This window comes from Danio rerio, chromosome 15 (assembly GCF_052040795.2).
Source record: "Danio rerio strain M-AB ecotype USA chromosome 15, GRCz13ab, whole genome shotgun sequence".
NCBI classification, from domain to species: Eukaryota; Metazoa; Chordata; class Actinopteri; order Cypriniformes; family Danionidae; genus Danio; species Danio rerio.
In genome coordinates, this window is record NC_141035.1 from 202,763 (window position 1) to 346,941 (window position 144,179).

The 144,179-nt window shown below is 42.9% G+C and overlaps 2 protein-coding genes and 1 long non-coding RNA gene across 32 annotated transcripts in view; 1 reads left to right on the plus strand and 2 right to left on the minus strand.

Annotated features, from left to right (window-relative positions):
• limk1a (LIM domain kinase 1a) overlaps nt 1–21,194 on the minus strand; it is a 37,136-nt gene extending 15,942 nt beyond the window's left edge. For 5 of the 13 annotated variants that reach the window (XR_015508798.1, XR_015508797.1, XR_015508796.1 and 2 more), the window contains exon 1: nt 1,732–1,944. Coding sequence is in view for 6 of the 13 variants with exons in the window: in XM_087283301.1 (XP_087139427.1) it covers nt 1,732–1,794 (63 nt within the window). In the remaining 7 variants the exon portion in view is untranslated. 13 annotated transcript variants of the gene reach the window in all.
• Nucleotides 6,322–10,287, plus strand: LOC147840480 (uncharacterized). Its single transcript, XR_015509009.1, has 3 exons — nt 6,322–7,002; nt 7,121–7,169; nt 7,602–10,287. It is a non-coding gene; the product is annotated as an uncharacterized LOC147840480 (long non-coding RNA).
• A 3,760-nt stretch (nt 21,195–24,954) lies between the features above and the next one.
• elna (elastin a) lies at nt 24,955–88,087 on the minus strand. Of its 18 annotated transcripts, none has more exon segments than NM_001441518.1 (57): nt 24,955–28,796; nt 30,654–30,710; nt 30,842–30,874; nt 32,363–32,398; nt 33,162–33,197; nt 33,844–33,897; nt 35,934–35,987; nt 36,336–36,413; nt 36,547–36,576; nt 37,042–37,068; nt 38,350–38,391; nt 39,566–39,607; nt 39,688–39,831; nt 39,950–39,982; nt 40,079–40,171; nt 40,570–40,602; nt 40,820–40,879; nt 42,150–42,182; nt 43,003–43,056; nt 43,874–43,933; nt 44,021–44,053; nt 44,182–44,253; nt 44,448–44,480; nt 44,591–44,653; nt 45,697–45,762; nt 45,874–45,909; nt 46,260–46,391; nt 46,530–46,574; nt 46,907–46,990; nt 47,418–47,462; nt 47,994–48,098; nt 48,525–48,569; nt 48,910–48,999; nt 49,729–49,773; nt 50,049–50,195; nt 50,419–50,463; nt 50,785–50,877; nt 51,252–51,296; nt 51,397–51,471; nt 51,616–51,660; nt 51,814–51,927; nt 52,022–52,072; nt 52,765–52,848; nt 52,927–52,965; nt 53,804–53,881; nt 53,967–54,002; nt 54,095–54,157; nt 55,421–55,465; nt 56,608–56,703; nt 56,796–56,831; nt 57,451–57,474; nt 57,564–57,656; nt 57,740–57,820; nt 66,594–66,653; nt 67,862–67,900; nt 68,095–68,175; nt 84,069–84,369. In NM_001441518.1, coding segments are annotated over 57 exon segments (3,486 nt in total). In that variant the 5' UTR covers nt 84,145–84,369; the 3' UTR covers nt 24,955–28,749.
• Nucleotides 88,088–144,179: the final 56,092 nt, after the last annotated feature.

Here is a 144,179-nt window from a genome sequence, read left to right on the forward strand (position 1 = left end):
ACACTGGTATAACACTGGTGTAACACTGGAATTACACTGGTATAACACTGATATAACACTGGAATTACACTGGAATAACGTTGGTATAACACTGGAATAACACTGGAATTACACTGGTATAACACTGGAATAACACTGGAATTACACTGGAATAACGTTGGTATAACACTGGAATAACACTGGAATTACACTGGTATAACACTGGAATAACACTGGAATTACACTGGTATAACACTGATATAACACTGGAATTACACTGGAATAACGTTGGTATAACACTGGAATAACACTGGAATTACACTGGTATAACACTGATATAACACTGGAATTACACTGGAATAACGTTGGTATAACACTGGAATAACACTGGAATTACACTGGTATAACACTGGTATAACACTGGAATTACACTGGTGTAACACTGGAATTACACTGGTATAACACTGGAATTACACTGGTATAACACTGGAATTACACTGGTGTAACACTGGAATAACACTGAGCTTGATCATCTGGAGCGCAGTCAGAGTCATGAGTGAATGTCCGCTCTGTCCTGCAGGCATATATATGTGTCCAGTGTGTTTAATGAACTGCACACAGCTGTGAACACTGCACTTGACCTCAGGCAGATCAAACTGTTAAACAGACCGGAGCTCATTAAAGGGTCAGTTCACCCAAAAGCTTGATTCATCTTCAGACACAAATGAAGATGTTTTAGAGTAAATCTGAGAGCTGCTGAGATGCTCCAGTGTCTCGGGACTCTTGCTGTCTATGGAGGATGAGGGAGTTTTCAGATTTACTGTAAAATATCTTCATCTGTGTGTGAAGATGAAGAGCATTAGTGTTCCTGTAGATAGACCTGTACAGCGCCGCCGGCTCTTACAGCATCTATTTAACTCTTCTGTTAACCCGCTTTACAGACAAAACTGATTTGAGAGATTTTTCTAGAAGAAAGTATGAGGATGAGCACTGTCCCACATTTCCATGTCAGCGCATGTGTGTGTGTGTGTGTGTCTGCGCTGTTAGTGCAGCATCAGCAGCTGTAGACAGGGATACGCTCAGACATCAGTGACACACAAACTCTCCACATGACCCACTTAACCAGTCGAGGATGCCCCATGCCACACCACGCCAGAAGATGCAGAATAATCTCACAGAGAACAGGCGATGCTAATGACAGCGACCACACCGCAGAAAACACTGAGTCCAAATATCTGAAATGACTTCAATCAAGAAGTGTTTTCTACCCAGTGTAAATATTGTCCTGTTTTTAAATATAACAAGTCAAAATGAGGCGAGTTTCACCCTAAAACAAGCTCAATAATCTGCCAAAGATCACATCATTACAGAGCAAAATCAGGTGGGCAGATTATTCAGCTTAGTTTACCTCACTTCATTTGACTCATTGTTTCTGACACAGTACGTTTAGCTTGTCTGGAAAGTTCTGACTGATTTAGGAGTGTTTAGATCCAGTGGTCCAGTTAGATCAAGTCAAACACACAGCAGAATAATCGGGTCATGCCGTCTGTATTCACGCTTCAGAAATCCCTGAACTTCAGTCAGAATGGCAGAGCTGCGTCTAAACGCATGCGTTAACATGACTACGACATGCTAATATCCTCCACATGCGTGTCCAGCTGAGCAGCGGAGGTGAAGATGGAGGAACTGTGCTCCATCTTTCAGACATGTGCTGCCGGCAGAAGAGATGACACTGCAGCATTCTCAGCTTACCTTCCTCTCCCTCCTCCAGAGTTTGAGACAGCAGAAGCCCCAGTGAAACACATCCCCGATCATGACCACCAGCTACAGCGTGCGGATCATTCTAGCGAACGCAGAATAACAACACCACACCGCCGTGTCGACACTCGACCCACACACACACACACACCCAGCACTGAGCTCATCCCAGAAACCCTGTGTCACGCCCTCCGTCTCTCTCCGAGTGGGTGACTTCATCACTTCCTGCAGAGCACATGTGTTTCTGTACGCACACACACACACACACACACACACCTCCCCCACTCAGCCCAGCCCTCCGCTGACACACACACACACACACACACCGTCTCTCAGAGGATCTTCCGCTCTGCAACCGCAGCCAAAGGAAAGCAGAATCTGGCGTTATCAGCAGGGTGTTTACAAATCAACACAGCAGATGTCTCGGGGAGACGCTAAACTCTGCACCCAGAGTCAGATGCGGTCCGGAAGCTGTCATCAGAAACTCTTCAGCCAGTCAGTGTGTGGACTGGAGGACAGGAGGAAAGAGCTTCATGACAGAGAGAGACAGCCCTGAACACATGCTCCTGCTGCCTCTCTGTGGGCACAGGGGGGTTCAGGGGGTTAGGTTCTGTGGAAGACGAGACTGAGGCGAACTCAGTGTGTTCATGGCAAATACGTCACGCATTCCACATCATTGTCTGCTGGAACTGTACTCCCGCATTTGCATTGGCTTTGTTTCTCATTTACTCATGCAAATACTTCCATTCTCATTCAGCGTGAACCCAGCTTTAGGGCCAGTGTGGGCATAGTAAGGGCATCCAGGGGTGGAATGAAGGCTGCTCATGCAGAGGCCAATATTCTGCCAATGAGGAAACTCTCTCCCACTGCGGTCCTTAAACTAGCCCTAACTGGATGGATAGAGGACCAGCGCAGACCTGTTATCAGGGAGTGTAGTTCTGACAAGCCGACGGACCCACATTCAACAGAATACCTCAATAACACTGAACCACAGAACTTCCCATCACTGGATATGTGATAAGAGGATAGCATGGGAGGAAAACACGCCACTATTGAGTGAACTCAGCCAGTGCAGAGAAACAAGCATCAGGAGAGTCATCAGGAGTTAGGAGTAAATACAGCCAGAGCACACCTGTATCACTGAGCTCACAGACAGACACAGATGATGATAGGAGAGTGAACACTTCAGTGTGTCTCAACAGCAGGACGAAGGATAATAATAATAATAATAATAATAATAATAATAATAATAATAATAATAATAATATACAAATAGAAAATATAATAATAATAATAGTAATAATAATAAATAAGAAGAAGCAGAAGAAGAAGAATATAATAATAAAAGCAATAATAAATATAATAATAATAATAACAACAACAATAATAGTAATAGCAAAATAAAAATATGAATAATAATAACAATAATAATTAAGATAAATAAAAAGATAAAATAATAATAATAATAATAATAACAATAATAATAATAATGATAATATTAATAATAATAATAAATAATAAATAATAAAAATATACAAATAGAAAATATAGTAATAGTAATAATATTAATAATAGTAATAATATACAAATAGAAAATATAATAATAATAATAATAATATACAAATAGAAAATATAATAATAATAATAATAGTAATAATAATAAATAAGAATAATAATAATAAGAAGAATATAATAATAAAAGCAATAATAAATATAATAATAATAATAATAACAACAACAATAATAATAATAGCAAAATAAAAATATTAATAATAATAACAATAATAATTAAGATAAATAAAAAGATAAAATAATAATAATGCAAATAATAATAATAATAATAATAATAATAATAATAATAATAATAATAATAATAATAATAATAATAATAATAAACTAGGGACACACCCCTACTCTTTTTCACTATATGCTCTGCTTTAGATTTTTCTGTGTTTGTGGAAAGCCCAATATATGAGCAGGCAGAGCGGGCTTCTCGCGATGACCACCGGTGCAATACTGTCAAAGTAGTAGGTTTGATTATTGCGGTCGCCGGATTTTCAATGATTTACAGTGTTTTCATACAGGAACATACGTTAAATAAGTTACTGGTGAGTTACTGATGTGCATTAATGTTATATATAATATCTTAAAAAAAGCGGGAATCTCATGCGACAGTACAAAACACAAACAGTACTGCTGCTTCAGGATATTTCAGACTGGATAATGAAGTGGAGCAAAGCCACACCACACACAACTCCATCTTCCATTGCTAAATGAGTTTGATAAGAAGTGCGCAACATTTTCACGCTAGACAGCATGTGTTATGCAGGAATGCAACCGATATGCTGCAACCGCCCCTTTAAACACGAGATCAGTGTAGCGAATGTTGACGCTCTCGCCGCCGGAGCTGAAGGCAGTCAGTGTTGTCGCCAGGGTGGGCAGAGTGACCGTGGACACTCTCACAGCTTTCGTTGTAAACCCACGGCGAGTCTTCCTGCACTCTCTCCAAAAACACTTGGTGGATCTCGGCTGGTGGATCAACATTCACCACATGATCCCTCTCACCCGCGCCATTATCGGAAGAGCGATACAGCACGATTTTAGAAAAAAAAAAATCAAAACCAGTCCTGCTACAACCATCATATGCAGTCGCACAAACGCTCGTTGGGAGGGCGGGGCGCCCCCTAATGTAATGACAGGGGAAACACTGTAATGGAGCATCAGGACACATCACTATACTGGGGCATTAGGACCCACAGACCCCAAGGTGAGCCCCCTGCTGGCCTCACTTATCCTGCTTCCGGCAGCAGCCTGGTTTACCCGGTGGTCTCTTATCCAGGTAGTAACCAGACTCTGCTTCAGTGTGTGCCCTAGTGAGGGATCTCCCCTGATGTGGGATGCGTCTCAGTGTCGTGACTGAGGCTGATTCATTACTCAAGGTTAGTAACAGCTCTTCTGAGAGGCATGTGAGGGGGTCTGTGAGAGATGGCATGCTCTTAACGCAGATGAAACCTCATAAGTGAATGATCTAAAGGCTCCTCATGGGATGAAACTCCATTACAGGTCGCTCAGCTACACCACACAACACCACACGAGAGACTCACTCAGCTAATGAAGCTCACAGCAGGTTCCTCTCTGTCTGATGCTACGAACATCTCAGTAGTCTACAACACACAAGCATTGGCTACACTTCAGTACTTAAAGGCACAGATCATCCATAAAATACGGCTGTTTTACTCACACTGCTCACTGTACACACTTGCTTGAGTGACTTTTATCTGTTGAACACAACGATGATCATCTGAGGAATGTTCAGCCGCTGATGTCCGCAGTTATTTGTTTCCTATATGGATGTCAGCGGCTGGCGGTTTCCAATATTCCCCATACTATGGTCTCTTGTGTTCAACAGAAGGAAGAAATGCATTGTGTCTGGAATAAGTGCAGGGTGAGGAAATGTCCATTATGATTATATATTTATAACCAGACACTCAAAATGACTTGGAGGAGCTGAGCTGAGCTGGTTGCAGTGGATTCTGTCACCTTTAAAAAGAGATGGCAGATCCAAACTGATATACGCATACTTCAGGAAGACATTGCACAACTCTGGATCAGCCGAAGAGACACTGGGATCATAATCCTGCAGGAGCTGGACCATGTAAAACCCTCTCCTGAATCCTGCTCTATATTCATTTAATGCAATTCAGACACAAAACATTTCCACTGGCGCAACACGTTTTCAAAGCTTCTGCTTCTGTGATATAAAGCAAGCTAACTGAACGTCTTTACTGTTTGAAGATGCCTTCATGACTTTAGACTAAGAGAAAGAGCAGAGTAGTGTGTGTGTGCCGGCTGTTCTGCTGAGCGGAGTCTTCATCAGCAGATGCTCCTCAGTCCAGCACTAATGAAGATGTGTGTCCATCAGTGGGATGAGGAAGAGCATCAGTAATCCACTTATCCCGCAGACGCAGGGCTTCATTACAGGACTGACTGCCTCAGGCTGTAAATCAGTCAGTGTGGAGAAGCAGCTCTGCAGACCACACGCTTCACCCTGAGCAGAGTCCAGCTGTGGATTCACTCAGAGGAACTGATCAACACGATGAAGCTGGGTTTGCTTGAATAATATACACTACACTACCTGACTAAAGTCTTTTATGAACACAGATAATATCTGCTCTTCTAGTTGCTGATCTGGTGTCAGAAGTGTGTCTATGAAAGGTAAAGGCCTCTAGATTTAGCTGATTTGAGCTCAATGAATCTGATCATGTCTTGATGTTGATTGATTTGATGAGGACAGTGCGCTCTGACTCTGCTCAGACTACAGTCTCATCACTAAACAGAAATAATGTGATGTTTCTGGGATGTTTAGTTCCCGGCTATGCCCAGCAAGTGTCTAGATCATAGATGTCCAATCTCAGTCCTGGAGGGCCGGTGTCCTGCAAAGTTTAGTTCCAACCCCAATCAGACACACCTGGGCTAGCTGATCAAGCTCTTACTAGACTTTCTAGAAACATCCTTACAGGTGTGTTGAGGCAAGTTGGAGCTAAACTCTCCAGGACACCGACCCTGGTTTTGTTTTTTTTTTTTGATTCTTCACCCAGTCTCGGTCCCACTGACAGCAAACACACAGACAGAATGCAGACGTGTGTGTGTGCTCATCATGCTGGTCGCTGCACCTGCACTTTAAGAGTCAAGTGTGTGATCTGAACTATAGACCCAGCAGAGAGAGACGGCTGACCTCAGACCAGGCCTTCACCTGCTCTCTTTAACCCTCTCCACACGTCTGTCATTATTCACATTATTATATGACATTATTCAACAGCACTCACAGATGAAGACGCATGCGTGACCTGTGCAAACCAAACACTGCATCCCATACTCGAGAACTTAAGTGCGCACTCACTGAGTGTTCCTAGTGTGCTCTTCGTTAACTAGTAGCGTTCTAGTGTTATTCTGCAAGTGCACTCATTCATTTTCTTTTCAGCTTAGTCCCTTTATTAATCAGGGGTCACCACAGCGGGACGAACCGCCAACTTATCCAGCATATGTTTCACGCAGTGGATGCCCTTCCAGCTGCAACCCATCAATGGAAAACATCCATACACCGGCCCAATTCACCTGTGCCGCATGTGTTTGGACTGTGGGGGAACCTGGAAGAAACCCACGCCAACACGGGGAGAACATGCAAACTCCACACAGAAACACCATTTATTTTCACTAGTGATAGTTCCTGTGTGTGTGTGTGTGTGTGTGTGTGCGTGTGTGTGTGTGAGGCAGAATGAATGACTCCAGCAGCTCATGAATGATTGAAACGCTTCAGTCCAATAATCAGATCCTGCAGAATCAGCAGCGCTGCATTCACACAACACACTTTCCCTTCATTAAGAGTGTGTGTGTGTGTGTGTGTGTGTGTGTGTGTATGTGTGTGTGTGTGAGTGAATTATAGATCCAGCTCTTTCATGGACACACGGGCGAGCTGCGGATGTGAGGATGTGTGAATGAAGCAGTGTAACTGGAGATCACACACACACACACACACACACACACACACACACACTCACCATGATGAGGCCGGTGCTGATTGGCTCAGAGCAGCCGTGGCACAGCTCCCCGAATTTAGCCCAGTAGTCCTTCTTACAGAAGAGCCGTCCGTCCTTCTCATAGTACCAGTGCGAGAGAGACGATCCACACTCACAGCACCTGCAGGACACACACACACACACACAGATGATGAGCTGAACCCAACAGAACACACTCACCCACCACTCCTCCAGCTCTGCTCGTCTCGTTTTAGTGAGTTTGGAAAATCCCCGAGAGAGTGAAGCATTTACCACGGTTAGAAGATCCGTTTCTACACAGGTGAACAGTTCTGAGGAATGATGTGTGGAGCGAGTCAACACTGCAGTGTGTTCATAATTTGCACGATCTCTTCTAAGATTTGACCATTAATTGCCATGAAATAATGTCTGATTTCTTGAGTGGTTGAGCGACACTACTCGGCTGATTGGATGAGCTGATGGCCTTTCTGATAGCATTGATCTGATCAGTAAAGAAATGAGTGAACTCCTACATTTGCTTTCAGAGTGTGGCTCACTGGGAATATTACTGGATTGTGAGTCTCTACAGTGCACAGTATACAGTAACCAGGTGCAGATTTCCCCCAACACATCTCTGATCATAACAGTGTTCATAACTCATCTCTAATAGCTGATGTGTTTCCTCTTCTGCATGATGACAGCACATCATATTAGACTAGTTCTTCAAGACACTAGTGTTCATCTTAAAGTGACATGTAAAGGCTTCACTAGGGTAATTAGGGTAAAGTTAGGGTAATTAGGCAAGTCATTGTATAACAGTGGTGTGTTCTGGAGACAATCCAACACTAATATTGCTGAAAATGGCTTTAAAACTAATAAAAACAGCTTTTATTCTGGCCCAAATAAAACGAATAAGACTTTCTCTAGAAGATCAAATATTAGAGGAAACACTGAGAGGAACTCCTGCATCTGTTGATGATTCTGCCCTCAGCTGTATATGAAGAGTGCTGGCTTTGATGATGACTGGACTCTGAGCAGGTAACACCCACCAACACACTGTCATCATCCATGTGTGTGTGTGTGTTGATCAGAGGACAGTCCAGCTCACTGTTGACCATCTGCCTCTCTGTGACCTCTGACCCTTCACTTGGCCCCTGACCCCCATCCTGTCTCCTGTAATACACATGACGATGCCTCATTCTGACACGCACTGCTCAGAGAGATGTTAATGCACTGATGACCAGTATAAAGACCAGTTCTGCACACACACACACACACACACACACCAGGAGCTCTGTGTTCCCTGACGCAGTGTTTTGCATGTCTCTGTGTCTGTGTTGATGATAACAGCGGCTCTCGTCTGAGCAGGTGAACTGCACTGACAATGCAAATACAGCAGATTACACAGAGGAAGAGCTGCGCAGCACTGCGGAGACTCTACTGACTGCCGATGGGAACTCACAGTCTCCAGTGCTGTGCATTATTGTACATTATATTAATGTCCGCTAGATTTGATCTCTTCGACTACATCTTAATCTTGTCTTGTTCTCATGAATGATGCTGCATGCTGATATCCAAGACCATCTTCACTAGTCTAAGATAAGATCAGGTCTAAACCTCTCCTGAGATCAGTCGGGCTGTTGTTCAGTTGTTTTGGGTTGACTCTGATGGAAGGTTTTGTTCCTCTTCAAATGTGGACCGCTGTACAGAAACACCTGAGCGCAGCAGTGCCAGTGTCACATGACCATTACAGCTGTGACGCGGTGCAAACCAGCATCAGTCACTCAGCATCTCCTTCAGTAATGTCAGACAGGTTTAATATGCATCCGGGTGATCATAAGCCTGAGCATGTGTTTGCAGTGCCGGGCTCGAGTCTGCTTTTCTGAATGTTCAAGTGTCGCGTCTGCTGCTGACAGAACAACAGTTTGTTGCTGGAGTCTTGTTGTGCTGAATGTTTTTAGGACTCAGTCTCACACGTCACTAACAGACAGCTCTTAACCTCTTAAAGCGTTAGGTGAAACACATGCAGAACTGCACTGAACAGCATGGAGGAAGAGAGAGCTCTGATGAGGTAAGACACACAGGCATGAGGGAAGCCCTGCGCTGAGCCCTGAGCCGGAGTTCTGGCATCACTAAAGCCAGCTGCTGTTGTGTGTTTGACCCAGTGTTCAGCTGCGGGTCGACTGATCAATACACAGCAGCAGACTGAGGTTCATCGGTGCAGACTCCATTAGCCTGATGAAAAGCATCCGGTGGGGGGCATTCTGGGTAATCGGGATCCCTGAGGAGGAAAGCGGAGCCGCAGTGGACGCTGTGAATGATTCTCTGGGTCTTCAGTGACCCCTGACCCCATCACTGTGTTCATTCAGCTCAACGTGACGAGCAGATTCACACCGATGTCCCTGATCAGAGTCAAAGTGCCTTTTCAGGAAGGTCTGTTCCCTCGGCAGCCATTTGACAATCCTATCTAAACCATATCTACACCCCCATCTAGATGACCAGGAGACTCTGACGTCTGGAACGTGTAATTAAATGGCATCTTTATAATCAGCAGCGCCGTCTGAAGTTCTAGAGCTCTACATTTACCCCTGTGTGCTGCGGGGTCGTTTGATCCACTCTGGGCTGATTCTGAGTCTTCATTTGGCCTCAGATTTCTCTGAGTTTCAGCAAATGGAGGACGTCTGCTGACAGATGTTCTTGTTTTGACAGAGATGAACACTCGGGTAACACCACAGATTTAGGCAGCTCGTCTTGTTATGCAGATCAGCCTACATTACAGCACACGTCCCTGAGGGTGTACTCACACTGTGCACAGTTGCCTTTACCCAGGCCAAAGCATGCTTGTTCCCCCTTCCGTCTCCCCCGACGGCCCGCACTCACATCACATCGCTTTATTGCTAAAAACACAAAGTAAATGACAAATATTGCTCATGTCTTAGGAACGGTGTAGCCGAAGATTTTGAGGGTTTTAAAGCCTTGACTTTTCCAAACCGCGGTATACCCTGAACTACAGGTCTGCAGGTGCGCCACGGGACCCGACCAGATTTCTGTGGCGCGGGAATAAATCTCGTAATAAATCACGGGAGCGGTCGGTAACAGGTTTAATTTGGGATGTGAGCGGGCTGTCTAGCAATATCACTCCCGACTCCCGAGCTAGCACGGGTATGTATGTGCGTAAATGAAATAGTGCAATGCTGTGTTTAGCTTGTTTGTAGCTGTGTGAGTGTGTGTATGTGTGCGCACGCGTGAATGAGAGGTCTGTGTGTGTGTGTGTGTGTGTGTGTGTGTGTGTAAGAGAGAGAGAGCTTTGCCTGTGTGTGTGCTTGGTGCTTATGTTTGTGTGTGTGTGTTAGTGCGCGCTCGCGAATGAGAGAGAGCTTTGCCTGTGTGTGTGTGTGCTTGGTGCTTATGTGTGTGTGTTAGTGCGCGCGCGCGGGAATGAGAGAGAGAGAGATTTGTCAGTGTGTGTGTGTGTGTGTGTGTGTGTGTGTGTGTGTGTGTGTGTGTGGTGATTTTCGGTTTCGGATCCCTTTAGCTGGATCGGGCGCGGCGGGTAGAAAACGGGGCGGGGCGGGTCGGGCAGCGGGACAACAAATGCTGAATGTAAGTGGGAGCGATCAGGTTCGGGCTAAGACCTGGCGGGTGCGGGCGGGAGCGGGATTCAAAATTTAGTCCTGCGCAGATCTCTACCTTGAACACGGTTATCGTCCCATGCCTAGTCCACTGTGCTGAGCGAGAGCGCTTCTCTTCCGTTAAACTGAACAGAGCATCATCTATGACGTAAGCGTGCTCAGGTCCGGTGGGTACAAATGCAGTGTGAGTGCAGGCCGAGGGGGACAATCGAGCTTCTGCACAGTTCAAGGCAGTGAGTGCGCCCTTAAGGGTACATTTTGAAGTCCTTCCCATTCACACTCTGTTTCAAGGGCCAAACGCAAAGGGAAGGGGTACAAAACAGAGTTAGGATTGGGCACAACTCTGCAGGACACCGGCCCTTCAAGACTGAGTTTGGACATCCATTACCGAACCTACCCCCCAAACCCAGCCAATGATGTTTCCAAAAGCAGACGGAAACTACAGACTGAATAAATGACAGTACACACACAATAACACACACGACGAGCTGCTGACCCGGCAACATCAAGAAGAGGACAGCAGGTGTGAGGAAGAGGCGCTGACTGGAGCTACTGCAGTGTTCAGGAGGAACCACAGAGGAGGAGGAGACTGCAGGACACACACACACACACACACACACACACACACACACACACACACTGAAGACCCGTGTGTTGATCTCTGCTTCACACTGAGCCTCTAGATAAGATGAGCTGCAGACCGGCTTATCAATCAGAACAGAACACACACAGCGGCTGTCTCGAGAAGTAAGGGGGCGCACACACACACACACACACACACACACACACGTACACACACTCTGCTGGAGTAAGCGGAAGTGAAACTCCACACCCCTATTAACTGATGATCAGATCTGCAGCAGAGCATTTCCCCAGTGCTGGTGTGTGTGTGTGTGTCTGTGTGGGTGTGTGTGTGTGTGTGTGTGTGTGTGTGTGTGTGTTTGTGTGTGTGTGTGTGTGTGTGTGTTAGACTCACGCTCTGCCCGTGGTGCGCCTGTAGCGCTGGCTCCTGCAGGAGATCATGTGTGTGTGTGTGTGTGTGTGTGTGTGTGTGTGTGTGTGTGTGTGTGTGTGTGTGTGTGTGTGTGTGTGTCAGACTCACGCTCTGCCCGTGGTGCGCCTGTAGCGCTGGTTCCTGCAGGAGATCATGTGTCCTCGCAGCGCTTGAACCCTCGGCTCAGCTTCAGGAGACTCGCTCATGTCTGAACACTGAAGTGTGTGTGTGTGTGTGTGTGTGTGAGCACTTCCTGACAGCCACTGTGACCCTAAGCCACCCTGACACACACTTCCACCTCACACGCACTGAAGTGCACACGCAAACACACATACACACACGCGCACACACACACTTCCTGCCACACACAGACACGCCCACAGTTGTGCAGTGACGTTGCTCTGCTGCACGTGCAGAATTAGGGCTCGTTCACACTAAATGTGTGTGTTCTCTGCAAACACACACTTGATGGACGTGTGTGACCGTTACGCTCGCGGCTCATGTGATGTACAGAGAGAGCGCCGCATGTCTCTGACGCGTGTGGAGTTCCACATCTTCAACATTTACAGCAGCGCCGCTCATCACTGTCAGTCCCACAGCAGTGACCAATCAGAAGAGCTCAGGGGCGGAGCAACCCCAGCAGGTGTCTGAGTGCAGGAGCCCAGTGTCTGCAGAGTAACGCTGACTGACTGATCCTGGACCAGAGATCTCAAAACTCTGACATCCAGAAGCTTTTCTAGACTGTTGTGTTCAGAAATAATCTCAATAAATCCAGAAGCATTTCTAGACTAAACATGCAGTCTTGGTCATTCATTCATTTTGTTTTGGGCTTGGTCCCTTCATCAGTCCGGGTCGCCACTAATTCAGGCCTGTGTTCAGATATAATCAAGAGTTTCTCCTTAAAACAGCAGAATAATCTGACAATGATGAAGAGAGATGATCGTGTGTCTAAAGCAAAACTGGATTATTTCAGCTCTCCTGTTTCTCAGATTGTTCTGCTGTTTATCAGAGAAACTCTCTTCATTAAACCTGAAAACAAGACCGTGTGTTTCACTTGTTTTCATCTGTGGACTAGAAACAGGACAAAGCCTCTGAGTAATAGGGCTGCATGATTATTGAAGATTCGACCCTACACACGATCTCAATCCAGCTGTTCTACAGTTCAGCCACTTACATTATCCAGTTCAGGAGAGAAGTGTGATGGCGGCCGCACAAGCCTTCTCAGTGTTTTACATACTGTACTCTGCCCAGCAACATGAACACCTCCAAATGCAGTTTAAAGAGTGCCATGCTGTATTCATAAGCTGTAATTCACCCAGACATGTCATTTGTCTTCATGTAATGATGTACTGGCGGCTGCAAAATCACGCATGTTTGTTTACCTCAGAGAGGACGTGCATGCGCCCGCCACCTCTACTGTAGTGGACAGAACCTGCACAGGCTGTGAATAACAGCTAATAAAGATGTAAATAACGCTCTGTGTGTTGCTGGGAACTCTGATTTGCATGTCTGTTTTTTGACGGCAGACATGACATGGGCGCATCACATTTCATTACGGCAAGCACTTGATATGCTTTTTCTTTTACATTTACATTTAGTCATCTAGCAGACGCTTTTATCCAAAGCGACTTACAAATGAGGACAAGGAAGCAATTTACACAACTATAGAGCAACAATGAAGAAGTTCTGTAGACAAGTTTCAGGTCTGTAAAGTCTAAGAAGGAAAGTATTAGTAATTTTTTTTTTTTTTTTTTTGAGTACAGTTAGTGGTATATCTAGAGAGGCAATTTTATTGTTGTGCATGAGAATAACTGTTCACTGGGTCAGTCTAACTACTCCAGCCTGTCTCATGCTGACTATAATGCAGGAGGGAGTCTGATAATGACAAAAGTCTGATTTCACCAGTGAATAAATGATCTAATGATGCTGTCGATGACAAGCACAGGTCTCAAACACAATAATTCAACATCAGCGTTATGAACAGTTGTATTCTGATGTCAGGACACATTTAAAGTCTGTTCAAGTCCACCATCACAAGTCTATAAACAATTGAGCATGTAACCCAGCAGTAGAGCTACACACAGGCCTGATATCATTAGTGTTGTTTTACCCAACCCCGGCTCATTCTAGAAATGTAGCCCCGCGGACGTTTCTGGAGACTGCGATTTAGGTGGCCGGAGGTACGTATGGCCACATTTCTTTTTATTTGCGCGAACACTGTGGGGCGGTGTGACGTTGCTCCTCTTCTTCGCGCTCGCCGGCTGATGGCTCACCTCCGTGTGGAGGGCTTTCCTACTGCAAACAGTTTGTCCGCTTAGCTCATAGTGTTACATCGGTGGAGCGGAGGCCTGGAGGAGGATGAGTGATGACGGTTCAAATCCGGGGAAGAGCGGTTCCAGAAATCAGGTGAGATGAAAATCAGAATCCAAAAAATAAAAGCGAACGAGTTCGCGACGGGGCGAGAATATGGTGAAATCTGAAAACACGGTTAAAATCGGACAATAGCTTTTGCTTTTTTTAATTTCTGGACGGCTTTTGTAAATCGTTGCTTAGGAGAGACAGCCTCCGGCGGCTTTTCATGTGAGAACAGCGCGAGCCGTTCCCGAGAGGCATTCGAGATGCGAAACGTGCGCACAGCGAAAACAAAAACTGCACAAATGCATACCGCCCGGGACGTATTTCACAGTCTCCAGAAATGTCCGCGGGGCTACGTTTCCATAATGAGCCTGGGTTTGTTTTACCATGTGTTTGAGAATAACCAATACTAACAGCCTCCTCATATTACACTTTATTTTACATCGACAGACTCCTGAGAAAATCTTGGTCTTGATTTTAAGCAAATACAAATCGTGATCCTCATTTTAGCCAGAATTCTGCAGCACTACTCAGTAAAGCATTAGTAGCGGTGTGAGTCCAGTAATGTGTGTGTACATGACAGCTAGAAATGCTGAACAGCAGCCAGTGGCGGAGTACAGTGTGTAGAACAGGTTTGTGGAAGCAGAGTTAATCTACAGCAGGAACTGATTTTAAAGATACGCTAAAACACGAGAATACCCTTACACACACACACACACACATTCACACACTCACATACAGTCAGTCATCTTACCTGCCTCTGCTACAGCGGAGCGCCATCAGTACAGTACAGCTGAAGAGAGTGTGTGTGTGTGTGTGTGTGTGTGAGACGCTCAGACCAGTGTGTGATAATCAGTTCCTCACACTGCTCTCAGATCAGCTGATATGAGAAACAGAAGCGGCAGAGTCTCCATCACAGTGTGCTTCAAACTAACAGTACTGAAACTCACCTATCAACATCCAGGATATCAGCTACTCAGATGTATAGCTTAGCTTTTCTGTCAAATCTGGGCTAAACAGGGTTTGCACGATGCATATTTTATCTGATGTAATATAGTTTATTTTTTTACAATTAAGCACACAGCGTGCAATATTATCTGATACCCATAAGAAATAATCCCAAAAGCAGTAGACTGTGTAAAGCCACATAAGCCTAAATATATGCCAAAATTCAGCAGCAGAGACCTGTCAGTCAAGAGGCCACACCCTAAGCTTAATATAAATTATGCAGAAGAGTTATGAAGAAATTCCCCTCCTCACAGCTGTCATGAAGGATAGTATCAGCTATACACACCAAATCTGCTGCTCGTTCCAGACTATAAACACCTTTATTCTGCTGTAAAGTTGGTCAATTTAACATGCGAGTCTATGAGGATTTGCTCCATCTTGTAGCCGACCCCCAGTGGCCAGTCCATGAACTGCAGTGTCAGTCATTCTGCATTAGCGTCATGCGGGAGAGCGGGGAGGGCAGGGGGGGGGGGGGGGTAATGACTGGTGTTTATCCACAGAGCTGAGATTCAGGAACACAAAACAAGGCGACGGTGGAGGAGAGAAACTCCCTGACGCTAATAAGGAAAGCTGATGAGGAAGCAGGAGTGAGAGGGGAACGCCAGAGCCCTGACCACAGAACATCACGTCACTGAACACACACACACACACACACACACTACAGCATGTGTGTGTTTAACCCTTGTGTGCTGTTTCCAGTATCGTGCCGGTCTGACACTTGAATTATCCTTAATAATATCACAATACCCAGGTAGCAAAGAGTTCTGGCCCAGATTTGACATGAAGCTGGCCCAGCAGGTTTTCGTCCGGCATTGGCATACAGCATGTGGGCCAGGTTTGGCAGAGGTGACACCATCTTTGAAGCGGCACACAATACTTGGCCCAGATGTAACATGTAGTATTTGGCCCAGAGGTTATACTTGATATGTGGGCCTGTAAGTTTGGCCCGTCTTGACCCACTTTTAAATTTATTATTTTCAAATAACGAAAAAAAAATCTACCAATCAGGTCACTTCCAGAAAAACCCCGCCCATAGCAGGCCTAAAGCGCAATGATTCATGAGTTTATTCATTTCATTGCGGCATATCTGGCCCAGTTCAGGCTCAGTTCTGGGTTAACTTGGCTGAGACTTGGCCCAGATATGGTCCATGTTTAGCCCTTGTCTGGAAGCCAGACTTGGTCCAGTCATGTACTGTAATTCACTGCGGCATGTGGGCCAGGCAGAAGCTGATTGTGTGGGCCAGGGAAATTTTGCTATGCGGGTCATTATATCGCAATATAAGTCCATATTCAGCACTGGTCATCTGCTGGTGTTGGCGCTCAGGCTGGTGATGCTATCTTCAGTAAACACACTGCACTCTGCTCTGCATCAGCTCTGGGTATGTTCTCACAGGAATGAATGTTTGGGTCCCGCTGAGGGTTCGGGAACAGCGCTGTGCGTCTCTGCTATTTTCCCATGGAATTAAAGCCCTATTTACATCTTCCAGGAAAGCGGAGCTCCGTCCTCCAGGGACCCCAGCAGCACTGGATACAGCAGAGCTGGAGTCTCAGACTTCTGGATGGAGAAGCTGAGGAGACATGCGCTGTACTGCTTCACACACGGAGCTCATCTCTACATAACAGGCCAGTTTCACAGATTTTCAAGCAGAACAGAGGCTATATACACGTGTGTTCTGGTCTTTAGATCCACCTCTCTAGATTAGAGCAGAGGAACACAGTGTGTTTGTTAATAAATGATGAACGCACTGAAAGTGCTGGAGATGAATGGAGTTGTTAATGAAGAGCTGCAGTCTGCAAACAAACTGATTAGACTGGGAAAATAATCAGCTAAACACCAGTTTGATAATAAAAGTAAGAGTAAAGTCTACATCAGCCTCTCTCCACAGCACAGATGCAGAGATGCCAAATCCAAAGGGATGAGCATTACTCAGATCCAGAGCTTCTGGTTTTCCTGTCCGCCGAACACCACATCCCTGATCCAGCCCTCAAAACCAAACACACACCCGTGTCTCAGTCAGGACTGTTGATGATTGTGGAAATGAACTCTGCATCCGCACATGCTCACATGATTTCAGCACATAATGGAGCTTTTGTTGAGTCTGAGAAACCCCGATCCCCAAGCCGACAGTGCTGGACTAAACACTCCACAGGCCTGAACACCACAGCAGCTCTAACACTCACTAAACCAACATGGACTTCAACCCAGGAGCAAACCCTGCTGGGTCAACAAATCTACCGATGATCCTAGTTAAAGCACATAGAGAGAGATTCAGACAGATGCTGTAGCATCAGTGTTGAGCAGGACACTCAATAACAATAATCACATCATTAAAGTAGTGTTCGGATAATTCCAGCGGTGTAGTTGCACATGCTGCAAGCACTATACACTAATTACAGTCAATTATGCATAATTACATGCAACTACCACTAAACCTGACACACACACACACACACACACACACAGACACACACACACACACACACACACAGAGTATTCATTCATTCATTAATTCATTTTCTTTTCGGCTTAGTCCCTTTGTTTATCAGGGTTCGCCACAGCGGAATGAACCGACAACTATTACAGCAACCCATCACTGGGAAACACCCATACACACTCATTCGCACTCATACACTACGGCCAGTGTAGTTGATCAGTTCCCCTATAGCGCATGTGTTTGGACTGTGGGGGAAACCGGAGCACCCGGAGGAAACCCACATCAACACCGGGAGAACATGCAAACTCCACACAGAAACACCAACTGACTCAAACCAGAGACCTTCTTGCTGTGAGGTGATTGTGCTACCCACTACGCCACCGTGACGCCCGAACACAAGAGTAAATATTTGTAATTGATTAATATCACTATAAATCAATATTCAGTATCAGTTTAATGAAGTGTCTCTGCATCTACGTCACATTAAAATCAAGTCTAGTCAAATCATTTGTCTAATTACTTTGATTTCATCACATCGCATAAAAAACAGCAAGTGAAAGTGTTGAAAATCAATAAATCCCCTGAAATATTCTGACATCTTCCCTGGAAACTCCTGCTGCTGACGCAGAGACCACAACAAAACCACTTTGTGTGTGTGTGTGTGTGTGTGTGTGTGTGTGTGTGTAGAGTAGTGAGTTGTGTTTGTTCTAATCAGACTTGATTAATGAAACACTTTGATTGACATTCTACATTTGTACGTGTCATCAAAGGGAGAAAGCCCCGCCCACTATTGCCCACCTCTCCATCTCATTAGCATAGGACATTAGTCTTGCTTTTGAATCCGCCACTATGGGGACACACAGCCGTCTGTAGCTCCGCCCTCTTCATAAAACACCCCAATCTCATTTGCATTTAAAGCGACAGTCACCAAAACAGCACAGTCAGGATCAAAGCCTGAGAGGGCCCGTTTCAGAGAGCTGTGTGCTGCTCTCAGCTCAGACACACACACACACTGAGACAGCAGAGACGGCTTGTGTAAGGAGCAGAACAGGTCTCCTTCAATGGGAATGAAGCAGCGCTCCTCACACATGTGTCCGGCTCAGAATAATCAGCATTCCCTGTGATTAAAGCTGAATATTAGCTCAAACATGTCTTGATCTCGGCGTCAGCAGCTGCACACACTCATTCACGCGGCCGATAAGCGGATCTGCAGACTTCTGAGGAGAGTAAGAGCAGATCCTGCAGCCGCTGGATTAACCTGATGGAAAATCACACGGGGAACACCAGCTGTGTGTGTGTGTGTGTGTGTGTGTGTGTGTGTGCGTTTGGGGAAGTACAGCTTCTGCATTTGGTTAGCAGTGTGTGTGCAGCAGTGACCGACTCCAGCGTGACTCAATCGCTGCGTCTCAATCCGCCTGCTTACTCTACAACCTAACTATAGAGTGTGCAGCGGAAGAGGAAAGATTTAAGACTAACTACTTCCTCATTAACCAACTGTTATGTTGCCTAGATACGAGCCTGTCAATCATCTGCACACAGCCCTGATCTCCTCATCTACAGTCTGCAGTTCGTCTCCTCCTCCTACACTGGATTGCCTTTTCGTCATTATACTTGAGTTCCTCATCAAATCTGCTGACCAATCAAATGCTCTCTAGTGTCTGAGATGCCCCGCCCCTTCTTCTCATTTATGTACTGGCAGAGCTTTGAGAAACAACATGCTATTGGCTGATTTTATAAAGAGGAGGAGCTACTCCATGCCCCGCCCCCTCTTTATATTTCTATATACACCTCCAGAAGCCGCCGTGTTCACTGCGTTTGGTCCTGGTGTTCTGAGGCGCAGCTCATTTATTAGAGGAGAGCAGACAGCAGTGGAGAACCCCCACAGTGAGATCTGTGCAGGAGCTGATGCTCTACTGTGCTCCACTGATGGAGACGCTCATCTACTCACTGATGATTTATGCTGTATTAGAGCTGTGTGTGAGTTTGATCTGCATCTCTGGATGGAAACACAGCTGTTCTGTCACCGCTCACAGAACAGTTCTTCCTGGAGAATCCTATAATAATGTGAGGGATCTTACCTGAAGCAGAGCGTGTGCCAGTCGCTGCTGAGCGCCTGTAGATACTGATCATCGTAGATCTGCTGTCCACATCCCGAACACACCGGCAACCCCACACCAGCTGCACACACACACACACACACACACACACGATCACATATGAGCTCCACACATGTGATATGCAAAATGTAACCAAAAACACTGCGGTGCTGGACTTCCAGGAACTGTCAGAGAGCGTCTCATCAGGACACAGTACACCAGTACACTATTACTGTCACACTTTAGGATCATGACCTTCCATAACTCCAGGTGTTAGAGTTGTTCTGATCGAGGCGTCTTAGTTTACACTCAGGATCGCTGATACCAGTTTGCACCAGGAAAACTGATCTGGATTCTGGCGTACATCATGATGGAACAGAGAACACTACAGGACCATAGTAAACTCTGTAGTGTGTGTGCAGCTTACTGTAGTAAATGCCTTGATGGATCAGCTGTGGTGATGCTACAGTTGCTATGGTAACAACACTATACTAATATACACAGATGACCCAACACGGTAGTGTTTTATACGACACTGCACCACACTTTACTGTAGTAAACACTAGAGCACACTACAGTCAATCACAGCTGATCACTTCACTATAGTCAACACTACAGTGCGCTGCAGCATTCATTAACACAGCTGGACATACTATAGCCTATAATAGTCATTCATTCACTTCCTCTGTGTGTTTGGACTGTGGAGGAATCTAGGCCGACCCAGCCGGGACTCGAACTTGCGACCTTCTTGCTGTGAGGCTGCAGTGCTAACCACTGAGCCACCGTGCCGCCTAATACTACAATATATACAGTATAACACACTTTACAGTAGTCTGGTGTATAAACCACAGTATGTGTGTGTGTGTGTGTGTGTGTGTGTGTGTGTGTGTGTGTGTGTGTGTGTGTGTGTGTGTGTAATCATGCTACAGCAGTATTAAAGCTAGTGTTTTGCGGCAGAGATACGCAGCAGCATCACTAAAGCGCGCACACACTCAGCATCCTCATCCTCATCTCTCTCACACACACACACACACACACACACACACACTGACCTTCCTCCTCTCCCATGCGTTCGTCCTTCCAGGTGCAGCAGAGCAGCATTAACCTCATCCACACGCCGGAGCGGGAGAACACACACACACACACACACACACACACGCGCGCAGTGTTCACACACTCTGGAGAAATGCGCACACACTGACACACACACACACTGGAGAAATGCGCACACACTCCCGTCAGCGCAGACACAGAGTGGAGAAATGCGCGCGCGAGAGCTGTTGGGCGCTTCCCGCGCTGCCCTCGCCGTAGTAGGATCCAGAAACCGGAAAACCGGCCGACCGAACACTGGAAAACCGTGGAGCGCGAGGGTCGGTCTGCGCATGCGCGTGTCCCTCTGGAGTGAGCTCATAGTCAAATGACTGTTTTCTTTATCCTGAATGATAACTGCACACAAGGGGGATTGAAAACACACACACACACACACACACACACACACACATCTTCAAACACTAATAACTATAAGAGTCTTTAACGGGCACATCTCATGTCTTCATGGCTTCAGCATTTCTGACTTCAGCCAACAATAATGACGAAGCTCAAAGCTGAAAGTGCAGTAATGCTGATATACCTCACTCAGCTTCTGTCCTGCTTCTAATCCGGATCACAGAAGGGTGGGCTGACTGAACTCAGGGGGCATGTTTAGGGGGCAGAGTCAGGAGAGTGCAAAGAGTGTAAGAGTGTCCAATTCAAGTCAAATTAAATGATTGCTTATTCTATTAAGTCAACATCAGCTCAAATATGAGTTTAATAAAGAGGTGTTTTCATTATTTGAAGAGTTATTTTTAAATCCAGTCACCATTCATAATGGAGAAATACTGGACTAATAAATACCCCAGATAGCAGGCAGTAATCGGCTCGAGCTCGGCTGCCCGGCTCTGCATCGGCGAGTGTTTTCCGGGCCGAGTGCGGGCCGCAGCTCGCTCGCGCACATGCGGTTGTGATGCGGCTGTAAAGCACTGGCCCGATTCCGGTCAACCATATCCGGCCCGAGTCTGTCTGTAGAGTCCGGGCCGCTTCTGGCAAGGACTTGGCTGATGGGAACCGATTAAATTCTTATTTGATCTAGTAATCTGTTAGCTCCACGTTTAACGATAAATTGAGAAAATATTCATGGACAGCAACAAAATAGTAAGAATATTTAGTGTGGATGGTTGCAATGTTTAGATGCAAACAAAACAATATTATTTATAAATAGATTATACATATCATCTAGAGAAAAACGATGTAAAATGCGCTTATTCTCGAGATAGCACGCTCCTGTGCTGACTGTTTTTTTAAAGCAGAAGTTGGTTTCATAATAAACACATGCGCGAGTAAACTCCTCAGCCAAACTCCAATCCAGACGGTGGCGGTAATGCTCCAACAAGCTGGTTGTCAACCACCATGGCACGAAGATCACAAGAAGAAAAAGAAGTTTGGTTTTGTTTTAATTTCACGTGGATTCCGGTCAGAAAGGTAAGCTTTTTACTGCTTGTGTACTGTATACTTAGCGAATTTTCCACAGTGTTTGGTTGTAGCAGCGTTTAGTAATTTAAAACAGTTTGATACAAAATGTAACTTGCTTTAAGAAACACGACTGGAGCTAATGTATGCTAACGCTAACAGTTACAAACACGTCTGAAAGTTCCTGTTCCTTTTACACAATGTTAGATTGTGATGTGTGTAGTAACTTAAAACTATTGCAATTATTTTAAAGAAACATGTAACGAGTTTGTGTGTATGCTAACTTGCGTTAAAGAAAGTTTCTGTAGACGAATCCATTAACTCTAACATGGCAAAACATGTGTTTTTTTCCTGATTTAACATTATAAAGTACCGTGGATGTTGAAAAAATCATTGTACAGGCGTATACTTATCCAACAGTATTAATTAATAAAATATTATTGTTTATCTTGTTTATACAGTTAGTCACGAAAAATGATCGAAACTCGACTGTTTACTATTCTCTTTAAATTATCCAAGAGAAATATATTACTATGCGCTTTAATTCATATGTGTTAGCCTATGTGAATCAATTATATCTTTTGTTCAAGCTGTAATGGTCAGTTAATGTAAAACTGAACGTCTTAAAGCAGATTTTGATGTGTTTTTTTATGTTATTGACAGTGATAAATTCTGATTTAAATGAATGGGTAACAATATTTGTTGGTTAAGTCTTATTGTTCTTGTTTAACAAAGGTTAGAGAGATCATTTTGCAGCACATCACAACCAAAGATGTCAATGGCACACTCTTATGAACATGTGAATAGGCATGTTATAGTTACATGCTTAAAGTCCACTATAAGCTGTAAACTGCTGATACATTTTCAACATAGATTGAGCTTTTCAGACTTTACATTACTAATTGCTTCACAAACAGCTGAAATGGTTTATTGTTATTGGCTATCATCATCAAACATTTTTCACAATGGTAGGTTAATCTTCATGGGTACAGAATAATGCATGTGCTTGACCATCTTACAAATCTATGTCTCAGATTCATAAGGCTGTCACTCTGCATAAATCTCCAAATAAATCTTGTGCAACCTTCTGTGTACTGATTATTTACACTATAGGTATTATAGGCATTAATTAACTTTGATAGTATTTCAGGATTTGAACTTTTCTTTACGGGAGGTTAACAACAATGTGATGTTTTATTATAGATGCATATGAGGAAGCTCGACTAAAACATCCACACGCAACTGTGATTTCTGACTGGTAGACGGATGAGGATGATGATCGCCTGTCATACATCTAAAGACAGAACAGGTTTGTTTGCAATTATTTTAAACACATACTGTCAACTTTATGTCATTGATCTATTACAACCTGTGAGTTTTGCCCTGGCACTATACTAAAGTAATGTTTTGTTTTGTAAATGTATCTGATCAAGGGACAATAAAGACACAACTACACCATGATCAAGAAAAATTACTTGGAACAAAGAGGCTGGATAAAAGGCAGGTGTGAAGATTGTGTACACAAATACAATCTTTTAAATACAGAATGAAGTGTGTACATGTATATCCGCTCTATAAGGCTGAAGAGAATCTGATAATGACACTTTTCTGATTTGAAAATAGTTTATTCTTAAGTGGTCAATGACAGAGCGCAATAATGTGTGTATAGCACAGTTAATCATCTCATAATTTCATTTATAAATTATTCAGAGTTATGCATAGTTGTATTCTGATGTCATCACCGTCTTTTACATTAAGGAAAAGGACCATGGCCCAATCCTCAACCCCCCGAATCCCCCCCCCCACCCCCACACACACACACACACACTTATTTAAAATATTTATTATAAATGTATTTATTTGACATGGACATCACAATTACACTGGACAACCAAACGCATTTGTTTAACTGTTTTAGCAAACTTGCTAATTCTCATTCTTGCTAATTCTTCTTGTTTCTGTGTGGAGTTTGCATGTTCTCCCCGTGTTGGCGTGGTTTCCCCCACAGTCCAAACACATGCGGTACAGGTGAATTTAGTAAGCTAAGAGATTGTCAGTAGTGTATATGTGTGAATGAGTGTGTATGGGTGTTTCCCAGAGAATCCACAGTATGAGTGTGTATGGATGTTTCCCAGTGATGGAAGGGCGTCCACGGTGTAAAATATGCTGGGTAAGTTGGCGGTTCATTCCACTGTGGCGACCCCAGATTAATAAAGGGACTAAGCTGAATGAATGAATATATAACAGTATTACAGCGAATGAATCATGTCTGAAGTCAGATCGCTGAGTAACACGCAGAGAGGGCAGGGAAGTTAAGGAGGAGGAGTCCTACAGAATCAGCCAGCTTCTTTTTTATTTTCTATAAAGACGTCTCAGCCTGTAGTGTGTAGAGCCGAGGAGTGTGTGATGCATCCTGAGGCTCAGACACAGCTCCAGCAGGAACATTCCCATCTTAACTAAAGCAATCCCTCAGGTAGTCCAGTGTTCTGCCTGTATCATTAACCCTGCTGTTAGTGCCGTCATCATTGGCTCTGTGTGATGCTGCTGTGCTAAATGAATGAGTGAATGCAGTGTGCAGACATGAATGAGTGAGGAGAACAGGCGGAAAACACTCCGGCATTCATCACAGGACACTCAGGGAAACAAGAGGCGCTCGCTCGGCTTTATTTAAAATACTTTATTTCATTTTCACTAGAGCAGGTAAAATGCCGGGATTTCCGGGTACTAGTCAGAATATAGGTTGTGGAAAAAGTGCAATAGCCCCGCCCCTTTATTTAAATAAGATGGAAATCCCACGGCACAACAGAGAAGACCCGTTCGGGCTCACAGGCAGGTCAAATACAGCACCAGGTATAATCAGACATCGTAAAGTGTCTCTCCAGATGCACCCAACAACAGAATCAACCAAATATAGCACACACACACACACATACACACACACACACACACTATACATTTGAGAATACATTGGCTAGTGAGGCTTTCAGGACACACACAAACAAACACACACACTCAAACACACACACACGCAATCGCATCTTAAAACATCACACACAGTTTTGCAAGTTCCACAGTGACTACAATGCGAAGCTATTTAGAGCAGGGAAGCGGATGAAGAGTACAGACGTGATCATCGCATGTCAACAAGTCAAGTTCAGCATGAAGTACAGTCCCCTGCTGGTGACGACCCGACCTACTGTCCGCGCGCTACACGTGGATGTGCTGCGTATATGAGCTAACTCTATGTGAACACATCACCGTTAAAACAGAAACATTCTTGGTGGAATGACGGAAGCACCTGCAGTCCCCGCGGGTCCCGGGACAAGGACGAGACATCATCAACACACACAATGTACCAGTCAGATGATCTGAGAGGGTCTCATTACAGATTTACTGTCAGTTTGCTCCCTTCAGATGCGCATGATCGACACGGCTGACAGCAGGCACGGACCGCACGCCACTCACTTCTGCTTGTTTGGGCATAATCAGAGCAGAGCTCTTCATGCTTCACACAGTCTGCAGGAATCAGCGCTGCGTCATTCTGTGCCACTGTTCTGAGTGCAGGTCTGAGCTGCTGAAATGGCTGGCTGCACTAAAACCTCACAGCTGAGCTAACCTGTGTGCATCAGGCCATTTCACCAGCTCCAGCATGAGCTCTGGAGTGCAGAACAGTGGCACAGCTGTATCTGCAGAGACGTTCATCAGTCCACAAGCTCTCCAGCACAGCAATGGCATTAAAGTTCATGAACCCAGCGGGCGTCTATTGTGTTTAGTAGACGTCTTGGCTAAATCAAAACAAGACTGTAAGAAGTGATTAGTCATGTAAAGCCATGAACCAAGTGCCTTAATAGCAACACGTTGACTTCAGACAGACAGTGTAAGCCATTGTAACTTGAAGCTGTTGACTCGATTTTTATAATTATGCTGACTGTACTCTTATTTTTAAAATTGACTAATCCCTATTGCAGTGTCAGACTATTTCAGCATGACTGTTGTCAAATAATTACTGTAATTATCACAATAGTACACATTTGGTGCTTCATTAAGTCTATTAAATCTACAGTTATAGCCTGTGTCGAGTCGAGAAGACTCTGGAGTCTGGAGGAGCAGATTCACTCCTCCAGTCATTTAGCGAGATGCAGAAAAGCTGGAAGATGAATATAATACAGGTGCACTGGACAATTGCTCACCTTATCTAACAAAAGTGATCAGCATAATTATACAAATATTTATCAGTGCCAATGGGTTTACTTACATTCTCTTTGTAAACGTGTTGCTTGTAAGGCGCTTGGTTTACTCGCTTTACTAATCACGTTTTACAGTCCTCAGTCAGTCTGTGTTTGATGAGCAGTCCAGTAATGACTCTATCAGATTTCCACTAAACTCAGTCAAGATGTCTATTAAACCACGAGGGGCTGAATCTCACATGGCACATGATTAAAGAAGAAATGATATCATCATGAGGAAATTAGTTTGATGAACTCAATGAATGTGTTTAGCACCAACAACAAAACTATTTACACAATTGAATCGGTCCAACATGATTTTGTCAAATAAAAGTTTGAGCACATTGGTATTTTTATCTAACTTAAACTCGAAGGTGTCGTGCATTTCAAAGTCTCTTAAGTTACACTGTAAAAGGTGATCAGTTGCTTCTCCTCTTGAGGCTATTTTACATGCAATTGTTTTATTTCTCTTTGCTTTTTGGGCTTACTGGAAGCTAATTAGAATAAAAACCCAAGTATCATCTTTTAATATGATGTACGTTTAGAGAAAAGTGATGTCCATACATGTGGACTCGTGGTCTGAATTAACATAAAACACTTTCTCCTGACTGTTTTGACTATCAGAGAGTAAAAACAACACCCCCCTTTTGGACTGTTAAAATAGTGTTTGGGACATTTCATGTGCTGCACAACAGTTGCAGGATGACTCTGTGTGTCTGTAACAGAATATAAAGCATTCCGAGTGTTTTAAACAGACACTTATGAGCTCAATGTGCTGTCACCGGATGTGGCCACTAAGCTCTAGAAGGGTAAAGCGGGTAAAACAAGTAACTGAAAAGCAACACGTTGACTTTACAAGAATAATGTGAGTAAACCCACTGTAATTTGGAAATGTTAAGTTAATTTTTTATAGTTATGCTAAATGTACTCACTTAACAAAATGAAAGAAAGTTAATCACTTTTTCCAGTGCACCTGTATTATATTCATCTTCCAGCTTTTCTGTATCTCGCTAAATGACAGTCACTAAAGTAAATCTGCTCCTCCAGACTCCAGTGTGTCCTCTCAACTCAACACAGGCTATAATTGTAGATTTAATAGACTTAATGAAGCACCAAATATGCAATATTGTGATAATTATTTGAAAACAGACATGATAAAATAGCCAGACACTGTAAAAAGGGATTGGTTGACTTTAAAAGGTGAGTACAATTGGCATAACTCTAAAAATCAAGTCAACTTAACAGCTCCAAGTTACAATGGCTTTACTTACATTATTAAGTCAACTCTTTACAGTGCATCCTATAAGAGCCGTTTCTGAGCATGTCTCACGAGATACACATACAGGTGATAGAGACGACTGGACAGCCATTGCTGCACGGTGGTAATCTCTAAACCCAAAGCATTACAGGAAACTCTTCTACATCCTCAAACTGAAGTGAAGATTCCACTCTAACAAGTCTTTCAACCTTAAACACTGAAGATTACTTTTATTGTCAACATTTTCCTCTCTTATTTCAGTCCCTTAATAACTAATAATGGTTTAATAATGGTTATGAGAGCATGAGATGAACATTATACACTGATAACAAATCATTTCAAAATAAAAGCCCTCCATGACAGCATTACTGTATAAGATGTGCTTGAGTTTTTTCAGAGTAATTTCTGTGGGAGTATCTGCTAATGAACAGTGTGTGCATTCAGTGTTTATTAGCGGAGGTGAACTGCATTATGGGATGTTGATCTCTGCTCTGTGCTCTTCTGATGTTGAAAATTCACCTTAAACTATTACAAACGCTCATGAAAGTCACTTAAACGTTCTTAGAAGGAGATCAAGCTCCCATAATGCAACTCTTCTTGCTGTGGTTTATTTTCCTCTGGATGAAGCCCTGCCCAGGCAGATAAAGTGGCGTATTCAGCACGAGGAGGAGAAATGCCATGAGCTGTGGATGCTGGAGAGCTGTGTGTGGTGTCGGGAGCGCCCCCAGACGAGCAGCCGGTGAATGAACGCGAGCGACAGGGAACAGGGACATGATCGGGATGTGCCATAAACGAACAGGACTGGGGTTATTCCAGCTTTCAGGGATCTGGATCTGTTACAGATATATACTATCAGTACAAAACAACACCTGTGCATGATGGGGCGGTCGGTTTGAGTATCGGAAGTACATTCTAGAGCATGCAGTAGCACCATGTTTCTTGAGGTCACTTCACATCTCAAGAGCTCCTCTACTTTCTCCTCCGGCCGCAGTATTTGCCCTGACAGCCCGCTCCGCCTGCAGAACAACACAGCACAAGCCAGCCGTCAGCATCCGGAAAACAAGTTCTGATCTCAAAACGTGTAGAGTACACACTGCAGTGTTTCTGAGCCGTAATGTGGATTATACTGTATGTGTTATAGTGTTTCCAGCTGTGTTAATGAATGCTGCAGCGTACTGTAGTGTTGACTACAGTGAACTGATCAGCTGTAATAGAGACTGAAGTGTACTCTACTGTTTACTGCAGTGAAGTATAATATACGCTAAAGCTAGGCCCACATCGAACCAGCGCACACAGGAATCTGCAGATTTATAGCCCATCATTGAGTCTATTTACATGTGTAAATGTGTACATTTATATTAATTCAAAGTTATTTTCAGTAACACTATTGACTAATGTGACATGTTCAAATGATTAATTTGCAATAGAATACGTGAAGTCATGTTCTCTTTAAGTATATATATATATATTATATGAGAGATCTGCTTTGTTTACCCAAATAATTCTTGATTAGATCTAATCAGATTTGCATTGTAAACATTACACTTCTCTTTCATATATGAAATTCTTAGCTATGACACTCCTGAAATCATTACGCACAAAAGAAATAGCATAACATGTACGCAGATTCTGTCTGACCCTGCCTATAGCTGCAGAAAACTACAGTGCTGGGCCAGTTGTTTATATTAGTATAGTTGTGTTACCATAGCAACTGTAGAACTACCACTGTAGATCAATTACTATAGTTGTTACCGTAGCAACTGCAAAACTGCTACTGTTTATCAATCACAGCGGTTGTTGTGTTACCATAGCAACTACAGAACTACTACTGTTTATCAATCACAGCGGTTGTTGTGTTACCATAGCAACTACGGAACTATTACTGCGGCTCAATTACTGCGGTTGTTGTGTTACCATAGCAACTACAGAACTATTACTGCGGCTCGATTACTGTGGTTGTTGTGTTACCATAGCAACTACAGAACTATTACTGCGGATCAATTACTGCGGTTGTTACCATAGCAACTACAGAACTATTACTGCGGATCAATTACTGCAGTTGTTGTTACCATAGCAACTACAAAATTACTTCTGCGGATTAATTACTATAGTTGTCGTGTTACCATAGCAACTTTAGAACTAATATTGCAGATCAGTTTCTACATTTGTTGTTACCGTAGCAACTACAAAACAACTACTGCAGATCAATTACTACAGTTGCCGTGTTACCATAGCAACTACAGCACTACCACTGTGCATCAATAGCTACCATTGTTGTTACTATAGCAACTACAAAACAACTACTCCAGTGAACTACTACAGTTGTTGTGTTACCATTGCAACTAAAGAACTACTAATGCGGATCAATTACTGCGGTTGTCATGTTACCATAGAAACTATAGAACTACTACAACTGCTTACTACTGCTAATGAACAACTACAGTTGTTGTTACCATAGCAACTACAAAACTACTACTGAGGATCAATTACTGCAGTTGTTGTGTTATCATAGCGACGGTAGAATCTCCACAGTAGATCACTGAAGGTGATATAGTTTAGCATCGCTCCGCTGAATGATTGACCATAAATGACTGCAGTTTTTCATGTGCGGTTGTGCCAAACGGAGTGGGTTTGGAACAAAGTGCTGACAGATTTCCACAGATTTTACACCACCAGGAATGTGTCTGTTCGATGTGGAATCGCTCTTCTTCAGTTACTCATGTATGTGTGTATATTGTAGTAATGGTCAGCAGCAGAAGGCCATGCAGTGACTGCCGTGATCAGAGCGTATAGTCTGGGACGTCCGTCAGAAACACCGCAGTGATCATGAGGAATCAGTGATCATGAGGCAGCAGGGATTAATTCTGTCGTACCTCGATACCCTCCTCCCAGGAACCCTGTCAGTCCACCACCGTATTTAGCTGCTTTGGCTGAGGAAAGAAGAACAGGTGAAAGATCTCTATATATCTACAGACAACCTGGTATTAGCCTGTGTTCAAAGAGTGCATGCAGAGGTGAGAAGACCATGTCCAGCTGAAGGTGCTTTATGTAGAGGTCGTACCCTGCTGTGGGGATAGTCCTGCTCCATATCCTCCTGAAACACAGAAACAGAGGAGAGAGATGAGTCTAACTCTGCAGATAAAACAAAGAATATCAGTGAAACAGAAGCAGAACATGCTGTCTGACTCTGAGTTTGTCTTGGTTCTAGTCCAAACATCTACAAACTGTTAAATCAAGAAGCATTGTCTAGACAAGCACAGCATATGGTCTTGTTTCAAGAAATAATGAGTCAAAATGAAGAGAGTTTCTCTTTAAAACAGGCAGGATAATCTGACAATGAGGGAAGTTCAGCACTTAATTTTGACTTTTTATTTCTGAAAGCAAGACAAAAACTCTGAGTAAGAAAAGCATTTTAAGTGAGGAAATCAATGGCCAACTGTGACCAACAGCATCTGTAATAATAATAATAATAATTATTATTATTAATATTATTATTATTATACTAATAATAATACTACTAATATTAATAATAATAACAATAAAATAATGATACTAATAATACTAATAATAATAATACTAATAATAAAGCTAATAATAATAATAATTAAAACAAATACAAATACCAATAATAATAACAACAATAAAAAATAATATTAATACTAATAATATTATTAACAATAATACTATTATTATAATAATTATTATTATTATTTTTATTTTTTATTATTATTGTTATTATTTTTATTATTATTATTATTATTATTCATAATAATAATAACAAATTCAGGAGCATCTGTCTGCTGTGATGACAGTGTCCAGCATGCAGCAGTGTGCTGTGTTTGACAGAAGTGAGCACAGGTGTTACTGTACCAGCGCTGAGAACACAATGCAGATATACTTTGCATGATATTTGCACTCTAACTCAGTGCTTTTCATAGCCAGCGGATATATATGCTCATTTATGGGCTGCTCTCACGCTGCTACAGGTGTACTGTTATATCAGTTTAACAGGCTCAATAACCTGCCAATGGGGGAAGCAGAATGATGTTATTTCAAAGCTAAAACAAGATTATTGTGGAGAAACTCGATTAGTTTTGACTCATTATTTCTGAAAACAACACAATATTATGTTCTTGTCTAGAAAATGCTTCTTGATTTAGGAGTTGGTGGATATTTGGACTCGAGGTGAGATAGAAAAGCATGTCTGCAGTGTATAAATGACCCTGAAGACCACCGAACAGGGCTATTGAATTCAGAGGCAATCTGTTCCGGCCCTCCAGACAGTGCACCGATGATATCAAAACTAGATTTAGTTATAAAGTTCAGCATATTAATATATAAATGTAGACAAAGCCAGCATGGGTGTCTTAAGGAGGAAAGCACAGCATATGGGCTCATACAGTATATGCAGTTGTGTCATCACTCATATTGCAAGTCATCTCTCTCCGGCCCCTCGGTTAGCATGCTTTACATGAACTGGCCCCCATGATAGTCTAATTGAATAGCCCTGCACTAGAACAAGCTGAACTCCATCAGAAGACACTGTGTTATATGTTGTATTATTATTTCACTAAAGCATTACCTGGATAAGCTCCGTATCCTCCAGCAGCTACACCGCCTGCAGAGAAGAGAGAGATGGAGATTTACACATGAACAGGAGATCACTCACTCCTGCATTTCTTTACCAGTTTCTTTCTTATGTCAAACACAAATTAGGATTTTCTGAAGAAAGATTAAAGATTAATTCATTATTTTAAATCTTGATTAAGGTTCAACAGAATAAAGAAACTCGTAAAGGTTAGGAAGCACTTGAGGAGAGTAAATAATGAGTAAATTTTCATTTGTGTGTGTGTGTGGGTGTGTGTGTGTGTGTGTGTGTGAACTGACCCTTTAACTGATATGAAAGTGTGTAGTGTGTGTTTTCAGTTTATTCGTATGGAAGTTGAGCACTCATGCAGTGCATTATGGGAGTGAACGCAGCACAGCTGAGAGCGTCAGAAATGATTCTCGAATTTGTGCTGATTTCCTGGATTGACTATGACTATGAGAACGCATCCTTCACACTGTCATCTTACACACACAGCCTGGACCAGAATCAGTGCCTGTGTGTTTATTATTGAGCAGTTCTTGTGTGTGTGTGTGTGTGTGTGTGTGTGTGTGTGAGTGTGTGATGTTGGTCAGTGTATAGCAGTATTGCAGTGTACACGACCTCTCGGAGGTTCACTAATGTTGCGTTCGACTGATATACAGATTTCCCTGCAGGATTCGAGACTCTGAGGGGCTGGTCATCCTCTGAAGCTTTAAACGTATGTATTTATTCCAAGTATATGCTAATGAATGTCTGCGTCAGGATTTCCAGCATCATTAATGGCGGGTCTCACCTGGCTGTGCGTATCCTGTGCCCACAGAGCCGTAACCTGCAGATACACACGACACAATCACAGCTCACACACCTCAAAGAAAACACAACTCAAATACAACCAGTACACATGAGCGATGCGCAGCGACGTCCCTACAGCGCTGTCTCTACAGCTCCCCAGCGGTGAACACGAGGTACAGCGACAGCTCTGCCGATAATCACCGATTCCTGTGAATCTGCTCATTAAAGCAGAGTCTGAGCTGAATCTGTGCGGTTCCAGTGACTCGTATGATGTAAATCAGTGGAAAATAAACACAAACAAACATGTCCACATCCATCCTGCTGTCTCCTGAAGACACACTGAGCTCTGCTGAAGCCAAACCAGCGCTCTGTGCAGGAAGGGACGGATTTGGACTTGCTTATAGGTGTTTATTCTTCATAATAACCTGTAACTATAGTCACCAATAACCACACACTCAGCTAAAATCATCTGCAGTGGTGTACTGATGAACAACACCACCTTCATCTCCAGCATCACGAGGGTGAGTCAATCACCAGTACATCACTCTCGGGTCAGCCATGCCTTCGACTGAAGCTTGAGTGAGCACAGAGAGTATGTCTGGAGTTCATCTGGCATGATCCACCTATAAAACACCGCTCTATAGTCTGTATTGTCAGACATTAAATGTCATATGTTGTCCTACCTGGTTTTGGTGGTTTAGCACCAGTTCCCACGCCACCAGTTCCCAGTCCAACACCTGTAGCGAGAGGAGTAGACTCAGCAACAGCCCGATATCCACAACACACACTCTATTCTCAGCGCATTTTCTCCATGTGGACGGACATTACTGCTACTGTCTGTCTGCTGTTCACATGACTAGCAAACAAATGTGTGCCTGCGTCCTTCCAAACCACATATCACATCAATCAAGGTCACCCTGAATCCACACGCAGCTCAAGGACGTTATCATTAAACTCTTGGACTGTAAATGCGTTGGTGTGTCCTGTCCAGCTGTTGCGGTCATTTCTGAGTGTTTCTGCCTGTGTTTTTGACCCGTTGGGCTGTTTCTACACTCTCAGAAATAAAGGTACCGGAGATGTCACTGGGGTGGTGCCTTTTCAAAAGGTACAAATTGGTACCTTAAAGGTCCATATTAATACGTCAAGGGCACATATTAGTATCTAAAAAGTACAAAAGTGTTCCTCTTAAAATGTTTAGCTACTAATATATACGTTTGAGGTAGCAATATGGACCTTTTAAGTACAAATGTGTACCTTTTTGTATGTGTAGAAACAGCCCAACGGGTCAAAAACACAGGCAGAAACATTAAAAATGACCGCAACATCTTGACATGACACACCAACGCATTTACAACGTATTTACAGTCCAAGAGTTTAATGATAGCTGTTTTTAGAGTTTGAGCTTGTGAAATTCTGTCATATGGCGCTTTGAAAAAGGAGCGGGATTAAACAAGTTGATTAGACACTTAAAAAAAGTGAAAGTCCAGTGTGAGCGCAGTGGTGGGGCGAGCGAGGCTTCGTGAAACACTGCTTCGAAACTTCGAAACCTTTCCAAACCCGTCTCTACAGGGACACCTAGTGGTTACTTTTAGGTATTGCTTTTAAACAACTTCAACAAAGAAACCGTCACGCGGACTGAGGAATTACAGATCAGGTGGTCTAGACGAGGCTGGCTTAGTGGAGCGGTGGGTGCTCTTGACTGGCATGCAGATGATCTGGGTTCAAATCCAGGAGGAAGCAACTGTGGTCGTTTAATATGTGTCACTTGATTGCTCTGTTCTTGTGTGTTTTGCTTTGACATAGTGAACTCTTGGTGACTGAATATGTGTTGCTTTGGTCATAAATTAATGAAAGACACTTTCTGAATGACTGTACAAGCCGGGACCACCGCAGGTCACTCGCAGAGCGGTTGCACTACGCCGGGGATATGGTTTTGTCCTCGACCCTGTAAATCAGAGGCAGATTTGCCAGGTATCAGAACACCTTTGTAGTTAGGGATCTGTTGAATGGCTGTAGTCATGTGACCTGGGTGTTTCGAAATGTTTCAGAGCAGTGTTTCTATATATCTGTGATTCGAGATCTCGACATCGTGTTGAAACATCAGCGTCATGTCAGCCATCCCTGTGGATTATCTGTGCATGAGTGTCTGCTCCTGTTTTAACCTGTCGGCATTTGGATTCCTTCCGTCTTCTCATCTCCATTTGCATCAGTATTATTCATTTCCCAACAGTGTTACATTATAATATGTTTACAAAGGAGTATTGAAGGAAATTCTAATGAGTTCTGGTGAGTTCTGCCTCTTAGCTTCATTATTCGGAGTATCCCGAAGGGACCCAAACCACCCTTTCTCTATTCATTAGGCCTGGGGGAAACTTAGGGTTCAATGCCAGGTGGGGGAGACCGTACCAAAGTTAAAGACAGGTAGGGGGGATGTTGAGAAGGCTGATGAGGCCAATAATGAGTTTTCTGTGTGAAATAACACAGCGGGAGGGTGGCGAACGATTGGTGTGAATACAGGAGACTCCTGAGAGGAGTCCTGAGCAGGTATGATCACAGTCCAGCTGCAGTGCACTGATCTCAGTTTACATGGTCCACAAGTGTGTCACGGTTTCTCCACATCGCCCTGTGACGGCCACTTAGATTTGGGTTCAGATCTTGTGAACAGGGCAGGAATAAAGCTTCAGGTTTTGCACTTTTCTCTTTACTGTGCAGTATTATTGGCACTATGCACAACATTATATGTGAAGTGCTGATGTTTAGCATGAAGTCTCACCTGCTCCAGGATACAGTCCTCCAACACCGCCAACACCACCCGCTCCTCCAACACCTGATGCACAGAGTCAAGCAGAGGCAGACTGAGAGAAGACTACAGTGCGGGTGTGTGTTCAGTAATGTTGAGCACTGTGTTTGTGTGCGGGAATATGAATGTAAGGTCAAGACATGATTCCAAGCATAGACATTTACATGTGGAGCAGATATTCCTGTGAAACTAATATTTGCATGTCCAGTTACAGAGGATCTGACTGCATTTACATTCATCCAGAACTGCACCTAATGCAGGCTAATGTGGCATCTGGATTCTTCTGCAGCCTGGATGTCAAACTGAACACCTGTGTTCACATGAGCACTGTTAGTCTTGCTGGAGAACTCTGAAGGTGAAATACTGTGATCTTACCAGGGGCTTTCAGCGGTTTGGCTCCAGGTAAAACACCAGTCCCGACTCCAGACGGTCCAGCGCTACCGTAATATTGGCCTTAATAATGAATGAGGAAACACTCAGCAGGGTTTAGACTTTGGTATGTCTTACATTAGTTATCAATCCTTAATGTAAGCCTTTAGATAATTATTGAATTAGTTTCCATACTAAATGATGAACTAATATTTACCTGAGCCATAGGGGTAAGCTCCGCCAGGAACTGCAAACACAGACATAAACATCCAGTCAAATAACGCTGCCGGCTGCTTTACATTATACTGCACAATATTTCATGAAAGGTTATGCTTTTTGTTGTTGTTTGTGTGTAAACACACACACACACACACACTATATTTCTGTTAGAGAACACACACATACTGAGTTCCACCTAATGGGTGACCATACATTATTATTCACTAGATATCATAAGAGGTGGTTCACTCCACTGTGGCAACCAAGGGTTTATAAAGGGACTAAGCTGACAAGAAAATGAATGAATGAATGAATGATATTATAAGAAAGGTGAAATTTTATGATATGAACGGTTCTATCCTGCCCTCTAGTGGTGTATCAAAGCAAAGCAGTTTTAGAGACAGAGAGAGCAGATCTCCTCAATGACAGGAAGATCTGAATCACATGCTCTCTGATGCTGCTGAACTCGGGCATCGTGTGGGTTTGCACTTACCAGCGCCGGGCACTCTCTGTGCTCCACCTGAGTGACAGAACAGCCATGATTACAAGCGGTCATGAGCAAACACACCAGCAGACAGAAACAACAGTGGACATAACCTCTCGTCTGTCCATCGGTGACCCCGTCTGGGTCATTCTCAGCACACACTGCCCTTTGAGTCCAGATGACTGACCGACATGATCAACAGGACCAAGCTTCATTATCAAACACATAAATGTAGCTTGAGCTGACCTGAAGACATCGCAGCCTTTATTAAATGTGTTTTATGAGTAAGTCATTTGTCCTTGTGCTTGCAGAAATTTCTTGCTCACACTTTACTTATAAATACAGTTCTCACTGTTAACAAACCCCAAACCCAACGCCTCAATTAACTCCTCAGTAGTCATTAAGACAGTAGCTGGGTTTGGGTTTTGAGAAGGATCAGGGATGAGTTCATACTTTATAGCAGGGGTCATCAATCTCACTCCTGGAGGGCCGGAATCCCTGCAGGGTTTAGCTCCAACTTGCCTCAACACACCTGCCTGGGTGTTTCGAGTATACCTAGTAGGACACCGGACCTCCAGGAGCAAGTTTGGTGAATCCTGTATTATTAAACTGTCAATATCTTAATAATTAGTGAGAATCAGTCCTTAGACTAATGTGTTGCCATGACTTTTCTATTTTAACATATGATTATGAAGCATGTTGGCAAACGGCACAGCATCCTGAGAATGATCCAGCAACACTGGATGAACAACCTCAGCAACATCCCAGAGAAGACTGAAACCAGGATCCAAAATTAACTTTCTTCCTCACCTGCCAATGAAGGGAGAATTAAGCAGAATTATTGGCCATATAACGTCTCACTAGACATGGAAGTGCATTTGGCATTTACTTCATTAAATGGCAGAGGGATATTTTGACAGGTTTTGTCTTCTACACTTGCGTGATCTTATCGTGCAGTGCTTATTCATCACTGAAGGTTGCCAGAATGAGAGGTTTTGAATGTGCACTATGATGATTTATCTGCAAAAGCCCATTTTAGCATTCATTTGTCACTTGGTGAGAGTTAATTTTGGTCCCTGCTCACAACCGATCACCATCTTTCTCAGTTCTAAGTGTATTGTCTAAAGAGAGGAAGCATTGATGGTCTGTACAGAGAGATATCCTGCCACAGCTACAGGCTGTCAGCAACACATCTGAGAAAACGCAGACCGGCAAACTCAAGCACTAATGTTAGATGGACAACCAAAGCAAATAATGGTAATGGAGTTCTGCTACATTTAGACGAGACATTTGTACATGCAACACAGTAGATCTTACTGGGCTCAGGGGCCTTGCCAGTTCCTACAATAGCCGTCGGTCCTGCCAAAAAACAACATGATCCACCTTCAACTCTTGCAGTTCACAGAGCACGAAGAAAACTAGCTATCAGTTCTAAAGCCCGACTGATGTGTGTTTGACTCTGTTTGATAGGTATGGGGAAAGGGACAATTCCAGCCAGCTGCCAGGGGTCATCACTTATACTGTACCAGGGGTCACCAAACCTGTTCCTGGAGGGCCGGTGTCCTGCAGATTTTAGCTCCAACCCTAATCAAACACACCTGAACAAGCTAAACAAGGTGTTACTAGGTAGAAACAATCAGGCAGGTGTGTTGAGGCAAGTTGGAGCTAAACTATGCAGGTACACCGGACCTCCAGGACTGAGATTGGTGACCCCTGACTTATACGATACAATCCTACAGCAAACATATCTAGCCGTATTATTGTCCTTAACTGTTGCAGATTATCATCTGACACTCAAAACTCAAGTGAATATAACACAACTGAGTCATTATTGCATTTGAAGTGGTCAATGACAAAAATTGGAGTCAAATTCGAGCAGCATTACCTGAAGAAGCCACTGCTGGGTGTTCCTCATCACTTGTGTGCTGCATTTGTGGCCTCTAGAGGTCCTCATTGTGCCTCTGTGTCTTGTTCTTGTTATGGCTTTCTACTTCAATGTCACCTAGGTTTGTTTTGTTGTGCAAGTCTGTTATTGTAATGCTCTTGAGAGCTGGGGTCACCCTCTCCACAGTGGCTGGAAGTAAGGCTTTTACACCACAGGCTGATGAGCTGCTGCTTAGGGTGTACTTACACTAGGTTATATGAACCGCGCCTGAGTACCCCCAAATCCCACCTCATTAAACCTGTGTGAGCGCTCCATGCTACACCCTGGGCACGGATCAGATTAAAGATTAAAAGAGGTGCCTCAGAGTGCAGTTGGGTTGGGACTACTCTTACATGCATACTGAGCACATGTGACGTCTCTGTTTAAGGGATTGTTCCATATGGAGTTCAACCCATTCTTGTCAATGAAGGAGAACCAAGATGCAAACTCTTCACTGCACAACCTCTCAAATCTAATCCCAGCTAGTACCATTCCAAGTAGTAGGCATTGATATTAGCACACTATTATTTGCACTCACTGATTGATGTCAACAAAGAAACATAACGAAGAGTGAACCAACGCATCAGACAGAATCTGCTTTATATTTACCTGGTACGGCCGTCCCTGCAGGAGCCAGGGTTGGAAGCTTGGCTGTGGATAGAGCACAGTTTTAGTGCAACTCACCTCATGTGATTCTTGGCATTTGGTGCAGAAGTTATATTTTCATATACCTGGTTTTCCACTTGGTAGAATAGGAACTCCAGTGCCACTGGGAACAGCAATGCCTGTGCCACCAGGAACACCAGGAACTACAATACCCGTGCCACCAGGTGTGGCCCCAGGAGCTGCTATACCAGTCCCAGCGATCCCCGCGCCTGCAAGACAATTGAGGAAAGTGCTTTCTGTTCTGTCAGATGACCTTAATAACATGCACGGCACAGAGACAGCTTTAGTCATGCAGTATGTGAAGCTTAGTTTTAGGAACTACTCTACCAGTCTTAGGAGGTTTGACTCCACCGGGATATCCTGCAAATATTGGAAAATAATCTCACTGATTTCCTCCTGTTTTTATCTGGAATTGATTGTGATCTGTTCGTTGGTCAGTCAAATCAATTACTGTACCTCCAACGCCAGCTCCTGGTGCCAGTCCTGTGCCGGTTCCAGCAAGTGGTACTCCTCCTGCCCCGGGCACTGTGCCTGCACCTCCAGCAACTCCTGCAGGCAAACATCTCACCAATCAAATCAATGCCGATAGTTTCACTAGCATGTTTTTCACTCTGTAGCAAATTGTAATAACATCATTAAGATTCGTATTGACAATTCAAGAGGTCACTGGCACATACAATCTTCACTGTGAAATGTCCTGGAGATCGAGCTTGCAAAAGTTAAGTTATAAAGTTGATTAAACACACATGAAATGGCCCATTAGGAGTTTCGGGGCACTTTAGACTTACAAACGTGTGTAGAAGTAGGGTTACACTAAACTTTGCAAGTAAAGAGATCTCCAAGAACAGGACCGGGTGGGTGTTTCCTATTTACGCTATTTTGGGTAAAAGTTAAAAGGTAAAGTGTGATAAATGTACATGGCAAAACAAAATGTTTATGTGTCTCACCATATTTTGGAGGTTTAACTCCTGTTGGGTACCCTGTAATGGCATAAATTCATTTTAGGGAATAATTTTTAGGGAACACTTTTCACTAATGAAACGCACTGTTATGACAATCAGTTCAACTTAAGTATTTAGTTTATTCAAGGGGTTAATTTAATAACCAATGTTGAAGTAAAAACAAAATTCAAAAGAGCTTTTTGTATAAAACATCTAAAATAAGAATAATAACAACAATAAAAACCTCCAGGCACTCCTCCAGGCACTCCTCCAGGCACTCCACCAGGTACTCCACCAGGTACTCCTCCAGGTACTCCTACTCATGAAATAAATTTGTCATTTTAAAATGTTATTAAATGTAAATAGAGCCACAGCTTTTATTCTGCATTCTGACATACACAACATTGCCACATGTTTCAGAACACACCTCCAAATCATTGAATTCAGGTGTTCCCCTTCCTGCCATGGCCACAGGTGTGTAAAATCAGGCCCCTAGGCATGGAGATGCTTCTACAAGCATGAGTGAATCGGTCCCTCTCAGGAGATCCGTGACTTCAGCGGGCTCATGCTGAGGTGCAGTCACCAAATTTCAGCAGAGTCAATATCTACAGACCTCCAAACTTCATGTGGCCTTCAGATAAGCTCAAAAACAGTGTGTAGAGAGCTTCAGGATTGGGTTTCCATTGCCCAACAACTGCTTCCAAAGCTTACATCACTAAATGCAATGCAGAATGTGGGATGCAGTGACGCAAAGCAGGCCGACACTGACTCCAGAGCAGTAGAGATGTGCTCTCTGACCGTTCCTGCTTCTCTGTCTGCCAGTCTGATGGATAAGTGGAGGTTTGGCAGTTTCCGTGATAACTCAACTAGCCTGACTGCATTGTGCTGAGGGTAGAGTTTGGTGCAAGGATGGTTATAGTGCAGGTTGTTTGGGCTCAGCTCCTTAATGTTCCAACATACCAGGACATTTTGGACAGTTTCTTGCTCCCAACTTTGTGGAAACAGTTTGAGGATAGCGATTCCCACTCAACATGACTGCACAGCAGTGCACAAAGCAGACCAAATAAAGACAAGGATGAGTGTTTTTGGAGGAACTGGTGAGGCTTGACCTGAACACCTTCTTCAAGATAAATTAGAGCAGAAACTAGAGCCGGGACTTCTCATCCAACACCAGCAGATCTCACACATGCACTTATAGAAAAATCTATTTAAATAATTCCATCCCTAACCTTACAGAAAAGCCTTCTCAGAAGAGTTGAAGCTGTTACAGTGGCAAAGAAAGGGTCAAGTCCATATTTAACCCAGCCTATTAGGACATCATGTGCATGTAAAGACATATGCTCCAAAATATTTGGCCAAATAGTGTAGATCTGAGGGCAATGTATCATCCAAAAAACTTTTTAAACAGGTCATTGATTAGATGTTGACGGGTGGGCACATCACTCAACAATGTGTGCAGATGAGCAGGAATTTCACAACATTAAATACTTGGAGATGTCCTGCATTCATCAGCAGAGAGATGTTGAGAGTGTTTGACTTATAGTCAATTATATTTTATTTTTATGAATAAAATTAAAACCATTTACCGTATTTAGGTGGTTTTGCTCCAGCGCCATATCCTGTGGAAAGGTTAATCTGTTTTAACATTATGTAGAAGGCATCTGTTTATATGCAAAATGAAGCAAACGCTTTCCTATACTCTATATCATAATTGGAAATGAATTACCACATGCAGTGTTTCACATTTGTGGGAATAGCATATCATTCTTAGCATCAGTCCATGATCATGCCCGTTCATGAAAGCTACTAAATATCTCTCCAAATCAGCGGCTGCCAACTCTGTTCCTGGACATCTACTGTACCTTCCTGCAGAATTCAGCTCCAACTCTGATCAAACACATCTGAACCAGTTAATTATAGGAATCTGAAATCTGCAGGAAGGTAGATCTCCAGGAACAGGTTTTCTCTATCCATCATCCTGTGCTGGTGAGAAATCATCCGCTTCATTCTGCTGGATGTGTCTCAGTCACAATTGTTAACTACTGGGGTACCAAAGCTCTTCTTGCTGATGTACACCACACCACTGGCACCAATAATCCAGCCGGATGCTTTATTCTTCTCCACTCAAGCAGCTCAGCCTTTCTTTCTACTCTCATGATCACAGTCTATGTGTGTGAATGGGTGTGTATGAGTGTTTCCCAGAGATGGGTTGCAGCTGGAAGTGCATCCGCTGCGTAAAACATATGCTGGATAAGTTGGCGGTTCATTCCGCTGTGGCGACCCCTGATTAATAAAGGGACTAAGCCGAAAATGAATAAGTGAATTAATGAATGAATGAATGAGTGAATGAATGGATGAGTGAATGAATGAATGGATGAATGAATGAATGAATGAATGAATGAATGAATGAATGAATGAATGAGAGTGCAGTAATTTCACCTCCAAAAGGATATCCAGTTCCTGTCCCAGCTCCACCCAGGGCTCCCCCCAAACCTATTGACAACACAAATGGCACTGAGTATTATACATCTTACAACAGATTTACAACTTGTTTGAGAATGTACTTTGCAATTTAAAATGCTATACAGTCACATAGCTGATTCCTTTAAAGAGGTATATTACTAGCAAAAACAAAAGGTAATAATACAGAAATCATAATAACGATACACCATTTCCGAATCACACGTCTCTTTAATATGTAGTTTAGGTCATGCATATCTGTTTAAATTTAATATTTGACTAGTAGTCGAGAGCAAAAGCAGCAGACCATCTCAAATTTCAGCAACAGAATCTTGTTTTTCCTTCATTTCTCCATTTCTTCTCCTATACCCCACCACTGAAAAAGGCTTCCAATAGTTTCACAGCAGAGAGCTTAATTGCAGTGAAGCCATGTATTAATGAGTCAAACGAGTTCAATCATGGTTCCAAGCCATTGAGCATGAGCTGTATTTCAAACATTTTCAAACATTCAAGTCGGATCTGTTTCAAATAGCAGGCTTACAGTACCAAATGGATTTATGTTTTCAAAGCCAGCAGTAATTGAGCAGGCTGTTTGATTTGGGGCTTGCAACACACTCTACAAATGTTAAATACAAAACAGAGAAATGTTTGTGCATGTCTAGACGAGCTTAAATACAGTGTAAAACAGGAAAAGTTAAATTACTGAAGAAAAAAAGCACATCCAAGCAGTCCCAATGATCTCTCTGCTGTTCATATCACTCGTGTCTCGTGTCATCTGCTGTATTTACTCACAGTGTAAACAACTGTTAGATGTGGCAGAGCTCTGCTCATCCACAGCCTGATTTCCTACCTGGTCTCTGGAGTCCAGGCACAACACCAGTCCCTGCTGGCAAACCACCACTTCCCAAACCTAAACAGAGGTATTTTTACATTTAGCCAGAGAGATTAATGTGCCTACACACTAGTTAATACAGAATTAATCAGCTATTATAAATACCATATTTAAGAGCCTTGGCTCCAGCAGGGTATCCTTAAAAATAGAAATAAGAAGAGATGGAAATATAATACAATCCTCAAAACCTCAAAAAGACGTTTAAAAATTAGATCTAAAACTCAGCTTCTCATATCATTGTGCTTTCCAGAAAGCAGCAGCCATACCTCCTGGTCCAGTTATTGGTATTCCTCCAGGGACTCCTCCGGGTACTCCAAAACCTGTTCCTCCAGGCACTCCTGCGGCCACAAAGCATAATATCTGACCGATCAATACTCGATTCACACTCAGTCAGTGGACCAGTTTATATGATCTCAGCACAACTATTTTCTATTACAAACAACATTCAAACACAAACTGTGGAGCAACACATGTACAAACAGCTGAATAACACTGCCAAGACAGCTGAAACAGAAAAGAGTCAAGCCCTTACCATATTTAGGAGGTTTGGCTCCAGCTGCTAGCCCTGAAAGCATTCAACACTGTGACTAAATGTTCTCCAATGCTAAAAACAAAATTAGCTTAACTGACAAACATCCATTGTGAGAAATGGGGACATTCAAACATGTACGGTACCTCCAGCCCCAAGCTGTCCTCCAAGCCCAGCCACAGAACCATAGCCTGGGGCAACTCCAGCTCCTACACACAGTGAGCAGCTCATTTATTCATGCAGTACTTACTATAGTCTGGTGAAAGTGCTGTGAATGTGCTATCCCTGCTGAAAAATCCAGCTTAAACCAGCCTAAGCTGGTTGGCTGGTTTTAGTTGGTTTACCAGCCTGGTTTTATAGGTTTTTTTTTTTTTCATTTCCAGGCTGGTTTCCAGCCATTTCCAGCCTGGTCTTAGCTGGTCAAGCTGGAAAATGACCAGCTAAAACCAGCCTGGTTTAAGCTGGACACAGCTGGTTTTGGCTGGGCTCCCAGCCTGGTTAAGCTGGGCAGGCTGGCTTTAGCTGGTCATCTCCCAGCCTGACCAGCTAAGACCAGGCTGGAAATGGCTGGAAACCAGCCTGGAAGTGGCCAAAACCCCTCTAAAACCAGCCTGGTCGACCAGCTAAAACGAATCAACCTAGGCTGGTTTAAGCTGTTTTTTTCAGCAGGGATGTTGGTCAAGCTGTACATTTCAGCCTAAGATGCTGGTTTCTGTTTTAAACCTAGCTGCTGTTTTTTTTACATATCATCAGTTATAATAATTCCCAAATTTGTATCATAGCTGGACAAGATCCAATATGGCAACTAGCATGGCTTTCAAAACAACAATAGCAACAATAATAACTAGTCCTTCAATTAGCTAGAATAACTAGATGCTCTCAGGATCAGCTCCCTCAAAACACCACTACTACTTACTGTAACATCAACTATCCACAGTACTTCACTAAGCAGATCACCAGGTTCTTGCTATTGACTAAAACTTCCAGTCTACTTAAGCCTGTACTGCGCACATCTCAATCTCAGTCAAGTTCGAAATTCTGGAATTCATTTAACTGATCACAGATAAACTAAAAAGTTAGCAAATTCTGGAACTGAGTACTATCATCTTAGGCTGAAAGAGAGAGGTGAGGTTTTATCGCAGGTTCAGGGTTTTGGAGATACATGTGAGAGGAATATAGAGTTGTATTTTGCTTAGCGCTCTTGCTAAGTGCCTCGAAAGCTAGTTAAAGTTGAATATGTGTGCCTGCTCACCCCCTGCTCCAGGGTACAGTCCTCCAACACCTGGAACAGCACCAGCTCCACCTGCCGCACCTAGACCTAGGACATCCATCCCAGAACAACACATGTAGGAAACGTTTACACATTAGCTTTCAAAATGAACATCGCAGATCTCTGTGTGCAGTTCTGTTGTATGCAGGGAAACGTTACCGTATTTAGCTGCTTTGGCCTGAGCTGGTGTAAGACCTTGGAGAAACAGCAGAAGTAAATGTTTTTGAGACTCTTAGGAAATGTTAAATGTTCCAGATCATTGGCCTGGCCTCAAATGAGACAGATTTCTATGATTTGTAGAATGTCCTCATTGGTTTTGTTTTAGCCCAAATTTATGTGACACTGCATCACAGAAAGGGGAGCAGGGTTTTGGCAAGAAGACACCAAAGTACATAATTTCTGTTAGATGGAGAGGTTTGGATTGAGGTTACAGTTAGCATTAGGACAATGCTTTCTTGATAGAAAAGCTGTTCCAGGACCAGTAAAATATAGACTCTGATGCAAGAGCATACTAAAAACAAGAACTAAGTAGAGACATTTTGTACCTCCTGTTGCAGGGTAGACTCCCCCAGCTCCTGGAACAATCCCAGGTCCAGCAGGAACAATCCCAGTCCTACCTGGAACAATACCGGCACCACCAGGAAGAACCCCAGCCCCACCAGGAACTGCTCCTGCACCTGGATAACGGCAAGTGAACACTCAATCTGGGATTCCTAACTTTGTTTCAGGTGTCTTGAGTCCTGATGAAAGAGGACCATTGTTCTACAGAATCTGGCTCTAATAGTGAGCTTTAGCCTGTACTTGCATATGCTTACCATATTTAGCAGCTTTTGCCTGAGCAGGGGAGAGTGCACCAGCACCTTCACACACAGGTAAACAACAACAACAAAGATTGATCACTATTATATAACTATAATGAACTGACTATTAGGTGCATTACAAAACTGATAGGGGAACATGATTTTGGCAAGACATCCCTGTTCATAGTAAATCATTTATATCAAACAGTAAGATGGTGAGGTTAGGATTGGAGTCACAGATAGGATTAGGAAAACACTTTCTTGATAGTAACGTTGTTCCAGGACGAATATAAATATACAATCTGAAGTAAACCTCAACGATTGAAATGCATGAGCATCTTAAGGATTTGATCACATTTTTATGTTCAGTTATCTCTCAACAAACATTTTACCTCCTGCTCCAGGGTAAACTCCTCCAGCTCCTGGCAAAATCCCAGCACCACCAGGAAGAATCCCGGCACCACCAGGAACTGCTCCTGGATCAAGGCAGGGCAATGAACACTCAATGTGAAATTCCCAATTTAATATTTCAGGTGTCTTCAGTGCTGGAAGAAGACTGCTACTTTACAGCAGGGGTGTCCAAACCTGTTCTTGGAGATCTACCTTCCTCAACAGTTTAGCTACCACCTTGATCAAACGCACCTGTCTTTAATTACCAAGTGTTCCTTCGGATTCGTCTCAGTTGGTTTAGTTGGGTTTAATTGTGGTTGGAGCTGAACTCTGCGGGAAGGTGGATCTCCAGGAACAGGTTGAGCATCTCTGTTCTACAGAGTCTAGATCTAATGTTGAACTTCAGCCTGTTCATTTCTACTTATTCTAAAGACACTGATTGACTTCTTTGGATGAGCTTGACTTGGGTTGTAATTATATAACACTGGTACATCAGTTAATATGCATGCTTACCATATTTAGCAGCTTTTGCCTGAGCAGGGGAGAGTGCACCAGCACCTTCACACACAGGTAAACAACAACAAAAAAGATGACTATTAGATCATTCTAATAAACTGACAGTCAAGTCTAAAGCATCACAAAAGGGGAACATATTTTTTGCAAGACAACTTTGCTCCTGGTAAATTATTTATGTCAGACAGTGAGATGGTGAGGTTAGAATTGAGGTTGCAGAAGGGTTAGAACAATGCTGTCTCGATAGAACAGATGTTCCAGGACCAATACAAATATAGACTCTGAAGTAAACCTCAAAGATTGAAAATGTACAACAATACTAAGACTTGATCTCATGATGTTCCAAATATCTCTTTAAACCAGGGATGGGCAAACTTGGTCCTTGAAGACTGCTGTGCTGCAGAGTTTTGTTCAAACACTAATCAAACACACTCGAAGATGCTAATCAATGTCTTCAAGATCATTAGAAAGCTTTCAACAGGTGTGTTTGATTATGGTTGGAGCTAAACTCTGCAGAGACACCTGCCTTCCAGGACTGAGTTTGCCCATCATTGCTATAAACAGACTCTTTTGTACCTCCTGTTCCAGGGTAAACTCCTCCTGGCCCAATCCCAGCACCACCAGGAAGAATCCCGGCACCACCAGGAAGAATCCCGGCACCACCAGGAACTGCTCCTGCACCTGAATCAAGGCAGGACAATGAACACTCAGTGTGAGATTCCCAATTTAATATTTCAGGTGTCTTCAGTGCTGTAAGAAGACTGATACACTACAGCAGGGGTGTCCAAATTTGTCCTTGGAGATCTACCTTCCTCAATAGTTTAGCTACACCCTTGATCAAACGCACCTCTCTTTAATTACCAAGTGCTCCTTCAGATTCTTCTTGGTTGTTTTGGTTGCATTTAATTGTGGTTGGAGCTGAACTCTGCAGGAAGGTGGATCTTCAGGAACAGGTTGAGCATCTCTGTTCTACAGAGTCTAGATCTAATGTTGAACTTCAGCCTGTTCATTTTTACTAACTCTAAACATTGATTTATGTTTTGGACGAGCTTGACTTGAGTTGTAATTATATAACACTGGTACATCAGTTAATACACACATGCTTACCATATTTAGCAGCTTTTGCCTGAGCGGGGGAGAGTGCACCAGCACCTTCACACACAGGTAAACAACAACAACAACAAGATTTAGCACTACTATTTCATCATTATAATGAACGTACTGTCAAGTCTATAGCATCACAGAAAGGGAACATTTGAGCAACATTTGATGTTCCAATTATCTCTTTAAGAGAGATATGGTGGGCTGCGGTCCTGCAGAGTTTAGTTCAAACACTAATCAAACACACTTGAACATGCTAATCAGCGTCTTCAAGATCATTAGAAAGCTTTAAACGGGTGTGTTTGATTATGGTTGAAGCTAAACTCTGCAAGTACACCAGCTTTTCAGGACTGAGTTTGCCCATCATTGCTATAAACAGACCCTTTTATACCTCCTGCTCCAGGGTAAACTCCTCCAGCTCCTGGCACAATCCCAGCACCACCAGGAAGAATCCCGGCACCACCAGGAACTGCTCCTGCACCTGGATCAAGGCAGGGCAATGAACACTCAATGTGAGATTCCCAATTTAATATTTCAGGTGTCTGTAAGTAGACCGTTACTCTACAGCAGGGGTGTTCAAGCCTGTTCCTGGAGATCTACCTTCCTGCTGAGTTTAGCTGCAACACTGATCAAACGCACCTGTCTTTAATTACCAAGTGATTACCTCCTTTAGATCCTACTTAAGCCATGGCCACACTGCACTTGTTGCCTAATGGACTTCCATTCATGTGTATGCTAATGTGTCAGACTAGAAACAACAAGTTTCCCAATTCACTGTTTTCCAAAGTTTGAGCTTGGTGACCTCTGACCTGTGAAATCGCATCACGTGATTGCATAAGACCAATCGAAGATCTAAACATGACCTCTCTGTACAGAAATTTAAAGTATGGACCGATCGCTAGTTTTCATAAAGGTCTAATCACCCCTTTTCACAGTGCCGTACAACAGAATCTCACATGCTCAAACTCTAGTGTGACCGCAGCATTAGTTGGTTTGGTTGAGTTCAATTAGGGTTGGAGCAGAACTAGGCAGGAAGGTAGACCTCCAGGGGAAGGGTTGATCATCTCTGTTCTGCAGAGTCTGGATCTAATGGTGAGTTTGAGGCTGTCAATTTCTACTAATTCTAAAAACATTGATTGCCTTCTTTGAATGAGTTTGACTTTGGTCATAATTAATTAACACTGGTACACCAGTTACTATGCATGCTTACCATATTTAGCAGCTTTTGCCTGAGCGGGGGAGAGTGCACCAGCACCTTCACACACAGGTAAACAACAACAACATAAAGATTGATCACTACTATATCATCATTATAATGAACTGACTGTCGAGTCTAATGCATCATTAAGACAGACATCCAGATGGTGAGGTTAAATTGAGGTTACAGTTAGGATCAGAATAATGTTTTCCTGATAGAAAAGCTCTGAAGACTCTGAAGAAAACCTCAAAGATTGACAATATAGGCTGTACTAAAACCTTGATCACATTTGTTGTTCCAAATATCTCATTACATCTTCTGGTTCGTTTTACCTCCTGGCGCAGGGTAGACTCCTCCAGCTCCTGGCACAATCCCGGCCCCACCAGGAAGAACTCCAGCACCACCAGGAAAAACCCCAGCACCACCAGGAAAAACCCCAGCACCACCAGGAAGAACTCCAGCACCACCAGGAACTGCTCCTGGATAAAGGCAGGACAATGGACACTTAATCTGAAATTCCCAATTTTATGTTTCAGGTGTCTTAAGTCCTGCTGCAAGAGGACTATTGTTCTACAGAGTCTAAGTCGAACAGTGAGCTTTATCTTGTACTTTTAACTAAAGACATTTATTGGCTTGTTTAGGTTAGATTAACTTTAGATGTAATTAAGTAACCCAGGTATATCAGTAAATACACATGCTTACCATATTTAGCAGCTTTTGCCTGAGCGGGGGAGAGTGCACCAGCACCTTCACACACAGGTAAACAACAACAAAAAAGATTTAGCACTACTATATCATTCTAATAGACTGACTGTCAAGCGGTTTTTGGCAAGACATCCTTTTTCTTAATAAATCATTTATCTTAGACAGTGAGAGGGTGAGGATAGGACTGAGGTCACAGATGAGAATAGGATAATGTTGTCTCGATAGAAAAGCTGTTCCAGGACCAATAAAATAGACTCTGAATTACATGTTAAAGATTGAAAATGTAAGACCTTACTAAAACCATAAACACATTCTGTTGCTCCAAATATCTTTTTATATACTTTTATCTCTTTTTTTTTTTACCTCCGGGTGCAGGGTAGATTCCTCCAGCCCCACCAGGAAGAACTCCAGCGCCACCAGGTAGAACCCCAGCCCCACCCGGAACTGCTCCTGCTCCTGGATCAAGGCAGGACAATGTTTACTTAATTTGAGATATTCTACAGCACAGGTGTCAAACTCAGGTCGAGGGCCGCAGCTCTGCACAGTTTAGTTCCAACCCTAAGTAAACACACCTGGTCAAACTAAATGAGTCCTTCAGGCTTGTCTAAAACAAGTATGTGTGTTGGAGCAGGGTTGGAACTAAACTGTTCAGGACTATAGCCATCCAGGAACTAAGTTTGACACTGCTGTTCTACAAAGTTTAGCTCTAGCGGTGAGCTTCAGCCAGTACTTTTCTACTAATCCTAAAGTCATTGATTAGCTTGTTTAAATGTGTTTGAGTTAGGTTGTAATTAAATAACCCTGCTCTATCAGTTAATATGAATGCTTACCATATTTAGCAGCTTTTGCCTGAGCGGGGGAGAGTGCACCAGCACCTTCACACACAGGTAAACAACAATAACAACAAGATTTAGCACTATTATATCATTCTAATAAACTTACTGTCAGCTCTAATGGCACTGATTTGAATCTCACCTCCTACTCCTGGCCCAGGAAACAGTCCACCTGCACCTGGTAGGCCGCCAATCCCAGTAGCACCAGGGACAGCACCTAGGAAAACAACCAAAATTAATCAAGCAAAAAAAAAAAAAAAAATCTGCCACAAAACAAGTTCTGTCTGAATATGAAGAGATAAGAATGGAAGCAAAGCAATAAACCTCATAGTGCACCAGGTTAATCAGTCGGTGTACTCACCATATTTAGCTGCCTTAGCTTGTGCTGGTGTAAGACCACCTGTACCTGTTCAGAAAAAAAGGATTAAAGATCTAGAAAGGCAAATAGAGCTTCTGATTTGCCTTTGAGGTTTATTTTATTTGTAATAGACCAACCTATCCCAGCAACCCCAATCCCATTCAAGAGGGGAAGTTGCAGACAACTAAAATGCATCCTCACCTACTGCGCCAGGGTAAAATCCACCACCACCACCAGGAAAGGCTCCAGCTCCACCTAAACCAGCACCAACACCACCAGGAAAGGCTCCAGCTCCACCCAAACCAGCGCCAGCACCTGCAGAAATATGAAGTGAACCATTACCAAACATCCTAATGTCCCTGTCTGACCGATATATTGGGTTTGTGATTTAATTTAATACCATATTTACCATATTTAGCAGCTTTGGCCTGTGCAGCAGAGACCCCTAAAGAGCCCACACCTGCATACAGGGACAGCAGGTCAGCCACAGGTCATGCATTTGCTGTGCTCATGTGTGTCTGCTGTGCAGCCGTGTTGAGTAACATGGCCATTTCAGTATCTTTGCCATTTTCATCATCAAGCCTGTACATTCAGTACATTACACTGCAGTAATGCATCTGCACTCTCAGAAACACAGGATGGGGTGGCACCTTTTCAAATTTGTTCCTAAAAGATCCATTTTAATACCTCAAGGGGACATATTAGTACCTAAAAAGCACAAAAGTGTCCCTTTTAAAATGTGTAGGTACTAATATATACTTTTGAGGTAGCAATATGGACCCTTCAAGTCAGTAGTATCTGGATGCAGCCTTTATGATGCAAGCTGAGATTGCATCACTCAGCGATGCAATGTCAGACACAATGCACTCAATGGAGTGAGTCACATCACTGTGACGGGTAGGGTTAGGGACGGGGTTAGGTGAGCGCATTAAATTAAGCATTAGATGCATCTCAGATTGCATCTGAACCAGGTCTGCATTCAGACTCCTCTCCCTCAAGTACAAATGTGGACTTTTTGCCACCCCATTGACAGCTCGTGTACTTTTATTTCCGAGGGTGTGGGGTGAAATTGGAAGTGTTTATTACATGCTATGATAGATTCACCCTCTAGTATATTACAATTGTTCGTATATGATTGTTCAGATAACACACCAGTCCCTGTTGGATAACCAGGCTTGGAGCCAGCTCCTGCTTTCCCACCAGGGAGTCCAGCACCTCCACCAAAGCCACCATAACCTTTGGCAGAGCAGGTGAAAATCAGCAGGCAATACTCATGGTACTATGCACATGCATAAACTCAAGACTGCAGCCTACCATATGGAAGTTTACCCCCAGTGTACGGCAAGCCAGCACCTGTTGACACAAGTGACACTAATGATACTCTGTGCTATCAGATTGATTGCATGCTTGTCAGTGCTATGCACATCAGTAACGCTTGGTGTGAAGTAAGCCATGGCCTGTATTAAAACAAAACCGCTCCAGATAAATCTGCTAACATTAGGATGATGAAGAGCCGGGTTATTTCAGCTGAGCTCACTCTCACACAAAGTGAGCACTCAATTTGGCCACACATTTTTTATCAACAGTGTATCCTGTTTTTATCAGAACAAATATGCACGTTTGGAAAAGCTGTGTTCCACTAGAGGCTCACATATTAATACCGCAATCAATTTCTTCTAATTGCACTGGAAGAATTCCTAGTCCGTGATTAAGGCTGATAGTGCACTGATAAGAAAGACGTGAAAATATGGATTTCAAGCTTCAAACGGACACATTTAAGAAAATATAATAAAACTGCAACTATGAACTCTGTTAAGGCACTTTCCCAAGTGAGGAGTCACTTCCCAGAGAGCACATTGTCAATCTGGGGTTAGTGCTTGAATCGAATTAATTGAGCTCTTCAACTGTTGAACCTGCACGCAGGAGAAATCCCACAATGATTCTGTGCAGCGCTGAGCAATCTGCTGCATAAATGGATGACCAGCCATGCGAGTCTAAACAGTGATCCAATAAAGCTGGATTTCATTTGGAGTGTTTGATGAAAGACATTCTTGCTTATGTCTATCAGCCTCCTGTTGCTTTGCTTAATAGCTGCAAAACCTCAAACGCAATCATTCTCCTATTGCTTCCTTCATTGGGTGCTAAAGCTGGGCTGAACCCGATTGTTGCAGTCTGATCAAAAGAACTCCACCTGGGGCCTTGGGAGATTTGAGGGGGTATCCGTGAAACACTCCTTGCTGCAGTGGTCCACCAAACGGCCCGCGCCCACCTACAACAAAATATAAAATCAGCCAGATCAGATTTGCAAGCACTCATTTATCAATCTGTTTATAGTTGTGTGGCCGTGTACTAACCAGCACCTGGTACCAGTCCCTGCCCTCCACCTGCAGCTATGGGAATGATACAGTCAGTCATTTCGGCATGGGATAGTGCATTTTAGAATGTCTGGAAGGACTAATGTGATTTTCTTTTGTATATTGACCTGATTTAGGTTTGAGTCCAGTCCCTGTGGCTACACCAGGAAGAACACCCCGTCCATTGAAGCCTGTTATCATCAAAGAGATCAAGATCAGAGAATATTGCAGGAACCTCTGCAGATTGGGAAATAAGATCTGCCTATATGATGTTCGTGAGGTTTGACAGTGATACAGATATCTGAGGCCAGTACTTTAAACTTTTTTCTATGCCTGTGTAATGGAGGCCAGCTAGTAAGTGCTGTGCAGGTAAAGCTCACTCCTCTGACCTCTAAAGCTGCTCTAGTGACAGATGATGGTCTTTAGACTCCTGGGTAGAGCAGCCGACTCTCATGCGGAAGGTTTCTGGTTTGATACCAGCTCAGAGCGTGTTAGGTGGCATAGGACTGGTGGGGTTACATTAGTGCCGTGACCCGGATGGAAGTGAGGTTTAGGGCGATGAGTGTAACGGAGGCCAGCTAGAGAAGTGCTGTGCAGGTAAAGCTCACTCCTCTGACCTCTAAAGCTGCTCTAGTGACAGATGATGGTCTTTAGCCTCCTCGTTAGAGCAACTGACTCCCATGCGGAAGGTCGTCGGTTCGATCCCAGCTCGGAGCAGGATGGGTGGCGTAGGATCGGCAGGGTTACACCTGAATCAGAGCATAATTCTCAGCTATGGCCTGTTTTCTCCTTAAGGTCAACTGCTGCCATAGAGAAGCAAAGGCTTGAATCTTGCAGAGAAATTTAAGTAACTTCAAGTTAATTCTAAATATTTCCCATTTTCATTTATTCATTCATTCATTCATTTTCTTTTCAGCTTATTCCCTTCATTATTCTGGGGTCGCCACAGCAGAATGAACCACCAACTTATCCAGCACATTTTTACGCAGCGGATGCCCTTTCAGCTGCAACCCATCTTTGGGAAACATCCACACACACTCATTCACACACACACACACTCATACACTAACAGTTTAGCCTACCCAATTCACCTGTACCACATGTGTTTGGACTGTGAGGGAAACCGGAGCACCCGGAGGAAACCCACGCAAACGCAGGGAGAACATGCAAACTCCACACAGAAACACCAACTGACCCAGCCGAGGCTCGAACCAGCGACCTTCTTACTGTGAGGCCACAGCACTACCTATTTCCCATTTTCGAACTAAATAATCCAATACACAAGCTGAAAGTAACATGGAAAACCCCTTTGTGCTTAAATCTGTAGGTTTGCACATTGTTGGATATGTTTCAGAACTGTGTTCATTCACAGAGTTATGCTTATCAGCACATAACATGTGAAAGACATCTGAAGCTGAGCTCCCTTTGGTCATATAAAGAGGGGAGAAATAAACCTTGTCCAGGAAGTCCTCCTTGATATGGTCCAGGTACTCCCACTCCTGTAACAAATACAAAGCAGAAAGCTGATCACCGATATATAACATTTAATCAGATGCTCTCACTGTTCACTTTATCAGGTGGATCTTGTTAATACAGGTTGCTCTCACTGCAATTAAATATACAATATAGAAATCCTACAATACTCTAAAATCTTTGAACGCTGGTTTGAGATGTTCTCCATCAGCCTATCAATACTGCTTCCCTTCAATGACACTTTCAGACACTTTCCTCCAGTGTGACTTCTCTTATGAAGAACGTCAGACCAAGAATGATGCAATCAGTGCAACAGCTGTAAATCTCCTCAGGGAAATGTCAAAAAAGCTCTTTTCTGGTTTTATTATCTAGGAATAGGATAGGTTAACGCTACCAATGCTGCATGGTTGCTAGTCATTGTATCAGATGAGTCAACTTCAGATGAGTCTCGCATGTGTCTTGATCATTATTCAGTCTGAAATCAATGTGGGGTAACATGAGGATAAAGTTTGCACAGTCTGACCATGCGATCGTAAAAGATTATTAAAAAACACACAGCATGAGGCAGGATTTAGTCTCACAGTTGCTGCATATTTGTGGTCTGTTCATCCTTGAAGTAAATCTTCCAGTTCACATGCATCCCACCTTATTGTGCTAAGATCTGGAGGCCCATAGGAGTATTCTGGACTCATTGTCAGATTGAGATTGTTTGACCTTTGCAATAATGCAGTGTTATCCTGCTGAAATAGTAATAAACTGGTTATCAGAAAACAACACTCAGGTGTTTAAACACTACTTGATTGCTCAAAGTGTGCCAAGAAGGTGATTACACCATGGAAGCAACTTGAATCATTGATTCAAGACAGGATGAGTCCATGTCATGTGTGTTGTTTATGTCAAATTCTGGCTCCACCATCTGAACGCTGCAGCAGAAATGAAGACTCATTAGCACAGGTAGTCTTTTGGCAGTCTTCTATTGTCCAGTTCTGATGGTGTGTACACTGCATGTGTGCTCTTCAGTGGCTGCAGCCCATTTCCTTCTATAAATCCCATTCTTCAGAAGATTGTCTTGACTTGTCCAAATGTATTGGATTTCTTCCATGTAATTGACTCTTTAGACCTTTGTGTTAACATGTCATTTATAAAGCGTTGAAGTTGTCAGACTTACCCGGCACTGGTGCTTTTCCAGCCTTTGCTGCTTTCGCCCCAGGTCCAACTCCACCAGGACCCAGTCCTTGTACACCGGTCTGAGGAATGCCAAGGCCTAACAAACAATGCAAAGACTACCCCATTACAGACTGGACTGTTACTGATGTGGACTTTATTTGTGCAAATTTTAATGTAGCTTTACTGCACCTGGGAGTCCAGTACCAGCTCCTCCAACACCTGGCCCTGTAGGAGCACACACACACACACACACACACACACACACACACACACACACACACACACACACACAATCAGTCAACTGCATCAACAAACTCACTGAATGCAAGACTACAGAACCCATGTGCTTTTACAATGAATTTGCCTCACTTGCTCCGTCCATCTGACATGAAACAAGCCCTATCTGATTTCAGTGCCTGGAAGCTGATATTTCAGGCTGTTCCCTTATTTGTTTAACCCTTTTCCAACCGATATCAAACACAGAGGAACAGACATTTCATGCTGCTTTTAGATTGTGCCAAGGACACGCTGAAGTAATGTGCTGGCCTTGCTTACACGAACACCACCAGCAGGGTCCCAGAGGGGACACGTTTGTTGAATTGGCTCATGATCTAAGGCTCCTTAATTCACGTTAAAGCCAACTGGACTACCATGAAAAGAGCCTTAGTCATGTGAACATGGGCAGACTAATATATTTGTAAAAGGTGTTAAAAACGAACATGTGTGTTTTTACTTCATAAATAAACAGAGGTCAACTTTTTCCTATCCAATTCTCCTCTAAATGTTTTTCTCTGAACCATGTTTCATTTAGAAAGAGTTGGAGACAATGGACATATATTACCACCTTTGGGGGGCTTTCCACCAGCACCTGAAACAAGAGAATCCGATTTAGAAAACATTTGTGCAGCTTTTGTTACTTAGACACTAAGAAAACCGAAAATGTCAGCAGAATGGCAACTCCAGGAAGACCACCTCCAGGCAGAACTCCTCCAGGCAGAACTCCTCCAGGCAGAACTCCTCCTGGCAGAACTCCTCCTGGTAGCCCAGCTCCTAGAGGGAAACATGAATGCTCATATTAATGCTCAATTACTATGTTCCATATGAACTTTGCTGACTGTTCATGGAATGAGCACCTGATTTAGCTGGTTTCAGACCTCCAGCCATTGGGTAGAATCTTCCAGCACCACCATATCCACCATAACCCCCATATCCACCTACAGCCAGAGAGATATGTAGCAACAGATTCAAAGAAAATCTACCTCCGCCCTCGAATGACTTAGACTGTCAATGCTAAGGGCTGATTTAGCAACAGGACAGGGAGGGAAGGAATGAGAAAAACAAAAGAAAAGAAAGTTGAAAGAGAACGAGGCTAACGGTGAATCTTTTTGGCTGAGCAAATGAGGAGTTAGGCTCCATTGAGAATTATTGCTACATCGTGTCCTCCTTCGACATGGAAACGCTAAACAAATGAGGTTGCAAAGCTTGCATTCCTATTTTATAGCGGAGGGAGGAACACAGGAATGGAAAGGATGTGCAGTAAATGCTTTGCTTGTCAATCTTTCTTTTGCCTTGTTGCCAATAGAAATCTAAGAGCACTGTAGATTTAAAGATTTAAGAATCCTGATATTCTGACACACAGATATGAGATTTTTGTCTAATACAATTAATAATCTTGCTGATAATCTTGAACAACAGATCATTTAATTAGGAAAAAGCCACTGGCAACATCTCTTTAATCTAATATGGAAGCGTTTTAACCTGCAGTTCATTAACTCGCCACTAGAGACTGAAGAGTCAAGTGCAGAGACTCCCCATGGTAAACTGCCCAACATCTTTTAGCCTAGTACACAAATACAGTAGCTCTACTTTTGCCCTCCATGACAACTGTAAGAAAGGGGGTTAATTGTATTAACAGACTATCCAAGTCTGGGCTCCATTTTTAATTAACCCTCCTATTATACTTGGGGTCGATTTGACCCCATTTAATGTTTAACGCATGTGCATGTATAGCTGACATTGTTCTTTTGCTCCAGATTGAGTGACTTTTCCTAATTTAATGGGGAAAACTTGGTGAACATAATATTAACAAGATATCTATTTTTTCAATGCCCTGTACAAATTTTGCAACATCTGTGTTCCTCGGGGTCAATTTGACCCCAGGGTTTTTTTGCTGTGTAAAACATAAGAAATATAAATAGCCAGATAGCCAGACGGGTGCGTCTGCCATTAGTGAATGCACTCCCTGGTATCCCGAAGTCAGACAGCACACCTCCCTCCAGCGCTGCGGTGACTGCTGAAGAAGAGCAGCTCTTGCTGATCAACACACAGACAGCTGGAATATATTATAATCAGCTCCCTCTCCTCTCTCCAAAGCCCAGCATGCATGAAGGCTATTGAAACATATCCCTGCCCACTGACAGAAGCAAGAATACATGCGTTGAGGAATCGATGCTGAAAACCACCAGCAAAACTTTAAGTTAGATCCCATTATTTCAACACAATGCCCTGCTTGGCAGAGATCGGTGGGACTGAAATGATCAGTGTTATTGTGAAGTATTGTTCAGAGCTCCTGAGTAGAACAGCATCAGGATCCTTGCTGTGGTTGGTCTAGGATAACCCAGATAACTTAAACTACATGGAAATGAGGATGTAGTCTTGTTCATTCGCTGACCCTGACTCACGGAGAGCTTGCCAAATAACCATCATTGCACTGCAGCTACACAAACAGCTCTACAGCGCATCTCCAGAACTTGGTTTTGGGGGTGTAATCTTTTACTTTATGAGGTACAATACCCCAGCATTGCTGATAGTGGAAACTTTTTACAGCGTATGAGATGGGCTTTCTTTATTCGAGCAAGACTTGAGTTCTGACAGCCAGGCATCGCACCGTTCTGTGATTGTAACTGTCTGGTTTTTGTCTGGATTTATCAAGATGATGGAGACGGCAGCATGTCTTGAGTTTTCGAAGCTTGTGGCTATTCAGCCTGTCTTGTGCTCAGGCATGAGGTTGTAGTTTTGGGTGGCAATTATCTGAATGGCTGGTGTAAACACATTCCATATGAGAAAGACCCATTCTGCGGTGAATTCTCTGAAGAAGAAACACAGCTCGAGCAGAGTCCAAACGAGGGGCGGGTTGTTAAAAGCAGCAGATAGAGGGAGTCAGAAGAGCAGGACTGCAGCCGAATACACAGACCCCCTCCGCCCCTCTGCCCGTGCCCAGAGGAGCAGCTGGACAAGCCTGAAGATTTAATTTAAGAGAGCAGAGAATTCTGTGGCCCTCGTCCATGTGACTGACGGCAACTGCAGTGAACCGACTACAGCATCCTGGAACTCAAATGGCATGGAGTTCCTGTGAGAGTGTTGGAAGGATCTCAGACCCAATTCTTTCCAAAGACCTGTGGGCTTGAGATAGCTTGTGAACCCACTCAAAGAGAGAACAGAGCAAAGGCATGCACGGTCCTTTCCTGTTCGCATGACAAAGAAAACAGACAGTTCTTCTGTTTGATGCTCCAAGAATGACATCAACAAACACATTCAGCTTAGTAGCCAGAAGGAAAGTGGGGTGTAAGCTGTTTCAGCTTCAGACGGAGGATCGCTGATGGTTGGCAAATGGCCTCTCGAGGTTTACATCCAGATTCATGAAAGGTTGCATTCTATGTGCATTCCTGCGCTGCAAAATTAGGTCAACTCCCTGCCACATGTGGCTGTTTATATTTCTGAAGAGATCATCCAACTGCACAATCCCTTCTGCAGACGCAGCATGCTGTAGGGAAGCTGGGGTTGCATCTGGTTCATAGGCTGCCTAAGGTGAATGTGTAGAAGAGACATCATAAGGACATCCGGCAACCGTCCAAACCATAAAACACTCACCCCTGTGTTGTGGCAACAGAAGAGCTTTTGTTTCAAACCTACATGTTGGTATTTTCCTGCTGCGGAGACTCTCTAACGTTGTTCATTGTGTTTCATGCTTCAGAACTGCAGCTTTGTCTCATTTTGCAGGATCGGCCATCATTTATTCAGCTCAAACTGGACTAACCTGTTTGTTTCTAACCTGGTCTTTCACTTATTCCTACCCTGTATGACTTCATTTATGTCATGCGGAAGTTCTTAAAGAGAACAAGGCGTATAAGAGGATGCCATAATCACTTAATAATGCCTTAATAACTATTAACATGCAGTATAAGTCATAGGTAATGGTTTATTTAAACCGATAATTGTATCTTAAAATGAAGTGTGTCCCATATATGATCTTAAACGTAACTCTTAACTATAACTTTACTATAGCTATAACGGTGACATCACGACTAGAACTGTTAAAAACATTCTTACAAAATGTTTATGCAGGTTTTATGACAAAACACCCTGGGGCGAAGCGACATCTGCTTCTGTCAAGTTTTGTTTTTGTCCAGAAATATGCCATAAACACCTTCAATCCACATCTTCTCACGTAAGCATATCGCCCCGGGATGGGTTCACAGAACAGTCTGAGCTGGAACCTACAGCTTGATCATTTGCTTCTAATATTTATCACATCTGAAAGAAAAGTATTGTGCAAATCAAAGTCAAAAATGTCAATGCGAGCGCCAACTGCGGCGGTCTGATCAGTCGGTGATGCGTGAAACATGTCCCAGATGGCTCACATATGCATGGGGTTTGTGCACGCTGAATACTTCTCTGACAACTCAGGGCTGAGATATGATATGACCGATAAACAGAGCTCACACAAGCTCTCGCAGCCCTGCAGATCTCAGAGCACTTTCACATTATGAAGATCAGCAGATGCAGAGCAGAAATAAAGCTTCCAGAAGGGGATTTCCAATATAGCTGAGCATTATTTTCTCAAAATTAGCATTATATTACTGATAAATGTATTTATCAAAACTGCCTAGTCTTCATTAAAGTCTGTCCAGTTTGCAAAATAAGAGTTATACATCATTGTGATGAATATGCACATACACAGAAGGTATAACACAAGCTCAGATGAACAAACAAAAGGGGGAAATGAGTACTGCTGTAATCTCATTAAGAAATGTTGCGGCCAATCAAATCAAAGCCTGGGCCATGCATATTAATGACCCCATGTGCATTATCAGTCAGTTTTTTGTTCCTATTGGTGTGTAGTTCACATGTTACCCATGAGATTTACATGAGAACGAGGAAACAATGGTGTTTGAGACTCACTGATTACAATGTCCATGTACTCCCTGCTGAAAAATCCAGCTTAAACCAGCCTAGGCTGGTTGGCTGGTTTTAGCTGGTTGACCAGCCTGGTTTTAGAGGGGTTTTGGCCATTTTCAGTCTGGTCTTAGCTGGTCAGGCTGGAAAATGACAAGCCAAATCCAGCTAAAACCAGCTTGACCAGCCTGGTTTAAGCTGGACATAGCTGGTTTTGGCTGGGCTCCCAACTTGGCTAGGCTGGTCAAGCTGGTTTTAGCTGGTCATCTTCCAGCCTGACCAACTAAGACCAGGCTGGAAATGGCTGGAAACCAGCCTGGAAGTGGTCAAAACCCCTCTAAAACCAGCCTGGTCGACCAGCTAAAACAAGCCAACCAGCCTAGGCTGGTTTAGGCTGGATTTTATTAATCAGCTATTTCTAGGTACATCCAGATCTTCAATACATGGCACCTTTTAGGCATTGATAAAGGCAAAAGGGAGTTCAACCCAGTTCCTTAACAAGGAATAAATCAGAGTGTATGTAGTGCTAACAGACTGAGTACCTTATCTAAAACATGGTACACTCTCGGAAATAAAGGTACGGGAGCTGTCACCGGGGTGGTTCCTTTTCAAAAGGTACACATTTGTACTTAAAAGGTCCATATTGGTACCTCAAAAGCATAAATTAGTACCTAAAAATTTCAAGAGGAACACTTTTGTATTTTTTAAATACTACTATGTACTCTTGAGGTATTAATATGGACCTTTTTGGTACAAATTTGTACTCTTTAAAAAAGGAACCACCCCGGTGACAGCTCCTTTATTTCTGAGAGTGTAGAGTAACAGTAAAAACAAAAATGACCACAGCGTATGTATAAGCATTGAAAGTCAATGGCCAACGTGCATGCACAAGGCAGTGTTGTGGTGATCTCAGGTGCTCTGTGGCACGCTTTAGAAATGAGAAAAGCATCACCAAGAGCAAGTCCTTAAAAGCTGTATTTGGGGAGTAACCCAGTCTCCTGATGACATTACTGCTGTTTCCCTGCCTAATTTATTGCTTCCACATTGCATGGAGGTATTAAGGATATGTTGCCTGTTTATTTACGTTGCTGTTTCCTCCAGTATCGGCTTCCAGATTCATGCTTTATCCATGTATGTGTCACTGAAGGAATCTCTGTTTTCAGGAAGGGAATCGAGAAGAAACCCTTGTCTTGTTATACGCTAAATCACACTCTACATGTAGAGCAGGGCTATAATGATGAGAACATTGTGGTGGAAGGCATTCAGGTTTTGCATTCGCACTCTCCCAAGCAGTTGCGCAAGACTCCTAACTTGATCTCCATCTTGAAAACGTTCATCTGCAACACGTCCCAGCGTAAACAAAGCAGCGTACGGTCAGGAATGAGAACGAGCTCCAGGGGTCTGTTTGCAAACTGGACAAACGCAGGGTGTTCGTGTGGACTGGAGGATGGTCCATTATTCACAATCAGAGGCAGAGTGTGTGTTTGAGGACAGGTCTGCTGGTGCTAATCAAGAGCAGATGTGCTCCACAAGACTCTGCTCGGCTCATCTGCTGGCCCACAGCCCTCATTCTGTCCGCTTTACCCTTCTTTCAAGGCTGAACACAAACTGGCTCCTCAACATAGGAACGCAAAACCTGACATACTTCTGCAGGGCTGTGCTGCTCCGGTTTCTGTACAGATGAAAACTATTGGAGGTCTGGGGCGTATTACAGAAGGTTTCCTAGCTTAGCTTTAGCTCATCATCATACATTTGTGTTGCAGAAGCAAATATTCACTTGACGAAATCCCGTCTTATCTCTAGTTAGGCGTGCTTGAATTGTGTCGTCAAGTTCCTGCTGATATGTTAGCCTGAACAAAATATCTGGTGATGCTCTGTGCTGGTGTCTGTGGTTCTTCAGCAGGTCCTGTAATGACTGTAATATCATGCTGGGCAGCACACTTAATGTTTGGTCATGTAAATATAACATCTTCAGAGTCCTGCAAGAGTGTTTCTAACATTAAAAATCATTCTTGGGATGTAGCTAGTGCTGTCACTACAGCATAAAGGTCGCTGGTTTGAGCTCCGGCTGGGTCAGTTGGTGTTTCTGTGTGGAGTTTGCATGTTCTCCCTGATGTTCGCGTAGGTTTCCTCCTGGTGCTCTGGTTTTCTTCACAAGTCCAAACACATGCGCTATAGGGGAATTGGGTAGGCTAAATTGTCCTTAGTGTATGAGTGTGAATGAGTGTGTATGGTTGTTTCCCAGAGATGGGTTGCAGCTGGAAGAGCATTCGCTCCATAAAACGTATGCTGGATAAGTTGGCGGTTCATTCCACTGTGGTGACCCCAGAATAACAAAGGGACTAAGCGGATAAGAAAATGAATGAAGTCTTGTTTGCCACTCATTCCTCGTCGTCTGCAATCTAACACACTGCAAAAAATACTTTTCTTGCTTAAATTTTTTGTCTTGTTTCTAGTCTAAATCTCTAAAATTTCTTAAATAAAGAAGCATTTTCTAGACAAGCAAAACATATCGTTTTTCTTTGAGAAAAAATATGCCAATATTAAGTGAGTTTGTCCTTAAAACAAGCAAAATAATCTGCCAATGGGGTGAGCAAATTAATCTTGTTTTTTCTTTTGACGTAAGATTATTTTCCTCACCCCATTGGCAGATTATTTTGCTTGTTTTAAGGAAAAACCCACTTAATATTGGCATATTATATCTTAAAAACCAGACTATATGTTTTGCTTGTCTAGAAAATTCCTCTTGATTTAGGAATTTTTAGATATTTAGAGTAGAAACAAGACTAAAAAATCTAAGTAAGAAAAGGATTTTTTGCAGTGCAGTGAGATTCTGAGATCTTCCTTGAAGAAAGCGTCCCGAGTGTCAGCCCTGCATGGTAACTGTTTGTGACAGGAGTCTGCAGTTGGTCCAGGGTTTGAGCAGAATGAGGCTCTGTGTGCACCTTAGCTTCAGGCTCTGCTGTAGCGGACGCTTTCCAAACAGCGCCCTGCCCAATCTCAGATGATGACAGCTCCTACAATCAGCTCTGTTTCACAGCGGTGCGGAGCCAAACACTGACTCACATCAGCCGTCATCTGCCTTTATTAAACACCAGGTATTGTTTCCTACACTGGCTGTTCACAGCATGTAAAGAGTGACACTGTTCAGCCCTGTCTGTGACGGTTTATACGGAGGCTCCAGTAGGGTATCTGCACAGGGACTCTTTCATTCTGAATAAGCCGCTCAGGTGCTTCTGGTGCTGGTGAACTCGCCACGGTCAAGATCTGGTTCCTTTAAAAATCAATGATCTGCACTGCCTGATTGAGATTATAGAAAGTGGGTTTCACAGCGGACGAGCAGCACTGTGTTGAATTATTGTTCTGTGTCAGGTCTGGGAGTTTACTACAGTATTTCCACTGGAGTTTCTTTCTCCGCTCGACTGCGCTTGTGTTCGGCTTTCACTTCATTGTTACACTTGAACAGTTAAAACTGAAGTCTGTTTAAAGAGCTATATTTGATGCAGAGTTTGTCCAAACGCTGAACTGTGAGCTCCATCTAATCCAATCTGATGTGAAATACAGTCTAATCTGAGCCTGTGCTCCGGCAGATCAGCTGAACGCAGGCCTGGGCTCTGCTTAACCTCAGACCTGCTCAGTGTTTCTACCTCAAAGATGAAAAGCTGCAGATTAGACAATTATCTCCACCTTCACTGCGGCCAAACACAACTTCCACCGCAAAATCTGATATGGAGGAGTTTCGGTTACAGAGAGAAACGCTCGTTCTGTGAGCAGCTCCAGAGTTTATCGAGCCAGCCTGCGTTTGTTTAATCCCTTATCTCTGCAAACACGACTCTGGATCTGCACGGCTTTAGGAAATTCAATTAAAGCTGAACGCTGCTAATAGTGCTCGCTTCGACAGAGAAGGCAACAATATTTACATTACAGTATCAGAATGAGTCCAGTCGCACTCACCAGGCGCCAAGATTTCCACTTATTGTAATGCTGGAGTTCCAATAACACAATCTGATGAAAGCATTGTTTGATAGCGCTGATGTAAGTTTACTGAAATCTGCAGCTCACACGCTCCAAAAAGAGCATTCTCACAGGTGGATATAACTTATTTTTCAAACACAGATTCTTCATACTGGATTGATGCTCTGTTAGGGTTTATTACTTGTCTTACATGCTTCAAGACGCTTCCCACCAGCTCCTTATATGTGACTCTGAAGCACAAGAGCAGTCTTTGCTGCATGGGTATACTTTTGGCAATAGTGATTACACCTGTATGGGGCAACATTTCCTTTTATATGCCAAAAATCATTAGGAAATTAAGCGGTATCTTCATGGAACATGCTGACCACTGTGCCACCGTGCCACCCATCTAGGAAAGGAGGAGGAGTAGTGGTGGAAGGGGGGATTCTTCAAAATGAAGATGTGAGTGATATGGAGCTGAGGGTGTTTATAGTGGCTTAGGAATCGTCTGATTGAGGAATCATAAGTTGGATAATGCAGGACCAGCTGTGATCAATCATAAACATGTGATCCTCTCGACATTACTTTATAAACAAACTAAATCTCAGTAAAGATATTTATATGCTATTGTTACTAAATATTTCTATTTTTTGATGTTGTTTTGAAAGTAATGTGCTGTGGAACGGGAGAGTATACAGTACATGATTGTGTTAGACATTATGGTATATACTGAAGAACTCATTTCTCCATAGGACCACTATAGTAAAGATTTGAGATTACAGTGGCATGCGATAATTCTGACAGGCAGTTCTCCTGCAGATCAGAGTAATGGATTGTCTGATGTTAAAGAGCTCTTACCGGCTCCGTATCCTCCGGCTCCTAAAGCCCCGGCTCCAGCAGCTCCTCCATATCCTCCTGCTGAACCACAGACAGATCCATCAACATCCACAGCACTACTGTCCAGAGCTAACAGCACACAACACGCGCACAGACTCCAGCGACGGACACACGCCAGACCTTGACTTTTAGGACTGTTGTATGAATGACTGCTGAAGTCTGTGAGTAAACACACTTCACAGTCGGCGAGCTGATACTAAAAACCTGACCTGAACTCTTATCCAACTTATGTGATCAACAGATGTAGCACAAAACAACACTGCAGAAGTAAAATAGAATAATATAAATAAGATAGAAAATGTGAATTCAGTTTTACGGTGCAGAATTAAAAATAAATTTAATTTTAAAAAATAAAATAAAATAATAATAAATTAAAAAAATAATAATAATAAATAAAATAAAATAAAAAATAAAATAATAAAATAAAATAAAAAATAAAATAAAATAAAATAAAATTAAAAATTAAAAAATAATAAAAAAATTAAAGAAATAAGAAAATAAAATTAAAAAAAATAAATAAATACCATAGATAAAACAAAACAAAACAAAAAATAAATAAAATAAAATAAAATAAAACAAGGCAAAATAAAAAATATGCATCAGCTTACATTTTTGGTCAGGGTATGTTTTGTTGCACATTTCAGATGATAAGTCTACTAGATTGCACCTTCACTAAACCCAACCAATAGTGTTTTCAGTGTTAGAGAAAACTTCACTACGACCATATAGTTTTACCTTGACTTTACAAGCTTTAATAATTTTGTGAAACTGCTTCACCAGAATCTGCATGACAAGCACAACAGAAACCCATGCCAGAAAAGTCCTCATATGGCGATAGACAGGTGACGCAAACATATTCATTACAAATAGCAGACAGCGTTAATTTATTCTGTGGTATTTATTTGGTGGAGTGCAATGAACTGCACAACAATAATGCTTTGTTTATCGAAAATGATGTTGTGTAAATATCATTAATGTGAAAAGGAACACTATTAGTTTGTCAGTTTGGCTGAACTATCTCTTTAACAGCAAGAGTTTCAGTTTCTTCTAAATCAATTTGCTTTAAGCTCAGCAAACATTGATTGCCCCTTGACTGATCATTTGCTTAGATGAATGAATGAATGAATGAATGAATGAATGAATGAATGAATGAATAATATTACAGTACAGTCTGGGTTGTAGAATCCTCTTCATAGCTCAACACAGTGGTAAAAAGCCAATGGTCTCACCTGCTGCTTTAGCTGCTTTGTATGGAGACGAGCCAGCGCCTGTGGACAGCAGAGAGAGATACAGACTGGAGTTTATGTGACAGATTTGACTAAATGTGCCAAATAACAAGTATTTTATTTGAACAAGTTGTTTATTCAGCTTTCAGATGATGTACACATCCCAGTTTCAGAAAGAGGACACTTCTGTGATGCTTGGACAGATATTGCTCAGATGATGCTGATGGTGGTCATACCGGGGTAAAGTCCAGCTCCTGGCAGAACTCCAGCACCTCCTGGTCCTGCTCCTCCTCCTCCAGCCTGTGGCACATACACTCCTGAAACACACAAATAAGGATTCAGAAACCATGTTCTGCCTAAAGAGAGCGCTAAAAGTGTTCACTCGGGCAGTGTGCTGACATGGAGCCTCATAGAGCGTCAGGTGTCCCCAGTTCAAGTCCAGACTCACGGACATTCTTTCAGCTTTCGAGACCTATGATCTCGATCCCCTTACATGCTCACTGACCAGGCGGGAGCCACAGGCTCAGTTATCTCTAATCTCAGGGCTCTCTCCCAGGACAGCATGCCAAACTCTTAAAAAGGATTTAAATGCCAAATTAGTTTTCAAAGGCATCAACAAAACAAATATATTGTTATATCAGCAGTGATATCATACAAGTCTACGTATCTGAGTACCATAGTATGTCCAATAGTGTAAGGACAGACTGAATCTGCTGTACTCAGGGATGGTCCTGTTTGCAGTAAAGCAGGCACTGATCTCAGGCCAGTGTAGCCGTGGGTGGGCAGAGCGCCGTACAGCTACTAACAGCTCACCAGGAGGTCTTCCTAGCACAGCCATCAATTATAAAGTTAGATTTTGCAGCGAGACACAGTTTGCATCCCAAAACTGAGATTGAGAATGTTAACAGACCCTCCAGTGACATGTGTTTTAATGGCTTCTGCATGCTTCTCGAAGGCTATTTAATCAAGCCCACATGCTCCTGCCTCTGTTGTGTTTATTAGCAGCATGGCAGCAGGCACGGCCTTTTATTATGGAGTTGCACGCAGACGTCTCATTATTCAGTTAAGGATTATACCTGTTTTATTTTCTCCCTCAAGGCCGCTGCAGTCATGTGAAGGAGAGAATCACACATGGGAGGAATCACTGAGCGTCGGTCCTTCAGCTGCTGAGATTACAGCTACAAAACATGCTGGGAATCGCCCCGCCATTGACTTGCTGATCTGAGGAGAGCTTACATACATGTAACCTCTCGTAAAACACATGCCAAGCAAATCTGGACACGCTCGTCAAGGACAGAGCATTAGTGAGACACTACACACTATGCACTCATCAGTGTTGGGTATGTGGCTTAAAACGTCATTAGTTACATTGCAAAAAGGACTTTTCTTACATAAAGTTTGTTTTGTTTCTGGTCCCAATATCTAAAACTCTTAATTCTAGAAGCATTTTCTAGACAAGCAAAACATATACAGTTAAAACCAGAAGTGTACACACTTTTAAATGTCTGATGGTAAATAATACTAAACGTTTGATATTTTAGGTCTGTTAGGGTTACCTAAATGATTTACATTTGCTCAATGGCAGAATAATGAGAGAACTGTTTTTGAACTGTCTTTGCTTTTAAACTTTATAACTTTGGTCAAGTGTTTTCGGTTTCCTTCCACAAGCTTCTCACAATAGTTTGCAGGAGTTTTGGCCCATTCCTCCTGACAGAATTGCTGTAACTGAGTCAGATTTGTAGGCTGTCTTGCTCACACAAGCTTTTTCAGCTCTGCCCACACATTCTCTATAGGATTGAGATCAGGGCTTTGTGATGGCCACTTTAAAACATTCCCTCTGTTGTCTTTAAAGCACATGTGAACTCATTTGGCAGTGTGCTTTGGGTCATGATCTGTTTGGAAGACCCATTTGTGGCTGAGTTGTAATGTCCTGGCTGAAGTCTTGAGATGTTGCTTCAGTATTTCTCCATAATGTTCTGTCTTCATGATGCCATCTATGCTGTGAAGTGGACCAGTCCCTCCTGCAGCAGAACAGCCCCACAACATGATGCTGCCGCCCCCATACTGCACAGTTGGGATGGTGTTTCTAGGCTTGTGCGCTTTCCTCTTTGTCCTCCTACTGTAACACTGCTCATTATGGCCAAACAGTTCAATCTTAGCTCCATCAGAGCACAGGACATGTCTCCACACATCAGTCTTTTTCCCCAGTGTCATTCAGCTAATGGTAATCTGGCTTTGTTGTTGATTCTGGCTTGTTGATTTTCCCATGTTGTCACACAGGGAAGCAGTGTGTCTGAGCTTTTCCTTCAATATTGTTCTACAGTTGTGCCTCACATTAACTCAAATGTTGTCAATCAGCCAATCAGAAACTTCCAAAACCCTGACATCATCATCTGAGCTTTATCAAAGGGAGAATAATCTGATTGTGTGTAAACTTGACTTTCAAGAAGAGTTTTAACAATTTCTCAACACACATCTCTCTCATTATGCTGCTATTAAGCAGATCAGAAACACACATGATCATCCTAACGTACCTAAAAGAGGAAAGGTTTAGTCACATTAACAGCTGACTCTGTTATACAGTGTATGTACACTTCTGCTTTCAGCTGTAGTCTTGTTTTGAGAAATAATGAGTCAAAATGAAGTTTTTCCTTAAAACAAGCTAAATAATCTGCCAAATGTGTAAACAGAATAATCTTATGTCAAAAAAAAGTTATTTTGCTCACCCCATTGGCAGATTTTCATTCATGTAAAGTGCAGAACATTGTATTTGTCAGTGTGAATGCACTGCTTTTACTGTTAAACTACAAACCGGTGTAGAATAGTGCATACGAATATGATTTGGGACACATCTATTATCTCATAGCTGCAAAATATGATTAGGAGGAAAAGATGTTTAGTCTGAGTCCTGCTGCAGGAAAACAGCTTCAGCTTACACACTAATGCCAGAAGAGTGTTCATCTACACTCTCAGAAATAAAGGTACGGGAGCTGTCACTGGGGTGGCGTCTTTTCAAAAGCTACACATTTGTACTTGAAGCGTCCATATTGGTACCTCTAATGTATATATTAGCACACACAAATTTTAAGAGGAACACTTTTGTACTTTAGATGCTAATACGTACCCTTGAGGTATTAATATGGACCTTTTAGATACAAATTTGCACCTTTTGAAAAGGCACCGCCTCAGTGACAGCTCGCATGTTCCTTTATTTCTGAGAGTGTTCCTTCACAATACTGCAGGTTTACTTCAGTGAGAAACAGGAAGAACACTGAGGAACCGATTTCCTTCATGACACACTGCAGTGACTAACTTTATCTCATAAAAACTGACGTTAACTCTACCACATAAAACCTCTTGATGACAAATGTATGAGAGCTGTGTGAGGTTTGTAATGAGCATGCTGGAGCCAAACTCTGCTCCCTCAATAGAGTCTGGTAATATGCTGCTATGCCACAGTATTTTTGGAGAGAGTTTTGGACAAAGACTTTTTAGAGATCACAGGAGAGACGTGTGACAGATATTATTTTGGGTTCAGAATAAATCAGATTACAGGCATAATCTAACGCTATTTGATGCATTCAGGCTTATTCACACTGGTGAAGAGTTGGACTCTCATGGCTCCAGTTTCTAAACACGTGGATTTACATGTAACACACAGAGTATTTCTTTTCTTGGTGACCTTACACATACAGCTCCACATGATTTGTCTGAGAATGAGTCTCTCAGCGTGCTCTGAATATGAGAGAGAGCTGATCTTATATATTTCCATGATGACGTCTCGTTTAAGACGTGACACACCACAGCTCCATTCACGGCAGCGTAGAGATCACAGCTGCTGGGTTTACAACACGTCAGATCATCTCCTTCTCCTGAAAGTGTCTGTTTAACTGGGAGAAGGACAGAGTAAACGATATAGTTCCTGAACAGTATCGGCAAACTGAATAAGAGAAGTTTATTTATCAACTCATTTCAAGAGGAGCACGTGCTTATGATTGACCACAGCTGGTCCTGCATTAGCTCTCACATGACTGACCAATCAGAGAGCCAAACACACTATAAATACCCAGAGCTTCTTACATCAGTCATCTGTGTGGAGTTTGCATGTTCTCCCCATGTTGGCAGCATATGTAGAATAGCGCATAGTGCATGTGTTTGGACTGTGGGGGGAACCCACGCCAACACGGGAAGAACATGCAAACTCCACACAGAAACACCAACTGACCCAGCCGGGACTCAAACCAGTGACCTTAGTGCTGTGAGGAGAAATTTCTAACCACTGAGCCTAAATAAAATGATGATGCTGTTCTTTATTATTTCGTATTCCCTCCAGACACTGACGCTCACTGAACTGCTGTTGTGTGTGTGGTGTAGGGTTAGTGGTGATAGTGTATAAGCTGTGCTGAAATGCACATTTCTGGCTGATTTGACAGTGTTAATGTCAGATAATGCCATGCTCTGATACGCTCAGCAATAGTCCTGCAGATCAGAAACTCCACCCTGTGAACACACCCTTCAGCCGGACAGGAAGTGAACGCACACCTACAGTATCAGCAGCAAACACAGCACTTCCTGTCTCCGTCTGAGTGCTGAGAGCAGAGCTAATCTGCAATGTCTGAGTGCTGTGCATACACTCAGTGACCTTCAACATCTCTGAGCCCAGCATCAGTGCACACACACACACACACACACACACACGGTGCACGGACGGCAGCTCAATGTAGGCCTGCACCATTAATCGCTCCTAAACCATAATCAAATCAAAGTTTATTTCCTAGAGCACACTTCATTACAACCTTTGGTCCACCAAGCTGCTGTACAATCGCAGTAGCAGATAAAAACAGCAATATAAGACGATAGTAACAACAGTAAAACTTTCCATGAATGATGCAATTTGGTATAGCCTGGAGCCGCCATTAGGGAATGTTCAATGCACTCGAAAAAGACGAGTCTATGACATCTATTCAGAAATAGTCTTATTACGTATTCCATAGTTTCAGACCCACAACTGCAAAGGCTCTATTGCTCCTGCATTTGAGACGAGATTGGGACGTTTGCAATAGATGTCAGTCAGAGTTTGATCTAAGCGATGGGGTTTGGGCTTTAGTAGTGATCAGGTGTTTCCCAACACCATGGTTAGCCAAGATCGCAAGTTGTGTCGTTACAAACATAGTTCATTAATTTGCCATTTTCCAGATCCGTCGCTCAAACGAACATTGGCAAACTGCATCGCAAACTTGTGCACTTGCAGCTACACCCCCAGAGCTGTAATGAGAAACAGAGTTCCTGGCTGTGTTCTATTCCCACTTATCCCCCCTATGCCCTATTCCGCTAGAACATTCTAACATTTAAACTTGGAATTATAAATAAAAGAAAAAGCATTGAGCTCATCTCTCTTAATGTGCTTTTGAAGTGTTTTACAGTTCAGTTTCACTGAATGTTCGAGCTGCTTTAAACCTGTACATAACTAACACACCAGAGCTGTAGTCTACATCATATATTACACATAATTAACTGTACACATAACCTGAGACGGAATATACTAATACTTTTACATAAAGCAGACCTTAATGTGCAAAATGTATTTAATCTATTTAAAGGTGTTTAAGGGGAAAAATCAAGTAGTGCATCATGATGGTGTGGTACAGGACGGTGAGTTCATTTCCTAAAGGGAAAGTTCAGCCAAAAACGGGAAACTCTGCCATTTATTCAACCCTTACCTGTCCCAAACCTGTTTGAGTTTCTTTCTTCTGTTGAACACTAAAGAAGATATTTCAAAGAATGCTGGAGACCTGTAACCATTGACATCAACAGTATTTGTTTGTCCTACACTTTATACAATTTTAGGCCAGTATAACAACAACAACAACAACAACAACAAAAACACACAATCCTTATTTCCTTGTGCTTTTCTCAGCTGCACTGGCCTAAAATGATTTGCCAGCAATACAAAAAACATTTAGTTGGGTAAACATAAGATTATTCGTTTTCTGGCGAGGTGAACTACTTTTAAAAAAACATTTTTCTCAATTTTTGAAAACATCAGCTGCACTGACCTAAAATGGCTGAAGGTGAGTGAGCAAACTCCAGTGGAAATTGGTACAAAGAAAATAAACTAAAATAGAGACAAATGTTAACGAAACATTTATCAAACACAGAATTAGAAACAGGACAGGAAGGAAAACAACAATAGCGGTAAACAAGACAAGGGTCAAAACATGGCACAACAAACAGGGAAAGATTATTTGTAATGCTTCACAGGAAAAACAAGACTCAGCAAAGAGTGTGTGAATGAGGTGTCTTCATAGTCTTGGTAATCAGTCCATCATGACCTTTCCGCTGTGTGTGTGTGTGTGTGTGTGTGTGTGTGTGTGTGTGTGTGTGTGTGTGTGTGTGTGTGTGTGTGATCAGACCAGAAACTGCTTCCTCCTTTTGAAAAACAGTTAGTGCATTTGATTGACCACTTGAGTTGTTGTTTGATTTATTATTTGATCTGTTTAAGCATTTAAATTTTCAGTTTCATTTTGTTAGAAAAAAACTTATACATATATATAAATACAATGCAACACGTTTCTTTTTGTAGAGTGAACTAGGTGAATGTGAAATAATTCACATTAAAGTGTTTCTGCAGCTGTGCAGAAAGATAAATTGCAAATAAATAATCATTTCACATTACTTCAGCATCACTGCAGTAAAATTTTGTTGTTGTTGATGTTAATAGTAATAATGTTGTAATATTATGATATTATTTTTGTGGCTGTTGTCAGGGATAGAAATACTGCAATCTTTATGTTTTCCCGTGAGGAGGTCTGAGATTAACTCAACTTAAAGTAAGAAGTTAGCAGAAGCTTTTTTGGGGTGAACTTGCTCATTTTTGCTCACAAAACGAATCTTTTAAACTCAATGAGGACATGTTGAGTAAACCTGTTAAATGTAGTTGTACAGACATTTTTACTGATATTTTGCACTGTACAATGGAAGTCAATGGTTACAGGTTTCTTCCAGATATCTTCTTTAGTGTTCAACAGAATAAAGAAGCTCATCAACGTTTGGAACCATGACAGAGAGAGAGAGGGAATAGTGGATGAATGTTCATATTTGGGTGAACTGCCCCTTTAAGTAAGTCCAGTTTATCCTCAATTCTTTGAGTGTTTTGATGCAGACAGCAATAATGGAAACATACACTCATGCAGACACACGCTGGGAGAAAGTCTCGGAGCTGGCAGCAGGACGGCGTTGTGTTTAAAGTGTGACATTTATGACTGTTTGCCTGTTTGTTATTGAGGAATCGCTGATGAAACCCTATGATTTAGAGAAAACTACATGACATGTGCAGTGTAATTTACAGAGCTGAGAATGAACAAACGTTGTAAAGCTTTGAGGGGCTGTGTGGCTGACGCAGAGGGAATCATTAGGGCTGTTTTGGTGACTTGTTTGGCCAATAAATGACTGGTGTTAAACTGGGCTTGAGTCTGGTCCAGGTCACGGATAATTAAGACACTAACGAAGGCCTGATCGCTCCACTGCTGATGACTGACGGCCGCAGTATGAGGAACATATTTGTTTCTTCTGGAGGTTATTGCTTCTTAAACACAGTGTGTATTAACAGCAGAGCAATTAGCATGAAGACTGTGTGTTTCTGAGAGGAAGCTGCGGCAGCTTTATTCCTGCAGTGAATCATGCTGATCTACAGCTGAAGGACAATAATAATAATCATTATCTGCTCTGGAAATATTTGAAAAATAATTACAATTTCACAAAGTGATGTTTAACAGAACACAATATTAGATTTTCCTTTTATAGAGCAAGTTTGGCTGGAATACAAACACATTTTACAGGTCAATAGTATTAGTTTAATGTTATTCGCCCCTTCAGAGTATTCTTTAATTGTCTCCAGAACAAACCACTGTTGCCAATGACTTGCCTAATTACCCTAGTGAAGCCTTTACATGTCACTTTAGGCTGAATGCTGGTGTCTTGAAGAGTATCTAGTCTAATATTATATGCTGTCATCATGATGAGAAAAGCAATCCGTCATTACAAATGAGTTAATAAAACTATGATGACTTTATAAATGGTTGAGAAGCACTTCTCTGTTCAACAGCACATGGGAAATATTTGGAGAAGGGAGAATTATACTGTTTCCCAGTGATGGGTTGCAGCTGGAAGGGCATCCGCTGCGTAAAACATGTGCTGAAATAGTTGGCGGTTCATTCCGCTGTGGTGACCCCAGATTAAAAAAGGGACTAAGCTGAAAAGAAAATGAATGAATGAATGGATTATCCTGTCTTCAGCTTTCTCTAAATATACACACGTGCTCATTTCCCAACTAATGAGGAGTTTGCTGTATTTAACTGGCTGTCTCCACAACACTGATCAAGGTCTTCAGTAGTGGATCAATGCAGTTTTATTAGAAAAATGTAGATTTGTAGATATCAGAGAACAATTTAACGTAATCAATACACAGCTCTAAAATAACTCCGCTCAGATTTGACTGGAGGACGAACGTCACATGAGCTTGAGAATGCATCGAGGGTCAGTAGACTGTGGGATCATTGCATTTGTGGGTGAACTAACCCTTGATGCTTTTGCTGATCATGTTTACTGTCTGTGATTTCTTCCCAATTGCTGCAACTAAATGTTGTTTCTGCTTTCATTCCAATCATCAATGTTGATTCAGAGCAGAGGATTGTAGACTGCCTCCACTGCAGCTGACCAATTCCATAATGTTTCTCCATTAAGATGCAATGTGTGCTGTCATCTGAGTACATGCATGCTCCCCTTTCATTCATTAGTTTATTTTCAGCTTAGTCCCTTTATTAATCTGGAAACACCACAGCGGAATGAACCGCCAATTTATCCAGCACATGTTTTATACAGCCTATGCCCTTCCAGCTGCAACCCATCACTGGGAAACACCCATACACACTTATTCACACACATACACTATGGACAGTTTAGTTGATCAGTTCCCCTATGGCGCATGTGTTTAGACTGTGGGGGAAACCCACGCCACCACGGGGAGAACATGCAAACTCCACACAGAAACACCAACTGACCCAGCCAAGACTCGAACCAGCAACCTTCTTACTGTGAGGTGAATGTGCTACCCACTGCGCCACCGTGCTGCCCTGCTCCCCCTATAGTGTTTCTAAAAGAAAACTCTTCATTATCTTCACGTGCACTGATAGTTTGAACTCAATGGCCGCAGGGTTTGGTTGAGCGTGTGGTAGGTAGTCACATCTTGACGCTAGATTCCTATCTCAGAGAAGACGATGATGAGGATGAGGAAGGGCTGACGGATGTGAGAATGATGTGAAGCCAACAGCGCTGCGTTCTCTCTCTCCTTCTGCTGGACAGCAGCCGAGAGACAGCTTTAACACGGAGGAATGCAAAGGCAAATAAACACATGATGCACACACTCTCCTGCATTCTCCAAGGCCTTTGAAAGGGAAGATGAAGCCTTTATTCCCCCTTGGCTGAGGTCTCAACCATCCTGACAGACGAAACCGACAGAGATAACCGCGCAGTTATTTTCCATATACATCAGCGAACGCCTCCTCCAGAAAGAGCTCATCCAGAGAGATTAGGAAGGCTTGGATTTTGAAAGCAGCACGAGCACTGGGCTAGGAAGCAGACAGAAGCACACGACCACTAGTTTACTGTATTTTGGCATTAGACAAGCTTTACAGATTTGATATGAAAGGGAAAATGCACATTAAAGGGCATCTATTATGCAGAACTCAGAGGGTTTAAAGCCGGTAGTGTGTGTGTCAGCAGTGTGTGAGTATCTCCAGCAGCAGCCTCGGACATAAGCTCAACGTGAATCAATTGTGTTTGTTCTAATCAGACTGTGATTGACATTCTCCCTTTGCACGTGTCACCACAGGGGGAAAGCCCCGCCTACTAGAGCCCATCTCATTAGCATGTCCAGCAGCCCTGAGTGAGAAGCAGCCGTCTGTCCATTAGTCAGTAGAGTGTTTGACCTGCTGAAGATCATGTCAGCATAGACTCAGAGGGTTATAGATGTGGAGTTTTAGATGAACAGAGACAGGAGGGACATAGACTGACAGAAGCATCCACACACACTCACACCTGAATAACTGTTGAGTTGTTTTAATGTTAGATCTTTGCATTTAGAATAAAATAAATTGAATTAAGAGTACATGACACTTAAGGGCATGATCATGCATAAGTCCTGCCTGGTATATGTCATGCAATGATATTAAAGGTGTCTTATAAACACCCTTTAAGGTGCTACTCATATTCCAGTAAAACACACAGGTGGATAAGAAAGCTTATCTGTAAAACAGCACTGGGTATTGTGCATGAAGATCAGATCAGACGTCATGAGCAAGCACATTCCAGGAGAGGACGCGTCCGTAATGTGCGGTCCTGACTGTCTGACATGGGCTGGTATGACAGATATCCGGGCTGCTTTCAGAACACACAGTTTGGTTAAAGTGCAGCTCTTTGTTTTAATCTTGGCTTCGTCTCTGCTTGGTGGAAGTAGGTGGGACACTTTGACATTTACCCTCGCTGGAATTTTTGGTTATAGAGCAAATAAGATCTTCAGGGGGGCACAGTGGCTCTATATGACGTTCACACTGAGGACTGATTCTACAGCAGAGCTGCTCAACCCTGTTCCAGGAGATCTACCTTCCTGCAGATTTCAGATGCAACCCTGATCAAACACACCTGCCTGTGATATCCAGTGCTGTTCAGTAGTGGTGAAACACTGGAATAGTGGAAGCAAATGTGTCGAAGCTTCGAAATGCTTCAAAAGCCGTCTCTACAGTGATGTCTAGTGGCCATTGTTTTATATATTGCTCTGGAAGCGCTTCAGCAAGTTGAGGTATTAATCCCACATTGTAGAGAAAGGTATCAAGTAATGAAGTGAAGCGGTGAGAGTTCCTGACTAGCATGCAGAGATAATGGGTTCGCATCCAGGGTGATCCAGCGGTAGACATTGTTTTTTTGTAATGTGTTTTGTTTTAACATTGGTCAGACATCCGAATGAAAACGTTGTGAGTCAGTATGTCCTGTTTGGGTTTAGAAAAGTAGCATTGATAAAATAATTCAAGTCATAACTTCAGAATATTCGTACAATTCAGGATTCAAACTTTTTCCATGTCAGTCAAGCGCAGACTCGCCAGGTCTGGAAACGCTTCTGAAATGACTGAGGCTTTGAAATACTTTGGTCACATGACCTGGCAGTGTTTTGTAACACTTGCACTTCGGGATCTGGACACTGTGTGGAAACGTCAGTAACACGTCAGCCATCTCTACTGTTCAGATCCCGATTGATTGGTTCAAGTGTGTCTGATCAGGGTTGAGACCTCCAGGAACAGAGCTGAGCAGCCCTGATCTACAGTTTGAGCAAGGAAGAGCTGTATATTAAGAGATGGGCAGCTTTATCAGACAAAATTCAGTTTATTCTGGCCATAAAAGCTGTCACTAACTGATGTTAGCACCAGCGTGAACAGAGATTACTCCACTATCTACCCTGATAACTCTCATTTAGCTGTGCAAACAAAGCCTAAAGGCTGATTTACGTGTACGCAATGACGCGTTGAGAGCCGCGCGAGCCCGGTGGAGCGATTGTTTACAAGAGTGGAGTCCCGTGAAGGAGCTCTGGATGGAAAGTTTTGTTCTGTGTTTACCTCATAGTTAAAGTTGTTGCACGTCCGCCGGTTCCTGCCTCAAAATGAGCGAGTTTGAGCCACTTGTACATCCAGGAAGTGTTCAGGAAAAGCAAAACAGCAGTGAAGAAACTCGACACAGAGGAACATTTACTGTCAACTAGCGTTTCAGAAGTGCTATTGCAGACTAACAGAATTGGTCGGTCACGCCGATCACTTGACGCAGATGTATAAGCCAGGCCTAAGTTAGACTGGTATCTGCTGACTTCCCAGTGATGGACCGGTGGCCACTGGGTGTATGAGTGTACAGCAAGTGAGCACAATGCCAAAGATACGGTAGATAGACTGTCAGATCTGTTAACAGCCCGGGGCTGTGAATGAGTGGAGATGTATATTAATGCAGCTAAATGAAGCCGCTTATCTTTGCTAGCGTTCCTACGGAGCTGCTGCCAAAACTGCAGGAGCCCAATAGAGCGTGGCGTTGAGAGCTGAGGTCATGATATAACGCTCCTTCTCTCCACAGGCCTACGCTATTCTCTCTACGCAAGGCCACTTAGAGCACATCACATCAGTCATCGAGCACATATGCCCATCGCTAACTGAAGAGCAGGAAGTGCAGGAGATATTTCAGGATACCTGAACCACAGCGAGGGTTCAGTCGGGATGAGCATGATTCATGTTTGCTGAACTATGCTTTTGCTTTTGTTTGCCATCCAAAACCTCACTATATACAGCTGCTCTCCGGCATGTGTTGTGCATTAGACGGCCATGTCCTCAGACAATGAGCAATAACCTCAACATGCATTGATTTTCTGGTTAAAACCATGGCCATCGCTGAACCGGTGCAAACTCTCTGCAGTGCTTGAAGAGCATCGTATGTCACCGGCATTACAGTGTTAACAGCAGGTCTGCTCTGCTCAAACCCATTAACACGCCACTAGACATACCAGCAGACATTCATTACTGCAGGCGAGTTCAGCCAGCTCTGGAAAACAGGATCTCCAGGATGGCGTCCAGAGAGGCACTCCCAGCACACACATGCCATAAAGCACCTCTGGAGGAGTTGCTAATCAGAATTCCCGAAGGGGGGACGGGGCCATTCATCATGATCCCGGCTGACAGCGGAGGTGTGCCATCTGATCCGGCGCTGATTTCATACACCTTCAAGCAGAGCCAGCCCGGTGTCAATGAGGAGGAGCCCTAATGGATTGAACTCCTCTGAAGTTCGGAGCCAAAGCCTTTCGCCAAGTGGTGCCTTTTAAAATGTGCTCTCCTCATTGCAAGAGTTGCCGTGTGAAAAGAGGGCTTCTTAATTCTTACGAGAGTAGAAGGAGGGCGAGACCTTGCTTTCCTTTCCTTTCATCTAGCCTTGGCCCTGGCCCTCCTCTCATAGCCCCATAGCAGTCGTCATAAAACAGCCTAATTATTTTGGCTGCGGAAGAGACCCGGGGCCCGTCTGCTGTATGGGCTGGAAACATCAGCAGTAATAACCGACCAACAATGGCCAGTGTCACCCGATACCCGACTCAAAGTGATTGGCTGTCAGGCGCTTACACATATGACAGACTTCTGAGTGATGAATTAGCACAGGAGACTGCGGGTGGTGGGAGGTGGGGGGGGGGGTGACTTACATTTAATAATTGGTACTTCCATCGTATGATGTGTCTGCCAACTGCTTAGGTTTGTTTACACAATCAATCAACAGTTTAGATACACTAGACGTACCGCCAGCTCCAATAAAGCCAACAGACTCCCACGAGATCCTTACTCAACAGCAGTCTCACGTAGGGTGCTCTCGTGTGCCCTTTAATGATGCCTTTCTAAGAGGAATAATGTGAAACTCTTGGCTCCAAACTGGCTTTGCTTGGCTTTTTTCTTTGTGTCAAGACAATCCCCGACTAGCAAGACGGGAAGAAGAGAGGAGTTTAGTCTTCACTTCGCCCAACACATGAACTGCAACGTGTCTGTGACACAGTCGTTTCTCAAGACGCTGAAATTCCAACCTGCTTCATAACTCACTCACACCAGCAGAAGAAAAAAACATTCCACCTGCACACGCGGTCCAAACAGACTTCCAAGCTATGAACTTTGAAACGCAGACAGGATTGTTGGTACCCGTCCAGCATAGAGGTCATCTGATCATAACACACATAGAAAGCAACGTATGCACTGCAGACAGCACTAATCAGCGGGGTGATGAGAGTCCACTTCGGGATCTTTTGGGACAGCTCGTATCACAACAAAGTCCATCACCATTTGAGTTTTTCTCAAGCATCACCTAGAATCGACTTGATAGCTGCAAGGCAAGACGGTGAATCCTCATTTCAAAGCAATTGACTGTCAGCACACACATATCACAGATGCCCAACAGACAAGCCTCGATCGAACAGACCGGCAATCTGTCATAGAGCTTGAGACGTATGGAGGAAATAGCTGAGCTGTTTTATGGCCTCAAATTCATTTATGAAAATGAACATAGCAGACCGCTGAAATTAAGATGCGGACCTGATGGCGTTTATGGAAAACATATCACAAATGCAAATCCTCACAGGCAACAAGAGCAGTATTTCTTTACCATAAATTCATTTAGCGTCAGTGCTGCGAGAGCTCTCTTTAAGGAACAGCCTGGAAACACATACATCAGCAAGTGCCGAAGAAGGTATTCCTGTGAAGATGAATAAATCATTGTGAAATACTCTGGCTTTGTTTGGAAACTGGGAACAGACCCCACATCCTTTCCAATCACGTCTAAACATTGCACAGACGCACATCCAAGAACATTAGAACAGCTTCAATTTAATGAACAGTTGGAGATTTCTTTTAATTTCCCCCTTTTACACTGAGCCGTTCCACAGTTTGCCTTCACGCTCGTAAAGCCAGGCCACAGCAGCACATGGTGTCGGTGACCGGAGCCAAAGGCTCTGACCTAATGGGCATTTGTGCAGCTCACTGGACACCAGCGCTGTCAAGTCTACATAAGCTGACAGAAACAGAAGAGTCTTGCTGTATTTTTCAGAAATTCAGCATGCATGAGCTGTGTTTTAGATTAACAAACTCTCATCACGGCCCTCCCCATCAGCTCAGCACAGCGAGGGGAATGGCCTTCAAGAGAAACAACACTCACCACATTCATATTCCCAGTCGAGCATTCTGGCACGGGACACAGGAGAACTCATGCTCACATCTGTAGCTGACTTCATGATGTTTCATTGTAAAATCTTTGCATTTGCTAGTTTGCAGTAAAGTATGTGCAGAAATCTTCATTTTAAAGCCGCTGCAGTTTACCTTGATGCTACTGTACAAAGCATCTAAAACATCTACAGTCCTTCCAATGCCTCTGTGAAGTATACAACATTTAGCACGAAATATAAGTATGGGAATTGTGGTCAAATCTAAGGTGCAAATCTTGCAGTAACAATTTAGATGATTTAAAATTCACATCATTTACTTCTGGCCTATTAATAGCCTTTTATTAAGATATTCGCATTTATAAATTATGATTTTACATCACTAATCATACCCAATACCCAACCCCAGCTATTACCTTATAGCGAGAATGAAACACTTTTACTTTAATGTACAGCTCACGCTATTAACAAGCCAATAACTATGACTATTTCCTTAATAAACTCCCAATTGAATGCCTCCTCAGTAATAGTTATTAAGGCAGTAGTTGGGTTTAGGTATTAGGTACTAGAATAACATTATAATATGGAGCCAGTATCCTAATAATAGGTATGTAAACATGAGAACTGGTATTTAAAGTAAAGTGTACTAAAGTGATTGACCTTCTAAGCTGACCGTGCACTGCTTATACTGAATACATTAATGCAGTACAGTGTCTTGATTTACTCACAGATATCATTATCTCACAAATCAAATCTAAAAAGCAAAGCAGAATATAGATCGGTCACACTTTACAATAAAGTTCATTAGTTAATGTTAATTAATGCATTTACTAAGATGAACAAACAATGAACAATGCATCTACTACAGTATTTGTTCATGTTAGTAAATGTTAGTTAATGAAAATACAGTAGTTCATTGTTAGTTTGTTAACTCATGGTGCATTAACTAATGTTAACAAGCACAGACTTAAATGTTAATAATGCATTAGTAAATGTTCAATTATGCATTAATAAATGCTGTACATGTGTTGTTCATGATTAGTTCATGTTAGTAAATGCATTAACTAATGAACCTTATTGTAAAGTGTGACCATATAGATCATGTGAATCTCACTAGTCCACTAATGTGGAGCAGGTTTCTTGGTCAACAGGTAGAATGCTGTCAAAGTATGTAGAACGTGTCATGGCTCTGCAATGTTGTCACCATGTGTAAATGCATGAAGCTCATTCCACTAAATGCATGAAGCTTGCATGTTATTAGCATGCTATCTCCTCCAGTGAAAATGACTGAAATCAATAGTAAGCATGGTCACCTGCAGCACACGTCAAGCTTTCTTCACTTCTGCACAATATACAGCATTGGAAAGCCCACAGGGGTCCCATATAAGCTGGTTATGTTTCTCAGGATCTCCTATATGAGCCATCAAAGTGCAGACCTACCTCCCTGCAGCGACGGACTCAGCTGGACGGAGAGGAAGAATCCGAGAAGGAGCAACGCAACACTCCTGTTAGCCATCTCGCCCCAGAATGCACTGGCCCTCCCCGAATGTGCTGGTTTTATTCTCCAAGAGAGCTAATTACCACTTCAAAAAATGTCTCCAAAAAAATGAAGAGGGGAGGAAAAAAGAAAACGACACAGGACACGACGTAATTAAGAAAGGGCAAAGCCTTTGGTTCGATGGATCATTGAACTTTTTTCTCTTCTATGTCTGGTGTTGCTGTTTTTATTCTGGTCACTCCTGCCAAAAAAGCTGAGTGCTGCCAGAGAGAGAGAGAGAGAGAGAGAGAGAGAGAGAGAGAGAAATAGACATGCAGAGAGGAAAGACAGGAGCGAAGGGAAGGACGAGCGAGAGACGGAGAGAGCGAGAGACCCGCTTTCCCACTCTCTCGTCCAAGAGGAATTTCACCGTCTGCCAGACATTTGCATGGACTTTCAGAGGACTTCACATTGTTTTCATGTGAGCAAAAGAACAAAACAAAATCAGTGCTTGGATAATGATGTTCTCCCCCCCTACAACACAACACATCGATCCTGGAGTATTTACAACAGCTCTCATTCCTGTAAGATCACGAGCCCTTTCCCGCCTCAGTCAGGGGAAACTGGAGAGATGTTTGTTTAAGAGACTCGGGGGGAATGAAGCCCATTGTTCTTTGAAGAATACGTCGAATGCTTTGTAATGCATCTGTTACACCTGCCAGAAATAACTGCGGTGACACTCGCTTCATATGAAGGTGTGACTGCTGGCGTGTTGTTTAGTGACAGAAGACCCTCAGGACACATTTCAGAGTAAGTGCGTCGGGTAAAAACAGAAAGAAGAGCAACTCTACTATCAGAGAGCACTATGATGTTGTAAACATGAGCGTCGTGTGCTTGGGGATAAGAGTCAGTAGAGAAGAACGACCAAGCTCAAACCCTATCACAAAAATTAAAAACTCTCACAGAAAGTCTATTAATGTATCCTGTTGTGTGTGTTTGTGCTGTTAGGGCAATGTGATGCGCTGATTATATTAACTTTAAAGGTAAATATCCAGTATAATGTACAGCATGGGAGAAGCAGTGGCGCAGTACACGGAGGCTGTCACCTCACATCAAGGTCGCTGGTTTGAGCTCAGTTGGCGTTTCTGTGTGGAGTTTGCATGTTCTCCCTGCTTTCGCGTGGGTTTCCTCCGGGTGCTCCAGTTTCCCCCACAGTCCAAACACATGCGGTACAGGTGAATTGAGTAGGCTAAATTGTCCGTAGTGTGTGTGTGTGTGAATGTGTGTGTGGATGTTTCCCAGTGATGGGTTGTTGCTGGAAGGGCATCCGCTGTGAAAAAACTTGCTGGATAAGTTGGCGGTTCATTCCGCTGTGGCGACCCCAGATTAATAAAGGGACTAAGCTGACAAGAAAATGAATGAATGAATATTCAGCATTTTAAGAAGACATCAGGTTTGAGCTGAAGCTTTTAAACATCCTTTTCTATCACCCGTTTGGTCAACTCAAATTCAAGACACTCAAATTTAGACACTGTCAGAGTCTTAGCTGGAAGACATTACATGTCCAGTATGCAAGGGGGAGTCTAGGTGTAGGTCTGGTGTTTCATCTTTATGAGCCCCATGCCAGGCACATGGACATATTGCTTATTCCAGTGACCTCCTGCTTAATGTATTACTTAGAAACCCACTAGCATCACAATCGGGTCTAAACGGGCAGTGGTCACCTAATGGTAAGAGTGTTGCACTTGTGATTGAAAGTTTGCAGGTTCCAGTCCCAGCATCAGCAGGGATGGCAGGTGTTGGGGTGAATAAACAGTGGTCCCACCACCCTCAATACCATGGCTGAGGTGAGCCTCTTGAGAAAGTCACCGATCGCCCAACTGCTCCCCTGGTGCAGGCTTGTGTTTAAGGTGTGTGTTCACTGCTGTGTGTATGTGTGAGCACTTGAATAGGTTAAAATCAAAATACAAGAATACAAAAATGTACAAAAGAATACAGCATTTCAGAATACAAGAATACCTTTTCTTTCCTTTTAAAGCCGCCTTAACTCGGTCTCGGTTGAGCATTTAACTGGTCTGCTCCACCATGTGCAGCTATTGTTAAACACCCAAATACACCTGGACTTCAGCCTTCCTCATATTAGTGCATGCAGAATATTTAATGTACACTCCTCTACCTAAGACTCTGTCTGTGTCCGAAATCGCCTACTACTCGAATAGGTACTACATTTGAGTTTGAGTTTACTACACGACTATTAGATAAGTACCTTCTATACCAGGGGTCACCAATCTTGCTCCTGGAGGTCCGGTGCCCAGCAGGGTTCAACTCCAACTTGCCTCACCACACCTGCCTCTGTGTTTCAAGTATACCAAGTAAGACCTTGATTAGCTTGTACAGGTGTGTTTGATTAGGGTTGGAGCTCAAATCTGCAGGACACCGGCCCTCCAGGAACAGGTTTGGTGACCCCTGATGTATACAGTGTCAACTTGACAATGAATGCAATTCAGATGTTCTACATTCAGTTCTACATACTTGCGTTGCATTAGGGGATGGCGTAGCATCACTTAGATTCGACTTCCTGAATCACGTCGGATAGTAGCTCATCCAGATGCCTTTCACTAGTTTTTACAATACTATGAATCTGGACACCCTACTCACTCACATAATGTTGTTCAGCTAACCCCGAGGGGGCGTTGAGAACATTCTGAGAACATCACATTGTCCATTAAATCATGGTCCCCTGAATGATCTGAGAACAGTCTGAATGTTCTGTAAAGATCCCCCAAATAACATTACCAACACCTTTAAAGACCTCCACACTGTGACCTTCTCAGAATGTTCTGGAAACGTTCTGGACAACTGACGAGAACCTTATGAGAAAGTTCTGGAAACATCAAGTTTCTAGCAGGGTGGACCAAGTTGAAGCGCTCACTCTGGTCCCCCGGGCTCTGCACTGGTTGGGCAAATTCCAAATTGAACCAAAACATCTGATTACAGTTGGCTTAAGATTGGCAACCTGCAGAACCCGGAAACAAAAGATAAAAATAAATGACAAATGTTTATATACAGCAGGGGAGTATGTGCTTTCAGACACAGCATGTGTCTTATTTGACAGCCACAGGTAAAAGGATATGTCCAGGACACAATGTTTCTGTGAGGCAGGGGATATGCCTCATTACAAGAAAATCCCTCACAGCCTGAAGTCCAGGGTGTTTAGTTCTTGGTGAAGATGATTTCCTCGAGAAATCTTGGTCTCCACAGGTTTGAAGGGCTCCAGTGTGATTTTCCCAGTAATGATGTAAGAGGGAAAGAAGCAGGTCACTCTGAAACGCTCACAGCTAATGAAACAGACAGATAAAGACAAACATGCTAGGAACAGGCAAACCCCATGAACCCAACCCTCATGTTCAGGCTCTGCGAGTATTGAGGACTCAGCGATAGTGTTCTCTCACACCCAAAACATTACAAAGCCTTTTTCTGACCTGTCGTCAGCATCCTGCGCGACCACATGAACTCAGTGTTTAGCTTCAGGATAATAACTTCAGCGTTTTGTAAGTGTGTTTGGACACTGAGTGCATTTTTTGGAAGTCAAACGCCTTTTCCTGCTTTTTTGTCCGCTTTTCTATTTTAGCTCACGTCTGGTGCTGGTCCTTTCAGCATCTTGAGGACGCCAGAAGACTTGTGCTTGTTTATGAATCCAAGGAGTATGTGAATATTATCCAGACCTGCATTTGTCAAATAGTTAAGTAGTTCAAGCATTCAACACTTCATTGTAAAAGTCTGGACACATCTCGGAATTTCTGAGGTTATATTTAAGAAACAGCGCGGCCAGTTTCATTTACTCTGAGTATTATATGTGGTGGATAACGAAATAAATAGGGGGAATTATTATTATCAAGAAGTAGATAGGGGTTAGTCCATAATTGTTCAGCCTTTACAGATAATATTGTACACTACATGTGCAGACAGGTGTAGTTAATAATGATTTAATTATGAAAAATCTACAAAATTAACAAATTTACTACTTTTAGACTTTATTTTAGTCTCATCTTTTCTCATCAATGAAACTGCACACTGATAGTTGTTATTCTGAATCATCCATCATTATTCTGAAGTAGTTGGCCACAGTAATCTGCGTTTCACTTCTCAAACTCCAGCATTCAGAGACGTCTAATAAAGTATTCACAGACAAATCCAGAATAGGTAGCGGCATGCGAGTGAGTGAGCGGTTTAAAAGCACGCTACTATGATCATACATTCACTCGGATTTTCTCAGACACAATCAAAACAATGAGCTAACTGCGAGCCACGAAGGTAAACTTGGCCAGACGTCATCATTTAAGATGTTTTCCTTCACAATATTGTGTAAAGCAACAGAGCGCTCGCTGTGAGAGATGGCAAGTATGAGTGCAATATTTGTAAAACTATTTAAAGTTTACCGCTATCTTAAAGCTTTCAGCACGCGGAGCGGTTCAGCAACCTTTATTTAGGGAAGGCCACAATGTCAGGCGTCTCTCCATCTCTGACTCCGGACGCAGCTTTTACTCTACTTAACCATGTCTGACGCTGTAATTAACATGCGAGGAAGGTTTCTGCACGTATAATCGATTTAATCATCAATTTAATGATCGTCTTTCACAGTCCTGCTGGGATTGGTCGCCGCTGGTGTGCACGAGATGTGCTTGGAATGGAAGCTGTTTTAATGCTTACAGCTTCCTCTGCTTGTTTGTTTGTAGAATGTAGAAATTATTTAATATACAGTTAAAGTCAGAATTATTCGCCCCCCTTTGAATTTGTTTTTCTTTTTCCAATATTTCCCATATGATGTTGAACAGATTCTGGAGTTGTTCACAGTGTTTCCTCTAATGTTTGTTCTTCTGGAGAAAGTCTTATTAGTTTCATTTCGGCTAGAATAAAAGCAGTTGTTAATAGTGTTAAAGTCATGTTAAGCTCAATATTATTCACCCCTTCAGCAATATTAGTGTTGGATTGTCTCCAGAACAAACCACTGTTATACAATGACTTGCCTAATTACCCTAACTTTACCCTCATTACCCTAGTGAAGCCTTTACATGTCACTTTAAGCTGAACACTTGTGTCTAGATGAGCATCACAAATGACCTGACGCTGGATAAACTGAATGACCGGCTCCAGAACTGGGCCGTCACAGATATGAAGAAAGAGTGTGTTGAGTTATTCTGCCAGCCTGCAGCACTCCTCAGGCATTCGTCTCAATCTTCAGCCTCTGTCTGAGAATCACGTCTTTCTTCACCCACAATCCACCCGCTCACTCCACCCGAATTCTCACACTCGCTTAAAGGGATATTCACCCAAACATGAACATGTCCACAGGTCATCCGAGAATGAATCCAGTCGAACAGTAAAGCAGGTTTTGAGCTGAATCTGTAGTTCTTGGTGCTTTATGTATGTCAGTGCATGGTGGCAGGTTTACTAGATTAAAATAAACCGTGTGGGAAACATGATTATCAGCTTACATCCACAGCCGGCTCTCAGCGCAGAGTGTAGTCCGCTCGCTTTAATGATGAAAACTCAGGAGCACATCTGATGCTTTTAATGTATGACCAGTCTTGTGTTTTAGGACTCTATTTAGCTGGAATAACATGTTTTAAGATTGGACATTAGAAATGCTTAATCACACTTTATTGACAAACACATTGAGCTGTGCTTTGTGCAGTATTTTGAGAAGCAACAGGTAATAGTTTCACACTGTAGCCAAGTGTTGATTTGGATAATAAGTTGTGGACAGTGTGAAGAGCTCAGATACAGAAGCCCAGGGTAAGTGCCGTCTGAAATCAAGCTGAAATGCTTTTCCTAATATAGTTTTTCCTTTAAACACGCAAAATATTCTGTAATAATAATGTTACGGTGGCGTAGTGGGTAGCACGATCTCCTCACAGCAAGAAGGTTGCTGGTTTGAGTCCCAGCTGGGTCAGTTGGTGTTTCTGTGTGGAGTTTGCATGTTCTCCCCGTGTTGGTGTGGGTTTCCTCCGGGTGCTCCGGTTTCCCCCACAGTCCAAACACATGTGCTATAGGAGAACTGATCAACTACACTGGCTGCAGTTTAGGAGTGTGAATGCAAGATTGTATGGGTGTTTCACAGTGTTGGGTTGCGGCTGGAAGGGCATCCGCTGTGTAAAACATATACTGGATAAGATGGCGGTTCATTCCGCTGTGGCGACCCCTGATTAATAAAAGGACTAAGCTGAAAAGAAAACGAATGAATGGATAATGTTATTCGCAGCAAAAACAGGATGACTCTGCTTGCCCCATAGTCAGACTATTCTGCTTGTTATAAAGAGAACTTTATTTTGACTCATTATTTCTGAACACAAGACTATATTTTGTACAAGTCTAAAACTGCTTCTTGATTTAGGAATTTGTAGATTTTTGTACTGGAAACTCTCAGTAAGACAGGCATGTTTGGCAGTGTATGAAGCCCCAAGCAGCACCCTGAAGAAAAAGACATCTGGGATGAGCTGTGGCCGAGTAAATGAACAGGAGATGTTGATTTTTGTGTGAACTATCCCTTTAAGAAATGCACACACATGCTTGTCATGCACAGTGAGGACCTTACGACTACAATGCTTGGCGAAGCTCAGGCATGACATCAGCGTCATAATAATAATATCAGACTGTTGTTGGAATGCAGCGAGACTCTTTCTCAGAGCTCCTCAAATGCAGAAGGCACGTCCGACCGCAGAACTCCAGAACAGGATCTTGGCAAACCTTCGATTGGTTTCAAAGCAGTGAAGAAAGCGGCTTCGCTTATCTCGACATGTCTGCAGCCTATTAGCAGAGCTGGAGGAAGGGCTGTGCCCTCAAGAGTCTTAGTTCACAGAGAAATCTCAATTCTGTCATCAATTATCACCCTTTACTCCTTCACACTTTCAGGAGTTTCTTCTTATTTTCAATCATTAATCTTTGACTTGCTATTGAAGTCAATGGTTTAACGAATTCTTCAACATCTCTTCTTTAGTGTTGAACAGAAGAAAGACACTCATAAAGGTTTATAACCACTTGAGGGAGAGCAAATGGAGAGGTGAACTGAGCCTTTAGTAATATACTCTATGCCTTACTTCATTTAAAATCATTCAGACATGTCTGCTAAACCTTAAGAGGATGTTTCCAACTTAAGTTCTTCTCCACAAGTGCAGTCCTTTGCAAATCTCCAGTGTAATTAGAGAGAGCGAGAGGCTCTGAAAGCGGTGATAGAAACGTCTCGCTCCGTCCATGTTTTTGGCACAGAATTTCCTGTGATTACTTTGGAATTCACCAGGTACTAAAGTCTCGTGACTCGTTATTTCTGAAAACAGGACTGAATGTTTTGCTCGTCTAGAAAATGCTTCTTGATTTAAGAGTTTTGATATGTTTGCACTAGAAACAAGAACAGCATGTTTAGCAGTGTAGTGAAAAACATGTCCTTGACCTACTTCTCAGACGTGTATATGAAGTGCACACACTCGCGGGCCGATGGCCAGATCAGATCAGACCCCCGAATCATTCTCACATTCAGCCTGGCCAGCTCTGGGTGGGTCTCCTGTACAGCGCACGCCGCCAGAAAACTGCCTGCAGAACAATTGAGGCGGATTGGCCATGTTCACCTTGGGAACCAATTAAGTGTCAAATCAATCACCATGAAATGCAGAGCTTGGCTTCAGTCTGCAGAATAATATGAAGCCGTCGCCTGTGCTGGATCCGCAGGAAAACTGCACTACAATGCCCAATGCATGGAAACACGGGGAATTATTTAGAAAAGAGCAGTGTTTCCTCCATCTGTGCTTTCTGTTGGCAGAGGAAAACACACACACTGCAAATGAACACTTTCTTACTTTGAGTTTGTGTCTCGTTTCTAGTCCAAACATCTACACCCTACTGAAAAAACTGCCTAAACCAGCATAGGCTGGTTGGCTGGTTTTAGCTGGTTTCAGGGTTTGGCCCTCTTGTCAGCCCAGAAGAAGCACCCATTTAGTTGGTCCAGCGTTGGGGCTGGGATGGTTTTCACCTCCAGTCTCATCACCGAAGCAGCCTGGGAGAGCAAGACCATCATGTCCGACTCAAAGTCCTGAACCTCGCTTACCACTTGTTCTACCAGAAAGACTCTAGGAGGCAGCTAAACGTTTGAACATTTATTGTGAATTGTTTGCATGAATGAGAGTTCGTTACGGTCCTTTCATAAAGTTCTTTGGCGTGAGCCCCGTCTATAGTGCAGAACTCTGGATGAGCTGGCAGATCCTGCCTGAAGATGAAGGCAGGGCGAAGCCAACCCCCTGAGTGGAGACGAGGCTGACCTGGTGGTGGTGGTGATGGGGAGGATGGAGGATGGAGGGAAACTTCCGCAACGTCACCTGAATACAGCGAAACAGATTGTTTAGATGAGCTTTTATACATGGCTTGCTTGGTTGTTATAGGCTGACGAGATAATTATTATGAATGACGTGACATCTCAGTCTTCCTGGTAGAACTATAGCTAAAGCTTTCATTGACCACCCACTCGCTTCCATGATTTACATCTGATCCCCGGTGTCATAGAGCATGAGTGCGGCAATCTGGGAGGATGAACAATTCAATCAGTCTTTATGGTTGAAAGCCTGGATGGAGCAAACAGGTTTACTGAAAAAAGTGTTGCATGCAGAACTGTTGCAAACGATTGATTTGTGTTGAGTTCAAACAAACAAATGAAGTTGAGTAATGTTCAACTTAATTTGTTAGTTTAAACGTGGCCCAAATAAATTGTTTACACCCAATTAACGTAAAAAATTGAGTAAATCCAAGGAATCATATTTGAATATTTTTTTTTATTGTGCAGAGTTCTCTTCAGTTGCGGTGAGGTTGTCTAAAGCGAAAAGTCTAAGCACTCTCCCGTGCATGCTGGTTATATACTCTACTAATGACTAATCACCAGCACCTGCAGAGCTGTGTTCTGCCAACTCATTCATTGGGCTGTTTTCTTAGTCTTCAGGGTGATTGGCTGTATAGCGTACTTCCAGTAGTGTCTCTCCTAGACACACGTTGAAGATCCCGACCTGATGGAAAACAAACCACTGTTATACAATGACTCGCCTAATTACCCTAACTCACCTAATTATCCTAGTCAAGCCTTTAAATGTCACTTTAGGCTGTATAGAAGTGTCTTGAAGAATATCTAGTCGTATTATTATAGTAATAGTAATATTAGTAATAGTAATATTATTTACTGTCATCATGACAAAGAGAAAATAAATCAGCTATTAGAAATGAGCTATTAAAATGATTAAAAATGTGCTGGAGAAATCTGCTCTCCGCTAAACAGAAATTGGGTAAACATATACAGGAGGGCAAATAATTCTGACTTCAACTGTATTTGGACTAGAAACAAGTCAAAAACTCTCCATAAGAAAAGCATGCTGCAGTGCAGAGAGTAGAATTAAAGAGGAATTAAAGTCTACATTGGGCAATCACTAGTGTGATGGTCTGGGGTGAAAGGTCACCCAAAGTTCCTCGGTTCTGACAAGAATAAACAAGCAATGCTCTCTTGAAAATTAGGTTTTCAAAATGGCACAATTACATTGTGTAGGAATTACTTCGACATAATGATTCGTCCCCATGTGACTTCATCATGTGAATAACATCATTGGGAAACTGGGAATGAGGCATGAGTTCCCAGATGGAAAAAAACCCGACATTGTCACCGATTTTATAGCTCGTTTTCATGTGGCTGATCAACAGCTTTACAATAACCTTCAGTCAAACGCCAAGACAGTGCGCAGAGTCCAACTGCTGCCAGGTTGTTATCGTTATTCTGGAAATCCCACATATTTATGGCCGTCAGAATCGATGTACTTACACGCAAGCCTTAATCAGGACAAGGTTGTTTTTGGCATTTGTGCAGGTATGCAGAGCTGGACATGTGAAGCACAGAGCGTTCAATTATTTACCGTTTCAGAGGTCAGTGATGGAGTACATTCCCAAAACCGGCTGTAGTCATTACACCAAAGACGTGTAAGTGGCCAATTTTGTGGCACTGTAAAAGCCATTACTCCAACAATGCTGTCCTTGGAGCCGAGGCCCATGTTACACTACTAAAACACCATGGTGTAATGTTAGGAGCTCACAGTCATGTTCTGCTGAAGGCTTCGTGTTCACACAGCAAACACACTGGATTAATGCATCCCTACAGGCCTATTCACACCGGGCCGGAAAATCTGTTATTTACGCATTTATTTATTGGCGCACGGGTAAAACTGAATGTACTTTTATTAAAAGCTCCAGCCAAAAGTATAAAGCTTTTTATCTTAAAGCATTTAAAGGAATACACTTGAGCTGAAACAACACAAGTATTCAGATCTGTTGGAGCTACTTAATTGTTTTATGTTCAATTCAATTAAATGTGTTGAGTACTGAAAGTTCTGTCATTAATTACTCAACTTTCACTTGTCCTCCTTTTTTCTGCTGAACACAAAAGAATTTAGGGGAAATTAAAAAAATCTCATGTCAAAATGAGAATAATCTTATTTTGCTCACCACATTGCCATTGTAAGGTAAAACTCACTTCATTTTGACACAACAGTGTTGCTAGTCTAAAAAATGCTTCTTGATTTAAGAAAGAAACAAATGAATAGATTGGAACCTGTAAATAGTGGGATCATTTTTATTTTTGGTTGAACTAATACTTTAATACTGCATCCACATTGTAAAGGACTTCTATAAATACCTCTTGTTAATGCAACACTCCAGCATGAGTATGATAAGGTTGAGAAAAGAGAAAAAGAGCAGTCTAAATGTACACGGGAATCCGTCAGGACACACCTCTGCTTGCACTGGCCCACACAAACCATAAGTCAAGCCATAAGACAAGCCAAGTGGGAGTTCAGATGTGCGCTGAGTCCAATAATGTAAGGCATTTGTTGTTTATGAGCATGTACAGTACCTCTGTGATGGACACGTTATTTTCGAGAGGGGCAAATGTGTGCTGAAACAGCCATCATGATCTATACACTGCTCCATCAATGAAGACCTGTCCTCGAGTCCTCCAAATCATTCGCAGCTATTCTCGGTAACACTTCACTTGAAGAGGTGTTCATAAGACTGTCATGAAAGCTTTATAATCATGATGTGCCACATGTTATGAATGTGATCAGGACTTTATGAGTTATGTCAAATTGGCAAGCTCAACGCATTCTGTACTGTACAGGAGACAGAAGCTGAATTTGTAATTAAAATGTCATTAAATATTAATGACACTCTTAAAAATAAGTTGACAGAGTAATGACGCTTTTAATGAGACATTTTAATGACAAGTTCAGTTTATTCCACTGGAACGTAATCAGAAAAATATTCATGACACGGTTATAATGCCATGCTCACGACACATTTATTTACAGACAAGTCCTGTTGCCTTGGTAACGTCAAGCTGTCATGACATAAACAAAAACAGGTTGTGATGTATTTATGGCAAGTTGTCATAAACAATGTCCTAAAACTACGCTTCATAAAGGTGGGACGTTGACAAACGAGTGCAGATCCAAATGCAGGGTTATTGAGAATGGTCAGGCAAGTGGTCAGCATGGATGTGTAGTCCACATAACGGTGAATTTGCAGTTCTCTTATTGAACTGTGTGTTGCAGCCGCGAGATCGCCGGTGGTCATAACAGAGTGTTCCGTCAGGATTCTGCCACTACGGTCTTGTTAATTCTTGTTTTGGTGGCAGAGTCCGGACACTAGTCGTGTCATGTCTTGCATGTTGTGCTCGGCTTGAGTTTTTCTTGGGTTGAACCCAATAGTTCCAACCCCAATCAGACACACCAGGGCTAGCTAATCAAGCTCTTCCCAGGCTTTCTAGAACAGGACCCTGCTAAAAATCCAGCTTAAACCAACTTAGGCTGGTGGCTGGTTTTAGCTAGTTGTTTTTACACAGCGGATGCCCTTCCAGTTTCAACCCATCACTGGGAAACCAATACATACTCATTCACAATCATACACTATGGACAATTTAGCCTAGTTTTAGAGGGGTTTGGCCACTTCCAGGCTGGTTTCGAGCCAATTCCAGCCTGGTCTTAGCCTGGAGATGACCAGCTAAAACCAGCTTGACCAGCCTAGCCAAGCTGGGAGTCCAGCCAAAACCAGCTATATCCAGCTTAAACCAGCTTATCCAGTTTTAGCTGGTCATTTTCCAGCCTGACCAGCTAAGACCAGGCTGGAAATGGCTGGAAACCAGCCTGGAAGTGACCAAAACCTCTCTAAAATCAGCCTGGTCGACCAGCTAAAACCAGCTAACCAGCCTAAGGTGGTTTAAGATGGATTTTTCGGCAGGGGAGTGGGCAAACTCGGTCCTGGAGGGCCGGTGTCCTGCACAGTTTAGCTCCAACTCTAATCAAACACACTTGCTTATAGATTTCTAGTGATCTTGAAGACACTGATTGGCATGTTCAGGTGTGTTTGATTAGAGTTGGAGCTAAACTATGCAGGACACCGGACCTCCAGCACCGAGTTTGCCCACCCCTGTTCTAGAAACATCCTTGCAGGTGTGTTGAGGCAAGATGGAGCTAAAATCAGCAGGACACTTTGCACACCCCTGCCTTAAGTAAAGTGTCACCTGTATTCTTTAGTGAACACTGTATATGGAGAGCGGTGGGATGAACCACTGGGGTTTGCTGTCGAATGTGTTCAGCTGTTTAATCCAATGAGGAGGAGGTCGCTCATTAGCATATTCGTTAATCCTGCTGCTGGTTGCAGACTGGTACACGTCCACAAGTGCACTACAAGAACAGCACAAGGCTACTCTTCAGTGAAATATGACCTTTGTGTGGCTGTAGGTGTGTATCAGAGACGAACCATTCCAACCTTGATCCTTGGGTTTAGACTGAGCTGTAATTTTATACAGCGGACTTTTCAGCGCAACCAAGCGTGACAAGATTTTGACTTGACTTGTAATTTTTCCTGCTCTCCACTGCCAGATGTGTTCTCCGTAAGCCTGCTGAAGTCCAAACGTGGCTACATGCACAACATGCGAGCTCATGAGAGACTAAACAATGTGCAATCAACACTCCGCTCCTCCTCGTCGCACCGAGAACAGTCCGCTCGCCGGGGCCAGGAATGTGTCAGGAGGCATGTTACGGTGTCGTGACTCTACAGTTTGTGACCATCTGATGAATATTCTATCTCTGCCTTTTTCTGCCTCTCTGTATGCTCAGTCAGTGAGATCACCGCTACTTTTAGGAGAGAAAACACGCAGTCTTCAGGACGGAGAACTGTTCCCAGAAATCTGCAGGGGCTAATATGTTTCTGATTCTGCAGCCAAATACATGTCACACCACTCTATTGATTAGCCTGAGAGAGAGAGAGAGAGAGAGAGAGAGAGAGAGAGAGAGAGAGAGAGAGAGAGAGAGAGAGAGAGAGAGAGAGAGAGAGAGAGAGAGAGAGAGAGAGAGAGAGAGAGAGAGAGAGAGAGACAGAGAGAGATGCAACTGATGCTTGGCACTCTTCATATGTCTATCTGTTCAGTGTGTGTGTGTGTGTGTGTGTGTGTGTGTGTGTGTGTGTGTTTGTGTGTGTGTGTGTGTTCTGTGCTTTCCCCAAATATCCAGTCCTGTGAAGGGTTCAGAATGGATCTTATACGCCAGATCTGCATGCTATAGCCTAAACATTCATTCCTTCATTTTGTTTTCAGCTTAGTCCCTTTATTAATCTGGGGTCACCACAGCGGAATGAACCGCCAACTTATCCAGCATTTTGTTTTTTACACAGCTGATGCCCTTCCAGTTTCAACCCATCACTGGGAAACCAATACACACTCATTCACAATCATACACTATGGACAATTTAGCCTACCCAGTTCACCTGTACCGCATGTGTTTGGGCTGTGGGGGAAACCGGAGCACCCGGAGAAACACAGGGAGAACATGCAAACTCCACACAAAAACACCAACAGACCCATCCGAGGCTCGAACCAGCGACCTTCTTGCTGTGAGGCGACAACACTACCTACTGCGTCACTGCTGGATAAGTTGGTGGTTCATTCCGCTGTGGAGACCCCAGATTAATAAAGAGACTAAGCTGAAAAGAAAATGAATGAATGAATGAATGTTGATATTGTGGTAACTTTCACTGACACTGTATGACGCTGTAGACAAGTAATGCATTTTAAATGTCCAGTGGTAAGACATCAGCCAAATAAACAGACTTTACTGCCGCTAGGCATTACGTAACATTGAGCAACATTAAGTCATTTCTCAACACTCAACAATACAATACAACATTGTTCTCTGCCAGAATAAATCCCTTTTGCTTACACAGAAACATCATGTTCTGTTTAATTGCATTTCTCAATTTTTAACTCAATATTTAATCTCACAACCAGAAATTATGCATGTTCATTTCCTTTTCTTTTCAGTGCAAGCAAACAGAAAAAGCATGGACATATCAACAGCACGGGGAAGCTCAGGGGGAAAAGAGGCGCATAAAAATGTCTGATTAGACTTGAATGTTACACGTATCTAAAATTAAATAACAAAATAAAATAAAAAATAATCTAGCAGTACAAACTGAACCATGCAATGCAAACTGCGTAAAAGAACAAGTCAAGCGGCGGTTTAAAAAAGACCCAACAATGAGCACAGACTCCAGCAAAAGCCTCATCTGGCTGATCAGAGGACTTAAGAAAACATTGACAGAAACATTTGTATATCATAAAAAAAACAAGACAAATGTACAAAGAGCAAGTGCACAAAGCACATCCGCTACAGCACAACACTCTGCAACTGAAGCAGTATGATTAGGGCTGCACTATACTGGAAAATACGCAATTGTAGAAGACTGCAATAATGATATATCTTATAATATAATAAAATATGTTAACTTTAAGATCTGGGATCAGCTTTGAGCTCCAGCCAATAGCAGAACTGAAACTACTGAGGAGCTGAAGATAGAAAGTAAACGTAACGGAGGCCGGCTAGTGAAGTGCTGTGTAGTTAAACCTCACTCCTCTGACCTCTAAAGGTGCTCTAGTGACAGACGGTAGAGGCCATGGTCTTCTTGGTAAAGCAACCGACTCCCATGCGGAAGTTTGCCAGTTTGACACCAGCTCGGAGCAGGTTGGGTGGTGTAAGAACAGCGGGGTTACACCTAAAATATATGTGTAATATATCCCACATGTCTGCAATTTGTATGTTGCTGTACTATTATCGCAACACAGGCTCATTGTGGAAACGTGCTCCAGTCTACACCTCTGGAAAACCACGAATATGTACCCGGGGATACATCTGGCTGCATTTTGTGTGAGAAATAAAAGCTACAGGCCAGTATGATAGCGTCTGTTCCTTTTCACACTACTGCTGGTAACTTACCTCGGTATTGATGACTTTTCCAGTGTTACCAGTTTACCCAGTAGCTCCCCACGTACACCAATGGACTTGGTGTGTGGAGCCGAGTGTAACACAATGGCAGGGTTCGAGCCTGGTGAAGAATGATTCCAGAAACCAGGTGAAACAAATAAATAACTAACATGCTGAAAACATGGTAAAAAGCTGAAAACGGGGTAAAATCCCACGGTTGCAACAGCTTTTCTTTTATTTACTGTAGATCACTTTTGAAAACACTACCGGTTGGGTTTAGACAAGGGAATGGGCGGGTCAGTTGGTAAGACTGGATGTACTTCGCCCTCTGGTGGATTTACCCGAGAAGAGGACGCACAAACGGCACATGGCAGAGAATATTCCTCTGGGTACATATTTTGCTGTGCCCAGAAATGTAGACCTGCATACGTATCCACAATAAGCCACGGTTGTATTATCACAATAATAATAATTTTGCAATATATTGTGCAGCCCTAAATATATTTGCATGCATAACTTCGTTTTCAAACTGCAGATGTTCAAACTATGCTCCAATGCAATTGCTGAATTGGGACCAAGTTTGATTGGTACACAAGGTAAAACATAACCTGGCTGTAAAGTAAAGACACACAAAGTTATAAACTACTAAATATTTTAGCAGGGGTCTCAAATCTCGTCCCTTTATTTTCAACAGCAACATAACGTCATCACCATGGTAAAATGTTATCGAATATCTCTATTTTCCAAGTTATCGTATGCATTTAGTTTGCGTACTAAAAAACATTGAGAAATTTGTTGAAAACAAGGTACTGGATCAAAGTCGGAAAATCCAGCATCATAACAACTCTACTAGCTAGTAGTTACTAAACCTCTAGAGTAAGCAAGAGCTTACAAACGTATACCAGGGCTGCATGTAGTCTGTGGAGTTCTGCACATGCATGAATGAAAAGAAGAGAGAGCATCTGTAACACACACAGACTGACCACACACAACAGCCCAACGCCCAGCCGCATCTATCATCTACATCCTGTTAGTGTGCACACAGAGCCAGACGTGTTTAGTCAGAGGAAACTGTTCACAGAACAATGCAATACATCAGAGCAGAATAAGCACAGCTGAACATCAGCGAGCGGAAACAATCCCTTAACCTGTCCAGTCGACTCATTCAGATGGTGTTTTGCAGCGAATGTTGCAGCTCCGCCTCGGTGGGGTTTTATAGCCGTATCAAGGCTGTGTGATGGAAATCATTTAAAATGCTGGAATATCAATCCAGTGTTGAGGTTGGAAAAAGACTTTCATTATGAATAAATGTGCTTGAGACTGCTGGAGAATTTAATTGTGTTGCTTTCATCATCATTTATCTCACTAAACAGGTAATAATAATTAACTATCAAAATGTTTACTTTAGCATGAAATTAAATAAATTTAAGATGAAAGATGCAAAGAAATGACATTTAAAAGAGTAAATTACAGTAAGTAAATGTTGGACGTGGCATCAAAAGTTTGTTTAAAATGAGTGTAATATACTGTACAGTACTGCACTTTACTACAGTACTACTATTCTGTACTTCTGTACTGTACAATAACCCACTACTGTAGTACTGTACTGTTCTATACTCTAGTGCAGAGGTGTCTAAACTCACTCCTGGAGGGCCGGTTTAGCTCCAACTTCTTCCAACACACCTGCCTGGAAGTTTCTAGTATGCCTAGTAAGAGCTTGATTGGCTGGTTCAGGTGTGTTTGATTGGGGTTGGAACTAAAATATGCAGGACAGCGGCCCTCCAGAACTGAGTTTGGATATACTATACTCAACACTTTACTTTAGTTTAGAAGAGTGGTCCCCAACCCCTAGGCCGCAGACCGGTACCCATGCGTGGATCAGTTGGTACCGGGCTGCACAAGAAATCATTAATTTTCTCAGTTTTGTTTATGGCCTGAGTCTGAATGAGCTTTTATTTTGAAAAATGACTGTATTCTCATTTACATCTCTGTCACTTGAGCGCCCAAATTTAACCCACAATCTAGCAAAATAATCTAGAAACAGACATCTTTGGAAAGTTTCTTTGTGAATGGGAAAAGGCCCAGTGAAGGACCCATGAACTGCCAAGGAATAGATCCACAACTCATTTATTAATCGTGTTTTTTAAGTGAGCAAGTTCTCCGTTGGAGGCATTGGAAGAGAAATGTTTGTGTTTTCCAGGCGCACCTGCTTGAGAACATCTCAACTTTTCAGAATGCCACGAGTTAATGCGAGTCATGTGACAAGAACTGACCAATCAGACTTTGCATAGAAAATACACACATCAGTCAGCTAATTACCTCAGACAAACACACAACACCCAAACACTGCAAGCTTGTGTCAAAGCTGGAGCAGTTTTGTCAGCTTGTCATCTTCTGAGAAAACGCTTGATGGTCACCTTGCAATCTGCATACACCCACTCACAATCACCGCGGTATAATTATCAAGCGTTGACCGGTCCGCAGTGATAAAAGGTTGGGGAATACTACACTATAGTATAGTGCATGATAACAGTGACGCGGTGGCGCAGTAGGTAGTGCTGTCGCCTCACAGCAAGAAGGTCTCTGGTTTGAGTCTCGGCTGGGTCAGCTGGCATTTCTGTGTGGAGTTTGCATGTTCTCCCCGTGTTGGCGTGGGTTTCCTCCGGGTGTTCTGGTTTAATAGTGTGTATGTGATTGAGTGTGTATTGGTGCTTTCCAGTGATGGGTTGCAGCTGAAAGGGGATCCGCTGCGTAAAACATATGCTGGAATAGTTGAATGAATGAATGAGTATATAATAGCTATTAGCGTCTGATATATTGCAATGAAGTATGTAAATCTCCAATTTGCGAGCTGTAAAACTGTGCAAATGTGCTTGAAAAGTGCTTACATTTAACTATGTAAAAGGTACAAGAATAATGAGAGTGTATGGGTGTTTTCCAGTGATGGGTTGCAGCTGGAAGGGCATCCACTGCATAAAACATATGCTGGAATAGTTGGCAGTTCATTCAGCTGTGGCAACCCCAGATTAATAAAGGGACTAAGCTGAAAATAAACTAATGAATAAAGATGTAAGAATGCTGTAGTTAGTATAAAGGCCCTGAACACACACAGCAGACCCTGCTCAGAGCCTTGTTTTCCTGCATCCCAGAGCTCAGAGTCAGTGAATGGAGATTTGCGTTGTGTAATATGGAGCAGAGGTCATCAAAAAGCAGAGATGACAGATGAAAGGCCTACAGCGCTGAGACGGAGCCAGGAGGAAGTACATCAGCGTCAAGTGTGAAATCTGCACATAATTCATTTCTGCATCTCCTCGATCAGGCCGCCTGATCAAGCCTGGCGCAGATCCCATTGTTTGTCTCCTCTGTGTTTTGTCCTCGCAACGGCATTAAAGTGTGTGTCCCGGGGTCGGAGCCTCTTCTACACCATCACATCAGACGAGGGGAGAAAATTCCCTCTGCACTTGCGAAAAGTCGCACGCCAGGTCGGATGTTTGCTTAAACCAAGATCACACTGGATAAAAGGCCGGCCGCACCGGTGCTGCTTTCTCAGATATCGCTCTCATGTCTTCTCTCGGAGCGCCAGAGGGTTGTTTTTTTGCAAACCAAGCCTCCCCGAAGCCCCGATTAACATGAGGGAGCGACTTCAATCGAATCCTGAAGGTGCATCAGTGAACCGGCTGTCCTAACCCGGACCAGATCCACATTCCCACAGTTTGCTTTCAGCTCTGTCATACACGCCATGGTGTGAATCATTTATCTGACCCAAATTTACACATTCTTTGGGGGGGGCACTGCTCTGGGTGACCTCAAGATGGAGGGTTACTCAAAGACAGCAAAGCAAAGTTCACACAGGCCATGGATTTCTGGAATATCAGAGAATTTAAAAAAAAAAAGGTGTATCATTCCAGAGACTGAAATTCAGGGAGTTTTATTTTGTAAATTATTTGGTTTAAGTGATGAGGAACTAAAAGGACTGAGGGTGACGGGGTGGCACAGTGGGTAGCACAATCGCCTCACTGCAAGAAGGTCACTGGTTCGAGCCTCTGTCCAAACTCATGCGATATAGGGGAATTGGGTAGGCTAAATTGGCCGTAGTGTATGAGTGTGATTGAGTGTGTTTTCCAGTGATGGGTTGCAGCTGGAAGGGCATCCGCTGCTTAAAGCATATGCTGGAATAGTTGGCAGTTCACTCCACTGTGGCGACCCCTGATTAATAAAGGGACTAAGCTGAAAAGAAAATGAATGAATGAATGATTGGGTTTTGTGTTTGATGCTTTAAGTTTGGGTTTCTATTATATATACAGAAACCAAAACTTAACTTAAAACACCAAATTCAAACCCAGCCGCAGCATGTTTTCATCAGACCTCGTGCAAATTCAACTTTTTATTCAGTGAAAATCAGGGAATTTGATATTTGGCCTAATCTTGTTTTGGGAAACATGTTACAGATCTATTGGGATAGCGATGTTTGTTTCCCTGTAGAGTTTCCCTCATACTGATATAGTTTCTAGACACTAGTGTTCAGAGTTACTTACCTCTGAGCAATGATCCTCAAACCAGCCAACACAAACCCAACTCCAGCATGTCAGAGCGAGAGATGTTGAGCTGGACTAATGCAACCCAGGAACCGTCCTCAGGACTCTCGCACTGGAGCCAAATATAACCAGATCGAGCTTCATCGTTTTAGCCAGTGCTAGGCTGTAAATAAACTGCACAAATGATTGCTCTTTTCTGTCCCTGCCCTTGATGAACTGTTTAAAACTCGAGTGCAGAAATGCAGCAAATTCCAGACATGTTTAACAGGAGTTTGATGCAAAGCTGGATCATAATGAAATTATTTTCTTGATCAGAAAGTCATGAGCAGGGCCAGACAGAATCTGTTTTGCTATTTCTCTGCAGAATTTTGCTAAAAAATTTGAGATCCGCATGTTTACCTTTAATTGTTTCAATGCCACTCTTACATCCCTTCTAGCTGGAGGACATGGCAGAGTAAATGAGACAGGTTTGCGTGGATGCAGCTGGCAGCTCTCAGAGCCCATTTTGCAGGCTGATGTGCCGGTGTGCAGCCTGAGGCAGTCAGTCCTTCAGCAGGTATTGAGTTAGATCAATTCCCCGTGTGCTGATGCATGCCAACCTCCAGATGCCAGCATCTCCAGGAGTCTGAGAGACTCTTCTGTGAGACGGCCAAACACCTGCGCCAGACACTTCAACCGCTAACATTACATTTCTGACAATAAATCACATAGACTCTCTGCTCACACACCTTTTACATCAGTTTTATTGTGCGAGAGCATCTCAGTATTAATGTGCTGGCCAATCAGCAAGTTCTTTGAATATATTGTACCTTTATTCTACACTGCTGTTTCTGTTCTCCTCAATCTGTTGACTTCTTAGTTTCTGTGAAGCCCTTCCCTCAAAAACCGATTAGTTGCCATCTACTGCATATTAAAGGGGGTGGAGTTTGTGCAAAGTTTAGGGTTTGTGATGTCACAACAACAAGAAGAAGTTTCGTGTAGATCCTACCAGCCATTTGACATAAGCCTTAAAATGCGAATGCCACAAAAGCAAGCATATACGCTTTGTCATGATCAACAGTGATCTAAAACACCAGAGATCACAGGAAAACATTCACACGAACAAAAAAACATTCACACAAACTACAAATCTGACGGTTTATGGACTACAGATCCCAGTCGTTCAACACTCACACTCACCTGCTCCAAGTCACCATTGATTAAACACTCACACAGCTGAAGCTGCTCTGGCTGATTACTTGGACTATGAGAGCAGCACAAACACACACACACTGTGGCTGAGTCTTGTTATCTGTTTAGTGACATTACAGCGCATTACCTTTGTCTTGCCTTGCCGTGTTTTGACCCTCGCTTTGCTCTCTTGTTTTACTCCTGTCTGCTGCCTGCCTTGTGTCCATCTATCTGTTATTTTGACTCTGACTCTAGATTGCCCTTATACATCTGTTTGCTCCTGTGTTGATCCTTGCTTGCCTGACCATCCTGTTATTAAAACTCTGCATTTGGATCCTCACCTCCGTTGTTAGTGTCGCACCCCGTTACTCTTTTTCATTCAAATCTGAGCGTCATTCATTTGCAGATGCTGTTCACGCTCAGACACCAACATTACACACTAATTCAAATTCTGTTTAAAAACCCTACATTAGAATTGAATCATCAATATCTATCAATAGCTTGCAATTAGCTATCAACAACTACATTCAGCAATTTAAAAAAAGGTTTCTTTGAAGAGCATGAGCTTAACGGAGAAGAGAACTGGGAAACATTGACTACTTGCACTGAACTGAGAGGTGAGGCAGGGTCTAAGGGGGGGAATTAAAATTGGGACTAGCTAAAGTCAAATCATAATCAAGTGACCTTAAAGGGCAAAATAGTGCACAAAGCAGACCACATACAGAGTCCTCTGTGGGAGCAGTCAGATTACATTGGAATAATAACAGTGTAAACCTTCCATCGTAAACGTGCCATTTAAGCAACATGACGAAAGACGTTAAATCCCAGAAACTGAAGAATGACTCCAAAAGACAGAATTATAAAACAAAATGACAAAATATCTGACCTGATCTGCTTGTGTCAAAATGTGTGATTATGTGCGTATTCTGTTCTCTACATCCTTGAGATTTTGTATAACAGTGTAACCTCACCCAAGCTGAAACTCTAAATAAAGCCTCTCCAACCTTCTGGATGCCTAAAATATGACACATTCACAAGCTGCTTTTCTCAGTAAATCATCCTGCCTGTTGCTATTCTGTCTCCAGTTGTATTGGCCAAAGGCGCATAAAGGTTGCCCTTTGTTGCCTATTCCAAGCAATCAACTGAGCAGTATCTTCAGCAGTATGATGACTGCTGAATCCTGCCAGATGATTGGGTAATGCGGCCCAGTCTGTTTCAAGAACAAGCTTGGTTTTAAACCAAGAAAACCTCATTTTCTATCCAGCTGCCACACATGTCAAATCATTCCAGCTTCAGTTCAAACCTTTAAAGCTGAGGACAGTCGCTGTCCTGTCGTCTGCTGTTATTAATTATGACAGAATTCTTCTTTGCTAGCATGACTTCATGTGTATGGGGCGGCACAGTGGTTTTGTTTGCCTCACAGCAAGTAGTCCCAGTAAAAAAGTAGTCATTTAATGAAAGCAGTGGTGGTACAGATTGAACAAAGTTAAGCTATTTAGGCCTGTGTGCTTATTTATTGGCAAAAGGACAGACATAAAATACAACAGAGTGATTTAAGTGACCACAAGTCAATGACAAAATCATTTTACGTGCAAAGGTGAAAGACTTCAGAACTGGACAGCACCAAAGCGCTCAGCTCATGCATCCACAGTAAGCCATATCTGGCTGTATTTATATAGATAAAGCACAGTATATACAGTTTGACAACTGTTTGTTTTGATAGTTCAGGTGCAAGGAGAACAGATCACAGGCTGTCTGAGGGAACTAAAATCATGCTCACCCTAGCTGTTTGTTCCAAGTTGTCTTTTGATTGCTGAGGGACATTAAAAGTAACATGTTTCTGATGATGTTTTCCTGTGGGGTTATATGGATTATCTATCTTGCCGGTTTAGTCCCTTTATTAATCCGGGGTCGCCTCAGCGGAATGAACCGCCAACTTATCCAGCAAGTTTTTACGCAGTGGATGCCCTTCCAGCCGCAACTCATCTCTGGGAAACATCCACACACACACACACACACTCATACACTACGGACAATTTAGCCTACTCACTTTCATGTCTTTGGACTGTGGGGGAAACCGGAGCACCCGGAGGAAACCCACGCGAACACATGGAGAACATGCAAACTCCACACAGAAAAGCCAACTGAGCCCAGGCTCGAACCAGCGACCGTCTTGCTGTGAGGCGACAGCACTACCTACTGCGCCACTGCCTCGCCCCATATATGTGGGACTTTATGTGGAAAACATACTCTACATTCTACCATGCAACAACAACTACACTGTAATAAAAAAAACCTAATTTTACAGAAAAAATCTCTAAATTTTTTTCAGTAATTTTTTGTCATTTCACATTATATTCAAAACTTAGTAAAATGAAAACCAATCTCTCGAAATTAACCATTTGACTTTCATTATAGGTGCTTTATTATTAAAGACAAATTACCGACATTTTTGTTTTTTATACAGGGAAATTACAGTATTATTTATACAGTATTTTTTCTGTTATTTTAAATTATATTCAAAAGTTCGTAAAAATTACAAACATTATCTGTAAATTAACGGCTTGACTGTTATTGTATGTACTATTTAAGTAATGACAAATTACAGCGCAATTTGTCTGTTTTATACAATAAAATTGACGTATTATTTGCAGTGTTTTTTCCTGTTTTTTTAAGTACATTTTAAATTACGTAAAATTAAAGTAATAAATTGTAATTACTTGCTCTGTAAAAAAAAAATTAAAAATCGTAAAAAAAGGTCAAATGACTGGCAGCCATTATTAAATGGATTTGATCACAATAATCTAGGAAAAGTCTGTAAAATAACAATGTTTTTCTGTAAATATTTGAATGAAAATATCTGTAGACTTATTATTTTTTGCACTTTATTTCAGCAAAGAAATTTTACCGTAATTTTATGGTTTTTGTTTGGCAGCCGTAGCTGCCAGTCATTTGACCTTTTTTTTACGATTTTTTTTTTACAGTGTAAGATGTTCTAGGCGTAAATAAGAGTGCAAATCAACATAATTTGAGAAACGTAAATGTTAGTAATTGACATTGAATGACTCATTTACCCTCCCACAAAATTAGCATCTGAGAGGGAAACTCCTGCAGATGCATGCTTAGTAAGGTCAGGCACAAAAACAGCTGTGTTCAGATGAAGTTCTTCATTGCAGCCTCTTGGATTACTTTAACGCAAGCACCTTCCAGCATCAGCTTATTTGTCCTCGAAGGCATTGGGCTGTTAGGAGGTATGATCATTCTTCTTAGTCAGTTTGTGGTTGTCTGTCTGCTTTCTGTCCATTTGTTGGAAAGCACTTTGGCCAACGAAAGTTGTAAAACTTATACTATGTAAATAAAATTGTCATTGGCATACGGCTCAGATTACTGGCAACTCTCCCTCCTCTTTATGAGTTCAAATATACAACTACCAAGCCCTCGAGTTCTAGCATTACAGACCTCATTGCAGAACAACTGACCTTTTCCACAGCAAGCTATGTAATGTAATGTGTGTTTATATAGTGCATGTATTGTGTATGGCCATACACCCAAAGCACTTCACCATCATGAGGGGGGTCTCTCCACACCTCCGACAGTGTGCAGCTCCACTTGGATGTCCAAAGGACAACGATGCCAGTGCTTCACCACACACTAGCTATAGGTGGAGTGGAGAGAGTGTGATAGAGCCCATTGAGGAAGGGGATGATTGGGAGACCATAATGGGTAAGGGCCAATAGAGGGAATCTGGCATTATTGATGACCGCAGGGAGTCAGGACCACGGTTTAACATCTCATCTGAAAGACGATGCTCACTGACAGTATAGTGTCCCCTTCACTATACTGGGGCATCACTAACACCACTGCCACCAGCAGCCCAGTTTCCCTATGTGGTCTCCCGTACAGGTACAGTCCAGGCTCAGCCCTGCTTAGCTTCAGTGAGCAACTGGTCCTGGGCTGCTTTGTGACATGGCTGTGGCTACAGCAAAGCTATCCTAGGATCTATCACCAAGACTTGATAATACAACCCAACATAATCATTATTAATGAAATCGGTATTTAAAGCAGAACTGTTGTGTGTGCTGATAACCATGAAGACCCTCATTAAGAACCATACATTTGTCAATAAATGCATCCTAACATGCCAAATTGGTCTGTGCAGAGTGTAATTTGTTAATTGCGATGTCCCGGAACAGATCAAGGTAACGGATCCGGCATGTTACCTGAGGATGAAGAGGTGCCACATACAAAAGTAAAGAGCGCGAGGGGTATGGGGGCCGTTGACTTGGATGACAGAGGGGTGTTATGGATAAAAGTGAAGAGAGGGCGGATTTGTCGTGGACGAAAGTGAAGAGGGTTGGGGAGTCGCGGAAGAAAGAGAAAGCGAACAGCCGACAGCGGAGGAGGGCGGTTGAGGAGGGGGATCAGTAAAATGAGGTGCTGGATCAGATTTCAGAGCGTGTTCCGGCACAAATTAAGCCCTGGTCCTGTCTGAAACCTGCTTAGTGTCTCCTAACACCTTTAATAGCACATTTTGATGGTCTCTCAAGAGACATTCCTCTGACTCTGTATAACTACATTTCAGTTAATCCACTAACCCTAACTCAACAGTCTGCTAGCCCTCTACTAATCCTCTAATGAGAGTTAACTGTGTGCCGATGACTGTCATGATAGAGCGAGAACAGTTTTCGCTCAGTGACTCTGATCGCTGAAACGCATCTCTCGTCTTGTTCTTCTAGGCATTCATTGCACACAGATGTCTTCAAAGCGGAGGCTGCATACATTCAGATATAAGAGCGCCTTGTTCGGGATCAAAAGATTTCTAATTGCTGGCCCTGGTTCCTGGCTCAGGGTGGGTTAAATGATGCGGATCTGCTACGTAATGTCTGTAATATCCTCGGTGAACCCACTTTTTTGGCCATCATTGTTTAAAGTAGAAAGCTTGGATATGCCAGCTTGGTTCATCAGAGGTTCCACGTGCTGCGCAATAACACTCGACATTTCTTTTCGCTCCAGTCATCCTCCAGATCTCGCCATCCCCGCATCTGTACGAGGTTTGGGAAGGTGGCAGATGGGAAATATGACCTGCATGAACTCTGCCAGCCCGTAATGGTTTTACTCTGTAAACATTTGAAACTCTTTACCACCTCGTATGACTTCCCGCACACTGTTGAAGGTGTAGGAGAAAACCTAATGGATTCAGAGCCACATGTGTTTTCATTTTGCTTCTCATTTCATTCTTTTTGTTTCCGACCAGTGACACAGACCAACGTCAATATATATACACGTGTTATTCTAAATGCTTTATGCTGTTAGCCAGAGCAAGCTGCGATCATTAATTATGTCCTATTGTTAACCTGCATTACACTGCCTCAAGTCGAGCGTGTACTATTTGGCTTTCAGTATTTAAGGGTGAATGTGTTTGCTCTAATTGTTTTGTCTCTCCTTTTTGTTGGATTAGCCAGGAAATAGCCAATTATTTAGGTCACGTGGCTCACTGCAGATCTCCCTTGCTTTGTACACAACCCATTGAATGCAATAATTGGGAACGTCCTAATGGTTTGAATTGCATATAACACCCCGCTTGACTAGCCGTGTGCACAAAGCCACCTGTGACCCTACAGGCTCTTTAAATGAGCTAAGATACAAATTGCTAACACACGAGCAGCCTCATAAAAATGATTTCACAAGGCTGCAAAGATATGGGCATGTACTGAGATCGTTCAGACAGCTGCTGAGAGTACGCAAGAGAAAAAAGAGAGTGAAGGATGGGCAGATGCAGGAACTCATGAAATTATAGACTCGTGTGGAGAATCCCAAAGCGTTTCATTTGGCTCGTGAAACATATCAGAGTACAATTCACAAAGCATGTGCAGCTTTTACTAGTTATTAGACCAACGTATAAGGTCAGTCATCACAAAAAGCTTATCTCAGTATCCACACTGTATGTGTAGCTTACGCAGTTAAGTCCTAATGTACAATATGTCACTGCTTTTAATAATCAGATGCATGGGATCAGTAAAATGAGGTGACGGATCAGATTTCAGAGGTGCAGGATCCCAATCCGGCTTGTTCCGGCACAAATTAAGCTCTGCCCAAAGCATTGCACAATCATGAGAGGGGTCTCTCCACACCACCAGCAGTGTGCAGCTCCACTTGGATGATGCTCTGGCAGCCACAGGACAACAGCGCCAGTGCCTCACCACACACCCGCTATAGACAGTGGATGGGGATGATTGGGAGGCCATGATGGGTAAGGGCGGATGGAGGGAACTTGGACAGGACACCAGGGTTGCACCTCTACTCTTTACCAGAAGTGCCATGGGGTTAGTAATGAGCACAGAGAGTCAGGAGCTCGGTTTAACGACTCATCTGAAAGACGGCGCTCACTGACAGTATAGTGTCCCCTTCACTACACTGGGGCATTAGGACTCACACAGACCGCAGGTTGAGCGCCCCCTGCTGGCCTTACTAACACCACTGCCAACAGCAGCCTAGTGTTCCCATGTGGTCTCTCATCCAGATACTGACCAGACTCAGCCCTGCTCAGCTTCAGTGAGTAACCGCTCTTGGACAGCAGGGTGATATGACTGTGGCCAAATCATGAGCAGTGGGAGGATCAGTGGGCGGGGTTATGGTCAGGTCATAAGCAGTGAAATGAGCTACAGCCAAATCATGTGGAATGGGATGATCAGTGGGAGGAGTTACATTAAAATCACAAGCAGTGGGAGGAGCTAAGGTCAAATCTTCAGCAGTGGGAGGATTGGTGGGAGGAGCTACATTTAAATCACGAGTGGTGTGAAGAACTGGTCAAATAATGAGCTGTGGGAGGAGCTATGGTCAAATGACATGCAGTGGGAGGAGCTATCATTAAATCTGCACATAATAAGATAATCATGTCATTGAAAGCATGATTAATTGGCCCTCGCTCGTGTTTTTAGGGGTCACCACGGCAGATTAACCACACAACAGATCTGGCAGAGGTTTACACCTAAATAACTGGCATCCTGGCGTTCTCATTATAAACCAGAGTATTTATTTGGATATTTGTTAATGTCTTCTCCTCTTCTGGACATTTCTCCACTCTTCCATCACTCTGGACAAGAATACAAATCTCCATTTATTTTGTACAGAGCTGCAGTGACACACTTTAGTTCCTCAGCTTGATCTTATTGTGTATTTTCACTGAGGAAAAAAATCCTCCGTCAAGTCTTTGTCAATTACTCCACAAGTTCAGCAAGAGGGCTGTTTGCATCTGTTCTGCCGACTCCACTCTCAGATTTGAAGAGTCAATTCACGCTCAATCTTCTAGCCTTGCAGAACGTAATTCAAAGATAACGTCAAATGTAAATAAAATAGCTGGCTGAGTTTGTCATCCTGTCGGAAACAGTAGATTGGGAGAAGAGATGTTAGGTACAATAAACGTGGAGTCGGCTGAATTGATTTTTGGCTCTTCAGAATAAACAAATCATTTCCCACATGCCTCACACCGTGTTCCATCAGCCTGGTTAAAGAAACACACACCACAGCCTGCTTTCTGTCAGATCAATACTTCAGTTCATTTTGACGGTCACTTTTCTGAAACTGCACATGATGGATCTGCTGTAATAGAGACTTTGTGGATAATAGTGAGAGACGTTATGGTAATGGAGACATTAAGGGTGATGTCATTAAATGCTGCCAGGAGATATTGAATTCTGATGGATAATCATTTATAGGATTGACTCTGTGCTCTGCAGACTCACCTAACTGCACATGAGCTTTTTTCAAACCAAGCTCATTCTGAAAACGTAGTCCTGCGGACGTTTCTGGAGACAGCGGAATACGTCCCGGGGGGTACGTACGGCCGCGTTTATTTTTTTCAAGCAAACGCTGCGGGGCAGTGTGATGCCGTTCCCTTTCGCGCTTGCCTTACCTCCTTGTGGAGTGCTTCCCCGCTTCAACCCGTTTGTCCACCCAGCTCACCATGTACGTCGGCAGCCTCGAGATGCAGAGAGGAGTCGACCACGGCGATCGGTTTCGAGTCCGGGGAAGAGCGGTTCCAGCAATCAGGTAAGACAAAAACAGAATCCCAAAAATTAAGTGAACGAGTTTCGTGACAGGGTGAGAACATGGCGAAATCCGAAAACGCGGTAGAAAAAAAATCGGGGCTTTTATTTTTTTGGACAGCTTGAGCGGGCGGGCGGGCGGGTCGAACGGTAAAAGTGGTTGGGTTTGGGGAAGGAGGAGGGCGGGTCGGCCGATTGGCCGGTCGCGCTGTCAATCATCCAGTCAGTCAGACAGTGGCCTCCGGCAGGTACATGCGAGAACGTCGCGGACGCGAACCGCACTCCCGAGAGGCGTCTAAGGTGCGAAAAAGCTCACAACAGCGGCCTCTCGCGGATTCGCAAAAACTGCAGCCGTACGTACCCGCCGGGACGTATTACGCGGTCTCCAGAAAGTTTCCAGAAAGTTTCCACAATGAGCCTGGGTTTTAGAGTCAATCTATGATGCCATCTATCTCAGTTCCTCAGTGTTGAGACGAGATACGCAGAGATGCGCAGTAACATCACTGCTCTAAGTGCCGAGTAAAGTTGTACTTTACCTTACAAAAAAAAGAAATAATATTTGAGTATATTTTTTAAATACCCTTGATAAATAAGAGACTAAGCCTAAGGAAAATGAAGGAATGTGGCACAAAATGTGAAAATGAATCGCGCACCAGGCTGAAACTAGCAGAAATCATGGGTTGCCGTCACATTGCGCCGAGTGTATGATAGGACTCATCGTGTTCCACAGAAAACACACGTCTCCAATAAGCTCAGAGCTGAGCTATGCTCTTTATACTGTTTCTCATCAAGCGGTAAAAGTGCTCGTCTGTATTTGGATGTTCATCACGCTCTGGATTGTTTGAGACATCGGTGGGTCATTAAAGCAGGACCAGGCTGAGCATTGTGCAGCTTCTGATGAGAGCAGATTGGGACGCTGAACACCAGCCGCACGTGTTCATCTATCAGTCTTGGCCGATATGAGCACAAGATCCCCGTTTATGAAAGTCTATAACTCTGCTTTCTGACTCATGTCGTCAGTTACAAGGAATGAGTGGAGCGGGCTTCGGTCGGGTATTAATCTTTGGTGTCTATATTGAAGCAGCAGCTCTTCTGACCATCAGTTCAGTTAAGGCCAGCGGTGTAGCCGGAGACATACACGTGTATATGGGACTTTTACTTTAAAGCTCTGCTCACGTGATTCAGCCATGATCTGGTCATCTAAGACAAATTTGGGAAGTGCCAAGAGTTTCCTGTAAAGGTTCAAATCTTTGGTTCTCATTCACGGACAGCAGATTAATGGCCGTTACGATCAACTTTTCCTTTTGCTGAAGTTCTGGCGGCGGCGCAGTGGCACAGTAGGTAGTGCATTCACCACAGTAGGTGAATTGGGTAGGCTAAATTGACGAGTGTGAATGAGTGTGTGTGGATGTTTCCCAGAGATGGGTTGCAGTTGGAAGGGCATCCGCTGCATAAAATATGTGCTGGATAATTGGCGGTTCATTCAGCTGTGGCGACCCTGGATTAATAAAGGGACTAAGCTGAAAAGAAAACGAATGAATGAAATGATGATGTTCTGGCAGATTCAAGAGATTTCAGACTCTTTTCTGCAGATTCAGCTGACGAGCAACAATCCAATAGCCAATAGGAGTGCAGAATCACCAAACCACCCTGGGGAAATGTGCCAGAAGTTCTGGTTTTATTATTGAGGCATGCTCTGAACTAAATTACCTACAGATTGTCTAAAGCAGATGGCACAAAAGCATTAAGGGCAGGTCCGAATCCAATTTTGCTATCTTAAGTGCCCCGGCGCATGGTCTAACAGGCCTGTGCTGATTCCTTCATGAGTTCTGGCTGTGTTTTGAGCAGAACCTGCATTAAACCAATCAGAGTCTCGTCTCTCATTCCCTTTAAGATTCAGTTGTGTCGCTCCATGGTGCATTTGCTGTTTACATGGCGACTTTGTAGGTGTAAAAACTGAACGCTTCACTAGCGAGAAAAACCAGAGCATCTGCAGCACGAGGATAAAGACTATCAAGAGAACGAGCCTCCTCCATTCAACTAATAATCAAACAATAACTACTAGAGATATATCCAAACACACTTCCTATTCAATGCCTCTCTTGGTGATCCGACAGGTGAACAAATGATTTTACACAATAATTGTTCTTTAACATTTTAATCCTTTAACTGAGGCTTGTCGGTTCTGCATTTTACGGTCAGTTCTTGCAATAAACGACGCTACGTTTATTGATCTGCTGCTTATGTCATGTTGTTGAGAAGGTGCTTCAAAATATTTCAAGATGGGAGACACAAAAGATACTGCTAACTGAAATATAGTAATAATTGTGCTGAAAAACACTATAAACGGGGGAAATTCTGTCACAAATTGATGTTATTTAATTATGTGACTATATAATGAAGACTGGTGTGTATGAACAGTGCTGTCAGCGCAGCTCAGTAAAACATCATGGAGCTGCAGAGAGGCTGGGAGCACGTGCTGAAATCTCGACCTCCGCTTTGATATGAAGCCTGTTTTCTGTACCTGACTGGAGCTCCAGACGCCTGTGCAGACCACGTGGACAGACTTCTGCTGCTGATAAGCCTGGCTTTAATGCAGTTGACATAACTCTCCTGGCCGAACACAACTCGGTCAATGCCTTCGCTCTTACTCATCCTGTTATCATGCGAGCGCAGCGGCTGCTTTCTGTCTGGCCAAATCAGACTCTTGTCTGTTCCTGTTTTGCCAAAAGGCCTGGGGTAGGAACATCAGTCTGAAGAACATCAGATGAGAAAAAAACAAGCCAGGAGAAAGACATGAGCCCAAAAATAGCACACTGTTGACCAGTTCAATCTCACCAGGGTCATTCGTATATGAAGACAGAGGATGTGTTTTAGCTTTACATCACATCAGTGTCATGAGCAGAGTTGCACTTAGGCCTAATCAAAACTGTACACTTTAGCCCTACTCCTTCCCTGTTGTTTCGCATATTCACATGACGGGGTCGGGCTGTCCTAATCCACTTGGTTGACGGTGTATGGCTAAAGGGAAGTTCCCGGAATACACCAGCTACAGCAGTAGCATGGCTGCCCAGGTTAGCAAGAAAAACCCACAGATGTAAAATATAAAAAGGATTTGTACTACAAAAAGCATCTGTTTCATTACATTTATAAAGGCATTCGTGCAAAATGCAATGGATAGTGGCTCATCATAGTTACTGCACAATAATCCCACAACATATTTTTAATTCTGATATCATTTATCAGGTGAATCGGTGCAGCGGCTGCAGTAATGCGGTCAATGCACCGGACCATTGTGGTAACGAAGCAGCTGAGCCGAAAGGCAAAGCTCTCGAATTATCGGTCAATCTACATTCCTACTCTCACCTATGGTCATGAACTTTGGGTCATGACTGTAAGGACAAGATCTTAGATACAAGCGGCCGAAATCAGTTTCCTTCAAAGGTAGGACTGTTATAGACAGGGTGTGGAGCTCTGTCCCCCGGGAGGAGCTCAGAGTAGAGCCGCTGCTCCTCCACATTGATAAAACTCAGCTGAGCTGGCTCGGGCTTCTGTTTCAGATGCCTCCTGGACGCCTACATAGGGAGCTGTTCCAGGCATGTCCCACCATGAGGAAGCCTCGAGGAAGACCCAAGACACGATGGAACGCCTCGGGATCCCCCCGGAGGTTGTGTCTGGGGAAAGAGAAGTCTGGGGTTCTCTTCTAAGACTGCTGCCCTCAAGACCCGTCCCTTGAAAAGAAAATGAATGAATGAATGATATAATTTACTTGACAGAATACTGTCAGAAACATCTGTCAGTATTGTTAATGTTGAGTACTTCATCTATAAATATAAGCAGTGTGTAAGTACAGCTCATTTTAGTGCATCTTGATCCACCAGTTGTATATTCTGTATGAAACAGGGACGCCTGAGGAAATCCGGAGGCTAGTATGTTTTGGAGCTGATAATAAACTGCATTTTCTGCAGAGTCATAAAATGTTCTTGTTCTTGCACCTTCAGTAACAAATACTGCAGATGACATTTAATGTGACGGATGAGCTAGCGATGACATATGATGAGCCGTACGGCTGTATAGTCGTGATGTCTTAATTCTTAGGGGAATGTTTCCATCCCTACACCTAATGCACCACCTAATCTGGAAAGGTGTAAGAGTGGGGGTATAAAACAGAATTGAGATTGGGTCTTATTCTCTTAGACTCTAAGGTGATGCACTGAACCTTATTTTAGAGACTAAACTTTATATTTTTATATATGCCCTGCAAACGTTATAGTATTATGCTTTATACAATTGATTTGGTCATATTTTTCATCATTGTAATAAACATTTTTTTAAATTATCTGTTGTTAAGTCATCTTCTATCATTGCACTATGAACATATTCAAGATATGACAGTAACCCAATAAAGCTGCACCAGCCAAGAAGGACCACCGGAGGGCTCTACTTCACACTGTCCTCTTGTGACCGAGGTCAGGCAAGGATCTGCTGATGAACAGGAGATATACCTGCCCCGCACTTCCCAAACTCACCCTGACCTCCACAGGCCTGATGATTAAATCACGTGACCAGTTCTTCTTATCACGGTCTGATCCTGACAGCTTCATTTTGTCCTATAAGCTGTTAAACATCAGATTGTCTCTGAGTACTGGCTGTCGGTGCTTTCTCCCTCTGAAATGGCACTTTTTGTCAAGTACACAGACACAGAACCTCCTTAGAAAGCTTATTCCACAAGCGGAGCCAGGAAAACAACATAAAACCCATTCTGTGAAACAATCACATGGCACACGTAATCTCAAAGCTCAGACAGTGGAGATCAAACTGCTGGCACGGAGATGCAAGGTTGATAGGATTTGGCTGCTCTAAATATGCAGCCCTTCTGATAAAGCGCCCTCCCTTGTGTGGGACTGAGACTTCAGTACAGTTTCTGTTATCATATTCAGTATAGCCAAGTTATATTATAGGTGCTTAAAAATGACCTGTCATTGAAAAATCTGGACTAAACACTTTCTAGGCTAGTGCATATGTGTTTTGCACTGTTAAACTCACACATATCACTTTTAAATTCAGCTTTATTTCAACAGTTACTGACTTATAGCTCTACTTCTGCTGGATTCCCATTGACATGTCAGATCCAGAACTGTTCTCCCTGACAACAGTCTGATTTGTCCGGTGTGTTTGGAAACTCAGCATTTGAGGGAAGCTATCACAGACACTGTGTTCTTTTGCCAATGACAGAGACTGAGAGACCACCGAGTTAGACTATAACACAATAACGATGCTCTGGAAAGTGGAGTTACATCCCACAGCGAGCTTTAAATGTGGTGTTTCTGCTGCCCGAGCAAAGAAGAAGGCAGCTTCACAGAAAGATGCTGTCTCCTGACAGATCAGTGGAAACTTCTACAGGCACTTCTGCTGTGTAATGCAGAATTCGGCGTGTCATCTGCTCTTTGATATTATGTGGATGCTGTGGATTTGTTCAATAATCTTCCCCACTGCCAGTTCTGAGGTGCTTGGGTCAGTGGTTGATCACTTCTCAAGACAAGATCTACAAGACTTATCCTGTCAGTATATGACTGGGGGTGACACTCCTTTTGCTTTTTAACGGTTCCTAAGGTTCATCTCTACAGTGATAAGGGGATACGGTTTGCTCTGTGCCTCTGTGATTATTGTGATTAGCTGTTCCAACTCTGCCATTTTTTTCATGACTTACAACTTCAACTTTAAGTAACACGTCACATTCAGTTGAGACTAATTTGGAATTATTTTATTTGTGAGTAGAAATTCCTACCATGCATAGGTTTCTGACCCTTCAGGTCTTCACAAGCAGCATGACTGTGGATCCTAGTACTCTATTGTCAAGAAGAATGTCAATCCTGCCTGATTCAACTGAGCACTTCTCCATTCCTGAGATTATTCATCCACCTCCCAGGTGTGGCATATCAAGATGCTGGATTGCATGATTATTGCACATGTCTGCCTTAGGCTAGCCCAGGGATGGACAAAGTCAGTCCTGGAGGGCTTGTGTTATGCAAAGTTATCTGGACATGCTGATCTCTGTCTTTAAGATCACTAGCTGTGTCTCATTTCAGAGGCTGCATCCTCTGAAGAATGCGAACTTCAAAGTCCACACAAGCTGAACTGAGCATTTTGAAATGAGACGAGCTCGTCTACAGAGGACGGATCTCGTCTCCAGGCAAGCGTAACAGCTGTTTTCATGACTTTTTTTTTCAAAGTGAATTTAAAACTTATATTAAGCGATCTGAAGCTAAAGCAAAGTTTACAAAAGCTGGAAATATATTTACTTTGATCAATACATGTAGACATAAAAACGAAAGCTGTCTATGACATCACTCTTTAGCAAGACATGTCAAACTCATTTTGTTTTTTAACATGTGTTTGGATATCCAGGTAAAAATAAACCTGATTCATACATTTAATCCGAAGCTTTCTTTTTAAAAAGCTCTGCCGTGCGCAATTAATCTTGGGATGTTCAAGATTACAAGGAATCTTTGGAGGATGCAGCCTCTGAAATGAGACACGGCTACTAGAAATCTAGAGGCATGTGTGTTTGATTAGAGTTGGAGACGGAGTTTGCCCATCCCTGGACTGGCCACAGTAAAAGGCAGTCTAAAATGTGGAGTTTTCTCAGCATAATGCCACAGAATATGCTTTTTTTGAAGGAAGCATGCAGAATTATCCACCAGAGCTTTTTAATATTAATTTGCCTACCATCTCCAAAGGTGCTTTAGAGAATTTGGCAGTATATTAAACCGGCCTCACAACCACAGATCATGTGTAGCCACATCAGCTCAGCACCTGTGCATCCAGCATCTTCACTGCCAAGATCATCGGAGATCAGCCACCCGTACAATCAGAGCCATTTCAGGGAAGCTCATCTACATGCTCCTCGTCCTCATCGGGTCTGTATCTGACTGCAGTTTATTGTCGTAACTGACTTGAGTGGGAAAATGGTGGACACATTAGATGGCATCTAGAGGTGAAGTCTTAAGGGGATACACCTGCAGATACTCACATCAGTATAGCATAATGTTAGTGACACTGTATGACAATAATTATTTTGACATTACTGTGAGGGTTGAGTCTAGGGTTGGAGTAGGGGTAGACATAAATAAAGTACTATTTAATTTGTAATGTAATTTAATAAATAATATAAATAATTATTGGGCGTCATGGTGGCACAATTGCCTCAAAGCAAGAAAGTCGCTCGATCGAGTCCCAACTGGGTCAGCTGGTGTTTCTGTGTGGAGTTTGCATGTTCTCCCTGTGTTGGCATGGGTTTCCTCCGGGTGCTCCGGTTTCCCCAACAGTCCAAACACATGCGCTATAGGAGAACTGATCAACTAAACTGACCGTAGTGTAAGAGTGTGAATAAGAGCATGTGTGTGTGTGTTTCCCAGTGATGGGTTGCAGCTCAAAGGGCATCCACTGCGTAAAACATATGCTGGAATAGTTGGTGGTTTGTTCCACTGTGGTGACCCCAAATTAACAAAAGGACTAAGCCGAAGAGAAAATGAATGATTGAATATATAATTCTTGTCAACGCCTCTTGACAGCTGTATCCCTTCTACCAACAACCCTGTAAAGGTGTTCTCTTCATCTGGTTTTCACTGTACAGGGTAAAGTGGCTCATGGTGGAGTTATGGTTTGGGCAGGTATATGTCATGGACAGCTGCATGTTATTGATGGCATTTTAAATGCACAGACAGATTGTGAGGCTCCTTGTTGTGCCACTCATCCATGAACATCACCTCATGCTGCAGCATGATAATGCGGTTCCACATGTTGGAGAATCTGTACACAGTTCCTGGAAGATCATCCCAGTCCTTGCATGGCCAGCATATTTACCGGACATGTCCCCCATTGAGCATGTTTGGGATGCTCTGGATTGGCTTATACAGCAGCGTGTTCCAGTTCCAACCAATATCCAGCAACTTCCCACAACCACTGAAGAGGATTGGACCAATATCCAATCCACTGGACCACAATCAACAGCCTGGTCTACTTTACGTAAGGGAGATGTTTATTATTATATGCAGAAATCTAATAATGAGGTCTGAGTTTAATGTCAGTGTAGGTCGAGAACAGATCAGAGGACAGCTCACTTCTTTTTGAGTGCGATGATGGTGGCTGAAAAAGACCCACTATATCAAAGCAGAGATTATTAACAAGATCTGGGGTTTACTGAAGTACACACACACACACACACACTCAAAAACAAAGGCCTCTGCCAGTAGGTATTGGTCGTCATTACACTAGGGCTGTGTCCACTAGGGCTGACATCTGTGCAGGGTTTCTCAGTCTACCTTTTCTTCCATCTTAATATGTCTATTTCTGATAATCTTGCAGCGATCAGGGAATGCATGGCGTGTGCATCTTCAAGTCATGTTTTCCTTTGTTTTTACCTTCTTTCTTGCTCTACCGGGTGATTATTATTAGAGGAAACTTTTGATTCATCCAACCTAGAGCTGCTATGCTGAATTGTGATGTAATGGGACACATAAAAATGAGATCCAGATGGTCACGTTCCCATCCGCTTATTAAAAACGGCATGCACACTGCATGTTACAAGCATTCACGCTCTTAAAGTGAAATATAACTTACATGGTTTAATTTAACTGGGCTGCTCAACAGAGCCTCGTAATGTACTACAGTTTCTTCAGGGGAACCAGAATATTTCAGAATAAAGACCAGACTGAAGGGTGAAGCTGTAAAAGAGCAGACCTAAATAACACAGCAAAAAAACCCAGAACAGGCTGCCTCTGGCCATCAAATACAAAGCTCTTGTTGTGGAGCGGTTCTGGTGGTAACTGGCATTTGTCAGTGTTGCTCTGTTCCGTCTGGTTAGTGTTGTGTGTGCTGGCACAGGAACTGCTCATAATGGGAACGAGGGCATTTGGGATGGATCCAGGAGAACGGCATCAACCCCCGGTGTACAGACTAAACTCATTCCTTAAAATCAAACAACCGCTGGAGGTTACAGCTTAATATTTGCACCAACAAGGTGATTCTGTTGCTGTGGGTCTAAACAATAGTTCTGAAATGCTGCACGTTGTGTCTAATGGCAAACAATAAGCGCTGTTGAAAGCATGTGTAATTTGTAGTGAGCAGCAGCGATGTGTTTGTTGAATATCAGCATTTTTGTTTGACGCAGTGGAGAACATTTGCAGACTTATCCAGGCACCACACATGAAGGGCGACTGGAAGTTTCGGAAAAATGTAGATTCTTTGTTCACAAGCCACGGTCATGGCTGGTCAGATTTCATCTTGGCGGGCCTCATTACACTATCATAAGCCAAAGGGTTCACCCAGATCCTTTCTGAACCACCAATGATGTCATAACACTTGAGGCCGGGGTACAAATCCCAAACACAGCAACATCAGGTGGTATAACCATGGTCAGTGAGTGAACTATCAATGAAACAGCACCTCATTCCTCTACATTCCAGCCATCATGCAAGCCATGACAATTACAGAATGTATCGTCTTGATAGACCAGCACAGAGGTGTCCAAACTTGGTTCTGGAGGGTCAGTGTCCTACAGAGTTTAGCTTCCACCCTAATCAAACACACCTGAACCTGCTAATCAAGCTCTTACTATATTCTAGAAACATCCAGGCAGGTGTGTTGAAGCACATTGGAGCTAAACTCAGCAGGACACCGGCCCTCCAGGACTGAGTTTGACCACCCCTGTACTAGCCATGCGGCACGTGGTGTGTGGCACATGCTTTATTATTGTGGTACTTACAAACCTTTGCACTGAAAGGATGACAGCACTTCCCTTTGGATGTCTAGCAGAACTCAAGAAACTTCAGAACACTTTTGCAGGAAGTAGCTTGTAGCTGTCATGATCACCAGCGTGATCCAGGCTTGTAGATCACTGTAAACATTCTCTTTCACTCGGACGACAATCCTGTCACCATATGAACTACAAATCCTGTCATGCACCTCACTCACACCTGTTCCGGTTCACTTTTGATTACACACACAGCTGGAAGCTGCTCAAGGACTGAATGCTGAGTCTTGTTGGTTTATACACTGCAACATCATGAAGTGTTATCCTGTCTAGTCTATCTGTGTCTGATTCTGGCCTTAATTTCTTATTATTGATTCTTTGCCGCCTGTACTGACCATTTGCATGTTACCTGACTTTGCTGTTTGGATTACCTGTATATTCCAGCTTTCTCCTGTGTTTGCTGCATGTGGATCGTCAGCTCTGTTGTCCAGCGTCCTGCTGTTACAGTAGCAATCATGTGCACTTTCCAGAATAGCAGAAAACACACCTACTCAATCCATGACTACTATTATTATTTTATTTTATTTATTTCTGGGTCACACTTTACAATAAGGTTCATTAGTTAATGTTAATTAATGCATTTAATAAGATGAACAAACAATGAACAATGCATCTACTACAGTATTTGTTCATGTTAGGTAATGTTAGTTAATGAAAATACAGTAGTTCATTGTTAGTTCATGTTAACTCATGGTGCATCAACTAATGTTAACAAGCACGGACTTAAATGTTAATAATGCATTAGTAAATGTTTAATTATGATAAATAAATGCTGTACATGTGTTGTTCATGATTAGTTCATGTTAGTAAATGCATTAACTAATGAACCTTATTGTAAATTGATACCCATTTCTGAGAGTGTAGAAAAGATCCATCATGACAAAAACTTCATGAACATTTCTAAAGTTACAGTTTGAGATTAGAAATGCCTCAAAGAAACTGCACATACCAATAATAATGATGCACTTATTTCTAGAGAGGATTAGGAATCACTTAATAATTTCAGCATCCAATCCTGCTAATGTAAACCTGCGGAGTTGAGAGATGAACGGATCAAATCATTTTCTGGATCTGACTTCGTATGATTGGCTTCTGTCTTTCACTTGATAACTCAAATGAGGGACTAATCTTCTAAACAATGTGTGAGTGAACAAATCACTCCCTGAGAGGACTCCTCTTTCTCCAGTCGCATGAACAAATGAGCGAATCCCTCAAGAACGCCCCATCTCTAGCACACGGGAACAACTCGGACACCAAAACAACACACAGAGACAGTTGCACAAGATCAAGCTTTTAGCTGAATTTATGTTTAGAAATATCCAGAACTGAAGAAGCGAGGAGCAGGGGGTTTCTCTCTCAGTGCTGTTCTCCAGCCGGTCGTCTATATCTATTTCTTGGCCTAAATGATCTCGGTTTGCTCAACAGACTCTGTGTTATAGACTGCCATGGGAGTAGTCTGGCGGCTTCAGGTCAAATCCCATCCTTCCAGTTTCTTTTCTTGATGTCAACAATTGTTTTTGCAGGCTTCGCCTCTCCCTGAGCTCGTAATACCTGATGGAGGGTGTCCAGTGTGTTCCTTAAACTATCTGCAGTCGCTTGGCAAATGAGCACCGAAAATATCTTTATCCAAGAGCTAAGTCATATAACTCATGCAATGATGACTTTACGAGGATACAGGTATTGTTTTCCTCTTATCTGGAGAGCATCAGCTAGCCATTGTTTAATAAATGCAGAAATCATTGTGCAGTCTGAAAACCAACGACAGGTCAAGACTGTTTCTTATTTTTATGCTTTAGGTCAGGGGTCACCAATCTCAGTCCTGGAGGGTCGGTGTCCCTTCAGGGTTTAGCTCCATCTTGCCTCAACACACCTGCCTGGATGTTTCAAGTATACCAAGTAAGAGCTTGATTAGCTTGCTCAGGTGTGTTTGATTAGGGTTAGAGGTAAAATCTGCAGGACACCGAACCTCCAGGAACAAGTTTGGTGACCTCGCTTTAGGGACTATCACTAACCTTTAGGCCCTGTGCTACTTCACTGATTCTCACTACTAATATTTCTAAGTGTCAAAGTGTACACGACTTCCCAAATGCAGGCGTTCGTCACAGTACATGTGTTACTCTTCAAACCCATGGATTTTCCTTTAAAGAGCACCCGCTACAGGCTCAACCACTGCACTGGGGATGTTACCTGTATTGCTGTAGTCAGCTAGCATTCACTTGTGCTTCTCTCAGATTAATGAGGGAGGCTGATCATGGCCACTCTGTAAACTGTGTTTGCTTGACATTTTGGATTCTTGATCCGTTGTTGTACCTGACTGCAGACATCCCAAGTCTCCTGGAAGTTCTGAGAGTCTCATGCAAATACAGAGACTCCCGGATGCCCGCAAATGAATGATGATCTTCCGGGAGTCACGTGTCTCTTGCCCGGCACTCAAATACATTGCTCAGCCCTCTTCCACCGCATCCCTCTCACTCTTCAGATACGTCAAGCACCAAACCCCCGCCACCGCTCTTCAGAAACGTTGCATCCCAGATATTTCCTGCAACCTCCCACAAATCATCTCCGTCTCCCCTGGAAGTTTTTCCCAGTTTGGGATGTCTGTCACTGCATGTCTGTCAGCTCCTGCTTGTATGTTTTGCAGCTATATCAGTGCCTTTTATGAACGTCTTCTCTGCATTTTTGCTACATAAAAGTGAAAAGTTTGCAACACAGGCTCATTCTGAAAGCATAGCCATATATACGTTTCTGGAGGCTGTGGATTATGTAGCCAGAGGTACGTATGAATGCGTTTAATTCTTTAAGCGAATGCTATGGGGCTGTGTGACATCGCTGCTTTTCACGCTTACCAGCTGACCGTTTACCTCCACATGGACAGCTTTCCCGCTGTGATCAGTTCGTTCTGTTAGCTTGCCATGTACGTTGGAAGACTTGAGACACAGAGAAGAGTTGACCACAATGCCAGGGTTTGAGTCTGGTGACGAACAGTTCCAGAAATCAGGTAAGACATTACCAGGAAGTAAATAACAGGGTGAGAATGTGTTAAAATCTGAAACCGTGGTAGAAAAAAAAGACGAGGGCTTTTCTTTTTCTGGACTGCTTTTGAAAAATGTGGGTTTAGAGAAGGAGGAGGGTGGGTGGGTTGATTGTTGGGTCAGTCAATCAGTCATTGAGTCAGTCAAACAGTCAGTCGACAGCGGCCTCTGGTGGGTTTAAGCAAGAACTGCAGGCGCGAATGACACTTGCAAAAGACATTTGAGATCTAAAAAAAAAAAATCACAGTGGCCTTTCGTAGATTTGCGATAACAAATACTGCAAAAAACAAATCTTACCCCCTTGGACATTTTTCGTGGTCTTGAGATATGTATATAGAGGTACATTTTCAGAATGAGCCTGGGTTGAAATTTTGAGTCATTAGGCAAGATATCAGTGAAGTAAAGACTAAAAACGTCTTGTTTTGCAAAATGACAACTATATTATTTAACTTCGCCTATTAGCAGATTACTTTGTTTGTTTTACAGACAAGCTCACCTAATTTTGACATATTATTTGAGGAAGTATATTAAGGATATTTGTGAAATGAAGTATTCCTAACACTGAGTAAGAAAAGCATTTTACCCACATATTGTGTTTTATCAGAGCAACTTTTCATCTGAAAGCCATACAGCTGCACAGTTCTTCAGTCAATAAACAAAGCCTTGTGTTCAGTCATGTTTGGCAGATTAGAGGCTTCAAATCCCAGCAAATGTCTGAAAAACACAATCTGTTCTTGGAAGAGACTGAAGTGTAGTCCTGAAATACTCCGCAGAGCTGAAGTCTGACGCCTCAGGGCTAAATAGCAGCTTAATTTCACAGCATCACACTTGGATTTGCTGATGACATGTGCAGTCGACAGCTCCGTTTCACAGCGAGACCAGTGACAATGCATTGGGTTAACTTACACGTGGAAGAAGCAGACAACACGAAAACACCCCAATTCATTCCAGATATGAATAAATTACCAGATTTGAGATTCTTTCATTGTATTCTCATTACAGCAGCGGCACTGCCAATAATGAGTCAGTGACCCAATCCTCAAGTGATGTAAGCCATTCGTTCTCGGAGAAGAACAACAATACAAGCTCTGTTTCGTCTTGGAGTCTGCAAAGCATCTGTTTGTTTTCCCGGTGTTTTCATAATATCTTAAGACGATACTTCTGCACATTTGTTGGATTCTTGAGGCTGATTTATACTTTTGTGTGTTGTATAGTCTCCTACCCTTCACCTGAGCCTGACACCAACTCTGATGCGCACCTCTCACACAATTTGCTGTGATTGACACTATTTGCCAAGCTGTGATTGGTCGCCTTGGTAATGGTGATGAGTGTGGGAGGGGCCATGGGTGGGGTTTATGAGACTAGAGCCCAATCAGAATTGTTTTCAGTAACATTGAGGTAACATGCAAAAAAGCAAATCAAAGTTCGGTTTATTTATAAACTAATGTCGAGAGGAGCACGTGCTTATGATTGATCACAGCCGGTCCTGCATTATTCAATGTATGATTCACCAATCAGACGATTCCTAAGCCAATAAGTTCCTTATCACAGCCATCTTCGTTTCGAAGAATCCCCCCTTCCACCCCTACTCCTCCTCCTTTCCTAGATGGGTGGCACGGTGGCCCAGTGGTTAGCACTGTTGCCTCACAACAAGAACGTCACTGGTTCTAGCCCTTACTCAGCCAGCTGACGTTTCTGTGAGGAGTTCACACGTTCTCCCCATGCTTACGTGGGTTTCCCCCGGGTTCCCCGGTTTCCTCTCAAGGTCCAAAAACATACAGCTTAAGCTAATTGACCCAAATCGACACCATAGACATGCTCCTAGTCAGTAGTTATCTCTTAAGAGCGATCACTATCTGTTCACTAGCTACTTCAGCAGGGGAGTTCTCCACATCTACCTGAGCTCAAACTCCCCTCTCGCCTTGTTAACGTGAGTGAGCCCAAAGCTCAAAGATCTTATGAGCTCAGGGCTCTCTCCCAGGATAGCATGGCAAACACACTTTATAATCAATCATCAGCTGAGGGTGAACTCTTGAAATCATACATTTGTCAAACGATACTCATCAAATTAATGTAATTCCATGTCATATTCATCTCCCTGGTCCTGAAATATACTTCAGCCTTTACTCCAATGCCCAACAACCTCAGATTAATAATCCTGATTGAGTCCGTGAAGCAGAGCACCTGGTAAATGACGTGCTCTCTCTGTCGGAGAAACGTTCATTAATCTGCTGAGCATGAAGAGGGAATGTGTGGGGCGTCCCTCAGCTGTGGAAACACTGATTAAAGTCTGCAATCTGTTAAGAGAACATATATATATTCAGCTGAGCTATGAGAGCGCTCATTTCTGTCAACAGCGTAATTAAAAACCTCTTTTCCTGATTTCCTAATGATGTGCAAACATTCGGTCCGCTCTCTCTCTCTCTCTCTCTCTCTCTCTCTCTCTCTCTCTCTCTCTCTCTCTCTCTCTCTCTCTCCTGAGCCTCAGAGAGATGCAGAGAGCCAGGAACAGTCTGTTTACAAGTAGCAGCAGCAAACACCTACAGGGGGCTCCAGCCGCTGCTGTACACGGCCCAGTAAACAAACACGCGCATCAACGGCATACTGAGATGATTTAGGGATGCTGTGCTGAAGATAAATATGTCATCAAGAATTTCAGCCTCTGTGTAGTTGTGTGGAGGAATCTCTGTAGATGCGTGCTCTGTAAACATCATCTTGTTTATGGAAAACCATCGTCAGGCAGAAGATAAACCAACTGAACTACACCGTCTCGAAACCGTTTCCCAATCCTCTGTCACGCCACACACACTTTACAGTCTAAAATACACTGCTGTGATGGGTTCAGCACACATCACTCTAAAGCTGTAATGACGTTTATGGTGGATTTGAAACCAGCAGACATGTAAAGCACACCTATTCAGCTGCTTTTACCAGATGTAAACTGAGTCTCTGAGGCCTCTGGAGTATTCATAATACAAATAATGTTTTATATTGCTTTAAATGCAAATGAGCTCTTTTCAGAAGAGGGCGGAGCTACAGACGGCTGTGCGGCAGCTGTAAACAGCAGTGTGTGTGTTGTGAGTGCTGCTACGGGGCGGCCGCTCCTCTTCTTCGCGCTCGCCGGCTGTGACGGCTCACCTCCGTGTGGAGGGCTTTTCCGCTGCAACCAGTTTGTCCGCTTAGCTTGTAGTGTTACGTCTGCAGAGCGGAGGCCCGGAGGAGGAGGAGCCAACTGAAGCTACAACCCAGTTCGAGTCTGGGGAAGAGCGGTCCCAGAAATCAGGTAAGATAAAAGAACAGAATAAAAAAATAAAGATTTCAGGTTGAGAATGTGGTGAAATCCAAAAAACTCGCTCAAAATCATACGATGGCTTTTGCTTTTCTTTTCTAGATGGCTTTTGTTAATCATCGCTTGGGTTTAGGGAAGGAGGAGGAGGGTGGTTGGTTCGGCCGATTGGCCGGCCGCCCAGTTGTTCGTTCAGTCATTCATTCAGTCGGACAGACGGTCGCTCGACAGCGGCCTCCGGCGGCTTTTCACGCGAGAACAGCGTGGGCGCGAATGTCGCACGCTCCCAAAAGGCGTTCGAGACACCAAAAAGCCTGGCACAGCGACCTCTCACGGATTTGCGAAAACAAAAACTGCACAAATACATGCCTCCCAGGACGTATTTCAAGTTCTCCAGAAACGTCCGCGGGGCTACGTTTCCAGAATGAGCCCGGGTTGGCTCAAACACTCTAATGGCTAATGGACAGACAGCTGCTTCCCACTCAGGGCTGTGTTTATGCTAATGAGAGAGACTAGGGGGCGGGGCTTTCCCTCTCTGATGACACTATTGGCTTAGGTAAGTGCAAAAAAATCCAGAATAGGTTTTATATGGTCATGTACATCCCCAGGAATTACCTATAGAATCAAAAGCTTGGTTTTGACCATATTTGGAAGGGTCATGAATATTAACCAGGTCTGCTCTAATGCTTCACAGCTCACACACGTTTTTGCAGGATGTATTATTATGTCTTTGTTTATATATTATTATTAGCACTCTCTCGATTGTCCAAGACAATGTCTCAATGAAGATAATGCTGATGATTCTCCCCAATAAGCTCTGAGATGACAGAAATACATTCCTTGCATAACTAAAGGAACTAGCTGAATAGCAAAGACTAAACATGCCTTCATTTGTGTTTCAAAGGTATTTTGGGTGAACTGACCCTTTAATGGCCGACTGCTGAAGACAGAACTATTGTTTACTAATATTTCCCAAGTGTTTAACAGAAGACTTTTTCAACCAGCCTGATCCCGCGAGAAAGCGCAAGTACTTTACGTTTAGTTGTGTGTTTGTGTGTGTGTGTGTGTGTGTGTGTGTGTGTGTGTGTGTGTGTGTGTGTGCAGGAGAAGGTGATGTTATATCAGGCACGCAGTCAAGCACACACTGATCCAGGGTCAGTCTGTAAAGGCCCGCGTTTGTTTTCTCGTCAGAGTTTAAGTATGTAAAATGCAACACAACACCACGCTGAAACACACTGCGTTGCTGCTGTACTTGTTAGTTCTGAAATATATCCAGGGCAAACTGAAGCGCGCAGGCATCTCTGCACTATAACACGTTCATGGTCTGCATCACACACTTCAGGAGAAAAACTAGCGAGGCGTTGAAGCTGAGACAGGTTGGAGATATGAGTGTGTCTAATGAGACTCTGAGAATCAAATCGATATTAAAGCTGTAGTGTGTGTCAGAAATGGACCAACACATCCAGATTAGCACAGGACTGCTCTTAATATCTGCATTATCAAACACTGCCATGATGCGCATGGAAATGAGCTGCAGCTGGGGAGTCTTCAGTGTGTGTGTGTGTGTGTGTGTGTGTGTGTGTGTGTGTGTGTGTGTGTGTGTGTGAAGGCATCTGTCTTACCTTCTGTGCTCATGAATGTTCTGGTGAAGGACAGGAATGTGGTCTGCTGAGGGAATATATGCACTTTCTGAAGGGATCAGGACTCTTAAAGGGACAGTTCACTCAAAAATAAAGATTGTCTCACCGTTTACTCTCTCTTACATGGTTATAAACCTTCATGAGGTTCATTTGCTGAACACGAGAGAAGATATTATGAAGAAAGCAGAAATCCTATTACCGTTGACCTCCACACACGGCAAAAAAATAAAGTTCTTATTAGAGTTTTAGTCTTGATTCTAGTCCAAATATCTCAAATTTAATAATTCAAGAAGCATTTTCTAGACAAGCATTAAATATTGTTTTGTTTTCAGATATAATGAGGCCAAATGAAGTGAGTTTCTCCATTTAACAAGCTCTATAATCTGCCAGAGGGTTCGGCTGAAAAATCTAGTTTGCCACAGAGTAAGTCTTTTAGGTTCCCCAGAGAGCCTTTTCTTAACGTTAAAGCATTTAATGTTGAATTGAAAGCTGTCCAGTACAGATAAAGCCCATTTGTATCCACTGACGTGTGACAGTGAGATTGAAAAGATCTGCATTCCTACACAATTCCTTCCACTAATAAATAAAAGCTTTACAGCGGTCACTTTTTCCATCATCTGTCAGTAGCTCTCGGAGGATTCTGTCAATAAAAGTGGAGTTTTGTGATTGCTTCTTGATGTAAAGGACATTTCTCTTGGCCTTTCAGACGTGCAGAAATGTGCCTGTTAAACTGCACAAGTCGGAGACGCTTTTCCACATCATCTCCAGAATCAATAAAGTCCCATCTGCAGAAGCCAGATCAATTCAAGGATATTGCTGAACCACATTCACTTTGTCCGCTTGGTCTTCTCTTAAGAGCAGGGTTTGTACGGGGAATGGAAGTCAAGTGCTTATATTTTGGATAGAGCACTTGAAACTGCTTGAAAATGTCTTAGTGTTGCCTTTATCATTATCTATGTGTCTAAACAGCATTGAGCTAATGTTAACAAGCATGAGTTTGGATGGTACTAATGCATTAGTGAAGGTTGATTGATGAATGCTGTTTAGCTCATGTTGGTGAAGACATTACCTGGTAAAACCTTACTGTCAAGTGTGAGCAGGATTTCTTTATGGGGGATGTTGATTGAAATCATATGTCACAGTTAGTTAATGTGTTGACTAAGATGAAGAATGAACAATACATCACAATATATATATTCATCTTTGTTTTCCTCGCTTAGTGAAAACACAGTCATTCATTGGTAGTTCTTGCTAACTCACGGTGCGTTTGTTAACAAGCACAACATTAGATTTTAATGATGCATTAGTATTCATTCATTCATTTTCTCTTCAGCTTAGTCCCTTAACTAATCCAGGGTCGCCACTGCGGAATGAACCGCCAACTTATCCAGCACATGTTTTACATAGCGGATGCCCTTCCAGGTGCAACCCATTACTGGGAAACACCCATACAAACTCCATCACACACATACACTACGGACAACTTAGCTTACCCAATTCCCCCTATACCACATGTCTTTGGACTTGGGGGGGAAACCGAAGCACCCGGAGGAAACCCAAGTGAACACGGGGAGAACATACACACAGAAATGCCAACTGACCCAGCCGAGGCTCGAACCAGCGACCTTCTGACTGTGAGGCGATTGTGCTACCCACTGCGCCCCCTTGCATCAGTATTATTCATTGTTGATGAGCAATAAAAGTGTTTAAAGTCATGATCTACAGTCCCCAAGAGGTCAGGGTTACCCGCAATCACATTACATCTCATTATAAATACCACACACCAGGCATGACTATCAGCACAGCACAACTGAAAACAAACAGTCTCAATAGTCTGTGGTGACTTTAATCAGTGTCCTTGTTTAACAACAGTAAAATAATAGGAGTATTCCTGCGTTCTGAACACTGATGACAGATTTATTCACTGGCCGAGTGTTTTCAAGTGATGTTTAGAAGTTAGCAGGCTGTTAGCAGAAGTGTTTCCCAGAGAGAGAGAGAAAACCTGGATTCACCAAAACTGGCACGGGTCAAGGTTTAATAAAACACATTTATTCTCTTACCATCTGCCAACACATTCATTAAACAACCAAATAGTCGTAATTGTTTTTAGAGTTATGTCTCTGAAATATTTAGTGGCTTATTACTTGTACATGGATGGAAACTCTGACCAAAGTCAACACTGGGCTTCCGCTATCATTTACATGATCTTCTGCAATAAAACTCTGCATTGGAACTTTCAAAAATGTGACCCTGGAGCACAAAACGTCCTGGTTACGTCCGTAACCCGCGTTCCCTGAAGAAGGAAACTCTGATGTGTGTCTATAGACACTTTGGGAGTATGACAGATGAACAATCACTCTAAAGAGTAAGAAAACCAGCCAATGAATGCCAGCTCTGCAGGTACTGATGAATAATCATTAGTAGAGTGTATAACCATCATGTGCAGAGACAGCTTCAGACTTAAACCACATGAAGAAGCCAAACATTCGGCTAACAGCTCAATCAGACCACTAGCTGTTCTTAAAGGGTGTGGTAGAAGCCTTGGGCACATTGCTGAGCTGTGTTCTCAGGAAAACGCGAGAGCCCAAATGCCGGGCCAAAACTGCCCGCATGTTTCACTGACTGAACATGCCTCCGGATTCCTGACCCTCTTGATCGATACCAATGCTATCAGCAGAGCTGTCTTCATGGACAGAAATTGTAGAGATTCTGAACTGAGTGGCTTGAATGGACCTTTCTGCAGACTCCTGGGGCTACAGAGAAACTCTACAGAGAATGAGGCTCAGTGGAATCACTAGCCAGTGAAACAGGCTGTGGTGGCACAGTGGATCTTGGAGCTACGGGAAGGCGAGGAGCAGCCGGCATGGATGGGCCCAGTGAGGGAGCAGTCTTCCAAGCTCACCAGAAGATGACCTGCCCCATCGTGCATGGCTGATCTCACACCTCTGAGGACTCCAGGTCCCCGACAGTGTCGCAGAATAGGCCTGTCTGGGATATGGGTGTGCCAAGAAAGCAAGCTTAGGGGGTGCCAGGGCATTCCTGGAACACTGTGTAGCCATCGTCTTCCCCAGGGCATGGGAGGCCAACTTTGAGGTCATGAGAGCACAGCCACCATGTGGAGCTTATGCATCAGCCTGGGGAGGAACCGCCCTCATGCAGCCTGGCCAGCTCATGCGGTGGTACCATGGTGCAGGGCAGAAGCTCAATGGCCTGTGATGATGTGAGCTCTGGCCATGAGAGACACAAATAACTCACTTGCTTTGGACGGAGGTCTCAGCTTACTCCTCCAAGAGGACCAGGCCGAGAGAAACACCCTCTATACCTGCATTAGCTCACTGGCGCAGTGCATTGCTGAATGCCTGCTCAATTGTATGTCACTTTGGAGAAAAGCATCTGATAAATGACTAAAAGTAAATGTAAATAAAAGAAGGAGGAGGAGCAGGACATGCCCACTGATTGCCTAATTTCCATTGACCAATGGCAGCTCAAAGAACTTTGGGACCCAAAACAAACTCCCTCAATAGTTTGATTTGGTGAGAGTCAAAGTACGTCAAACGACACTGAAGAATGAACTGAAATGACATCAAAGAACAAACGCGAAAAAAAATGTTTGTTAATTCATTTAGGCCAGATTTTGCACAAAATGACGTCATTTCAGTTCATTATTCGATGCTGTTTAGAGTATATTGAGGTATTTGAGCATAACCCAATAAGCAGGACACCTCTCCATATCCAGCATTCAGCTCTGGCAGAGGATGAAGACAGACACAGTGGGGTCAGTAATGGCTGGTCTCTCCGAGGGTTCTCCGGAGCTCAGAGACACCTGTGCATATGGAAGAAATGAAAATATTACAGTCGTCATCCTCCTGCAACCTGCTCCGCTGCTGTGACGCTCTTCCAGATTCATAAAGAGCTGTCATAAAGGGGAAATCCCACACCGGCTACTGCTTCCAAACTCAGCTTGATTAGATTTGCAGACAGAGCCTAGCGTAAACTCTTTGGGTCGAGCTGAAGGTGGAACAGTAAGTCATTTCGCCCTTCATCAAAGATTGTGCATCCATTAGCATATCCAGGCCATTAAAGTCAGCATGAAATGAAAATTGTGAAGATTGACAAATGGATGAAGGCGGAGCAGAAACAAGACACCCTGATAGTCCCACCCTAAAGGACTGATAGCCCCACCCTAAATAATTTATAAACCCGCCCTAAAGGACTGATAGCCCCACCCTAAAGGACTGATAGCTCCACCCTGAAAGACTGATAGTCCCACCCTAAATGTCTGATAGCCCCACCCTAAAGGACTGATAGCCTCACCCTAAATAACTGATAGTCCCACCCTAAAGAACTGATAGCCCCACCCTAAATAATTGATAAACCCACCCTAAAGGACTGATAGCTCCACCCTGAAAGACTGATAGTCCCACCCTAAATGTCTGATAGCCCTTCTCTAAAGTACTGATAGCCTCATCCTAAATAACTGATAAACCCGCCCTAATGTACTGATAGCTCCACCCTAAAGGACTGATAACCCCACCCTAAAAGACTGTTAGTCCCACCCCAAATGTCTAGTAGATCCACCCTTTAAAGACTGATAGCCCCACCCTAAAGCATTAATATCTCCATTCTGAAGGACTGATACCACCGCCCTGATGGACATATAGTCCCGCCCTAAATGTGTGATACCTCCGCCCTAAAGGTCTGATAGCCCCACCCCATAAATAATAGTTCTGCCCTAAAGTACTGACAGCTCCATCCCCTCAGAAGGCTGATAGCTCCACCCTAATGCACTGATAGCTCCACCCTAAAGGCATTCCATGTGACCAGAAACTCATTTCGGGTAGTTTTACACTCAACTGAGGTGGATTTGGACTGAAACAAGGGTCCATGTGAATAATGGCTGATGGACACTCATTTGTTGAATAAACTTGATGTAGTGAACATTACAGAGTAAGCAATAATGACTGTGTGTGTGACAGCACGGACGTACTGCACATATTTCCATTAGCTCGGTATAGAGGACATATGTTTGTGTGATCCATCAGCTTTATCCACAGCAGTGTCTTTATAGCTGGCCTTTGACTCTCACAGAAGTAAACGTACAACACAATGATTACAGTCATGTCCAGCGTAATAACGTGTGTCTCCACCAGCAAACAAACCTGCTCAGAGTTATTAAAGTCTAGTATACGATCTGTTTGGAAGACTTAAAGAAATGGCGAAGCTCTTTTGGAGAAATGGTCCGCAGCTGGGATATTGCTCACGCATGAGCTCTGTTTCTGCCAAACCATGTCAAACATTAAGGTCGAGCTTAAAAACTGGCATTGTGAGAGAAGATGCTGGATGTCGGAATGGTCGACAGAGGATTTGGGATTCCCTGCGTGTCAAAACATTTGGAACAGTCATCTGAAATTAGTCACACCCAAAGTAAAGGCACACGTGTGTATTACAGTCAACATTTCATCAGATCATTTATTCATGCTAATTAAAACCATCGAGCTGCTTCAAATACTTCTCATACTTCAAACCTAATCCCTTCCATCAGAACAGCTTCAACACATCAGGACAGTTAGAAAAACAACCCAGCAGAAGGTGGAAGATTTCACGTTTTTCAAGAGAGACTCGTGCTCTCTGCATTATTTACTGGCCTGCTTTACATCCCGTGGCCTTCACTACTCTGGATGTGCATTAACAATAAGTACAGTGGTGTTCAGACTGTACTAATCAACACTTCAGGTGCTCTTGAGCTGGGAAATGGGTACGGTTAAGGACAGGTCTGGTGGTTTGGGTGGGTTTAAAGTGTAAGTGATGGATTAACAGTGTACAAATAAATGTCATTACAGAAAATAAACGAATAGTCCACCTGAAACTGAAAATACTCTCTATTTACTCTCCCTCAAACCTTCATGAGTTTCTTCCATCTGTATCCACTGATCAACTCACTGAATGAAGGAATCAAAGAAGAATGAAGGATCTCTGGAGATTTGCACTTCAATATGCTGCTCCTCTGGCTAATATACGCTTGCTTAATTATGAGTGGAGACACACTCCATAACCTACGGTGATGTCAGAGGTCAAAGTGAGCGTCACAGAAGGCCAATAAATGTCCACAACAGACAGTGATGGATTAATGCCTCTGTGGACTTCCAAAGCAAAGAGCCCACTGCATTAACTGTGAACAGGGATGTGCCTTTACATGCTGAGGGCACTTACTTTTACTACGTTCATTTTCAAAAGAGAACAGCAGAAACTGGGAGAACACTACTAAGGGGCCTTAAATATAATGCGCACATATTTAAATGAGTAATTTGGTGGGATGCACTAAACATGCACATACATGTTTAACACTGCAGGCCTACTTGTGTTTAAAAAGTGTCTGCATGTAATTAAAGGGAGAGCTCGCCCAAAACTGAAAACTCTTGCATCGGCTGAAAGCCATGCCGATAACCGCTGACTTCAATAGTGCTTGTTTGCCTTATTTACTATAGAAGACAATGCTTTCCTCAGCATATCTTTGTCTACAAAAACTCAAAAAGGATTGAACCCACTTCTAGGGTGAGCTGTCCTTTTAAACACACTTAATAAACAATACAAATATATGGAGAAGCCCTGACAACTTAAAGGCGCATTGAAACACAACCTAAGACTTTCCTTTTTTCTGATTACACAAAAATATGCAGCACCTGGATAAAATCCAGAATAAAATGTGGCGGTGCATGATTCTGCCCTTTGGGAACCGATGAAACTGTTAAAAGACAGACATTGCTAACAAAAGGAAGACAGATTGATGAATACAGGAATTCAGAGAAGACATGAGACACGGTGATAGCCCTGCACAATAACTCCGCCCTAAATGACTGATAACTCCACCCTAAAGGACTCATAACTCCACCCTAAAGAAATAGCTCCACTCTGAAGGCACTAATAGCTCCGCCCTGAATGTCAAGTAATATGGTGTTTTGGCTCACATTTGTAGCATTTAACACTGAATAAATCACATAAACTGTATGGTAGAACTGTAGAAATGTTTGGTAGAACTGTACAACTATGGTATAAATGTATAACTATATAAAATAACTGTAGAACTATATGGTATAACTGTAGAACTGTATGGTATACCTGTATAACTATGGTATAACTGTATGGTATAACCGTATAACTCTATGGTACAACTGTATGGTAGAACTGTAGAACTGTAAGATAGAACTGTAAAACTATGGTAAAACTGTATAACTGTTTGGTAGAACTGTAGACCTGTATGGTATAACTGTATGACTCTATGGTAGAACTATATGGTAGAACTGTAGAACTATGGTATAACTGTATAACTATGGTATAACTGTATAACTGTATGGTATAACTGTATAACTATGGTATAACTGTATAACTGTATGGTATAACTGTATAACTCTATGGTACAACTGTATGGTAGAACTGTAGACCTGTATGGTATAACTGTATAACTATGGTAAAACTGTATAATTGTATGGTAACTGTATGACTCCATGGTAGAACTATATGGTAGAACTTTAGAACTGTAAGATAGAACTGTAAAACTATGGTATAACTGTATAACTGTATGGTATAACTGTATAACTGTATGGTAGAACTGAAGAACTGTATGGTAGAACTGTATAACTATGGTAAAACTGTATGGTAGAACTGTATAAGTGTATGGTAGAACTGTATGGTAGTTTATGCTGTTTATTTGCATCACAGAATTATAATTTTATTTTTCTGCATGTCGCTGGTTAAGAGAGAAGGGTTTTTGTTGATGGTTAGGACCAAAGCTCCATTTAACATGAAAAAATTATCCTTCATTGCATGTTGCGGCATCATGTGTAGTTAGGACAGGGTTTAAGCAAGAATAACAAGCTAACAAACATTAACTACTCTGAAGCAACATGACAGTTGATGCTGGTGTACGAAGGTCCCCAAAGGAGGACTCCACATGTCTCTCGATATCTGATAAATTCATTTTAGGGCCTCCTGAGGTTCATGTCAGACTGAGAGATCATTCCTCGTCTTGAGCAGGACAAAAAACATGCTTCAACCACACACTTGTGGACTCAGTAACAGTATCCGAGCATACCTGAGCAAAACGTCTGCATGCACACCCTCACGAGAGCTGCAATGATGTCTGAGGCATAAATAAAACAGTAGAACTACAGCGCGCTGGCCCCTTATGTCTATAGACCGGCTCCTAATTCCACAGTTATGCAGTTATGCGATTAGGTGAAGGAAATAATAAAGCATTTTTGCATACAACTTGTCTCACCTCCTTCCTCTGAAATATCTGAAGCTGACAGCGTTTGGAAAGGACAGAAAGTACCGTGAAAGTTTGTGAACTTTATGTTGGCTTGATAAAGTTTTGTTTCAGAATTCTGGAAACCTGACCAATATTTATTCATCCTCAAGACACAGTTCACTGGGTTTGTTAGCTTTGCTTCGCGCGGCGGGAAACGAGCCAGCAGTAGCGAATGACTGAAATTCTATGGGGATGAAAGACAGAAACGAGATGCCAGAAGCCGGGCACCGGTGTACATAACAAGAACATACGTCATTAATTCTACATCACCCGAGTTAGAAGCACATGGAGGCTGAGGAGGGCTTTTGGGAGTGTGCTGCCCAATGTAAATTAATACTAGATTCTTGAATTGATGTTTCATGGCTTGGAAATCACATGCACATGGAGATTCATTTGGCGTGCGCTCAACAAGATCCTGAGATATTTGCAATGCCATTTAATAAGAAACAATCCATGTGCAATCGCTTACTGCACTCGGTGTTTTGTGTATGGCTGCACTAATAGTCACGGCGAGTAGTTGATTACCCTGTCAATGTCTTCACACTTGCTGGTCTTGTTTGCAGATGTTGCGCAGATGAGTGCTACTCTGGAATAATTTGAGATATTCTGTGATACTGTTGAAAGTGCCAAACGTATTCTTCATAGAGCATCCATCAAGCCGTCTCTGGAAATGATGGCAGGAACGCTCTCGCATGCATCACTGTACCCTTTTTCTGCCAAGCATGAGAAAAACATTTCCGCGCAATTCCAGAACTCTGAGCTGTCTGCAGGAGGAGGATTACTGTGACCGGGGGGTGAAGTTACCCTAAAAACATGGGAAAATGAGGTCAAGCACTGAGAACTTCAGCAAGTGTTGTCATCTCCTGTCTGTCAGAGTCATCCACCCAAAACACCAATGATCCCTATAAAGTGTGCGTCCAGTCATGGCTTGGTCGTCCAGCAGCACATTAGTGTTGTTTTCAGCTTTGAGCGCCGGCCAGGATGACATTGCACGTGTTCTCATCGTCCTCCACTCCATCATTGGCCACTCACCAACCGACGTTTTTACGGCAGACCGCACATGTTTTTTGGAGCATATGGATAGTGTCGGCCACACAAATGTGTGTATGAGATTGTGACAAGCTTTCCTGGATGATACATCATGCATGGACATGGGCATTTCAAACAAGCTCTTGCTGAAGTGTTGGCTCTCTTGCTGCAGTCTCGAACACTCATCGTATTCTCTGCTCTTTTTTAAACCAGCAAATGTCAGAAAAGATGATCATCTGGGGTTATTAGGATTGCATATACAGTCTTGACTGTGCAGCATCCATCACAGGGCCACGTTCACTCGTTTTCTCACAATTCAGATGTTTAAGGGAAGCAGCTGCTGTGACGTCTAGAGCGGAGAAATACATCATGATGCAGTGTCTGTCTTAGAAAGCACAGCCACACTGCATCATTTTAACCCTGACATTCACTCACTGACATGTTTTGAGGAATCGCTGGCAAACACCCAAAAATCGGAAACAAATCAGTGCTTGTTTATGCGAGCGACAATAGCACAACGTGAATTATCAAAAATGAAATCAGAGAGAATAACTGACGCGACTCCGACAACTGAGAAATATTTGCCATGCTAAACACCTGCTGGCAATTTATTGAATGAGTTCTGACTGAAAACAGATCAACGATTACCAACAGCCAATGAGAGAGCAGGATACAGGACAGCGGAGAGGAGGAGGAGTTATTGTTATAAACCAGGGGTCACCAAACTTGCTCCTGGAGGTCTGGTGTCCCTGCCTGGTTTAGCTCCAACTTGCCTCACCACACCAGCCTGGGTGTTTCAAGTACACCTAGTAACACCTTGACCTTGATCAGTGGTTGGCTATGTTTCCTCACAGCAAGAAAGACGCTGGTTTGAGTCTCAATTGGTGTTTCTGTGTGGAGTTTGCATGTTCTCCCTGTGTTGGCGTGGGTTGGCATGCTCCAGATTCCCCCACAGTCCAAACACATGCGCTATAGGGGAGCAGATTAACTAAATTGGCCGAAGTGTATGAGTGTGTGTGTACCCAGTATATGTGTGGGTATGGGTGTTTCCCAGTACTGGGTTGCAGTGATTCATTCCACTATGGCAACCCCTGATAAATTAGAGACTAAGCTGAAGGAATTCATTGAGTTTGCATCACATTTGCTGACTCTATGTGGGTAATGAAAATGAAGCTGCAGAAACTGTCGTGAACACACACATCTGACAGACAGAGCCCCTCCCTCAGTGAATCCTGAGTCTATAGCAGTGCTGCTCAACCCTGTTCTTGGAGATCGACCTTCCTGCACAGTTCAGCTCCAACCCTGATCCAATTAATCAGGCCCTGAACAGCACTGGATATTTACAGGCAGGTGTGTTTGATATGTGCTGCAACAGGAAGGTCGATCTCCAGCAACAGGGTTGGTCATCCCTGGTCTATAGCAATCTATGATTGGCTCCTGTACTAGAAGGTGGGGCTTCATTCACCACATTGACATTTTCCCCATTCAAACCTACACGAGTGACATGTGCTGTGTATTCTATAGTCTTGGCTGAGCGTGCCTGTTTGGCTGCGTAAAGCATCTGCCATTCTGCACAGAAACCCGATCTTAACCCTGACACATCAGCGTGTGGTCTGTGATGCTTGGCCTCAGTCTGGAAGTCTCCGAGAGCCTGTCTAGCTGCCACGAGACGTAGTTTACTCATGAAATCACTGCGATCGGCCCCAGTACAGCAGCACAGCATCTGGAAGACCCCCGCTCCATTCTTACACAAGTCAACCCTTCCATCCATCACTCGCGCCTTCGTGTTGTACATTAATCCTGAAGAGCTCTTAATGGTTATAAGGAGTCCGACAGTTTGGCTGGAATAATGGTGCCGTTCCACACCAATACACCTCCCAGTGACACTGAGCATAATATTTACAAAAGACATTCAACGGGGAGAATCTGGGACCCGAAATAAATGTGAAACATGGAAATAAACAAAGCTTCAGCATTCTGGAAGAATGTAAACAAAGACGAACTCACATTCAATTATTCAATATCACTAATCAAATGCAAATGACATCCATATCTTTGTGCAGACGATCAGATTTTATTGCTTTTGCTGATTCTAGAATGATCAGCACCAACTGGTGGAGTGTATGCCATGTAGACATGCAGAGGTGCATAAATGGATGGATATTTATGGAAGAAACAGCCCAAAAACTGATCGTGCAGATAGTCTTTAAGGACTTCTAGCTGAGTTTTAATTGAATCGTTGGTGGCAGCAGAAACTAATAATAACACTTCTGTTTTATTTTCATTTAGCTGCAGAGTTATTGTCATCCTGTCATGATAACCAGCGATCATACTCCATAAGGTTGCTGCATTTCACTCTCTATAACCATGGACTACAAATCCGCGGTTTCTGGACTACATATTCATACATTCACTCCGCTCACACTCACACCTGCTTCCTCATCTAGACTGATTACACTCGCACCACCTGAGGATTGTCAGAGACTGATGGCACACACTATTTAAGCAGCACGCTCACTCACTCACTCCCATTGCTGAGTCTTGTTATCTGTAAAGTAACACTACAACGCGTTTCCTAGTCTTGTTTTCTTGTGTTTTGACCTGAGCCTTGTTAGCCCGTTTGTCTTAGTCTGCCACCTGCCTTTTGACCTCTCGCCTGTTTACTGATTACGATTCTGGACTGTCTCAATATACCTGTTTGCACCTGTGTTGACCTTTGCTTGCCTGAGCACTGATTAAACCTGCACATGGATCCAAACTTCTGTTGTTTGTGTCACTCCCCGGGGTTACACATCCAGATCTTAATGTCAATTAAGCATAGGAAAAGGTGTTCTACTTATAAATCTGTTCCTAGTTTGATACTGAAAAATGAAAATATAGTTGAAGATCATCAGAATAGTAGTTTATATTATGTATCATCGGCATATAATAGTTTATATGATGTTTGTGGATTATTGAGCTTAAAGGAAGCACACAAAAAGAAAATAATACAGGGGCAAGAATAGATCCTTGTGGAACACCACAATGATGGGTTTAGGTGGTGAAGTAAAGGATCCAATATCTACAGAAAAAGATCTCCCAAGTGAGTGAATACATCATTTACTGTGAAACTACAAAGATGGAGGCTTTTAAAAAACAATGCTGCAGTTTTAATCAGGTGAAGAATTCAGCCACATTTGCTCTCTTTACAGCAGTTGTTTTGGATGCTCTCCATTTGGCCCTTTTCCTCCATATATTGCCGTGATGTGCCAAAGAGCCAGAAAGTAAACATAATCACGCAGTTTTAGCTCTTAATGCATGCGCAGTACAGGGACAAAAGCATTTTCAGTGTGGATGAACAACTTTTGGGAAACAGATGAAAACAATAGTGTGATTTGAGTGTGATTTGAGATTGAAACACCATTGTCTAATTGAGTTAATCTAGTTCTCGCTTTGAAACTAGGTTATTTTGCTTGTTTTAGTGAAAAGCTCACATAATTTCGGCTCATTTTTTTCTGAAAACAAGACTATGGGCTCTATTTTGACGATCCATGTGCAAAGTGCAAACGTAGAGTGCAAAAGTGTTTAAGCTTGTTTTTAATAAAGCAAATTAAAATATGGATATAATAAATAATACTGCAAATAATCATAATTCTATGCAAAAGCAAATTGTCACCAATTAACTGAAAAAGCCCCTCGAGATGAAGAAGGCATGAAAGTATGGTTTTTAAATGTATGTGGGCTAGAAAATAATATTCAATTCAATTCAGCTTTATTTGTACAGCGCTTTTACAATGTAGATTGTGTCAAAGCAGCTTCACATAAATGGTCATAGTAACTGGAACAGTGTGGTTCAGGTTTTTGTGTTTAAGTTCAGTTCAGTTCAGTTTAGCTCAGTTCAGTGTGATTT

Bases quoted from the DNA above. Each gene is read 5' to 3' on its own strand.
- elna (XM_087283337.1), bottom strand. From the start codon at position 84,144: ATGGCTAACAGGAGTGTTGCGTTGCTCCTTCTCGGATTCTTCCTCTCC. The intron at 57,475-57,563 runs TTGCCATTCTGC...CTCTTGTTTCAG, and splicing joins TGGAGGTGGTCTTCCTGGAG to GTGCTGGTGGAAAGCCCCCC. The intron at 28,797-30,653 runs GTACGACAGAAT...GTTGTTCTGCAG, and splicing joins CCTGGGAGGAGGGTATCGAG to GCGGAGCGGGCTGTCAGGGC.